Raw genomic sequence first — 143,285 nt, 5'->3', positions numbered from 1 at the left:
AGGCCACTGGGATTACAGGTGTGTGCCACTGTGCCTGGTGAGAACTTTTAATATTGACACTTTTACATCACTAAGGGATATTTTATTAAAACCAAACAAGAGGAGAAAAAGTATGTAAATAGTAGTTTGCATAGAGGGTCTTGTGCTGATTATGACATTGTAGCAGCCTTTATTTCCCTTCAACCCACTCAAGATTTTACCGCGGAGGCGTTCCAACCCCAAAATTTAAGACCTTAACCCAGGTGCTTGTTTCTGATCTGCTTTTGGGAGAACAAACCCCAAGACAGACACCAAGCTGTGTTCCACTAGCCCTGTTTCTTCCAAGCATCTCTTGTGTGATGTTACCTGCTTCTCCTTTTAAAAAACGGAATAATGTTAGCTTAATGCTTTAATGGCCTTTGATGAGAAATCTGTTTAGTCTACGCAAATAAAATGTTTATTTTTCTTTGCCTACATCCTCTTTATTCCCTCAAAAGACGCAGTTGATAAGCAGTTTTCTGCAGACGTCGTCATCCCTAAATGCTAGGCGTGTTTACCAGAATTCAGCTATCCTACCTTCTAATTGCAGATTCTATTCTTTTCTGATGATGGATGTGAGAGTCCTTTGTCTGTAGTTGCCAGAATATTCTTAGTGTTGAACAAAATTCATACTGAATTATTAGCTCCCTGGTTCTCTGTGACGATGAGTCTTGTTATGAGTGAGGACAGGTCAGGCCAAATGCCACCTCTGATCCCTGATCCCTGGGGCACGCAGCTACCACCCCTTTCACAACTCCCTCCCAGTTGGAAGTGTGTCTGTCTCTCTTCCTCCTTGGTGGTGAGCTGCTTATCCCGTGTCTGGGAAGGGGGACTTGGCTTAATCCTGGAGTCCGGTGCTTGAGTCTGGACTTCATTTCAGCATACCTGTAACCAGGGCTGAGCTGGACCTGTGACCTGCCTCCTCCCCATCTTGGGATAAATAACAATGCAGGAATGGGAGAACACAAAAAGATGGACTTATTTAAGCCCGAGACATCACGGCTAAGCTCAGGCAGAGGGGAAGCTCCATCTGAGGACAAGGAGGGGCACAGAGTGTGACAGGCTGCATGCTGGGAGCTTTATGCTGCCTTCCTGCCACAGGGTGCTTTGTATGATGTCAAAAGAGGAGATGTGGGTTTTTTTTTTTTTTTTAAGCTAACTTTAAACACGACTGACAGTGAGATGTCTCCGGTAAGAAAGCCAACAGGAAGGCAACTGTCTCTGTTTCCATGGCTACAGACAAGACGCCACTGGGCAGCGCTCTGAACTCTGGGGCATCCCAGGCTCTGCCTGCAGGATGAAGTTTCCTGAGGTCTGGGAGAACTCAGCAATGAAGTTACAGTTGCTTGTCTCTGCTTCTGTCCCAACTGCCCTTTGTTTTCAGTGGCAGATTTTCATTTGTCCAGGTGTCCAGAGGTAGATGGAGACGTCCCTCCTTCATTAGCCTTCTTCAGATTGTGTCATCTGCTTCCAAAGCCGCTGTCCTTGGTGCCTTCTCTGCACAAGTGGACAGCTTAGCAAAGCTCAGAGGGGGCCACCTGGGACTGGCTCTTGCCACCTGCTGGGCGTGGGACAGAGCAGGCTGACAGTACGTTTTTCCAACATTGAGAGCTTTGGGGTACATGGGGAAGCAAACTCACTTAGGCTTTTCTAGTTTCTTCTTCACAGAGAACCTCCAAGGCTAACTTGGGTCTTTCCTATTGTGGTGGCTTTTCCAAAGGAGATTGGGCAGCAGAGGCTGCAGGTCAGGGGGCCCCATTAGGTGCTGGACAAGCGGCAGGTGTTCTTGATCTGCTACCCTTGGATGTCCCTTTATGGGCATTCTGCCTGATGGATGGCTCTTCTGGGTCTTGTCTCCTTGGATGCAACATCTCCCAAGCTTTTGTTTTTCAGTCCCGGTAGGAAGATTCATACTACCAGGTGTTGTGTGGGTTCCCAGCTCAGTGTGAAAATACCACTTGCTCAGGACCACATGGAGAAGGGCAATACCTGCCGCTGGTTTTCCATCTCTCTTATGGCCACCCACACAGTTTATGGCAGAATTTACTTGTGCTAAAAAGGTCTGAGAAAACCTGGAGATCAACTGACTGCGCTTGGAAAAATTTTTAGAGCATCTCTTCTCAGACAGACTGCAATCACCACTTAGCTTGGTGACACATTTGCTTTCCACTCTGAGGGCACAGAAATAAGGAATCCTCCTGAATGAGGTCCTTCCAGCCTGATTAGGACACTGCCATGTGTGTGACCTCTATCTTTATGTCACATTTCTAAGCCCATTCTATCATCAGCCTCCCCAGGCAGGGACCTCTCAGTGTGCACATCCTTATCCAATGGCATGCCCCCAGTGGCATTTGACAAATGTTTCAGGAGTTTTCCAGTGGAAATATTTTTATTCAGTTCAAAGCAATCCTTTCTTTTTTTTTTTTTTTCAAAATCTCTAAACCTGATTCTTAATACTAAGCATTAAATTTAGAACAGCATTCAAGTTTGCATTTAGAAAAAATGCTTTTAGCTAAGAACTTGGAAGATGCTTACAACCCCCCCCCCCTCCTTGAGAGGCCCCACAGCTCCCCCACGCCCTCCCCCAGAGAACTGTGGCTGCTCAGGGGTACCCCTAGCAGGTGCACTGAAGGGGCTGAACTCTAGCTCAGATTGAGAGAATTAACAAGCTCTCCCAATTAGGGAGCATTTAAAAAGAAGTGCCATTTATTTATGTTATACAGTAATTTCCTTATTGTAATAGTCACCCCAGTTAATGACTAACAGCATATAGCCAAAAAGGAGAGGCGGCCAAGCTAACTTGATTGAACAGAGAGAACCATTTATAATGAGCTCATTCATATCTAGATGCAGATAGATGCATGGAAATACTTCAGCGTTACGAGATGTCAAAACCCATTTACTCTACAAGGTAGGAATGACATCCTGCAAGCCTGTTCCCACTGTCTTTGACTAACAGTGAAAGAAGTAAACTTCAGCCCAGCCCTGCATGACATGAATGCTGAATTACTTTGGCCCAAATTAAATAGCATTTACTGAATTGTGACATATAAATATTCTAGGATTTTAAACTCTTTAGTGCAAAGTAAAAAAGAAAAATCGCAACCATTTCAAGTCAGGGTATGATTGGCCCTCCCTTCCTGCAGTTGGTTAGCTATCCCTTCCCCTGACTGTGGGCAGACCTGGGTAAGGAAGCCCAACTAAGTAACTTGGAGGATGAGCAGATTTTTGAGGATTCTTGGGAACTGAAGGAGCAACCATTAGCAGACAATCCAGTGGGTTTTTTTTATTTTATTTTAGTTAAGAAGCATCAAAATGAAACTAAGAGCCAGACATACTGGCTGGGATTTATAATCCCAGCAATTTGGGAGCTATGGTAGAAAACTTTGAGTTCAAAGCCAGCCCGGGCAACTTAGCAAGACCCTGACTCAAAAAACAAACAAAAACAAATACACATACACACACAAAACCCACCCCACAAATAAAAAACAGCAACAAAGAAAATAAACCTGAGCTTGACGAGACCTCATAAAAGAAGCTAGGCTGGTTCTGAGCCCAATCTGCATGGATGGGCTAGATCTGGGCTAGGACATGGGTCACTCTTGGGCCCTGGAGCCACAAGGCCCCTGCTGCAGGTCTGCCTACCTTAGATTAGTGGAGAAGGTGTCAAGGCCCTCATGGCATGGTCTTCCAGCCCAGGTCAGGTCTTGTGCCCCACAGTCCCCTTTTCCTGCATGCTTGGCTCCCTTTCTACTCTGTTAGATTTCCCAGCATCATCTCAAGGAAGTCCCCCCTTTCTGCTCAAGTCATTCAGTCAGTTCTATTACATATTACCCAGAAAACCTAACTGGTCCCCACTCTGGTCTGTGTTAAGGACCAACACTGGTGTCACTTCAGTCTGCCCAGAAACCTGCTCTATAAAAAGGAACTATTCTTATGCCCTGAGGAATAATGGTGGAATTTCAGAAACTGAAACAGGGAACTGAGGTGCGGGGGTGCCTGAAGCCCCCAGCATCATTGCTAGTGAAGGCATGCTAACAACAGGAATTTTAGGTAGCTCAGGAAAGAAGGAAACAAAATGATCCTGCAAATTCCTGGAAACCCAAGAGGTGAGAGAAAAGGGGAAAAGATCATGGGGGAATGTAGAACAGAGACCAGGAAGGCAAGTTCACCCAATAAGGTAGCTAAGGGAAATCTTGCTAGAAATGGTTCTGAGTCTCTTTCTGAGCCAAAGAATTGTGATGAATCATGGCATCGCGATTCCGGCCCAGAAGTGGGGCTCAAGAACCGGGGCTCCAATGCCCTCGGCTCTTTAAATGGGGAGGGTGAGGCTTGTGAAGGAAAGGCCTTGGCCATGTGGGCCCCAGGCAGAGGCAGCTATTTTTTTTTTCCAGGGAGGCTTCCCACCTGAACACGCTCTGATCAGCATGTCACTGGCCTGCCCGATTGTTGAACTGACTTCAGGAAACCTTAAGGGTCACCACATTTTTGGAGCCCGTTACAGGACCAGATGCTGGAACCCTGAGGCAGCTAGTCTGGGGGTGACTCAGGGTGAGCTGCCCATTGCACTCCGTTGTTCAAAAATACTTTTACGTCCTTCACCCTTCACTCTGCAGGGCTGTCTTTTGTGCCTCTATTGGAAACAGGATCTGAGGGCCTAGAAGACATGCTTAAGACCACCTGGAAGGCACCAGAAAAGCTAGAACCAACCTCCTGCTCCATCCCATTATTGTCTTCCTTTCCCATTGGATCCAGAGAAATGGATGGAAAAGCTTCCCTCCAGAGAACTCTTTCTTTCTTTCTTTCTTTCTTTCTTTCTTTCTTTCTTTCTTTCTTTCTTTCTTTCTTTCTTTCTTTCTTTCTTTCTTTCTTTCCCTAACACAATACCTTTTATTTATTTATTTATTTATTTATTTATTTATTTATGTGGTGCTGAGGATGGAACCCAGTGCCTCACATATGCAAAGCAGTGCTCTACCGCTGAGCCACAACCCCAGCCCCCAGAGAACAGGTTCTTATGGTGATAGAATTTCAAACTCAAGACAGTCTTGCCAATGCATCCCATGCCCTTTTCCAAACAATGGGGCACAGTCTTGGCTTCATAGCTATGCTACCCTGATTGCTGGCACAGAGAAGGGCAGGAATCTCCACTGGCAAAAACTGTAGGGTGGGGAAAAGAGTTGGATGCCCAGATCTGGTGGAAGGAGGGGTTTGCCTGTGGCACCTAGTCAAGTCCCCTCTCCACTCTCAAGCTACAGTTGCAGCAGAGGGGCTTTGGAAGCATCCTTTTAGCTCTTCGGGAGCTTAAACTGTGAACTCACAGGACCAGCCACTGAAAGCATATTTTTACCTTAGTTGGGTTGCAAAGAGACAAGTTTGCCAGTAATCTTTTGGTGGAGACACACATATCAAAAACTGCAGGCACGCACACAGGGCTTCACACGGGGATTTGCAGGTTCCTCCGCCTCCCTCACTGCAGAGGCTGAGCCTGACTTTCAAAAAAGGGCACGCAGCCCTTGGCAAATCTCAGAAGAAAACTCATTGCATGTTAGTGCCAGGGGCCTCGATCCTCCTTTAGGTATTTCCTCTGAAAGCCTCACAAAACAAGAAGGAAGTCTAGGTGAAAAATCCGAAGTGTGGAGAATGTAAAAGGAATGCAGCATTGTTGATTCCTAGTGGTATCTGCCTGGATATTAGATGCAAATAAGTGCTAATAACTACAGTTGGAAAAGCTAATGGAAAAACCACCCTTCCCGGAGGATGGCTATACACAGATGCGCAGGGCAGCTGAGGTGCCTTACTCGCCCCACTCACTGGTCAGAATGAAGCCTGTGCAGACTCATCCCATGGAAATAAAGCCTGTGTGGACTTGTTCCCCGGAGGTATTTATTATTGTCCACAGCCTCCTCCTAATTTTGATGCTGGGCTCTGAGAATGGAAACTCCCACTCTCTCCCAAATGCCCAGTGTGTGTATGTGTGTGTGTGTGTGTGTGTGTGTGTGTGTGAATGTGCATGCACCCTGTTCATGCACTTGCATGAGAGCCCTCACCTGCCCTCTGGAGTGTGGGTGGGACTGAAGAAGTTCACCTCATCATCAGGCCTCTGTGGCCAAGATCTGCTCAGGCCCAACTGCAGACAGAGAGCTCTTTGACAGATAGACCAGGATCTTGGGTAGTGAGAAGGCAAGAAATGGAGGGACCAGGGGACCACAGAGACAGGGACAGGGCAGTGCATTCTGGTCTAATCTGGAGGCAAGTAGCCTTCTGTTCAAGCCATGCTCTCCTTTGTTCCTGTCTTCTCTCTTCCTTATTTGCTCTGACAGCTTTTGATGGTGGGACAGATAAGAAATCTACTGCCCTATTCTTCCTGACACTTGAGTCCCTGTCCCTTGTATTCAGTTCATTCAACCTGCACCTGAGGTAGAGTAGGGTGAATTCAGTCACATTCTTATACACCACTGCACACATAAAGTAACAAATGCAGCTGGCAGAGCTGGGCCACAGCACAACCCTGAGTCTGGGACAGTCTGATCTCAGAGTCCTAGAGAGGAAACCCCAGCCTTGAACCTAGCCACTTTGAAATCAGCATACCTGGTCCCCATCCTGGCACTGCCATTCTCCAGATGCTGTGGACTCTAACAACTTGCTGGCATCCTTGCACCTCATTTTCCTTTTCTGCAAAATGGGAATGAAATATCTACTTTGTTGTTGCAGAAAAGAAAGGAAGATTGTGAAAGCATTAGTATGCTTTAGTTCATCTTCACAGCTGTTGGGGACTATCTTTGGATATGCTTCCTTAATGCTACCTGGGGCATTAAGGAAGCCTCAAGGTCATCCAGGCAGTCCAAGAACCCTCGTTCCACCAACTCCCTGACTGTCCTCAGGATTGGCTCTGCTCCCTGCCAGGGCTACCCCCACTCCTCTCTGGTCACTCAAGAGCCACAGGTCCATCCCACTCTTCAACTCCATGTGTCTTCTGGGTCAGCCTCCTGGAGTCAAGCCAAACAACTGGTAGATACAGAGACAGAATCTTTCACTCTGTTTTACTAAAGGCTTTTCTGTATGTTTTGGAAAATAATGCATGTCCCTTCAAGACCAAGAGGTGACTGGCTTCCAGCAGTTTCCTATAGTTCCCCTGAGAAAACAGCTTGCTATTCCTTCCCAGCACCGGTTTGCCCCCTGCAGGTAAGGGCTGCCTCTTCTCAGGCACAACAGGGACTGGAATCCACAGTTCCGTCCTGGTGTTCTGCTCTGGTCCGGTGCTGTGTGACCCTGGCTGGGTTTCATCCCCACTCTGTTATTCTGGGTGTGTATGAGGAGATGTTAGTTGGTCCAGCCCTGAGGTGGTGACTGGACAGGGACTTTCAAGGATGAAGCCTGCAAGGGAGAACTTGGGTTACCGGGCACCTTTAGCAGAATCTAGAACCCCAAGGATTTGGGAATCCAGAGGCCTTGACCAAATTCCACAAGACTGTAGCCTAAGAACTTGTTCAAATCTTCCTCATTATCCATCCGATGGCTTTGACAGGCCCTGCGCCTCTGGATCCAGAGTACACGACTCTGCCCAGCTGTGTCAAGGCCTGCCTAGTGGAGCCTTGTCCTTTCCCCAGGTCAGCACCGAGTGCTCAGTGGCAGCACTAACGCAGCGGAGAAGTGCTCTGGCTGGAGTGGAGCCAAGAGCCAGACAAGAGTGCAAGCTCTCAGAGATTCGGGAGACCCGCACAGCCCTGGCCATGGCCGCCCCACCCCCGCGGCTGCCGGACCGCACCCAGCGGCGGCTCCTTAGGAGCGCGCGGCCAGCGGGGCCGCGGACCCGCAGAGCGCGCGTAGGCGCAGCGCCCGTGAGCTCCCAGGAGGGCCGGGCGATCGCGGGAGAGATCCCTTCCCGGCCCGGCCACCGCCGTCGCCTCCACCACCGCGGGGCGGGGCCCGGGCCGGGGGCGGGGCGCCGGGCGGGCGCGGCGCTATTTCCAGCCTCGCCGGAGGCTTCGCTCGCACTTCGCTGGGAGCCTTCCCGGCGCGTAAGCAGGATCCGGTGGCGCTGCGGGAAGGAGGGAAGACAAGGCGGTGGCGGCGGAGGCGGGGGACGGACCCGGGCTAGGGGCCGAGGAGGAACGCGCCCTACCCTGCCCTCTCCCTCCCACGCGCTCCGATCGCAGTCCCCACAACGCTCGCCCGCCGACCGCACCAGGTTCCGCACGGAGCGAGAGAAAGCATCGGGCCCGAGCTGGGGCGGAGGTTCTCCCAGCCGCCTGGGCGCCCCGAGCGGAGGATTTGCCCGCCGCCTAGGACCGCGCCCGTACTAGAGGAACGCGCGGCCTCGGGAGCTCCGGCTGCGCCAGGTGAGTGGCTGCACCCTTACCCCACCCGCTTCCCGCCCTACACTGGCTGCTGGCCCGAAGGGATGCAGCGAGGGTTCCTGCGCTGTCCGGGGACTGCACTGCGCGCCAACCCGGTGACCCGACGCGGATAGGAATCCAAAGTCGTGGGTGCTAATGGGCTGTGCGGGGCTCGGGTCTGACCGCACTTTGGGGACTAGCCCCAGTAGCGGGAACTTTAATTAGACTTTCGCTCCTTGAATTTCACTCGCCGCCGCGCGTCTGTGATCTGCCTTCCCTCCGGCTTGCGCGGTCTCTGCGGACCCTCCGCTCCTCCTCCCAGCCCTGGGTGGCGCACAGAGGCAGCATCGTGCGCCTAGCTGCGAGCGCAGAGGGCCGGGTTGGAGCGCCCAAGGCCCCGGGGCTTTCCCGTGCGCTGGGACTCAGGGGCGCGTGATGGTGGCCAGAGGAAAAGGGGGAAAGTTGGTGGAGGCCTTGGCTTCCCCTATCAAGTGGCGAAAGGTACCCTCGCGCGCCGTCGCGCGCCTCCCAACCCCGCGACTCTCCAGGGCATCGGCCTGTTTTGTGTTCCCGGAAACTGTGTGCGCTTCAGTGTCCCAGAGTGCGGGAGTCGGAGCCTCGGGCAGCTTAGGTAGGCGGTGAAACAATCCGTTTTGCTGCGGGACCCAGCTGAGCTCTGGCGGCTACTGCAACTCTAGCTGCGAAGCAGGCTGCTTCTCTGCACATAAGCTCTGGCCTCGCCCGAGGCCCGCCGGGCTGGGCGAAGGCGCGGTTCGCGGGTTTTGGCAGTTCACTGTTGGCTTTTGGGCATGAAGTGACCCCTGTCCCTTTAACGGCGCAGGACTCTCGCCACCTTAACTTTCGTAGTACACCTTGTGTCTGGGCCCGGAGACCCCGACCAGGAACTGGCGCAGCCCCTGCGCAGCGCCACTAGTTGCCTGGCTGTCGGTACCAATCCAGAAGTAGGGGTCAATCCCGCATCCCTCTCAGGTGTCAGAGTGGATTCCTGTGTCTCTGAATTGCCTCCCAGCTGGACCCTGAGCGGTGATTGGCTGCCAGAACTCAGGATCTGCCTGGCAGAGCACGTGGGAGAGGCCGTTGCGTGCAAGGACACAGCAGCTCTAGAGTGGATGGGAGGGGTAATGGGGTAAGAGGCAGATTATATTAACTTCTTCCCTATCCCCCTGTTGCTCATAGGCTACACTATATATGGCCAATTTCTTTAGGTTCACTTCCTAGTTCACCTTGACCCTTACCCAGGCTTTTCCTAATTAGGTCTTGCCCTGGATCAAGTGTTAGAGCCCCCTTTATGATCTGTCCTGACCCAGTTCTTGTCCCAAAGGCAAGACAGGCCACAGGAAAGAGTGACACTGGTCCCCATAGGGGATCCTTTTAAAATCAAGGCATCCCACCATCTATGGCCAGATAGGACCTGGGGACCCCTTGTGGGAGCAGAAGCATTCCCAGGTGCCTTCAACAGATTTGCCTTTTGTGAAGTGACACAGAAGGAATAGCATTCAGACCCTGAAGCGACTGAGTTGCCATTGGGATGACCAATAATTATCATTTGAACGCAGAAAACCTCAAAGTCTGATTCCATCTCATTGCCTGATACAGTCGCCTGGGACAGGCAGATGGTAAAACTTATTTATTTATTTACCAGGAGTCAAACTCTGCAAGAGTGAATTATGTTCCTGGGGTATTGATTTTTTAAAAGACCCCAAATTAAAAAGTCAAGGCTTTCTTAAAGCAAGGTCAAGGATTAATTATTTATAGAGAGACATCAATCGGGGGGGGGGGGCGTTCATTTATAAATTGCCTGAGAGTGCAAAATAAGATCTGCTTTTCCCTGGCTCCAGTCTGGAGAGGAGAGCTGGCTTGTTTGACCTCCTGCGCTTGGCAAAGAATTGCTGGTCTGTGACAAGAAGAGGATGCTTTGTAACTCATTCTGCTTTTTGAGATGCTTTTTTTTTTCATCTTGTAGTTGGAATATCACTTGGGAAATTTCATGCATATTTGCTGTGTTTCCGTAATGAACATTTACTGATTACAGAGTATCAAGGGAATTTCATTTTTAAAACATTTATTCAAATATCTGTTTATGTAAGCTAAGTCTGGGAAAGTTCAGCAACTACTTTTTTTGCCGTATGGTTGTTGGGCAAGTGTGTCTGGCAGGCTCATCTCAGAATTTGTCTTCCTTTCACTTATAAGAAGAGTCAGATTTTCCTGATTGGAAACATGGCACAGTCGGCTTCCCTGTTCTCTTTACTCTGAGTTTGTGCCAGTAGCTGCCTGATAGGCTTTTTGTGGTTTGATTGATCAAAGAGGGTGGGTGCTCAGAGCTTTTTATTGTTTGCTAGTGCATCTGGTGAATGGAACTGGCTTGCTGGGGGGCGGGGGCGGGTGGGGAAGATGTGGTTCCAGCTGACTTCCCAGGGCTCCTTCCGCTGCCTGCCTTAGAGTGTGAGACCTCTGCCTTAACACCGCCTGCTGCTTCCAGTTTGGAAAAATCTCACCTCTCTGACTTACCATGTATGACAGCTACATAGGAGAATTTCGGGGCAGAGGAGGAAACTAGAGGCAGGAAAATGGACAGAGGATTATGGAAGCTCCTTAATGGAGCGATCGTGGCAATTAGAGTCAGAATATGCTGTGACAAACAAGTGACCATACTCTCAGCTAATCAGAAGATAATGAGTTATAAAAGGGGATTTATATATTGTTGGCTTGAAGAGGTCATTGTGGCCCTGCTGAGGAAGAGCCCCACATTAAAAAAAAAATAACAAAAGATCAAGGATGATTTCTGGATGTATAAAGGGCATCCTGGAGCCTCAGGAAGTTTGCTGCATGAGCAGGCTGCATTGGTGACAGTGTGGTGACAGTAGGCTTCCTGGTGCTTTGGAGTCACTGTCAGGATTTATCTGACTCCACAGCAGCTGTGTCCCCCTCCCTCCTAGGAAAAGGCTGCCCAAAGGCAAGGATACCCAGGGGCTCAGACAACCTGGGGACAGCTACATTAGCTCAGGTGGCAGAGGAAGCGGTCCTCATCGGCTCATTTCTTATCAGCTGAAGAATGTGTGACCCTCTGGTCGGTAAATCACAGTGGCAGAAGATGAAACTTACAAATTGGTCGTGGAAAAAAAAGTTGTGACTTTTACCCTACACAAAACTACCTGTCATTTGTGATCTGGCACTCTAGCTATATCTGCTGGACTTGTTCCTGGGTGGTTAGAAATTTGAAAGCGCAGCTGGGGCTACCAAGAGACTGGGGAAGGCTGTGTCCGGGTGGGCTGACTCTAAGAAATAGCACTGGTCCTACCTCCAAAACCATCTTTGGGGAAGTCATAGAATGTCTGTCTACATGCAGGCTGGCCATCCTGGGTCTCTCCCCACTTGGAATGTCATGCATTTCTGGGAAATTAGTACAATCTGGGGCTGGTGACTGAGGATAAGGCACCCTTTTCCTGCAAACCATGGTCAGAACTGGCCCTGGAAGTGACATTTATTTGAACTAAATTGGAAACGTCAACACTGAAACCTGGAGCCAAATGACTCTCCATGCCACACTCCCAGGGCCAGCCCTGTTGTCATTCTCTATTCTGCCATCAATTAATATTTATGGAGCATGTATTAGGCACCCATCACTGTGCCAGGCCCTGGAGACACAGCGGATATAAAAATAAGGGTGAGCAAAATAAGGGTGGTCCCTCCCCTTGTGGGGTTTATAGATCTAGTGGGACAGAGATTTCCCCATCATTCATTTATCACTCACTAGTTCTTTCTCTGCCAAAGACATTAATAAAGACAATAATCGATGCATGTGTGATTCTAAGCTTGACAAGGATAAAAGAGAATGTCCAGGTTGTTGCAAGACCTAAGAACTAGACTGAGGGGTTGGGAGGACTAAGGAGGTAGTGCTGGCTTTTCAGCTGAGATCTGATAAAGTTGTTGGTAGGAGGTGGGAAGGATGGAGTCGGGAAAGAGAGCTCTGGGCACTGACAAGAGTTTGCACAGAAGTCCCTATCAAGGGAATGTCTGAGAAAGCATGGAGCTCCATGCAGGAGCAGTGGGAAGGCCCTTGTGGCAGGCAGGAAGAAGGAAGGGGGAAAAGATGCATTTGCAAACCTGGCCATGTGGGGCCTTCGAGGCCAGGTGCATTGGGATTGGGGATTTTATTCTACAAATTGCTGCAGAGTAGGGGAGACCAGTGAGGAGGCAGCTGCAGAGATTGTGGGGAAGGATGACCATGACCTCAAAGAAGAGTGGAGGCACAAATCCCACAGGCAATGGAGCTGGGTGAGGTGCTGGAGAGAGCTGGTAGGTGATTGGAGTGTGATCTGTGGGACACTAGTGGGAATGGCTGGTTTCTTGAGGCAGCGCTCCACTGGGGTGCAAAGCTCCTCTCCTGTCCTGGTGGGTTCTGTCCTCCCAGGACTGGGCGATCAGGTGGCTGGTTGTGCCCCCCTGCCTCTGCCCCCACCCTGCCCCTGTTCACCTCCTTCTGGCTATCCTCAAAGCCTTTGCCACCTCCTCTCTGTACTCACTATTTCAGCACTAGCATGCATGTCTCGGGCGCTCAGTAAGTGACACCCCGTGCCTGGGCTCTGTAGTGGAGACAGCTGCTGGAGTCCAGGGTGTGGGCCTTTCCTTCCTTTTGTTCTTACCTCCCTGCTGGACCAACTTACTCAGCACTCACCTCCCCCTGGAGAGTGGAGCGAGGCTGCTACCCTCTGCCTGCTCTACTTTGGCCCTGGCCCTGATGCCCACCTTCCTCTGGAGTCTCCTGCCTTCAGGCCTGTTGGCCAGAGGTGGCCCTGGCCTATGCTTCATCCACTTAGCTTTCTGGTCCCCTAGTAGGTCCTTCACCTACCACCTACTTGATCTGTCCTGATGTCTGTCTGATGCTTGCCCCAGAAAGAACTCCCTTGCACCCGTCCCTCCTCCTAGACAGCTCCTCCTATGGAGTTGGTCTGTGCCTGCTTCTCTCCTCTTGAGGGCTGGTGAGTTTCCTGTAGCTGGCTGCAGCTTTGCTCAGGCCCCGGGTTCCCCACAGCCTTCAGCTGGTTCCCCCAGGCTCTGGGGTGCTGGGGTACAGGGAGCAGGCCTGTGAGTCACCCCGCTTCCCGTGGTGCCCACGCTGCTGGCAGTGGGCCCTGAGCTGGGTGGCTGCCGAGCTGCAGGCATCAACCCAGGTCGCTGTCACCTTGTCCTCTCTCTGCCTGGGCCTAAGCCAGCTGCTCCCTGGCTGGGCCAGTCTCGGGGATGGGAGTGATAAGAGGACCTTGGGAGGTACAGATTCAGGGGATGGTTCCCTTGGCCTCTCTGGGGCTGATTCTTTCAGTCCTTGGGCTCTTTGCCTGGGGGGGCGATTCTCCTCTGTTCTGGCTTCCTGGGCTGGCCTGCCCTCTCATCTGTTCCGACTGCTGCTCTTGGGCCACGAGTCATGCCCAGATGCTTATCAGTGGGGAGGTAACTCAGGAGAGCCCCAATGCCATCAGTCCCCAGCCTGGGCACAGCCTGACTCATGCTTGGCAGATAAGTCATCTCCAGCTTTGAGGCTGCCTCTTTTGGGGGGCTGACTCATCTCTCTGGACAAGACTCATCCACCCAGGCTTGTGAGCACCGAGACCCCTCTCAGCCTTGGGTGGGGTGTGGTGGTTGGCTTCCTGTGCCTCGGGATGGGGGCTGGGGGGGACAGTGCCTGAAGGGAGCATCCAGGTACCCAGAAAATGCTGACTATGGTCCTTCATGTGCAGAACGCTGTTCCTGGCCCCGAGGAAGCTGTGTGGACACCAGCCCAGTACGATGCTAATGCAAATGCCGCTCTGTCCAGTGGTACTGGCCACGAGGGGTGCCACCCAGAGAAAGTCCTCAGCTTTTGCTTGTTGGAAGGTGGGGAGAGCTCAACTACGCAGGCTGTCTACACTGAGCCAGTGCCTGACGTGTGCAGTCTCTGCTAACTAAACTAGTGTGATTCAGGCTCTCTGTCCACACTGGTTCAGTCTAGGGCGTGAGCTCTAGAAACTTCCATTTAATCTCTGTCTGCCCGCCTCTCGGAAGGGTCTTTGCACGAGGTTCAGAGCTCTTAAGCTCTTTCTAGCTTTCGTCACTTTCCCTGTAACTAAGCCCTTCCCAGGCACCAGTTTCCCCTCAGACCTTGGCCTGCTCCAGCAGGTCTCCTTTCTCAGAGTCTGGGTGATGGAGCCTAATGTGCAATGTAGTCTGTCTACACTGGCTGAGCCAATGCACAAATGCAAGCACTCTTTCTGTCTACACTGGCTGAGCCCCTAATTCATGATACAGGCCCATTTACTATTCTTATAGTCTGTCTACACTGGTCAAACCAGTGCATTTTTAGAGCCATTCTATCCAAACTGGTTGAGCCAGTGCTCAAAGAAGTCATTTGTCTATACTGGTTGAGCTCAGCATGTGATGCAGGTAGTCTGTCTATACTAGTTGAGCCCGGGGTGGGGGGTTGTGCAGTTAGTGTGGCTCACTGAGGCCATTGTTCTGTGTTCCCTTAGTCACTTTTGCCCTTTGTGCGTGGGTCTCTTTTCCGGGAATACCCTTCCTTGTCCTTTTCCCCTGCTGCACATCTGGTTCTAATTTGAGACCTACTTCCCCTTGACAGTTCTCAAGTCTTCGCTGTGGCTTTGTGATCTCACCTGGATGTCCCCTCTCCGTTGCCTCTGCTGTCAGTGGTCATCCCCACCCCCCATCCCCTGCGGCGGCCCCTCACACGCCCTTTTCTCAGGAAAGTCACTGAGCGTGGATGACTGCTGGGTGCATGGTAAATGACATTTCTCTGGTTGGCCCATTTTGCTGTTTCCTGCTTAGATTTTTGGGTCTCATGAGGTTTGGCTTCATCTGCAAATTTAATTTCATGACCATTCATCCCCGTGAAAGCACAGTCTATGCCTATTATTTAAGTCTTCTCAATTCCCTGTTCCATGAATTAAAATGTCAATGGATAGCCATGGCAACCACCTACTCCGTGCTCGGCTCCAGCCAGCCACCTCTGGTTTGTGACTGAAGCCAGCACCTGGAGTCAGACTGCACGGGTTCAAGTCCAGCTTTACCACTTGGTCCTCGTGTGGCCTAGGGACTCAGGTTCTTCATGTCTAAAATGGGAATAACAGTGGAACCCACTTCCCGGAGCCGGTGTACCCAGCTGTCATCCCACAGTAAATGACAAATGCTATTATTATTATTACCATTATCCCCTGTCTTGGGTCTCTCCGCCAAGGCTCAATCCCTTTCCATCTTGGGTACCAGGAAGCAGATCAATCCAGGGTCTAAACTGGTGATGTCACAAAGGCTTATGGGGCATGTGGCCACATGGGCTAGTGTCCCCTCAAGTCCTTCCTTTTCTGAGTAGTTTCCTGATGATACTTTTCCCTGTAGAGAGGCATTCCCTGCAGTTCATTTTTAAGCTTTTTATTCCAAGTATCGTGTGCATACAGAAAAGATGGCAGATCACATGTGTACCATGCAATTAATATCTGTCGACCTAACACGCCTAGATCCCAGCAGTGGAGCAGGAATCAGGATGTGACTGGCACCCCAGAACCCTCTTGTGACCTGTTCTAGTCACTTCCTCTCCACCCCTTGCTTCTAAAGGTATAGATTAGCGTTCCTTGATTTTAAACATGATAAGAATGGAGTTATACGGTATATACATTCTTCTGTTGGCATCAGCATCACGTTTGTGAGACTCTTCTCCGATGTGCTTCACTGCAGTTTGTTAGTTCTTATTACCCTATAGGATTCCTGCTTTGGATGAGTGTCTCTCAAAGGTGCATGTGTTAAAGGCTTGGTCCCCAGGATGGTGCTACAGGGAGGTGTTGTCGAGCTTTAAGAGGTGGGGCATTGTGGAAGGTCTTTAGGTCACTGGAGGGAATGCCCCAAAAGGGATTATAGGAACCTGCTGGTCCTCTTTCTCTTCTTTCTGGACTGTGATGTGAGTATTTTGTTTTAATACATGCCATCGGGAGCCCTCAGCAGAGGCCCAAAGCAATGGGGCCATCCCAACTTAGATTGAAATCTCTGGAATCTTGAGCTAAATAAGTCATTTTCTCTTTATAAGTGAATTGCCTTAGATACTTTGTTATAGCAACAGTAAGCTGACTAATACAATTCCATTGTTTGGATATAACCTAATTTATTGTCTGATTCTCCTGTTGATTGACATTTGGGTGTTTTAGAGTTTTTGGCTCTTTAGAATAGTGTTGCTACAGACATTCTTGCATGTGTTTCTCGGGTACATATACACATTTCTGATAAGCATGGTCTTAAAAGAGAATTGCTGGTTCTCAGGCTGTGCGTCTTTTTGTGGGAACCATCAAACAGTTTTCTAAAATGGTTGTAGATATTTAGCCTTCTCTTCTCCAGTTATGCCTGAGAGTTCCAGTTGCTCCAATCCTTCCCAACACTTTGTGGTGTTGGTCTTTTTCATTTTAGCCATTCTATGAATATCACACTATGGTTTTAACATCATTTCTCAGATGATTAATGCAGCTTATTTTTTGCCAAGGATATTTTGAACATGAAACCTTATTCGACAAATCTGAAAATTCACTTCCATCCATCCCCAAATTGTAGGGTTCTTAAATGTCTAGGGGTGCTTGTGATTCCTTTTGCTGGGCGAGTTTGAATTTACCATGCTGGAAGGCAGGGGATGAAGTGGACAGAGGTTTCTTTGCACAAGACTGGGAAACCAGTCACCTGCCCCAGAATCACCTGGGGCACTGGTCAGAGCTGGTCTCACCCAGCCCCAGAATCACTAGAGAGTTTGGATCCCTTCGTCTGTCTGGGACTTGTCTCTTTCTCTATCAGATGCCCTGAGCCTTGAGACCACCCTGTGGGTTGTGTTCACTGCTGGGTGAACACAGTCCTGGCAGAGAGTGGGGCCCCATGAAAACCCACTGGATGGTGGCCCACAAGGATGGAGGTCTGCCCGCTGGCCTCCTCGGCCTCTTCCACCCCAGCCTCGCTTGATGGGGATTTGTTAGTAAACTGGGTACCATGGAGAGGGCTCTGAGAGTCAGTTCTCCGTCCCTAAAGGGTCTCCTGAGCTGGAGCCTGTTGCTCTCAACAAGCTTCCCCACCGCAGAGCTGCCCACTGAGCAGCAGCCACACCGCCAGCGACCGTGCTCACCCCCCTCCCTACCCGTGCTCCAGGAACTGAACATCTAAGAGCGTCTCTTAGGTGACTTCTCCACTGGGTGTGCCTGTGGTTGGGTTCTTCTGCAGAAGCCTGGAAGCTCCCCCTGAACGCAGCACCCCAACCCTGTGCTACACATCTCAGCTTTTTCAGTGCCACCTTTTCATAGCTGACATACTCTCCAGTCCAATGGAGGCAAAAGGCCATGTTTGACACTGTCCCCACCCACTCTTGCCCATAATAAAAACCCTTCTTTTATTTGATTGTGATGGGTCCCTTTTTCTCCTCCAGTCGAACAGAATTACTTGGAAAGCAGCATGGTTGGGGGGATGAGAGCTCTGGGTTCGAGTCCTTGGGTTCAGGTGGACAATTCTGTCCTTTATGTGGTTTTGAGACTCCGGCCAGGAGGCAGATCCATACAGAACTCTGATGCAATTGTGGGAAGACTGGGGTTGGCTGAGATCTCTGAAATTGGGGACAGAGGGCCAGGGATTCTGGCTGGGGCATATGGAGGAGGGAAGCCTGAGATGACCCTCCTGAAGGCCACATCTCATGGGCTGTTCAGTATGAGCCCTGCCCTGGAGGGTCAGCAGCACAGGGGGTCCACAGGGAAGGAAGGATGCTGAGCTCCCAGGAGGTGGTGGTCTTGTTAACCTGACACCCCAGGCCATGGAACAATGATCCAGTTCACCGGACAGCTCTTCAGAAGCTTCCTAGAAGAGGCCAGTATGGGAAAGCACATCTCCAAATCCAGGAGGGGCCAGAACTCCATCCTGGCACTGGTGGAAATTCTTTCCAAGCTTTGGGTCCACAGGGCATGGGCAGTGTGAACCAAATACCCGTCACTTTAAAATAGGACAACAAATGAATCCATGACACACACATTGTTTATGTGATGTGTAGGCGGGTGTGCAAAGATGGAAGAGCTAAAAGCAGTTTGGGGAAAAACAACACCTTTTTTTTTTTTTTTGGTGGGAAGACAGATTAGAGAGGTTTATGCTCTTCTGTGATAACTAATATGGAAGGTTTATCAAAGTTAAAAAAAAATCTTGACGCTTTTTGCAAAATTGATTTGAAGACTTGGCAGATTTGAGGAATCATTCAGTAACGTTTTACGGGTCGATGCTAATTTGATGCAGCCGACCCGTGCATCGCGCCAATTTACTGCCAAACCAACATTAAACACGGACCTTTCGTGCAAGTTTTATAGGCGGACAGCTCATAAAGATGCATGCTTGACAAGTATTCTGCTTCTCTTAGGATGTGGAATATGAAGTGTTTATCAAAAACCACCTAAATCGTCCTTGCCTTGGACTCGTAAACAATCTGGGGACTTCAGCCCTGAATCCCGTGCACTATTTCATGTGTTACCTCCTGGGGTCCTGATACATGTACTGGGAGTCTTTGTCTCCAAAAGCCACAGAGTTAGCCACGGAAGGATCCCCGGGTGGGGTGGTGTAAGGTGACATAAAGGAACCCAGGCTCTGGAAAGGCTCAGGACCTGCAGCATGGTCCCTCCTCTGGGATGACTGAAATGTCCCCTTCCTAACCGCTCCTCCATCTCTAAGGGTATCCTAGAAGGAATCACATAAAAAGACATTCAAGGGCTCTCACTGCCACGGAGCCAAAGGTGAGGAGGGGCAGATTTTTGGCCCCAGGGATATATATATTTCTTGCTTTCCTTTTTGTTTCCCAGGCTACTGTGTGACAGATCTCAGCCTCGCCATCTCTCTTTGCCTGAGTATGCTGTCAGAGCCTCATCAGTGTCAGGAGATCACCTCAGCTTTGTTTGGCACATCAGAAAGTGTTTAGCAATAAAAATTATCAAAACTCCTGTCTTTCATCATTGAAAACCACTGCTAATGTTTTCCACAAAGAAGACACCGCAGTGGCCTTGCACCCATTGTCCTACTCTCTCCTCCGTGCCTGTCCCTGGCCGCCTCCCATCCCAGTGTTAATTACCTGGGCTGAAATGAAGAAGGTTGCAGGTGTGTGCATGGAGCAGGGGGAGGGGGTGGAGAGCACACCGCCGTCAGCACAAAGCCTCTGGGTTTTCACAAGGGGAAATTTGATCTTGGGCAAATGTCAAGGTGTTTTTTTTTGAAATCTGTGTTATGATATCAGCTCATTGCCAGCATAGGGCTTCATCTGGATTTCATAAATATTGTATGGGGCTCCCTCACCGCCACCTTGGCCAGCGGAACACAACAGTCACCCCCACTCCATACACCTACCCTGGCTCCCCATCGCAATTGCAATCTATTGCTGAGTTGTCATGAAAAGCCAATTGGTGATATTTCAATCACAATGTTTTTGTAACAAATTCCATTCAAATTCCTCAGAAAGGGAGTTAAGGCTTCATTCCGCTGCTGGGAGAATGATATGCTAAATGTAGCTTCCTGGGGCCCTGGCAGCCATCCAGCCCTTTGTAATTTATAGTTCTCCTTCGTGGTTCTCCGAGTGACCTTGGAACCTCTGCAAGCTGGTGGATTCCTTAGGTTCCCACGTTGCCCTCTGTCCCCGGGAGTGAGGGCTCCCGGGGACTCATCAGGTAGGAGCTTAGAGAGTGGATGCCAAGAGGGGCCCCCAGAAAGCACTTGGCAGGTGATGGGAAGATTGTTTGTTGCCGCTGACCTTTCCTCTCAAATTGATGTCAGCCACCAAAACAGTCAAATATTGTGTTTAAAAGGTGGCTTGCAGGTGACAGGAGCTTCTCTCCAGCCCTGGCATCCGGCAGGTAATCTTGGAAAAGGGAGGGAGGGGGGGTGGCGGGGGAGGGACAATGCACAATTACACTCATCAGCTATTTTTGGTTGAGAAATAAACAAAATGGCCCAAACTGCTCCTCTTACAGATTCTAGCCGGGGAGTGGCGTGTAGGAAAGATTAATGTACAATTAAAACCCGTGTACGGGTAAATTACAGGGTGACAGCTATCTAATGCAAACACTGCAGACGTGTAATTAAGAGGAGTTACAGGCTCTCGAGGATGAATCTGCTGAGGGAAGTGCTAGGGAGCTGTCTGTGGAACCCCAGGGTGGGGACCTGCTGTTGGGACAGCCCTGGGGCCAAGGAGGTGGTAAGGATTCCCCTGGGGGAGGGGGGTCTGTAATGGGAGCCAGGCTCAGCCTGCCTCTCCCAAGTCTTGCTTCTTTTTGTTCCAAGCTTCCAGAGATTTCTGGAGCTGCCCTGGTCTCCCCCTCCTCACCTTTGGGTCTGTCAGTGAGAGCCCTTGAATGTCTTTTGTGTGTGTGTGTGTGTGTGTGTGTGTGTGTGTGTGTGTGTGTGTTTAATTTCTCCTGCTTTGTCAGCTTTTTAAGGAATATGTTACATTATGTGGAAATTGGATGCTAACAAGATTTGTATGAATAAATTAGACTCTTAACTTTTTATGTTATTACAAAATTGAAATGGACTCTAATGGACGGTCAGAATTAATGTTCTGTTTCAAATAAATGCCGGGGATGTGACTGAATTTCCAGTGCACTCTTCTTGAGCCCTCCCTATGTGGCCTTGCCGAAGGAGGGGACTCGGTCCTTCCAGCCGGGCAGCTCTGAGGTGGCTTCCTTGCTTCCCGCCTGCTACGGTTTCTCAGGATGCTTCTCTGCTGAACCTAGGTCACAGACCTGGTGCTGCTCTGCTGAGACCCTCTTCAGGCTGAGGCCACTGGGAAAATCTGCTGCTGATGCTCCCAGGGGTATCCCCCAAGGAGAATTGCCCTGGACCTCAGGGAGTTAGTTCCTTGCCCAAGGTCACGCCTTACTCTGCATTCAGTGACTGACTGATGTGGGGGTACAAAGGCCCAGCCCCCATGCCTCTGTCTGGGACTGCGCTGAAGGTCCCTCCCAGCTGCAGAGTGTCCGAGGGACAGTGGTGAGGCACTGGCATGGGCTCCTCCCTTCACCCACTCCTCCCCCAGTCAGCTGTCTGGATTCTCCATCCCTGGGTGTCCAGGGAACGGGAGCCCCTGCTCCTGGGCGCGCAGGGATTTCCCTTTTCCTGAACCTGTCAGGTGAGTCCTCTAAGTCTGGGATCAAAGTCCCCAAGGATCAGGATTTTTCCTTCCACTCTGGGTTTTCTTCTGGAGCCCAGGTCTTGGTGGGTGAGGCACTGACCAGTGCTTGGCTTCAGTCCAGGCCCCCCTAGGCAGGGCTTGAGCAGTGGTAGGACAGCCAGATTCCCCCGGATCTAAGTTGTCAACCTCGGGTGGACCCGACCCCCCAGCTCTGAGTGAGGATCAGAATTGGAAGAATTTTTTAAATTGGAAATCTCCATGTCCCAAGGGGGCAAATCGAGACAGGGGCTGGGGTAGTGGAGGGTCAGCACCGGTTCCCACACTGAGGGTGGGAGGTAAGGGGGGCCTGGCAAAGTGGAGGAGAGGGGGCATCAGGCAGCCCAGAAACCAGGAGGCTGGGACAGCCCAGGGTAAACATGTCAGCTGCCCCAGGTCCTCGGGGTAAGGGAGTGTCGGGCTCTGGGATGCCTGGGTACACCTGCTACCTGCGAAGGAGACAATGGGACTCAGTTCAGCTGTCCTTGGATGAAGGGATGGGAGTCCAGGGTGGCCAGATAGTCAAATATTCAGGAACAGATAGATTTTTTTTAAGTTTTTTAATTTATATAAGACAGCAGAATGCATTACAATTCATATTCTACATAAAAAACACAATTTTTCATATCTCTGGTTGTATACGAAGTATATTCACACCAATTCATGTCTTCATACATGTTCTTTGGATAATGATGTCCATCACATTCCACCATCCTTGCTAACCCCCTGCTCCCTCCCTTCCCCTCCCACCCCTCTGCCCTATCTAGAGTTCCTCTATTCCTCCCATGCTCCCCCTCCCTACCCCACTATGAATCAGCCTCCTTATATCAGAGAAAACATTTGGCATTTAGGTTTTTGCGATTGGATAACTTCACTTAGCATTATCTTCTCTAACTCCATCCATTTACCTCAAATGCCATGCTTTTATTCTCTTTTGTTGCTGAGTAATATTCCGTTGTGTATATATGTCACATTTTTTAATCCATTCATCTATTGAAGGGCATCTAGGTTGTTCCCACAGTTTAGCTATTATGAATTGTGCTGCTATAAACATTGATGTGGCTGTGTCCCTGTAGTATGCTGTTTTTAGTTTTTTGGGGTATAGATTGATGAGAGGGATAGCCTGGGCCAAACGGTGATTCCATTCCCAATTTTCCAAGAAATCTCCATATTGCTTTCCAGTATGGCTGCACCAATTTGCAGTCCCACCAGCAATGTATGAGTGTACCTTTTCCCCCACATCCTCGCCAACACTTATCGTTGTATTCTTGATAGCTGCCATTCTGACTGGAGTGAGATGAAAGGAACAGATAGGTTTTTTATGTGACTCTCTTCCCCTCTAAAATCTGGACAGTTTAAAACCACCGTCCTACTTTGACCAAATAATGGCTGTGAATTGCATTTGGCTTCTGGAAATGACCCACTGGGATCCCAGAGCTTCTTTGGCAAGGTAGGTAATTCCCCAACTGGAGGTGAGGGCCTCGTGCACAGTGCCTAGCCAGAGCTATGGAAAGGGACCTTAACCACCAAGACCTCAGGCCAAGGCTTCAGAGCTGCTTGGCTTGGCACTGGTCAGTAGGGCCTCTGCCTTGGGACGTCTCCACCTGCCAGGAAGAGGATCGAAGTCCTGGCCTCTGGGCCTTAGGGCATGTGAGCTGCAGGCTGGGCCCTGAGTGTCCCTGGATCCTGGCAAGCCCAGCCCTCCAGCTGGACAACTCTTCCCGGGGCTCTGAGGATGAGTGGGCAACAGAGGAGCCTATCAGAGACCCCCTACTCTACTTCTGAAGGGTTTTACCTGCCTCCACATTCACCCTGCAGAAATGCTTTCACAAGAGCAAAAAAGAAGAAACTAAAAGTCTCACCATGCAGAACATCCTCCTGGATGCCGTGCTCTCAATCCATCGTTACAGAGAGAGGGTCTCTTATATCACTCCGTATTTATAAACTCATAAGTCACATTCGTTTTATAAAAATGCAATAATCTTTATGCCTACTGCACATAACCTGTTTAATCACTTTATATATCATGAACACCTTTCTCCGGTAATGGATCTATTTCTATTCTGCTTTTGACACCTGCGCTGTATTCTTTTGCATGAATTTATCATAATTTATATAACCAGTTCCCTGTTGGACATTTTGGTGGTTTTCATTTTTGTTTTTCGATTTTAAAGAATGTTGAAGTGCACGGTTCTTGCCGTATACCTTTGTGTCACTTCAGGATACATTCCTGGAAGTGGAAAAGACGTCGTCTCAAAGAGGAGGCACGATTTTTAAGACTTTTAATACTTCCCGACAAATCACCTTCTAGAAAGACCCACTGGTGCGTGGAGCAGGCCTATTTTTTTCTCATAATCACAACCAGCACTGGGCATCTTCATTTTTTAAAAATCTGTGTCAATTTGACAGGGCAAAGAGGAGCACAATCATTGCTTTTTAAACATGACTCTGATTTTTACCAAAGTAATATATGTATGTAGCTGAAAAGGCATCAATAATAAAATGCTCATAATGGACTCAGCAGCCCTCCCCCTCCCCCCCACCGTGCTCCAGAGGCAGCCACCTGTGACTCCTGCAGCCAGGTCCTACCGTGCATTACCAACTCTATGTTTCTGGAATAACATGCGTAGACTGCAGGTATAAGATGGCCGGCCACTTTGTCCCCACGTCATTGATTGAACATTCGCTTTTTTGCTTCCTGATTTATAAGTGGCAGCTCTGTCACTTGCCTCATGCTTGTGTTTCACTCCGGTTGCTTCTGGACTCTTCTGTTCTAGTCCATCTATTCTCATGCCGGAATCCACTATTTTAATTATTGTCGCTTATGAACACCTTTTTAATCTCTTAGAGAGCGAGGCTCCTCTCATTATACGATTCTTGAGTCGCATCACGTTTTTCTTCTTTCAGGGGCCCTTTGGAAGTATGGAGTCAAGTTTCCAACAGTATCCAGTGAAGATTTGTGTTGGGATTGTGTTTCGGTGTGGAGAGAAATATAGGATAAATTTACAGATAAATGGGACTCTGCTACATTTATTATGTGTGTGTTCCCCCACCCCCACCCCGTACTGACACTTGAACTCAGGGGCACTCTACCACTAAGCCACATCCCTGGCTCTTTTTACATTTTATTTTTGAGACAGGGTCTCCCCAATTCATGGAGGCTAGCCTCAAACTTGGTGATCCTCCTGCCTCAGCCTCCTGAGTTGCTGGGATTATAGGCGTGCACCACCACTCCTGGTGGCTATATTTATTACGTATTGAGTCTTCTATCTGATCCAATGACTCAAAGATTGAGAAACAACTGTGATCCAGGTACTGTTTTAGGCATTGAAAAATACATTAGGAACCCAAGCCACGGGGGGAATCCCCGCCTCTGTGGTGCTGGCCTTTTAGCACAGGAACAGACAATGGATTCTAAATGGACTTAGAAGCCATGTAGTCTCAGAGCAGGGGAGTTGCTGGGAAAAGCCAAGCAGGGTAGAGATTAGAAGTATGGGGGAGGGGAGGGGAGGACGGGCCAAGGAACTCTGAGGGTGGTGTTACGTTTTGGTGTGGATTGAGTGTCTCCCCCCAAGGTTCATGTTCTGGACCCTTGGTCCCCAAGATGATGTGAGAGCTGATGGAACCTTCCAGAGGCAGGCCAGCGGGAAGGTAGTCATGCATCGGGGGCTCTGTCCTTGGATTAATATAGTTCTCCGTGGGCCTGGTTAAGTGCCTGAGGGAGTGAGTTATAAACAGGGCAAGCATGGACCCTGGTCTCTCTGGCTTCTCTTCTGACCATTAGAGTCCACCTCCCTTCTCATACTTATTTCCACTGTGATGCCACCCACCGCATTGTGATATAAACTGAATGTTCTTGCCTTCAGCAGAGGCCAAACAGATGGGGCGGCTCAATCTTGGACTTTTAGCATCCCGAACCGAGCTAAATAAACCTCTTTTCTTTATAAAATACTCAGTCTCAGGTATTTTGGTATAGCCACAAAAAATGGACTAATACAGGTGGTCAGGGTGACACTCAAATAAAAGTGAAATGTGAAGGATGTGAGAGCGTACAGATGATCTCGGCCAGTGGTTCCCACCCAGGGGTGATTGTGCCCTTCAGGGGGAATCTGGTAGGGTCTGGAGAGATTTTTGGTTGTCCTGACTTGAGGGGGTGTTCCTGGCATCCAGTGGATAGAGGCATGTAATGGATCCTATTGCAGAACATCCTCCAGTGCACAGATAGCCCCCCGCCGCCCCCAAGCAAAGCATTGCCCAGGTTCAAATGTTGATAGTGCCAAAGTCGAGAAACCGGGAGGACAGCGGAGCTGAGGTCAGTGGGGGAGGGAGAAAGGGAGAGGGCAGAGGACGGGGCCTTGCTGGGGAAGGTAAGGAATTCGACTTTGGTCTGAGTGAGCTGGGCAGCAAGTGCAGGGTATGGACAGAGAAGCGCTATGGTTGAAACCCAGCTGCAGAGGACCTCTCCAACTGCTGCCATGACGAGGGGCCAAGGAGGTTGGCAGGCGGCCACAACAGCCTGGGACAACGTGGTGGCAGTGGGGGTGAGGGAGTGGGCTGAATTCCAGGTCTGTTAGAAGTAGAGCCCTGATGGGTTAGACAGGGGGTGAGGCAAAGAAGACCCAGGGTCTGCGCATCTAGAAGGATGGAGTCACCCACACCAGAGAGGGGAAGGACAGCTGGAGGGCTGTGACTAGAGTGTGGTTAAGGACAGCCAGTGTCGGAGATGCCCGATTGACGTCCAATGACATGCCGAGTATCTGGGGGATACATTAAGTGTGAAGCTGGGGAGAGGAGGTAACCCTCAGGTCTAATTTGGAGTCTTCAACATGGAGATGGTTTTTAAAGCTAAAAGACTTGATAGGAAAGGAAAGGACAGAAGAGAAGTCAGGGCAGTAAGAAGCGACCCCCCACCTCCCCCTCAACTCAATTCTGTGAGTTGTTGTTGTTGTTATTATTATTCTGGTATTAGGGATTGAACCGAGGGTCACTTAACCACTGAGCCACATCCACATTATTTAGAGACAGGGTCTCACTGAGTTGCTTAGGGCTTCACTAAGTTGCTGAGGCTGGCTTTGAACTTGTGATCCTCCTGTCTCAGCCTCTGGAGTTGCTGGGATTCTAGGTGTGCACCACTACTCCCAGCTTAATTGGTGGTGCTGGGGATTGAACCCAGGGCCTTGTGCATGCAAGGCAAGCTCTCTATCAACTGAGCTATATCCCCAGCCCCTCTTGATGGTATCTTTTATAGCACAAAAGTTTTAAATTTTGTTATAGTCCAATTTATCTATCATTTTCTTTTGTTTCTTCTGATATTGTGTCTAAGAGGGTCTAGCCTTCTTAGACACAATATGGTCATGATTTGCTTTATTCTGCTTTTTTATATAGTTATACTTTTTATTTAATTTTTATTTCTAGTATTGACAAGTATTCTCAGGACAATGTTGAGTAGTAGTGGGCCTCTCTTGTTCTATATTTTGCCATTAATCATGATGTTGTTTACAGAATAAGATTTTTTTAAATTTTAAAAATGTATTTTATATTAATAATGTTTATAAATTATCAAGGACCCCCCCATGTATTTTAATCTGTGGAGATAAACATAGTTTTTCTATTTAGATCTATTGATGCAATTAATTGTATTAGTAGATATTTGAATATTGGGCCATTTTTAATGCGTTTCTAAATTAATTCTTAATTTGTTGGTATACATAATTATTTTATTATACTGCTTGTTCAACAGCCATAAGTTTCATAATTTCCTTGAGATTCTTTGACTCATGAATTATTTAGACTCATCCATTTCAAGGGCAATTTTTTCTTTTCTGCTTTTGTAAAAATCAATTTCCAATTTCATTGTGTTGAAATCAGACTGTGGTTTGCATGATATTGATTGTTTAACTTTAGTTGAGAATTGCTTTGGGTCCTGGTTAGGATATGGTCATTTTTGTTTCATTATGTTTGAAAGAATGCATTGCTTGTTAGATTATATCTGTATCTGTATACATTCTTTAACTTAGTCTTGTTAATCATATTGTTTGCATCTTCTGTATTTTTGTTTATTTACTTACTTGCAATACTAGGGATTGAACCTAAGGCCCCACATGCTAGATAAGCACTCTATCACTGAGCCATATCCCCTACCTTTAAAAAAATTATTATTTTTTTTGAGATAGGATCTCACTAAATTGCCCAGTCCGACCTTGAACTTGGGAGCCTCTTGCTTCAGCTTCTCAATTAGCTGGGATTACAAGTATGTGTCACCACAACAGGCTCTTTAATTTTTTTGGCTGTTTTTTTTTTTTTTTAAATCAGCATTAGAGTGAGATGTGTTAAAAAAAAAATCTCCCAATGTGGTTTTGAATTTGTCTTTGTAACTTTTCAACTTTGACTCTGTATTTTTTGTAAAGTGATGTTATTAGGCACACAATATTTCAAGATCATTGTATCTTCCTGAGGAGTTATTCCCTTTTTCTTTGGTAGTCATTATTTTTTTAGCCCTTTGAAGACCTTTTGCATATTTTCTGGTATTCAATCCTTTGCAAATAATGTCTTTCTCTAAGGGTGTTTTTGTGATTTTTCTTGTTTTGATATTCCTCACCTTTATGGAGCTAGATCTAGGTATATAATTCCTTCTTGTAAGTTGAAGCACTTATTTAGCCTTAGAGTTAGTGGCTTTCTTAGGTCTGGCAATTTTTTTTTTCAGTCGTCATCTCTTCAAGTTATTTGTTAGGAGCCACAGCAAAAATATTGATACAGGCACCTTTGGATTTTATTGACTGCCAGCCAGCAATTCACATTTCATATGGTAATTGGACTCATGCTGTCTAGCTGGGCCCATTTTCAGGACTCAGGTTACTCATGTCACTCTTGTAATGGGAGAGTTCCCATTGGTTGGGAAAGGATGGTAGGAGGGTGTTCCGGGGGAAGGGGAACCCCCCCCCCCCCCCCCCCCCCCCGCCTCAGGTAGAAGACACACGTGGCGGACCCACCTGTTAGGGGACGCACACGGCCTCTCTCTAAATAAAACTTTGTCTTAGTTTGACTGGCTTGTGTTTTTGTGCCCAACCGGGTTGCAAGATTGCAAGCCCGCGTGCACTGACAGCTCAGCAGGGAATGGTTCAGCAGGGGTGCCACAGGCAGTGCTAGGCAGCAGGAGCGGGACTCAGCCGGCCCGGGGCCGGGCAGCCTGCGGCAGTTATTTTCACCTGTTCTTTGAAAATCCCAGTCCCTTGTTTACAGGACAGTATAGCATGGTGGTTTAGAACATGGGCTCCAGAGATAGCCGCTTGGCTTTGACTTCCCCTCCAATGCTTAAAAGCTAGGGGAAATCACTTCAACTTTCTGTTCCTCTGTTTGCTTGCCTATATATGGGGGCTATTACCAAAGTCTTAATTGATTGTGAGAAATAAATGAGTTAATATATGTGAAGTACTTAAAATAACTCCTGGCACATGGTCAGCTTTATGTAAGCCTTAGTTCTTATTGTATCATGGAACGTACCAGAGTCCTCGTGCAGACATTGACACATTCGCCTAAAGGTGGTTATTGTAAAGTATTTGAAATGCACCCTGATTCCACTTTAGTTTCTGAGGATGCCTTTCTGTCAGAGTTGCCATGATTAATCACATTAATTTGGACCTTCTGGGTGATTATGTCAGATTCATCTCCCGAATCCCTACATCTCCTAGTTTACTAATTAATCTCTTCCTACACTCAAGAAATGTGTTTTTCGTTTCAGTCACTGTGGTTTTCATTTCTAGAAATTCCATGGAGATCTCCAAAATCTTTCGTGCTTGCTTTTGTAGTTTCCAATTCTTTCCTCATTGCTTTTGTTCTTTCTTTTACTCACTTAAAATTTAAAACATCAATGTTAATATAGACTATAAGTAAATTGACATAAATCAGGTTTTGCCTTTATCTCAGGTTCTAGCCTTCCTGTTAGTGCCTCAGCTGATTTTTCCCTCATGATGAATCATTTCCTTGGGTGGGTTATAGTTTCTATATAATATTCTAGGGAAGCAAAAATTATCCAAACTAATTTAAGATCGATGATTTTTTTTATGATCGCCCTGTGCTTCCTGGGCTGTCAAAGTGTTGTTTCAGAACATTTCAGAAATTGTTTCTGTTGGGAGTGCCCATGAATACATCGGTTTGGGGACCTGTTTTTCCCATTATCTCTTTATTTGGGGATTCTAGCACCAGAGAGGTAGTATAAATTTGGATTCCACAGCTATGATGCAGGCTTGGGACTGGTGCAGACTCTTTTCTTGGAGAATCCCTTCTCCCCCAGGATATCTTTTTACTTTCCCTCAGTAGAAGTTGAGCTTTGTATAAGAGCTCAGTTCCGGTTCCTCCTCTTACAAGGAATCAGGCTGCATCTCTTCTCCCTTTGTGGGCACTAAGGGCCCAAGATATCTGACCTGAGGTTTTATCATCTGTCACTCAGGACTCCTGAGACACCCAGCTAACAGTTTATTGCTCTAATTCTTGCATCTAATTCTTCTTCTCCTTCTTCTCTTCCTCCTCCTCCTCCTCTTCATCTTCCTTCTCCTTTGAAGAAATCTTGAGGATTTCCTTTGCTCTCTTTCAAGCTCAACTACATATATTTAATTATTTTATATTCTATTGTAACAGCATAGAAATGCATCAGTTTGGTTCCTGGGGGTGGTGGTGACAATGAGAGCCTGTGTGCCATGATTTTTTTATTGAGGATTTTCGCATCTATAGTGACAAGCAAGATTAGTCAGTGATTTTATTTTTCTTTCATTTTTGACAGGTTTTAGTACCAGGGTTATGAGTTATTCATAAAAATTAAGTAGGTTTTTTTTTTTCTTCCTTTCTTATCCTCTAGAATATTTTAAATAGCATGGAATATTTTGTGTTACTTAAAGGCTTGAAATTGAGGACAGTGCTTTTTTTGCCAGGGAGGGGGGCATAATTATTTTCTATTCAACTTTTCTACTTCTTAAATCAGTTTGTATCATTTTTGCTTCCCTGGACTCTCATATATTTAATCAAGATTTTAAAATTTATTAGCCTAGAGTCCTAAGTGGGATTCCTCCATTTTAATGACTTTTTTGGCATCTGTTTCTCATTAACATTTTTCTTTCTTTTCCGATTAGACTTTACCAGAGATGGGTCTATTTTATTGGCCTGTTCTTAAAAACAGCTGTTGAATTTATTTGAGTTACTATTGAGCTATTTTAAAAATTGGCACTTCTGATTATCTTTAATATCCATCAAGACTTATTTTCTTCCTCGTTTTTCGAGTTTATAAAGTTCAATGTCCAGGTCATTTATTCTTTTTTTTTTTTTTTTTCTTTAAGAACGAAACACTTAAACTCACAGTTTCCTCTGAGCCTAGTTCTGGCTGTATTCCATAAATTTTGATATGCATAAATTGTCATTATAATTTTTCACAGTTTAAAATTGACATTTTTATATTCTTCTTTGATACAAGAGAGATATTCAGGAGTGTACTTTAGAGCATTTTCCTTTTATTATTAATTTCTAGCTAGATAGCAACATATCCTGTACATTTAAAAAAAAAAAAAAAACACTGCCTTACTTTCATGAAATCTAAAATGCTGCTGATTGTAATGCATTCCATTATTTTAGGTGTCACTAAAAAGGAAAAAAAAAAAAACATTGCTACTTAAACTCTAACATCTCATCAATTGTTGGAAGCATCCTGGTTTCCAGATGATGTTAAAAAATAAAGTACATCTTAGAATGTATAAAATATGGAGTTTATTTGTCCATAAATTTAAGTGTATTGTAGCCAGAGAATGTGATATATAGTGTATTAGTTCTTTGCAATATATTATAACCTGTCATGTGGTGTGTGGTCATTTTTTATAAATGTTCTACATATACTAGAAAATATGTATTTTTTTCCTATTTGCTGGTTATAGGAATATATATATATATATATATTATATATAATTATATATAATTTCCATGCATTTTATACATTATGTATGCATATACTCATATGGTCATACAAAATGAATGTTGACATTGTGCTTTTCAAATCTATATTCTTATTAATTTTTTTTTTTTTTAATTCTCGAGCTTTCCCTACTCCTGGCCGAAACCTGTGAAAATTTTCCACTGTGGTAGTGGATTTGTTAATTTTCCCTGTGATGGTCTGTGATATTATGATATTTGGGTTTTCATCTGCAATTCCTGGCTCATAGCTGGGGCAGGCCATGGAAACAATTTCTCTTTCCCAGGGCAGGTCAAAGACTCTATTATCTCCTCTGATTTTTTTTGCTGGTCATAAAGACATTCTCTGACCTCCCTTGTCATCAGACCTCCATTTCAGAAGAGGTCCTGCCTCATATCTGAGAGGAAGGCAGGCTTCCCAGAGAAGCCAAAAAGAATCTGAACAGAGAGGCCTGGCTGGGTCTCCCCACCCAGTCTGTTAGCATTAGGTCCCATTCCTTCTGTCAGGTCACATATCTACACTATTATTCATGCTTCCTTAAATCATGCCAGTGTAGTGTGTAGCTCTAAAAAATGCAAAATAACAGAGTTTCAGAGAGCATCCAGAGAGCCGAGCAGGTTCCTGAGGGGTAGCATGCCCAGGGAGGGTTGGACGCTCTCTACCTCTTTCCTATTCCTTGCCCTAGGCATCTCTTCATTGGTATCATTTGTAACATCCTTTACCAGGAATAAACCCATCCATGTAAGTAAGGGTTCCCCCAAGTCCTGTGAGCTGCTTCAGCCACTTAATTGAAACAAAGAAAGGGGTTGTGGGCACCTTGATTTGTGACTGATGAGTCCAACGCACAGGGAAACCAACCTGGGCCTTATTGACTGTCATCTAATGCAGAGGTGGGTGGCTCTGGGGACTGAGCCCTCAAGCTGTGAGATCTGATGCTGTCTCCAGGTAGACAGCCTAAGAATTGAATCAAATTAGAGGACACCCGGTTGGTGTCTGCTGCAGAAGTAATTGCTTCCTGTTGGGGAGAAAGACCCACACTTTTCTGGGTCACAGAAATAACAACCTGTGTCCTGAGCACAGAGCAGGAGAAACGGAGCCAGAGTTTGGGCTTTTACCTCTCCATCTTCAGATTGCCACATTTTGCTTTGTATCTTTTGAGGCTCTGTTGCTAGAGGCCTAAAGTTCCTAATGGTTACACTTTCTTTTTAGATTGTTGTTTGCATATCCTATCGTGCCTCTTCTTTAACCCTGTTAATGATGTTTTCCTTGAGTCCAATTTTATGCAACATTGGTGTCAGCTTTGCTTGGGTTACTACTTCCTGATATCTCACTTCCTGTCCATTTTCCGGCTGTGTTGCTTTTTTAAAGTTTTCCACCCAGAATATGATCTTTGTCTCTTGGTGCATGACCAACAGTGGATGCTGTGCGTGTGTAAACCCGTTTCTTATTTTATTTATTCTTTTTAGATATACATAACAGTAGAGTGTATTTTGACCTTTCATACATACATCAAATATAACTACCCATTCTTGTGGTTGTTCATGTGGAGTTCCAATGGTTGTATATTCATATTTGAACATAGGAAAGTTGTGTCCGATTCATTCTACTGTCTTTCCTGTTCCTATCCCCCTTCTTTCCCTTCATTCCCCTTGGTCTAATCCAATGAATTCTATTCTCCCACACACACCACTTATTGTGTGTTAGCATCCACATATCAGAGAAAAAATTCAGCCTTTGGTTTTTGGGGATTGGCTTATTTCACTTAGCATGATTGTCTCCAGTTCCATCCATTTACTGACTAATGCCATAATTTCATTCTTCTTTATGGCTGAGTAATATTCCAATTTATACATACATATATATATATATATATATATATATATATATGTGTGTGTGTGTGTGTGTGTGTGTGTGTGTGTGTGTGTGTGATTTTCTTTATCCATTCATCTGTCAAAGGGCAGGTTCCATACCTTGGCTATTGTGAATTGAGCTGCTATAATCACTGATGTGGCTGCATCACTGTGGTATGCTGATTTTAAGTCCTTTTAAGTCCTTTGGTATATATTGAGGAGTGGGTAATGGGGCAAATGGTAGATCCATTCCAACTTTTCTGAGGAATCTCCATACTGCTTTCCAGATTGGCTGCACCAACTTGCAGTCCCACCAGCAATGTATGAGTGTACCTTTTCCCCCACATCCTCGCCAACATTTATTGTTACTTTTATTCTTGATAACTGCCTTTCTGCATTTCTCTAATTGCTAGGGATGATGAACATTTTTTCATATATTTGCTGACCATTTGTATTTCTATCTCCTTATTTGGTTGTTTCTGTTTATCACACTTCTTTCTTGTTCAATTAATGCAATATTCTTCCTTTTTCCCCCTCTTTTGGTTTGAAAGCTATAGATTGTTTCTATCATTTGATTTAGTACCCTTAAAATGTTAACCTGTGATTTAACTATAAATTTTTTAGCAAGTATAAAGTTATCTGTTCCCCACCCAAACAGGCAAGGACCTTCACAAAGCACAATATGCACTGAGTGAGCATTCTTCCCTATGCCTTATTGTGATAGTTGAGAATTTTTTCCACTAGGATACAATATAGAATTAATATTTACAGTTGTAGTGAATTAAATTTACTAATGAATTGTATTAACATTCTGTTTTGCAAATCTTCCTCCTTCTCTCTGGGTTCATTTTTCCTTTGTGCTGAAACATATCTGTTAGTCATTCTTTCAATTTAGGTGACAAACTAAGTTTTGGATGTCTAAGAATGTCTTTATTTTGCTCTTATTCAATAATTAAATAGGATTCAATACTGCACTTTAAAAATATATTTTTACTGCTGGTCACTGTGATGCACGCCTGTAACCCCAGCTTCTTGAAAGGCTGAGGCAGGAGCATCACAAGTTCAAGGACAACCTGGGAAATTTAGTGAGACCCTGTCTCAAATAAAAAATAAAAAGGGCTGGGGGTGTAGCTCAGTGGGAGCGTGCTCCTGGGTTCAATTCCAGTATCAGGAAAAAAAAAAAAAATTGCCTTACTGCATTGTCTTCTTGGCATCTCTTGATACCTAAGATGTCTGCTGTCAGTCTAACTATTGGTAGGTATAGTAGTCTCCCCTAACCTTGTTATCTTTTCCTTTGTTGCAGTTACCTATGGTAAAGTACAATTTGAAAATATTAAATATTAAATGGAAAATTCTAGGAGGAAACAATTCCTAAGTTTTAAGTTACACACTGTTGAGTAGCATGATAAAATCTCGTACAGTTCTGCCTGCCCCACCTGAAATGTGACTCTTCCTTTTGTCCAGCGTATCCAAGCTGTATATGCTACTTGCCTGTTAGTCACATCGTAGCCATCAGATTGACTATTGTGGTATCACAGTGCTTGTGTTCAAAGTAACCCTTATTTTATTTAATGATGGCCCTAAAGCACAACTGTAGTGATGATGACAATTCGATTACAGGATGTTATTATAATTGTCCTATTTTATTGTTAATTATTATTTTCAATCTCTTGCTGTGCCTAATTTATATATTACATTTTGTGGTAGGTATGTATGTGCAGGAAAAAATGTAGTATATAGTAGGGTTCAGTATTATCAGTTTCAGGCATGCACTGAAACTTGGGGCCCTGGAACAGATCCTCTGCTAATAAGGGGGAACTACAGTATCTGTTATTCCTGATAAAATTTTAAAGATATTTTTCTTTGTTTTTAGTATTCTGGAGTTTTACCAAGAGAAGTGTCTTTATTGATTTCTACCATGTACTTTGTATATATTTTCAGTAAAATAAATTATATTTGTTTAACTCTGGAACATGATCAGCCATTATCCCCTCAATTTATCCCCCTCCCCCCCTTTTTTTTAAGCCAGTACCCTGTTCTTTTTCTAGAGCCTCCCTATCAGGTGAACAAGATGATTCTTTTCAACAATTGTATAGGATTCTGGAGTTCAGATTTATTCACTTAAGCATTTATTTAATATTTTATTTAAACATTTTTTTTTTTTTTACTAAGGGAAATGTATACTTTTCTAGTGTTTTTCAACAAAAACAGTGCTGTAGGACTGGGGTTGTGGTTCAGTAGTAGAGCGCTTGCCTGGGATGTGTGAGGCACTGGTTTCGATTCTCAGCACCACATATAAATAAATGAATAAAATAAAGGTTCCTCAACATCTAAAAAAAATATTTTTTAAAAAACAAAACAAAACAATGCTGAAACCAACATTTTTTTCTCTAATTTTCGTTAGAGTCTATTTTTTATCGTATTGTGGTTAGTTAATGATTTCCATTGAGATTTCTTTTCACTAGCTTAATATGCGCCCATTTTTCTATGTGATCTGTGAGTGATTGAGAAAACCATATTCTGGTTGCTGAACACAAAGGTGTGAGAGGAACACCAGATTTTAGTAGTCAGATCCTTAATTTTCTTCATTTCATTTTGATCGTGTAAATTGTTCATTTCAAATGTGTTAAAGCCTTGAGATGACTGGGGATTTGTCAGATCTCCTTCTTTGGCCCCAATCCTTGGCTTTGTCGACTTGGCAGCTGTGTTGGGAGATGTATCCATGCCTGTCCATGGCAGATCCCTCAGGGGGATAATTTCTGGCATCTCTCAAAGTCTTCATGAATCTGCGTTGGTTCCTTGGGCTCTGCCTGGCTCCTTGACCTCTGAGAGACTGTCCAGCCTTTCCTGTGTGCCATCTACACTGTGGCTTGCAGGGATTCCTCTCTGTGTCTGACTTGCTGCCACACCCTACCCAACTGCTAGGGTTTGGATATAGGATGTTCCCTAAAGGCCCATGAGTTCAAGGATAGACCCCTTGTTTGAAATGCAATTGGGAGGTGGTGGAGCCTTTAAGAGGTGTGGCCTAGTGGAAGGAAATGAGGTCATTGTGGGCGTGGCCTTGAAGGAGATATTGAGCCCTGGCCCTTTCTGATTACTCTCTTTGCTTCCTGGCTGCCCTGATGTGTACAGGCCTCCTTCTCCACCTGCTTCTGCCGTGATGTACTGCTCCACCACACGCCTAAAGGCAACGGGGCCAAGTGATGGTGGACAGAAACCTCTGCAACTGAAATCAAACTAAATCTTTCCTCTTTTTGAGTTGATTTTCTCAGTTATTTTGTCACAGTGACAGAAAGCTGGCTGACACACTGGTTTTCCTCTGTGGATGCAGGCCCCACCCCCTCACTCCCATTTTTATACTTCTTTGATCCTTCCAGTGGGAATTTGGAAGGGAAAGGAACTAAACAAGTGGTGCCTGTTGCCATCCTTAGCCCAGAGCCCCTTTCCTTCTGCTGCTATTTTGGAAACATGAAAGTTCCTTCCCTCCTGACTCAGCCTCACCACATCCCTCAGCCCGGTTCCCCACTCTCTCTAGGTGAATGTGGTCCATTCATACATGCGTTTGGGTCAGGAAGGACTGTATCTAGCACCCCTGACCCTCTACCTGGGGACACAGAGCTACATGTTGGCCTGGGGACACCTGAAATCATGGATGGGGGATGTTATTATAATTGTCCTATTTTATTGTTAATTATATATTATGCTTATTCAGACATGGTTGACCAGGGAAAATGGAAACCATGGTTAAGGGGGACCATTGTACAGGAACTTGTTCTTCTGCTGATTGGATGTGAGGGTGTGGTCATCTATGGTGTCTGTAGTGCCCAGGATGGGACCCGGTGTACTACTGTGTTATCACATAGAGTTCTCACAACAGACCCCTGAAAACAGCCCACGAGGGGAACTCAAGTTTAAACACCAGGTGTGTCGCCATCTAGCTGCTCGCCAGCCTGGTGGGATTTTCATCCAAGTCCTTTGTTCCTGGCCTCCTCCAAAGCTCAGTAACCCCTGGACCCACTCTGTCTTTGCCCAAGGGACAATCCCACAGCTGGGCTATTCAAAGAAAGGTAGTGCCCACTACCCAGCCACGGTCTGCCCCGCAGCCTGCACAGCCCCTGCCCAGGCTGCATGTGGGGCTCCTGCTTCTTTGCCCCCCTCATGGGCAGATTGTAGGGGCAGAGGAGCTGCCCCCACCAACCCGTTCTCCACCTGAAGCCACAGTGGTCTTTTTTAAAAAAAGAAAGTGACATGCTTCACCCTCCTGGTCAAATCCTTCCCACCAGACCTTTCTTGGGCATGCTCTTCCCACCCTCCCTGCCCCCACCCCTCCTTCAGGTCTCACCACGCATGTCATCCCAGCACTGAGGCCTTCTCTCATGCAGACCAGGGCTGCGTGCCCTGGTCCCTTGCTCAGGGACTGACTGTATCCCTGGGAACTCTGCAGGGCTCCAGGTGCTGCACAGCACACAGACTGCCACGTAGTAGGTGTTCAGAGAGGGTCTGTGGAACAAAGGGATGAGACGAAGGTGCAGGGGTGGGAGAGAGGGAGGAGCGGTGGAGGCAGGAGGGGAGGAGGAGGAGATGAACAGGGGCGGGAGGGCTGCTGCTGAGCCAGACTCCAGGCTCTGCCTGTTCCGATCACCCGCTTTTGCCGCACTGTTCCCAGCGGGTGCCAACTCTGAATGCCTGTTTAAGTCACTCCACGAAGCTCAGCTTCTCAATCTGTTTTTTATTTGCGAGGGCCAGATCCATCTTCCTTTTTTAAAAGTCAAGCTTCTGAGAAAGTCATTTATATTCACAGTGATTCTCTTTTCAAATAGCTTCTTTCAATGGGGTATTTGGAGTCGTGGATCTGAGGGACCATGCTAGGAGAGGCTGAGGGTCATGCAGCGACACCTTGATGGTGCTCATTTTGTAGATAAGGATTCAGGGATTCCCAGAGTGGGTAGGAAGTGGGATAGGGGGTGTCCCCAAATGCGTGGGGCGTGGGGCGTGGGGCAAGGGACCTGCCAGGCCAATTTCCAAAGGGAACCTGTGGACAGTGGATCCCTTTACCTGGGGAAAAGGAGAGCTGAACAAGGTTAGAGGGAAAAGGTTGTGCTAGCACAGGGTCCAGTCCCAATGCCTGTGTGCACTGAGATTCATCTCTGCAACACCCACACCGTGGAATATTCTGGACAGTTAGAAAGCATGAGGTAGGTCTGTTTGTACTGCTTGGGAGAGATGTCCAAAAGGCGTTGTTAAGTCAAAAAAGCAAACTGTAGGAAAATATTGCATCTGCATCATTTATGACAAAATCTCAGACACCCAAAAAGTCACAACATCTTCTATTTACATATTTGTAAATACATATCTAGAAGGACATCTGGAAGGAATTCCACTGATGATCCCAAGTGCAGAGTGGACTGAATTAGGGTGACTTTTTTTTTTTGGCAGGGGTGGGGGGTAATGGGTATTGAACCCAGGGAACACTTTACCAATGAGCATCCCCAGCCCTTTTTATTTTTTGAGACAAGGTCTCACTAAGTTATCCAGGCTGGCCTTGAACTTGGGATCCTCCTGCCTCAAACTCCTGAGTAGCTGGGATTACAGGAGTGTGCTCTATCCACCTGGGGTGACTTTCAAAAGAATCTTCACTTTAATTGTAATGTCTGAAGTGGTTTTTTTTTCCCCTCTGTGAGAGTGTACTCCTGTGTGCGTGTGTATGGATATAGCATTGGGAATCTATATTGTTCACTCTGAATTTCTGGAATTTTCATTTTTACTTCCTTGTTGAACAGCTTACCCAGAGTTTATTGGCCATCCCAAAAGGTTACTTGACATATAATTTATAAATAAATTGTATGTAAAGTTTAGGTCAGAGGTCAGCAAGTTCTTCCTTAAAGGGCTAGGTAGTAAATATTTTAGACTTTGGGCCAAAATGTCTTGGCTGAAACCATTCAACTCTGCCATTATAGTGTAGACTCTGTGAGAATGAATGGGCATGGCCGTGTTCCAATAAATCTTTATTTACAGAAATATGTAGTTGTCAGGTTGGGCCTGGAGGGCCCACGGTTTGCTCAATCCTGGTTTAATTGATCTTAAGTCACAGAAGGGCATTTAATCAGAACTGTCGTGGTCAAAAGATTGTTTGAGAACCTGCAAAACTGGGGGTGGGAGGGATTGCTTTTCTTGAGCACTGTCCTGAGCCTCTTCCAGCTGGACTAGGGTGAGGATAGGGCTGCCAGAGCCCAGGAGCAAGGCTGTGCCAAAATGGTACCCTCTGGGTCTTTAGGGGGCAGCAGGCCCTCTAGGATGCACCAGTGGATCCCAGATCCTGTGCAAGCTGGAGGGGGCCTGAGCTTGCACATGGTGGGTACTTGGTAAGTGCTTGGGAAAGTGAACAGGCCCTTGAAGGGCCTGCCCAGTCCCAGGAAGGCCCCTGATGTGGGCAGACTGGAGCAGACAAATGGTATCCTCAGGTTTGGTAAGAGACCTGTGGCATCCCCACACTGGATTCTGAAAGGCAGGCCTGCGGCTCCAGGGTCTGTGTCTCACCAGCTTTCTGGTGGATCACATCTCAGCAGGTGGCCTGGGGTTGACGTTGGAGCAACTTGGGCTGCAGGACAGGAAGAGCCCATGAGCTCACATGGCTATGAGTCATATGGCCGGAGACGCATCAGTCGTGGCTGGAACTGAGTACCTCGTGCCCCATGTGACTGGGGTACCCAGAAGGAGGGTGTTTTTCCTCTACACCCACCAAAGCCCTCCAGGATATGCGTGTGCTCACGTGTGTGTGTGTGTGTGTGTGTGTGTGTGTGTGTGTACCTGCAAATGGGTGTTACAGAGAACAATCCCTAAGAAAAGAGGACTCCAGTGTCTCCTCCCAGTCTCCAGAGGAGAATGCTGTCTGCCTGGTGTCTCCTGAGTCCACAGGGTGTGAAGGAAGAAGACAGATCCCAGTGGCCCAGGAAGGAAGAGGGAACAGGGTTACGTGGAAAAGAGCAGAGAAAAGAAGGTCCCGGAAAATGAGAAGGGACAGGGCCTGGACAGTAGGCTGGAGGGGTTGGAGGCTTTGAGGGGAGAGGGCACTGATGGAGTTTGGAGAGGAGAGAGAGGGACAGCAGAGATACCAGGACAGAGTGGAGACTGGAGGGTCTGTAGAGCAGCTGGCCTGACACGAGCAATTTCTTTTGTATCTTTAACTTGAAGACAGACTTTATTAGAGGTTGATTGTTAAGTGGTCTTTTTCTAAAAAGGACCCTGGGGATGCCAAAGCCAGCCTGGTGGGCCAGGCTTTACGTGGTCACAAGCATGTGTGTGTGTGTGCATGGGTGTGCACATACGTGCATGTGCCTAGGTTTGGACACACTGACGCTAGCCCAGGTGGGTGCAGCCAGCATGGTCTCACCTTTAGTAACTCTAGGTGCTGGGAGGTTGCATCCCTTTGTGTCCCAGCAGGCACGGTTACTCAGGGACCCTTTCCCTGGGTCTAAGCCTGGCCACGGGAAGAGCAGTGGTAGAAACGGCATGGGGGAAAGGCTTGGTGCAGCCCCTGAGCGGAATCCTCGCTGCCCAAAGTCAGATCCAATTCACACCCTCTCGCAGCCCAGCGCGCTGCCTGGCGCGGGCTCTGTTTGGTAACATCACAGCAAACGGCCACCTTGTGTCTATTTTGGTTCCTGCCAGTGCCTCTTCCTTCTGCACCTTCTGAGAAACGTTCTTTCCTTCTGGAAAGCCCGGGTGCCAAGCACCCCCAGCTCCTTCCCGTTTTGGTAAATTAGGGAACAAATGGTGCCAAGTTGTTCTCGTCTCTTTCACAAGATGATTCGTAACCAGCTTATTTTCTTTTCCTCCATTGAGTGAACGCATTAAAACTAAAATTAAATCATTACCCGCAGCACAGACGACAATCCCCCTTCATAATTACATCCTCTTAATTGGCATCCGAGGACCCAGCTCGGGGTTTTAATGCTTGCTGGAAAATGTCTCTGACACGTTTATTTATTTATTTATTTTTAGGCTTAAAGGTCAACAAGAATATCTTACCTTAATTTGACAAGTGTGCAGGAAATAATGCAAGACTCGTTTATGTTCAGGTAATGCACAAAGAAATCTATAAATCAAGCTGGGGGAATATTAGATGATGCCATATCGGAACCATCTGCCTTCATTCTCGGGAAAAAAATCAATACCACAAAGAAAGCACCAAAGACGTAGTGATTTATGCTCTTGTGTCGGGGGAGAAATGTGGGCCATTTTTAAAGTCGCTTCATATCATCCTAAAACAACAGCACCTGTGGGGGAAGAGTGGGCATGACCCCACACGTGTCAGGGAGCAAACCTGACATTTGCTTTTCGATCTTGTCGCTGCTTGAGAAAGGACAATTCTGAGGTCCCTTCATCCCCATGACTCTGCCCCTTCTGGTATTATATGCAGGAAGGCGGCCATGCATGCTGAGATGGTGGGGAAAGGAATTAAACTAAACTGCATCTGAGTGACTGTTGCCAAGGGAGGGAGGCTGATCGCTCAGGGACCCTGGGTTTTCCATGCTGTATGCATGGTGCTTAAAATCCTGCCCAGCCTTCCTCATCACTGGGCTGGGAGAACCCACAGTCTCCGCCACATTGGGTATTGGGGCTTGGTCCACAGATGTCTGAAGTGGAAAGAGGTGAGTGCCATGGCTTGTGAGCAGGGAAGGGTAGCCTTCGAGCAATTAGTCTTTGGAAAAACAAGTGGAATTGTCTGAACATTCTCTCCCCAGAGGTGGTTGAGAAGTGCAGTAGCTCTCCCCAGAGATGGAGGAGAGGAGAAACAGATCAGGGGAACTTCGGTGTATCAGAATCTCTGGGGAGGGAAAGGCGGATTTGTAAAGCTTGAAAAAGAATATTTAATAACTGGAGAGGTTTTGTTGGAGGAGTTCAAAATGGAAAATTATGTTTTTATAATCAAACTATAGAAGGTAAAGCTTTTCATCATTTTTCTGGTAAGTAGGGCTCTGCAGAATTTTGAGGAAGAGATTTGGTTCTATCGCCCTTGTGCTAGGTACATTCTGGACTGTCGTTGTGTGTTTATGTTACCATTTATACTGTAGTTCCCATTATGTGTCATAAATGTAAGTGTTTTTTGTTGGGCGATGAAGACATGCTCTGAGGAAAAGTTTTTTTTGTTTTTACATTCACAACAGTAGAGCTCAAAAACGGACTTGGAAAACTTGTTTGTGTTACATTTTTAGTGTTATCCTTTACAAGCGTGGACGTTGGTCCTGACACTATGACCAGGAGTCCCAAAGGCCTCCAGGGTAGGATCATTTCCATCAGCCATGGGCACCTGGATGCTGTGCTGGCACCTGACTCTGTGTGCTAGACAAACCCACAGACACACCCACACTTGCCTGCATCGTAGAGCCCCAATATGGTGGATGCCTGGCCCGCCACACCCCCTGCTTCTGGCTGCCGGCCACCGAGGTCCCAGTGGTCATCCAAAAATAGGCACAAGCATCAGGACTCTTGCTTTCCCTTTCTTTGTCCCTTTTGGGGGAAGCTGACAATGGTGCCTGAAGCACCTCTCAAGGATGGATGGATGTCTCTTGCAAAGCTGGAGCTTGCTTTCTTTGGAGATGCTGGAAAATTCTGGATCCTGCACCACCCTCATGACTTCAATAACCTTAGGCTGAGATCATGTGAAATTGATTCCCAAACCTAAGTATTTTTGGTTTCTTTCTGAGAAGTTCTTTCTCTGCTTTACCTGAGAGAAATTAGCAATGGGACACCTCCCAGGGATCCCAAAAATCCCATCATCCATCTGTACAAAACCCTCACCATCCTAAAACACATAAATCCTCACCTTCTTGGGAAATTCCCACGAAACCCTCACTGAGGGCAACTGGACCTTGATTTGGCCAAGAAACTCAGAAGGCAGCCCCGAGGACTTCTTTGAGAAACATCTCACCAAATGTGACTTAGTGAGAACTTCAAGTTTTGCAGAGGGGTAAACCTCTATTTCCTGTTATCGGTGATGAATGGATGGGAGGGAGACCGCCTGCAAGTGCCCAGGTGTACGTGCTATGTGGTTAAAGGCACTATCACTGCCGGGAGTGGTGGTGCACACCTATAATCCCAGCGACTCAATTGCCAGTCTCAGCAATTTGGCGAGACTCTGGGCAACTTAGCAAAATTCTGTCTCAAAATAAAACATAAAAAGGGCTGGGGATGTAGCTCAGTGGTTAAGTGCCCCTGGGTTTAATCCCTGGTACAAAAAAAAAAAAAAAGATATCATTAAGAAAATGCTGGGGGTATTGGGGTACATCTGGGTAGAAAGAATAACTTCTAATGTTCTGTTGCACAGTAAGATAATAATGGATGACAACAATTAATTATCTATTTCAAAATAGCTAATGGAGAGAATTTTTGAGTCCTAACACAAAGAAATGATGAATGTCTGAGTCAATGGATGTGCCAGTTACTCAGGTCTGATCATTACACATTGTATACATGTATTGAAATGTCACGCTGTACCCCATGAACACGCACAATATGTCAATTAAAAAATATCTTTAAAAAAAAAGAGAAAAATCTTGTTTTCTTAAGCCTTGGGGACAGCCAATAGAATTGATTATGTCTCTGGACTGGAGTCAGATTTCTTCGAAGTAAATGAGCTGAATTAGAAAATAATATTAGACTTCCATGCCTTTTCCAGCAAAGCTGAACTCAAGACAACGACGTTGTATGTGTCCCTGTGTGTGGACACAGGAGAAAAAAAAAAAAAACTTTACAAGTATTTTTAAAATATACTCTGTCATTCCCTGCCAAGTGTCAGCTTCTAGCATTTTGCCATATATCTTTTAGGAGACTTCAACCTTGTGAACAAAATAATTAATTATGTAAGAAGAAAAGCAGAAAAAAAAAATCCAAAACATCAAAAAAAAAAAAACCCACCAAACAAAACCCCCCAGGTGCTGTGCTGTCTTCCTGATGCTGGGAAGTTGAAGGCCAATGAGTTCAAATTGCACCACTGGGTTCTTCTGGTCTGAACTTAAATTGTCAAAGGTGAGGGGTGCATGTATGGGCTGAGGGTTACCAGGAGTTTAATCATCTGGGGGGAAAAGCAGCTGCGTCAGACTTTCCAAATGGATCATTCTGCATGGCGCTTGGCACACTCAGCAGATGTGATTGAAATAGCTTTGTGAACACAGAACTTACAAATAAATACCAACCCCATGGCTCGTCAGGACACACGCCAGTAGAGGTAGCCCGAGGCCAGCGCTCGCTGCAGAGCATCGTGCCAAGAATGGGCAGCTCCCCCTCCTGTCTTGATGAAGTGCTCCAGGGCCAGTTTCCTGGAAGCCCTTTCCAGGAATGTCACATTTTTCTGGGCTCATGGGACATTTCCTGGAGACCTCCTTGGAAGCATCCACAGCTCCTGTTTCTTGCAGGCATTCAGAACTTGCCAACTCCAGGATGATGGGGTTGCCTGAGAGGGAAGCACTCAGGGGAGCTCCGTACGTCTTCCACAGCATAATTGCCCACATGGTCAAGCACTCCCTAGGAGCCACACAGTGCTCCAGGGACAGCACCCTTCCTATCCCCGTAGTCCTTATGTCAGTCTTGCAAGGCAGCCGGAAGCCACTCTTGTGCTCATTTTGCTGAAACAGGCACAGAGAGGTTAAGTAACTTGCCCAGGGTGAGTAACGTAGCTGCTGAGTGGTGGGGGCCAGAGTTTGGATCCAGGTAGCCCGGCAGCTCCAAGTCCCCGCCCCACCTCCGGTCATCCCTGTCTGTCCTGCGGTCCCATTTCACAGGCATATACTGGGCAACTGGGGCTCCTAAGCTTCTGACTGGGAAAAATAGCAGGGAGGGCCAGGTTTGATGATAAGAGTGACTTGTAGTTTTTACAGGATCCAGAATATCCATTCCAGAAAAAGCTCCTGGCCAGCAAAGCAGACCCAAGATACCCATGGATATCACAGCATCACAGTAAACAGCCTGTGCGCTCCAACATCAAAATAAAGTCCTCCACTAAAAGTACCAGTGCTCATGTAAGAACGGCAGGGACAGCTTTCCATGTCATGATTGGGTCTCTCAACCGGCCTCCCTGCTTCTGCCCTTGCATACCTGAATGGCTAGAGGGATCCTGCCAAAATCCAAGCTAGAACATGTCCTTCCTCTACTCTTGTGTCACTCAGAGACAAAGCCAGAGTGTTTGCAATGGCCCATGGGATTGGCCCCTTTCCCCCTTATATCATGTCACCTTTGACTCTCTAGACATACTAGATATTAGGAAGGCCCCCCACCCCAGGGCCTTTGCACAGACTATTCCCTACGTATCCACATGGCTCAAATGGCATCTTCTCAATGGGGACTCCCACATACTTAGGTCCTGAGACCCTACCTATAGCCTCAAGCCTTCCCCACCCCCTCACTCCGCTCTGGTTTTCTTTTCTCTATAGTATTGATCACCTTCTAGTGAAATATATAATTACTAGTTTATTATGTTTATTACAGTGTCTGTCTCTCTCCTGGTTGAAATAGAGTTCTGTGAGGGCAGGATCTTTCACTGATAGATCCTAGTTGCCTCTATTAATGCCAGGCATGTAGTAAGTGTTCATTAAATATTTATTATATGGATGGGTTACCTCTAGAAGTAAGAAATAGAGAAGTAATAGAAGGAATCCAAGGCGACTCCAAATATTGGTAATTGTTTTATTTTTTAAGCTGGGTGCTGAATGCACTGCTTGTGTGTGTGTACACAAAAAATCTGAATATTTTGTATATTCGAAATGTTTCATTAGTGTTTTCCTACCACATGTGAGGCCTAGGGTTCAATCTCCAGCATCATAAAAAAAAAAAAAGAAAGAAATCAAGAAGCACAGAAAGCAAATTTTATGCTTGATTTGTACGAGTGGGATAATCCACTTCCTCATCCAAATGTATCTCTTTGTTTGTGTAGTATGAGATAAGTATCCCTTATGTAAAAGGCTTGTAACCAGAAGTGTTTTGGATTTCTAAATTTTTCAGATTTTGGAATATTTGCATTTATACAATGAGATATCTTGGGGATGAGACCCACGTCTAAGCACAGAATTCATTTATTTCATATACACTTTATACCCATTGGCTGAAAGTATTCTTAGACAATATTTTGATGAATTTTGTGTGTGAAGCAAAGTTTCCTGGTGTGGAATTTCCCACTCGTGACATCGGGTCGACACCCAAGAAGTTTTGGGGTTCGTGCCGATTGTCGCATCCGTGCCGGGGAGGATGAGAAACGCAGAGGTCCGTCAGCCAGCATGGAGACTGCGCTGGGCCAGCTGCTACGAGCAGGATGCCTAGGGTGGTGTCTGGCAGAGGGTCCCGTGTCCTCTTTGTGTGACAGAGAAGAGAGAGAGAAGAGAAATGATGTCTTGTGAGCCACCAGGAAGGGTGAGGCCTGAACCACAAGGGGGTGAATTCAAGGACCTGGTGAAGATGTCACACGGGGAGGAGTCCTGGGGTCTGGAGGCAGCTTGAGACTCCCTGCCGTCCCGTAAGATCCTCTTTCTGGACTTGCTGGTAATCACTTCCAGTTCACAGCTACGGTCTTGGCAGCCTGGTAGCTCTCTGGTCCCGCCCAGGGCAGGGCTGTCTGTGGTTGAGGTGAATCGACCAACATCCAAGTCTCATGCCTAGGAGGACACATCTGGTCCCTGCACAAGCCGGGCAGCTTCCCGGATGTCAATATTGCCTCTGGTCGCCTTTCCTTTCGAGGAGTGCCATTGATCAGACCAGATGAAAAACAACTGGCCGCGATTGGGACGAGTGAATATTCATTTGGAAATGTCAATGAGCCAGTGGAGATTGTGCCTGCGGGGACTGGCCTGGCTGGATCGATGGCTGACAGGAGGTGAACCACATGGCGGTGGGGGCTGAGGGCAACAGCCAGTGCCCCTTGGTAGGCGGAGAGAAGGGACCAGAGAAATCGGGAACAGAAATGTCCAACCCATTTCCCAGCTTCCCCTAGTTGTGGCCATGCTGATTAGACCTGAGCCCAGGGTGCTTTGGTCTTTGTCTTGAGGTGGGTCACTGTGTACAGCGACCACGGGCCCTAGGGGCATCTGCCCTTGTGAAAGGGGTTGAAAGGTCTCAGGACACATAATTACCAGGAGAGAGAAGGGGTCTGCTGAGCCTGCCTCCCTCCTGGGCACACTGGGGGGAGTTCAGCTGGAGGAATTTCCATTTTTCTTTTTCTTGGTACCAGGAATTGAATGCAGGGGTGCGGAACCACTGAGCCACATCCCCAGCTCTTTTTAGTTTTTATTTTGAGGCATGGTCTTGCTAAGTTACTGAGGCTGGCTTTGAACTTGTGATGCTCCTGTCTCTGCCTCTGGAGCTGCTGGGATGACAGTTGTGCACCACCACACCTGGTGGGGTCTCTAGTCTTTAGCCATGACCCTTCTCACTTCTATTATTGCATCCCAACTGTGCATAAATCAGGGCTGGGGCCAGGGGGCTAGAGAAATTTGTGACCGGGGTCCTGTATAGTGGTGGCTCCTTGCTTTGCGATGAAGGGATGGATTCACTCATTTTGCCGTGGGAGCCCTGACTCTGGCTAAGAGGCTTCCTGTATGGAGGTGACAGTCATAGCTGCTGGCCTAGGAGGCCAGGAGCCCCGCCAGCTCGTTGCCAGGTGCACTGTCACCTAGGTGTGGCCTACTGCTCCCCCCAGCCCCAATTAACCATCTGCAGGAGCTGCCATCGGCATGGGGGAGGAACTCGGTCCTGCTTCTCTGTGCAGACTGTTCAGCTAATGAGGGGGTTTGTGAAATTTTTAATTATGGCTTCCATGCCTTGCTTAATTATTTGCATATGGCTTTTACAAGTGAGACGAGGATGTCTGCATGCAGCGCTTCTCCTCGGCCCCGCGTTTGACTTTAATTAAAGGCAGAACCTGAGGTCTTTCCATCACTAATGATCGTGGAAAATTAGCTTCCAATTCCCAGGGGTCGCCAGAGTGATGCACCCTGAGGCAGAGAGGGGACAGAGCAGAGAGTGGAGTGGAGGCACAGATGGCAGATGGCCCTGCTGAGCTGCCACTCTCGAGCCCTCCCAACCCAGGCCACCCTCCCGCCACCCTCCCTCCAAGCTGTGTGAAGAAGAAAGCCTCACTGTCCTCTGCCAGGAAGGAGCCTGACCTCGAGCAGCCACCAGAATGGAGGGTGACATCGCTGAGATGGGGTGAGGGCAGTTGAGGGCCATTCTCCTGTGGCCAGGAACAGGGTTGGGCCTGGCTGCCAATGGATTGCTCCTAGCTGGTGGCCACAGACAGGAACGAGAGGTTCTGAAACCATGTACGTGCACCTGTGTCCACTCAGCCCAGTGCTCACCCCGGCACACAGATAAACAGCGCAGAGCCATGGGGGCATAAAAGATTCTCTCTTTATCCATGCATCTGTGTGCATCCGTGTTCAGAGTTTCCCTTTGGTAAGGTTACCAGTCCTATAAGATTAGGGGCTCACTGTACTCCAGGATGACCTCCTCTTAACTAATATTCTATGATGATCTTTTTTTTTTTCCAAGGAAGATCAGATTCTGAGGTGCTAGGGGTTAGGATTTCAACATAAGAATTTTGCATGGGGGCAGGGTCAATGCAATTCAACCCATAACAAGTGCAAGCGTGTGTGCATGCACACACACACACACACACACACACATGACACAGGTGGGGAGAAAGAGGCAGAACTGGACAGTGCCCCATTCCCCTGCCCCTGCCCATGACTGTCCTCCAGGCAGGGGCTCCTGCTTTGTGCTGAAGCCCACGTTTCTGTACAGTGACATTGGATTATAGAGCCGTAGGAGCCAGCTGCTGACCAGCAATGCCACTGCAGCTTTTCCTCACACGATCAGCTCACAGGTCAGGGAGGCAAAGTTAGCTTTGCCTCTGCTCAGCTAATTTTGCACCAGAGTCTTTGAACCAGTTTGAAACCCAGGGATTACACGCCATTTCACAATCCAGGCTACCTTGTTTTTCATAGCAAAGGTGGCATTGGGGGGACCCCAGACAGAGCCTGGACATAGATTTTGATTGGCTGAAGTAGGTTATTCTTCCTCCCTCCTCCATCCGTCTGTCTTTCATCCTCTCTTTCTGTTTGGGATTGTGCATGCTAAGCATGTGCTTTACCACTGAGCTATACTCCCAGCCCCTTGAGTAGGTTTTTAAAATGTGCATTACAAGCCAATTTGAGAATCAGAAACTTTAAGTTAAAAATCCAGGTTTCCAAATTGGCAGATCTGAAGTTCTGGATCTGCTGCAGATGGTTATTGGATGTGTTACTTTAAAAATAATTTTCATTATAAAAGGGTCATATGGTTATTACTGGAAATGGGCTTCTTCACACAGGTGCTCACTAAAGATCAGCAATTGACCACTTTGGTTCCCTTTATAAAAATGCATGCTTCTACCTGTCTGCCTTCCTCCTTTTGACAATGAAGTCAGGGCTCACGCAGCCCCGTAGGTGATCAGATGACAGGGTGGTACAGGGCACAAGCACGGGGCCTGTGTGGGTGCCATTGTATTTTAAAATGCTCCAGTCAGCTCAGGGCTGCCTTGTCCCACCACCCTGGCCTGGCAAACAGATACCATGGGGTTCCACACCCAGGATCTTTTCTACCTGTGTCCTTAAGGCTGAGTGGTAAGCACGTCCAGCACTCAAAACAGTAGGAAAGAGGTTGCAGGCTCAGGGAGAGAGAAGGCTAGACCCCCTTTTGTATTGTTCAGGATAAGCAAAGAATCAGCAAAGCCATTTGTAAAGAAGGCAAGACCAGCTGTGGAGGAGCTGCAGAGAGCGCCCTGGGTCCCAGCAGCACATCTGCCTGACCCGAGCCTCTTTCCTTAACACCAGGACAGCCACCCACCACAGCAGGAATCTTACCCAGTAGCCCCATGGTGCCAGTCCACAAAGGATCTAATTACTGGTTGGGAAAACTGAAGCTCAGAAGTGTGACAAGATGATGCTCCAAGTCACTCAGTGAGAAAATGTAGTGCTCAGTATCAGACCCTTGGAGCCTGGGGCTGTCTTCTCTGCACTATCCTCTTACTATTACCTGTGTTGGAGGAAAGCTCAGGGATCCGTGGAGGTGGCCTGGGGGCTACTAGGAAATGGTGAGAGATGAGACTGGGGGTGAGCGGTTAGCAGAGAGTTGATCCTCACTTAGCCTGTGGGTTACCCAGGGATGTTTGAAGAACTCAGGACATTGGTCGAATGGAGCCCTCAGATAGTTTGACCCCATGAACCACAAATGTACTGCAGGATCTATACAAAGGCAGGGAGCTGTCCAGGCTCTAGGTGCTGAATCTGTGTAGCACCAAGGAGTAGAAAAAGAGAGACAACTTGAACTCAGGAGGCTGAGTCTGTGGCTGGATGGAGGGGGGGAAGGGAGGAGGGTAAGGAAGGCCCAAATTTCTGTCTTTTCAATATCCCCTGGAGAAAGAAGGGGCCACCAAGGGATCTGTTGGGCTGAAGAGGACTTGGAAAAGAAGATATCAGCTGGAGGATGACATGGGGCAGAGCCTCATGGAAGAGGCAGGCTTCTCTCTCATGGCTACCCATGCATTAGAATTTCCAGGTCACTGAAACCTGACCCCTATCCTGTGGCCACAGAGCAACTAGGGGAGATCCAGGAGGTTTGATCGTTCTGCCATCTTCTTAGTACTTGAGTCCCTCAGATTGGGAGAGAACAGCCTGTTCAGAGGTGAGCTCCAGGGAAAAATCATTCTGGAGTGGTTAGGGATCGAGAATGCAGTGGTCACTACCAGAGGCAGCTTAGGTCAGCCAGCCTGCAAAGGGGATGATCATGCATGGATACAGGCCCATGGAACATTCTCGATTATAGGAGCTGCTCTTCACCTTCACCGTCCTCTAGGTCTGTCTGCTCATCACACATTGCCCAAGCACCTGCTCTGTGCCAGGCCCGGCTGGAACTGGAAACACAAAGGCAAGTCCTCTGGGCCCTCCTGGTGCCAACCACAGGGAAAGGGATTCCCTGGAAAGAAGCCAATCTCCTTGCCCTTTTCTCCCCCTCTGGAGTCTCTGGATTGCTATTGGCAGCTTGGAGGAAGCTGCACCCTGCCAGGGGCCAGGGCACTTGGGGTTTACTACACTAACTCCTTTCTAGCCATATTATACCCCAACTTTCAATTTTGAGAAGTAAATATGCAATTTTTTTTTCTTCCCTATAATTTTCCCTGCTGAGGCTGTGGATGTCAGAGCAGCTGGAAAATGTGAATAGCTCAGTGCTTTCGAAAAGGAAAAGGAGGCCGGCCATGCGGCGTGAAGCATCCTTAGCTGCTCTGGGCAGGATCCGAGGGCCCTACAGGGGGAGATGTTCTCCAGACTGTGCTGTCAGGGGAGATCTTAACCCAAATAATCCATGTCCCCACCTTCTTGAGATAATGGTCAAGAAGCAGACGTGTGTCCGCGCGTGACTGCGTGTGCACAGAGTGCACGTATGCCTTTGTGTTGGCAGAATGTTGAGGTGAGTTTATTTGCTTACTTTCGGCATATTCCTCTAGAGACTTCCAAACCTTCATGTCTCAGTAACTGAAGGTCAGGACCGTCCAATCTAAGCTTTTGTTTGGGAAAAGCAGTGGCTGGAATAGAGAGAGACAGGATTTGAGTCAGACAGATGGGGGATGGCTCTTATTTACTTTGTAACCTTGGCATGTTTAGTCTCCTTGGGTCTTAATTTTGTCAGCTGTGAAACAGAGGTGGATTTTGACAGACGCTGCCTGGATTCCCTTCCAGGAGAACTTACTGACCACCCACAGGCCATGTGGTCAGCAGTCAGACTCAGCTGTCAGCTCCTTCAGGACATGCCTCAGCTGTGGCAAACTGCCTCATCCGTGGTCATACTTTGCCCTGGTCAGCCCACGTCTAGCTATGGAAGATTCTGGAGATCTAAAGATATGGCCATTTCTGCCTGCTGCCAGATACTCTGAAGGCTCTCCTCACTCCAGAGCTTCTCCTGTCTACTTTTTCTTCTTTTCCCTTCACAGGTGTTGATTCTTAATAAGCATCTTGCACCCTCAAACTCCATCTCAGCATCTCCTTACAGAGAACCAAACCTGTGATGAATAAGGATAATGACTTTCACTTCAAGAGGTTATTGTGTGAAAGTTAAATGAGATGTTTCTGTTGTATCCTGTGTATCCTGAAACAGGGGCGTAGCACGATAAATATCTGTTCCTTTCCTGAGCCTGCCTCTAAAAACTGAAATCCTATTCCAGGCCGTGAGCAGGTGTTTAGCACCCGTGTTCTCTAAGACCGATTTGGGAAAATCCCAGCAAAGAAAGTGGTAGCTCAAAGACTGTGCAGTATCTAAATCAGAGATCCTGGGCCGAGGACTCCAGAGCCAGTCTTGTCCCTGTGAAGTTCATTATCTATGGATCACATCAGCCCTCTTCAAGGATCCTCACTGAAAAAGAAATTGAGCATGCAAATACTCTTCTATCATAATCACCCCGTATCCACAGGGTAATTCATAAAAGAGCTGGAAATATATTGAATTTCAATATTGTTTTAGTCCAAATCAATATTAATAATTGTTTGCATTTTTAAAGTGCAATTTTGCAATTGAAAAATGCACAAAGATCAACCAGTAGTTGCTAACACATCAAATTTTCTTATTAAAGGCATAGTCCCTTAACTTTAAAATGTTTCTTATACAACAGGGGATGGCACTGATCCATGAAAATGGTTATCTATTATTTACGTGTACAACATTAGAATCTGCTTCCATTATGCATGAGCTGAAAGGCCAGTGATTTTTATTTTTAAGTTTCTTGATTCTTTAAAACTTTTTATTTTGAGATAGTTACGTATTCACATACAGTTGTAAGAAAGAGTGCAGAGTAATGGGGTTAAGTCTTTACACGGTTTCCCCCTTTTGCAACATTGTGCAAAACTATGGTACAATATCACAACCAGGATATTGACATCGATACAGTCGAGAGAGAGAACCTTTCCACCACCACATGGGTCCCTAGGTTGTCCTTTTAAGTTCTTTAAAAATTAAAGACTTTTAAATGGAAAGAGTGGCTCTAGAAATCGCAGGATCCATATCATTAGCCCTGTTGTAGATTTTTGCCTCTAAATATTTTCTATCATTATATGGGATACTGCCTCAGCAGACCCAGCATAGAAGTTGCCACACAGAGGAATGGTCCCCCTAGGTGGGGCATTGCCCCAGGTGCAATTCATCTTAGCCAGGCTAGCCTGTGTTGGAGGCTTTGCAGACCAGAAAGAACCCGAGAATACAATTCCTGTATCAGGGCCTTTGATCCCTCGAGCAAGGACAGAGTTGTCATGAAGGGGGACAGCTTGGCAGGCTTGTTTGGTCCATAGGGAACCTGTTATCTCTGGAACAGCGCCTCTCAGGGTGTAGGACACTGGGATATGCCCCCTGGCAGTCTTCCTGAGACCATGGTGTGGCAGTGGCCCAGATCCATGGTGAGAAACAGGTGACAGGTGTGGATGAGGGACATTCTCCACAGGACCACCTGCTCTGCCTGAAAGTAGCATCCCATAAATGAAATGTGCAAGGTGCCTTTCTGTTTTCTAAGACATTTGTCTCACAGCAGCGCTTCAAGGCAGTTGGAAGGTCCTCTGCAGTAGATATTTTGAAGGAGGACTGAGTCCAAGATAAGGGGAATCAAGTCATGGGGCTCGTGCGGTTGGTAGGAGGGGGAGCTAGGCCCAGAAGCAGGGCTCCCTGCTCTGAGCCTGGTGTCCCTCCCATGATACTCAGGGCTTAGTTCAAGATGCTCATTTATTTCTTTCTAAAAAGTATAAAATTTACCAATTTTAACCATTTATCAGTGTACAGATCGGTAGCCTTTAGTATGTCCTCACCATGTTTTCATCTCTAAAACTTTTGTCTTTCCAAACTGAAACTGTGTACCCATTAAATAATAGCTACCTGTCTCACCTCCTGGCCCCTGGTAGCCTCTATTCTACTTGCTGTCTCTATGAATTTGACAACTCTTGGTACCTCATATAAATGGAATCGTTTTATATTCATATACATATATATATTGCAATTGGCTTGTCTCACTCAGCCTGTCTTCCAGGGGTAAGACCCGTTGATGAAAGCATGTGTTGCTTTCACCAACTTTTGGTCAACCCAGGAAAACCGTAATTTTGTTTGGAGGTTTCCTATCATCACGCAGTATTGGAAAGGTTTGGAGAGAATCCGTTTTCCAGCATCCAAATGACTTGTGCGTGTGTTTGTGCAAGTATTAAGCATGTTAATAGACACACATAGAGAGAGACATATATGAGTCTTCAAGCCTCGTGATCAGCAATCTCTCATCCCCAACATGAGGATTCAAAAGCGGGGTTTGGGTGGAGACGGTGCCTTGAGTAGGTTTGAGCTGTCAGGGTCCCTCAGGTTCCTGGGGCAGGAATCGGGTGAGGTGGAGCTTACTTCCTGCCTCTCCTCCCATCATTGGGTTGGGCTACTCCTTGGACCTGATTCCATCCCAAACCTGATCAAAACAAACACACAGCTCCCTGAAACATAAATGACCTTTTTAAAATTCCAAGTTCATGGAGTGCCTCTCTCCCGATGGCCCCCAACACTTCCATCTATTAACTCGTGCTCATTCCACATGCGGCACAGGTTATCGATCACTTTCCTTGTGCCAGGCTCTGTGCTAAGTGCTGGGAATACAAAGATGAGGAAAGGCTCAGAAGCAGCTCCCATGGCTCTGAGTCTGAGCCTGGTGATAAGCACGTGGGGGAGAGGGGCCAGCGCCGAGGCCCCCAGGCTTAGGGGATTTGGGGTGCTGAGTGGGCATTCCAAGCTGCTGGGGTGGGGGTGAAGAGGTACTCAGTTTCTCTTCCTGGGAAATTGCTATCCCCTACTCTGTCCCATTGCTGTAAAAGGCCTAAGCATGTAAGTCCTAGGCAGAGATGGTATCCATGGTCTCGTTCTGTCTCTGGCAGCAATCGATGGTCTTCTGTCCTGTAGCTCCTTCGTCAGGCCCTCAGGACCTCTCATTGCAGCTGCACATTTTCATCCTTAGCCTTCACGTAGCTCTTCTTTGTGTACGTGATAGTGGGAGGCTGGGCTGCGGTGTTCCTTGGTGGCAGGGGATTGGGGGTCCCAGAGCAAGGTTTGGAGGGTATTTGAGCCTGATTTATACCCTAGGATCCCCTTGTTCTGCCCCACAGAAATCTTTAGGAATTGAAGGGGATCCTGTGCTGTGGTAGTAGAGTGGATGGCAGGTGAATTACTGTTCCCCCAGGACTGGGTGCAGCTGGACAGGCCCAGGTGTGCATGGCTGGACCCTGAGGATTTCAGGACCCAGGCCAGAGTCCCCCAGACCCAGCGAGTGGCGGGCGGGGCAGGAGCAATTCTGAGTCTGCAGCCCTGCCTCGGAATCCTAGCGCTTGCAGCCATCCGTCATCCTGGGAGAGCATCGCAACTTTATGCCTACGCATAAAAACTGGAGGGACTTGTCCCAGAGTTTGCGGCTGCTGCCGCCGCCGTTAGAGCGGTTTTAATTAGCTGCAGGATTTTAATGAGCTGAAATCAAGAAGAGCCCCATCTCAGAAGTAAGCTGGAGCCGCACACATGGAAGAACTAGTCTGACAAAACAGATGGAGGTGGTACTCTCGGGGGACCGGGCTGTGTACTCCGATCAGCGAGGAGCAGATGAGTTTCTGAGGCCAGGAGGCTGAGGAGGGAAGCCAGGGGTCAGCTGCCCATGCCCGGCTCCGGCCAGGGAGGGGAAGAGCTGGGCACCAGGTCCCCTAGGCTGCCGCGGCAGAAGGCACGGTGCCGGATTCAAGGTGACGGCAGTGCCTGGCTCCATTCTCCTCAAGTTGCCATAGCAGCCTCTCTCCCAACGAGCAGCTTCTCCTGGAGCCCTCAGCCGGGAGGGACGTCATTGTTCGCTCCTGCCCGTGTGACGAGAAAGACGGACAGAGAACTTTCCTGGGCCTGGGGCCCACTGACCACGTGGGTGCACCCAGGCTGTCTGGATCGGGATGCTGGGGTGGCTTCCCCTAGCCAGAGGGTCCTCAGGGTGATGGTGGCCAGTGTCCAGGCCTTGGAGCAGCTGCAGCCAAGCGTGTCCTTGGAGCCGTCCGAGCGTCCGGCTGTCGCCACTGGAGGTGCGTGTATTTTGGCCCGATTCCCAAGTCCTTGCTTGTGCCCTGAAGTCAGTGTCTTCAAAATGACAAAAATTTAAATCAGATAAATAAGGAAATGGGAGGAATCATTGGCCCTGCCCTGTGTCCCAGGAGGTGTTTACAAGATTAATTGGATCTTTTTTTCCTTCTTAAAGTAAAAATTGGCGATGCCACCCAGGCCTTGGGGAGAGAAGCTGCTGGGAGGACTAGGAATTTTGAGAAGGGCAAGTAGCTCCGGAAACTCAAAAGGACTGTGCGTTTTCCCTGCCTTAAGCCTCCTCCTTCTCCACACCTAATCATTTGAATTTTCTTATTGTTTTTCAGTCTCAGAAAGGATGAAGGGAGGTGAGGGGGGATTGCACTTGTCACTGGAGCTGATATGATGTCATGTGTGGTGAGGATGGGACAGTCCCAGGTGGGAGCTGAGTCCTGATAGGGCGCTGGGACAGATTACAGCATCTAACCCCAGGCCATCGCTTGATTGAAAGAGGTGGAGAAAATGGCTTTGAACTGGCATCTCCCCATTGTCTTGAAAATATCTTGTGACTTTGTAGAAAAGAACCCTCAAGGGAACAATGGGGGGTGAGGCCCAGGCACCTGCAGTGGGAGTCTCTGGCCTGTCAGGGACTTTCCATCCACTCCTCACCTTTGGGACAGGGAGTCTTCTGCAGATTCTAGAATTTTTGCCCCCTCCCAAGGCATGACAGACCCAGCCAGGCTTGCAAGCTGGTTATCCCGGAGAGGCCGGCTGATCTTTTGAGGAGTGAGCTGGTCACGTGGTCCCCAGTGAGAGCAGACATAGAGAAGAGGGTTCCCAAGGGAAAGACTGGGGTCTGGGGCTTAGGGGCTTGGACAGAGAAGCCACAGGGTGCTCTAACCCCAGCTTCCTGACTGTGGCCAAGGTGCTTGTGTTCTCTGGAGGTTCTCGGAAGTGACAGAGGTGCACAGTTGATTCTCCTGTTGCAGCGAAGGGGCGGGGCAGGGTACAGTGTTCTCTTCCTCACCAGATCTGGGGGCAGGGATGCGATCCTTGTCCTGGCTACCAGGCATGTGGGTGGCTGGAGCCTGGCTCCGTGTGGTGGGTTTGATGTGAGCAAGGTTCAGAAAGCTAAGATAGGTCACAGCTGTAGGGACCCATTAGTTATTGACAGGGGAAGTCTGTATCAGCTCAAATGGTGACAGCGTGACCGAAGATTGGGGAGGGGAGGGCCGACCAGCTTCCTGTAGCCACATCTGTAGCACCAGCTATTAAACAAACACGATGACGATCACACATGCTTCTGAGACCCCTTTGTTCATCATATGGAGTCTTGGGGCAGATATTGGGGGTCACGTTATTAGCTATTTTTCCAGGCAGCTCAGTATGCTAGCTATCATTTATCATTTCTTCTGTCCTTCCTGTCTCCATCCCTCTCTCCTTCCTTACAAAAGGTCTTGATGTCCACGGTTACCCATTCTCAATCAAATTGGCTGCCTGCTGTCTGGCTCAGGAGGCCAACGTGGCTGCACAAAGATTGTCAACACTATGGCCAGCTGGGGCCTTGCTGGGGACCATGGATGGTGTGTGTGTGTCTATGCACATGTTCAGGCACTTGCCTGCACACACCAAGGCGTGTGTGTATACGTGTTAGTGTGCATGTGCCTGCTCATGCCCAGGGCTGGGTGCGTATATAAATAAGTCCAGAGAGGCCTTGCACTGCCTTTCCTGTTCCCTGCCTGAGGATCTGCCCTCCACTGCATCAGTGTGAAACGTCATTTCTACCCTTCTATCTCCTTTCCAGGGTTGCCTGGGCATCCTGAGGGGCTCAGCCAACTGCTTGTGGCAGGCAGAGCCAGGGAGGGAGAGGAGACCCACCTCTGCCTTAGTCGCCCATGTTCCTCCAGGAGCTGGAGGCTGGCAGGGGGCTGCGATGAATGGCCTTGTCTTTCAGTGACATCAGAGACCTGCACTGTGCGCCTGTGTCTCTGCAGGATGATGAGTCAGACCCCCGGTAGGGTTCCATCCAGGGCCATCATGGAGGAGGAGAGGAGTTTCTGGGTCTGAACTTTTGGGGACATATGGCTCTCCATTTTTACCCACTGCAAGCAGGGCCCGGTGGGCCTTGGTTGATGGCAGGAAGTGGCAGTCCTTTATTTTTCCCCACTGAGGTCAGGGCCTGCACGGAACTCCAGAGCCAGCTCCGGAGACAAAAGGAGCCCAGCTCAGTGCAACATAAAAGCTGGGAGATCATGGGAAGCACCTGCTCGGCACAGTCCAGGGAGCCCTGCGCCAGGCGCGTAGAGGCCTAAGGCAGGTTAATTAAAGTTAACTGAGTGAAAAAATAATTACAGAGACTGCAGAGGGAGGAAACCCAAACCTGCAGTCTATACTCCTCAGCCACTGAACTTTCCTGAGAAGCATTCTCGTCCTTGGGAGCGTTTTTTTGGGGGGCAGGGGAAAAGGGAGGGCCTCCTTCTAACACTTTCTGCCTCACCCTCCAGAGGCTGGACACACAGACGGTGGTGGGGGCTGCTTCCCCCATCTCAGGGCCTGGGTAGGGAAACCTCCCTGGTCGAGGAGCTCATCTGGTTTGGGGCCAGACCAGCTACCTAACTGTGTTCCTGGAGGCTGCTGGGTGCTGCCCATGTGCCTCAGCTTCCCGTGGGCACTGCCCTGTGCTAAGATGGGGAAGATCCCCTGCAGACTCTTTGGGTGGAAGGCAGGTGGAATCCCTAGGCTCAGGCCAGTAGAACTGGATGAAGGTAAGGGGACATAGGGTCTTTCTAAGGGGAGGTGCCCAGGACACCTGCCTCCTGTCTAGCCCGGCCATCTGTACACCTGTTCCTCAGCGCATCCCACTGCACCATGCCCACCCCTCCTTTGGGCAAATGGCCTTAGGGTGCTTCTATCTTGACCCATAGCCTGACCCAGCTGGGGATCACAGATTGATATGTGGGATATTGGGCATTTCTTCTGCTTTTTAGGAGAAACCAGAGTGAGGGGCAAGTGACATGAACCTGATTTGAGTCATCAGGGGCCAAAGAAGCAGGCAGGAAGAGAAGAGCCGTTACACCCAGTCTCTGATCCTAAGTCTGGGATCTGAAGGTGGTAGATCTGACTGCCCGACCTCAGCTCCACGCCAGTTTCCTTGAGTGTTGAGACAACCAAGGACTGGCCAGAGCTTCAGCTCCTGCTGGTGTGACTATCCAGCAGGGCCTGGATCCTGCCAGGCCATGTGTCTGTCTGTCAGCTGTGAGGACAGCTCTGCCTGATGTGGGGGAATTGATCTATGTCTGAGCATCCCCTGGCTCTGGAGCCTCCTGCTTCATGAGACCCATGTCCCAACCTCCTGTAGAGAGGGGCCAGAGTATAGCAGATCTATGCACTGGACCAGTTGCCAGGGATAAGGCCCCATATTCCTGCCTGTACCTAGACCCCTGCAGGGGAGCACACATACTCATTGCGAGGCTCAAGGAAGTTTTGGACAGTGCCAGAGGGTGTCCACTGGTCCTCAGCTGTGGGTCTGCAGGCTCCCCTCTGAATTCCCAGGCTTCAGTGGGAGAATGTCTCTCTCCATATGCTCCATATGCTTGCTGAGAGTACAGGAGACCCTGATAGGAGCCAATGTCCTGACTACACGTGGCAATAGAACTTTCTTCAGCCTCCGTCAGCTTGAACAGATGCAAGGGGCACACCTCCGTTCCTGGGGTCGAGCGGGGGATCTGATTACACGGGGTTACTGCAGTGACCAGGACCTCAATATCCTGCAACTCAGAGGTGATTCTTTCTCCCCCTCTGCCCTGTAGACCTCAGCCTGATGGATGCCGGATTTGGACGATGAGGGAAGAAAGTGCCTCCCACACCCAAGAGGTGAGCCCTGAGTGTGCCCTGGATGACCCTGCGACCTGGCACCATGCGGCTGGCCTGCATGTTCTCATCCATCCTGCTGTTCGGAGCTGCAGGCCTCCTGCTCTTTATCAGCCTGCAGGACCCCACGGAGCTCGCCCCCCAGCAGGTGCCAGGTGAGCCCTTGCATCTGTTCCCACTGTCACTGGCCTCCTGCTTTCCCACCCGGGGTGCAGGCCTCCGTGGCTGCCCTGCTGTGCTGGGTTGGGGGACGAGAGTCCCAGCAGGCAGAGGAGGGGTCCTGTCCTCCCTCTAGTGGGCATCTGTGTCAATATGGGAACACTCTGTCTGAGGCCCAGTCACCAACCTCAGGGCTCTGGCCTCTGGCATCCATAGCAACAAGGTGTCCCCTCTTGGGGATGATGGTGAGGTACCCCTCTGTTCAACCAGGTGTTGCCTTTGGTGAAACTCGGATTTAAGGATGATTCTGCCACCTCTTGGGGCCTCTTCCATATTATCTAGGACATTGGAGGTTGAAAAACATCTCCTTGAACCCATCCATACTGCCCAAGTGACACTAGTCACTTTCCCTGTAGATCCTGTGAATCTGGCCCCTGTGGCTTGCAGAACACCTGGCTTTGTGAGGCCAGAACCCACCCATGCTGCCTGCCTCCTATCCCTGCTGGGCCTTGTGACCCACTGAGAAGGATGGTGCCCTTCCTGAGGCACCCTTCCTGAGGTCTTCTAGGGACAGGTGGCATGGTGAGAGCATGAGGGTGGTTCTGGCATCTCAAGGTGACCAAATGTGGAGTCAGAGCTCTGCAAGGTCCCCCCACCGCTGCACATGGCAGGACTGCAGGTCACGGGCATAGGACCAAGGCCGGAGGCAGCTCTGCTTTGGAGTGAGAGGAAGACAGGGCTCCAGGCATCAGCATCAGCATGTCTCAGCAGCAGCTTCTGTTAGAAGAGGGTCCGTGAAGAACCCAACTCCCAGTTCACATGCTCCATGACATGGGCACACTGATGCACCCCCAGATAACCCTCCTTCCAGGAGACCTGTGCATGTACCCCCACTTGATCAGGGCTCTGAACCAGGGACAGGATGGAAGAATTGTGGAAGCCAGAGGTTTAGGTTTTCTGTGCCACCCCCTGCCTGCGACCTGTAGCATGGGATGGGGGTGCTTGGCCTAGGATCGCCTGTTCTTGGCGAGAGCTGGGGTACCCTGTCTCCAGGCCACCTCTGCCGTTTCACCATCTGCTCTCTAGACTCAGGCCCTCTGAGCAGAACTTCCTCTGTGCATGTCCCCATTGTTGCACTTCTACGAACAGATTGAAGGCCGTGGGCACCAGGAAGGAGGCCAGAGCCCACTCAGGCCCAGAAGCTGCTGACAGAGTGAACCAGGCACAATGAGCAGCACCTTCCCGCACGAGAAAGAATGAGAGGCAGGAGACAGCCAAGGGCCACAGTGCACTGGCACTACCCCCTTAGCCGGAGGCTGTCTCAAGTCTGTCTGTCTGCTCCCTGTCTTGTGAGGAAGTAAGTGTGCCTGACCAATCTGGCTCCTCTGGGGACTTTGCAGCCTCTCAGGAGCCCTATAATAGTGGATGACTCTGTCGGTGAAGCAGTGCACCATAGGATGGAGCCATCAGGGCAGACTGAGTTGGTCCCATGGTTTTTGTATTATCTGTGCCAAAGCAAACTGGTGAGGGGGGAAGGGCACTTGAATACTGCTTGGGATAAAGGGTGCCGTGCATCCTTGGTGCATGCCCTGGTGTGCGTGTTTGGGGATGCACACATGGGCAGAGGTTCCAGATGCCCAATGTCCTGCATTCTGTGGGAGGAGCCAGGAAGAGAATGGCTGAATGTTATCTGTGGCATTCCCCTGGGACAGGGGCATGGATCAGCGGTCCACTTCTGGGACAGGTGGTATATTCCCATTTGTTTTGTGCCTTGATGGCCCCAACATTTGCCCTACCGTGGTGCAGACAGCTGGCAAAGCAGAGCACTTGCTTCTATAGGCAGTGGATTCTTGTCCCTCGTGACAGTTGCCCATGTGCCCTGAACAGCTGTGCAAGTACACAGATGTGTGGATTACAGGTGGGTGAGGGCCCACAGGGCAGCATGCTCAGAGAGGAGCTTGGAGCCCCAGGCAGGCAGGACATGTAGGATGGCGTGAAGCTGAGATGAGCATCCCCTGCAGTCGGCAGAGTCAGGCAAAGAACACGCTTGGGTCCTGAGCCATGTTCTTCTGTTGGTAAATGCAGGTGGACCACTCTCACCAAGGGCCACGTGATGGGTAACTTTGACGTTCTAGGTAAATCACACCAAACACAGTCATAAAACTTTAAGTAATGCTTACGTTACTTTCCCCGAGCAAAGTGCTCCTGACACAAGCTGTTTGTGTTGATTTGTTACTATTCATTTATTCTTTCCCTGTACTTCTCACAGCAGCCTAATTGTGATTCGGTACCAAGAAAGCAATATCAAAGTAATTTTCCACAACATTAGTTACAATTTTCTTCTGATCTTTCAAGTGAAACAATCCCATCCTGTTGGCTTCTCTGAGCATATAAACCTTGATTACATTTATCTGTTGGAAACCAGTGCTTACAAAGTGTATATGTCCAGTTGCATGGCCGGGTGGCCCCAGGGGCCCCTGACAAGCCTTCTTCCCATGGGCTTTTGTCCAAGGGAGGTGCAGACTAGGGAGGCTGCCCTGCCGTCGTGATTGGCAAGGCCACTTGGGGAGCCCTGGTCTACAGAGGAAAATCCACGTGGCGTCATAAATTTTCAGTGAATGGATGGCATTCTCTGAAATATGTCATTGATTACGTCACGAAGGTGGGAGGAGGAGGGTGGGCAGGTGAAAATCCAGGAACCAGCTTGTTCTGTGTTGCTTACAATCCCTCAGGGTCTGGCACCAGTCAGATTTCCACCAGTGCAGCTACCAGATGTTAGTAAGTAGCTCCTAAACTTCTTATGGGCTAGCCCACCTCACCTGGGTAATGCGTGATTAGGTGGAATCATACACAGTTGCCAACTTTTGTAAGTTATGTTTTTTTAAAAACTCATTTTTTGCTATATTTTCTTTCTTTTGGGGGGGTTAGTAACAGGGATTGAACACAGGGGCATGCAACCACTGAGCCACATCTCCAGCCCTATGTTGTATTGTATCTAGAGACAGGGTCTCACTGAGTTGCTTAGTGTCTCACTTTTGCTGAGGCTGGCTTTGAACCCTCAATCCTCCCATCTCAGTCTCCCAGGATGCTGGGATTACAGGCATACGCCACCGTGCCCAGCTGCTATATTTTCCATCAATATATTTGAAACAGGGATAGCTATCTCTTAACCAACCTGCGTTCTAAGATTGTCTTACTTATCAGAGAATTTTACTTATCCCAGTACAGATATTTTCCAGTTTTCAATATTGCCAGTTACTGAGTTCAGGGCTTCTGCCCTCAGGAAGTTCATTTCTTGTCCCAAGAGATAAGGCTCATCCCTTTTTCCAGAGAAAAGACTCAGGCCAGAACTGGGAGCCAGCCCTCTGACTCTGGGGACTGCAGAAGGCAGAGTCCTTTCACATTCACTTGGGCAAACTGAATTTTATGAACCACCTTTCCCCGTGAACTTTTTCTGCAGAGGGTTTGAGTAGAATGGTAATAGATTAGAATAGTACAGTAAATCCCATGTATGTGTCACCCAGCCCTCCCAACCTGGCTGGGCCACTGCTTTATCTGTATTCCTCCTTCTATCTGATTTTTAAACCTATAAACAGAAAGCAGATCAGTTCATTCATAAATATTTCAATGTTTCTAAGTTCGAAAGAAAAGAACTCCTTTTTTTTTTTAGCTTTACCACTAAACCATCCAATGATTCCTTAATAACCACAAATTTCTAATCATCTCAGAAATATGAATCCGCTTTTTTCCATTTTGTTTTATCCAGAATCCAGATAAGGCCACACATTACAGTTGATCAATGAGTCTTTACGTCTCGTCTTTTTCTTTGGTTGTGCTGGGGATTGAGCCCAGGGTCACTTAACCACTTAGCCAATCCCCAAGCCCTTTTTTAATGTTTCGCTTTGAAACAGGGTCTCACTAAGTTGCCAAAGTTGGTCTCAAGCTTGCAATCCTCCTGCCCTAGCCTCCTGAGTCACTGGGATCACAGGTGTACACCACCAAGCCCAGCCCTTGATTCTTGATAGTCTCTACAAATTAGACAAATCTTGCGAACTGATCTCATGTAGGTTTGGGGTTTGAGTTCTGTTTGTTTGGTTTTTGGCCAATATTTACACGTGCGTCTGTGTTCCTCTATCAGGAGGTTTACATCTGCCGGGTTCTCTTGTGCTGTCCAAGAGCCACTGATGGTCCGTCCTAGGTCCACCCACTCTTCAGGCATTCCAGAGGCCTGTGTTCTCACTTCATCATTCTTCTTCGTTCTTTTAAGTGGGATGGATTTTGTTTTAATGGGGCCAGGCGAATCATGGTTAGTGACCCATGAAACCAAAGCGAATGGTGGATTGATTGGTTGATTGATACATAAAACAATAGCACCTTCTGGTACAGCTTCTGTTGCACACACTATAAATATATTTCTTCTTTTTCTCCTCTCCTCCTCCTCCTCCTCCTTCTTCTTCCTCTTCCCCTTAATTTTTGGATTTTGCGGTGTGAGTTTTCTTAGGGTGGGGCCACCCAGGTTTCAGGGCTCTTTGCATTTTCTCAGAGTCAAGGAACTAAGGGCGGGTGCTGGGATGTCAGCCCTGGTGAACAGTAAGGCTCCCTCTCAGGGACTCCTGGTGCAGACAAAGGGAATGGACAGCCCCTGAGGACACCTCTGTCTGAAGCCTTCCCCTGGGACATTCCTTGCAGGGCACAAGAGCATTCTCAGATCACAATAATAATAACTACATTGATGGAACATTTACCATGTGCCAGGTCTTTCTTGTGCTAAGCACTATACAGGTTTCTTTGCCTATGATTCTTATACTCAATTTCTGCTTACAGTGTGCTGAGAGCTGACTATAGAAGCTGACTATAGAAGGTCAGACATAGAAGCCATGACCACACAAAGGCCCTCAGACCCTCACCATGTGCTCGGCACCATCACAAGTGCTTTACATGTATTTAATACCATTTCATACTTTAAACCCCTCATAACTTAATGACTGTTATGTCATTTAACAGATGAAACTACTAAGGTCAGAGAGGGTAAGAATGATACTCAAGCCACACAGCTTCTGGCTTTCAGAGCTGGGATGTGTCTTCAAGCAACTGGCAGTAACCACACGCCATCTGTCTCCCCAGAACTGGAGGCACCTGGCATTGCCATGACCCAGACCACGGACAGAGCCTGGGTGGAAAGAATGTGTGGAACAAAAGTTTGGAGCAGGAGAGAGTGTGGCCCCTGAAGAACTCCAAGTGGTTCAGGGGCTGGAATATGACTAGTGGCTGAGGACACAGCCGGGCCCAAACCCAGCGAGCCCGGGGTGCGTGGTAGAGGAGCCAGCCTTTGCCCAGGGAACGGGCAGCTCTGGAGATGCTGGGGTGGGAAGGAGTGGCGGCATGGCGTGCAGTGTGGGCAGAGAGTGGGGGAACAACCCCAAGTGACCAGCCGGGAGGGATTTCAGTGATGCAGAGGGGTGACAAAGCCCAGGGCCGATGGGGATGGGAGAGGTCTGGTGGATTCAGGACCACCAAAGTGGCTGGCTGCAGAGCTGGCCAGCTGGTGGGTGGGAGGACATAAAGAGTGAGGAGGGCAGTGGTCTCAGTTTAGGGGGACTCTGGCAGATGGGAGTCAGAAGTGCCATTCACCAAAGCAGATACGACAGATGGGAGTGGTCTTCGGGAGAGGCCGGGCCACGTGTTTCCTTTTGGACTATGGCATCTGACGTGCTTGGCAGGATGTGGGTGTTGCCCTATAAATCCTGTCCAAGGGGCTCTAGCACCGCGGGCCGTGGAACCAGGCATGAGACGCAGGAAGCACACCTGCCCCCTCCCGCCCGCCTTGCTCCTTCACCTTCTCCTTCACTTTCACACACTCGGGGGCAGGTGCCAGGTCACACGGGTGGGAAAGGGCTGATGGAGACCCTGCCCCGGGAGGGGGGCTGGCGTCTCTATCGTCTTGCATCTGCTCCACTTTTCTAGGCCAGGAAACTGGAGTCTTCCCTGGAAACTGCCCACTCCTGGTTGGGCTGGAGGCCAGAGCTGACAATCAGGCTTCTGCCAGAGCTGCTCACCTTGTCCCGGGATGGAGCCTCTGTGCCTGGGTCGCTGGGCTTGGCAGCAGGGTGGAGAGCACTGTGTGTGCCCATCTGTGCAGAGACTGCCATGATCCAGCTACTCAGCTGTCTGGGTTGGTTGAGGGGTGCAAGGAAGAGTGAAAACAGGTTGGGGACGATGAGGTGAGGTCTGCTCTTAGGCGTTCACAATCTTTGGGGTCAGGGACTTTTTCTTAGAGGGGCTGTAATTTGAAGGCATTGGAGGAGAGATCTGGAGAGTTAGGAGGGCTTCCTGCAGGAGGGGAGCAGTGTCTTCCCTCTCCAGTCCTCAAGCAGCGATGACCTCCAGTGGAAGCAGCAAAGTGGGCTTGGGGGAGACTGGTGGAGCAGGGATCTCTCCCTGGAGCACACCCTGCTGAGCATCTTGCCGCACATCTCAGCTAGAAATCCACAGAGCCGAAGTCCCAGCGCCCACAGTTTTACCAACACAGTGCTGAGGGCCACATTGCAATGTCAGAAGGTTTGTCTGGACCCTAAAGTGACTGTCTTTATCCAGATGTGTGGCTCTGGATATTCTAAGACCACAGCTTCAGGCCAAGAGCTTTGGGTGGACCAGGACCCCAGGGGCAAATGCCAAAGAGCTTTCAAGAGCTCACCCAAGCAAAGTGTGAGCCGCCCCCTCCCTGGCAGCAAGCCCTATCCTCTTAGAACTGGGTTGCCTAAGCCCACGCTCCCCCCAGAGCCAGGGAGCCAGCCCCTCCCGTTTCCATGGAGCCGCTGCTTTCCCCAGGCAGGTGGGTTTTATTGGAATCCTCTCGAGTCTGTTTCCTGAAACGGTTTTCTAACGGCATTGCGGAACATCATATATATTTCCTACAAACCTTGCGAGGCTGACACATCCTTGTTGTGACTGTGAATATCAGAAGTGACATGTAATTGCAGTGATCCATCCTGTTAAGTAGCTGGCAATATATCATTGCAAAATCAGCAGGGCTGGGACTCTCGGAACCCAATGTTTCTAAACAATGCACCTGCAGCGTCTTCCAACTCTCGCCAAAACCCCACCCAGAGCTCACCAGGGCTGCCGCACCCTCCCCGGCCTCCGCTCCCCTCTCTGGGGCCACAGCAGAGATAATTTCACTCTGGGGGAGAGCCACCCACTGGGTTTTCAATTCTCCTGGAGTGTCCCCAACTCGTCACATAATTGCACCAGGCTTTCCTGGAGGTGCTTGTAAAAGCGAGCTTCCAGCCGTGCCCTGGACTTCCTGCCCCCCTTTTCTCCTGTGGACTCCAGAGCATCCTCGTGGGGGTTCTTTCTGAGCCAGCCCAGCCATCACTGTGCCAGCAAAGGAAGGAGGCTGGTGGGCTCTGCGTGCACCGTTAAAAGGATGCAGATGGGGAGGGGACTAGGGGTTGGACACGGCCAAGGGACACAGATGGCTCTTTGCTCTGTGTTCAGTGTCCATTTAGACTGCAGTGTGAAGGGTACCCCTGCAGCTGTGCAGAGGCCAGTGCTGGCAAAGGGACAGACATGGAGCACCCATGTGATGATCCACAGGTGCCAGAGGGAAGCACCAGGGTTGGAACTCTAAGCCCAGTGTGCCTGGTGTGTTCTAGTGGTGCTGACTTTGGAACCATCATTGGATGCTGCTGTATGTGGGGAGGGGGTCATGGAAGTGACCCTCACTCCCATACTCTTTAGACGGTGGCAGTACCCACCTGGAGCCCTGACTCTGCAGCGGGAGTTGGTCTGTCACCACGCCCTCTCACCTGAGCCTGGATCATTCTTTATAGCAGCCCTAGCCCTCAGCTCCCCAGCCTCTCCATCCTCCACGGGGCCCCATTTCCTGGGTTCCCCCACCCTCCTGTGGGTGGGGGGAACACTCACTTCCTCCTATAAAAGATGCCTTGGGTGGAGGGGGGGGTGTCTCCAGTTGGATCCTCACTTTCCTTTGGTGCATTAAAATATGCTAAATGAAAAATAATGAGCATGTAGGAACTAATAACAGGAATCACCTAATTAAATTAGGAAACAGACATCATATTGATGTAATCTGAAAATTGATATTAATAGAAAATGGTCCCAGAATTGTTATGTTAAAAGTTCCTCTGTGGGGTGGGGGGCGGAATTAGAAAGGAGAACAGAACAGAAAATTGGGACAATCAGATCCAATAAGAGTGAGATTTATGTTCTAAAGGAATTACATAGTAAAATGCTAAAAACAGAAGACAGGATCACTCTATAGGTCTAATGAATTAACCGATAAAAGTGGCCTTGAAAAACCACAGAAATCCATACTCTTGCATGCTGATCATTTCTAAAAGGAGACAATGTCATTAAGCTTCAGTGTGCGGGATTGGAAGTCAGGGTTCTTGTGAACTGGGTGCCTGGCACTGTCCCCAAGTGCCCTCATCTACTCTCCCTTCTCCCTACAATGCCATTCCCTTCAACTTAGGTTAAGTCAGTTGTTCAAAGTCCTGAAGTGGCTGAGCCAGGATCAAACCCAGATTTGGCTTATTCCAAAACCCGTGTTGTCTCACGACTAAAACACTCAGGGTCACTCCAGGTGAACTGGGCTGCACAAAATAACCACACGAGAGACAGAGATACCTTTCTCTGTGGGTCCTGTGACAGCTCCTTTGAACTTAAGGGTCTGCAGAAAGAAAGAGAGAGAGAGAGAGAGAGAGAGAGAGAGAGAGAGAGAGAGAGAGCGCGCGAGCACACACTGACCCCTTTTATTGGGAAAAGCCATTCAAATGAGGCAAGGGGTCAGGTTTCAGGGGTTGAGTCTAGCTTCCTGAAGTCTGTTGTCAGCAGGTTGACTGACAGCTAGGAAGGCCACACCCATAGGCAGAGCAAGAGAAGGGGACACAAAAAGGGCATTTCCATGGAACATTAGAACCCAAACAGGGCCAAGGGGTAGTATTACAAAGGAATAGGTGAGTGTAGCTCCTAAAGACATGCCTTCTACTTCCTAGGCTGGGACAACCCCCAAGTCACCTCTGTCAGATCCTCTTGCTTCAGGATGGAAGGTGTAGGTCATTCAGAGTGGCTCCCCACACTGTGTCTAACCCACTCTGTCCCCCTTGCCTGTTGCTACTAGTTAATATCAAGTTCTCTATTTTATTTTTCGATTTTATCCTACCATCTCCTCAGAGGGGATTTCTTGCTGACACCTGGCCGATTTTGGTAAGAGCCCAATTCCCTGATCCCAGGCCCCCAGGCTCCTCCACTGTTTCGGTGAAACGGCTCACAACAAAGCCACCTTCTGAAATTACAGTTCAGCTGGAAACTGGGTCTCCCATTGTGTGTGGGCCCGGCCACCGGTAGAGCAGGGCTGGCGGTTCCGATGCCCACTCCGTCCCCAGGTAGCCCCGGTTTTAAGTTGTGCCTCCACAGCAGGCCATTGTTCCCCCAGAGGACCCCCAGGCAGGGGATGAATCGGGCTCTGTTCACCTGAGACGTGAATCACTGCTGGGTGGGTCCAGAATGGGTCTCGGGTGTGGGGTGGCCCCTTTCCCACTCGACCTGGCTCAGACTGAATCGGAGGAACTGAGGGAGGAGGAGACGGAGGTCAAGATCTGTGTGTGAGATGTCCCAGAATGTCCCATGACCGCACCAAGGCCAGGCGTGGTGCCCTATGAGGACTCCATGGGGACTCCAGGCTGGGTGTTGGGAGGGATCCACGTGGGGCTGAACGTCCCGTCTCTCCACGGGTGCCCCACACCTCCCGGCCTGTGTCCTCGCTCACTGACTGGGCAAGCCTCGATCTCAGAAGGGGCCGTGTGGCAGAAGAGGGGCAGGGCAGAGTGCGGCAGGAGGTCGGAGAAGGCTGAGAGGTGGCGGGTGAGCAGCCTGGCTCCCCAATCCCCCTCCTTCACCCCACCTGGCCTGGAGCCTCAGGGTCAAGCTGGGGGGGCCTCAGGGCACCCAGTGAATGGGAGCAGGGCACCCACTGCCAGGGGGGGGCAGATCCAGCGGGCTCCTCACCCCTGCCAGTCCTACTGACGGGAGCCTCTGTTCCTAACATGAATAGTGAGAAAGTGGCTCCGAGGCCGCCATCGCTCCCCGGACAGGGCTGTTGTCACGGCTGGGCTGCGGTTGTCCTTCTCCGTGGCCGCTGGGTGAGTCTTGGTGGTGGAAAACCCAGGAAAGGTCATGGTGGTAGTCGTAACAGCAGAAGTCCTGAGGGCCCCGAAGCGGATGCGTGTCCAAGACGGAGTGGATCCGCCAGGGAGGGCTTGGTCGGGGGACAAGGCCGATGCCCTGGGCCAGCTGCCCACGGTGGTGGTGGTATGGCTGGCCCTGTGCCCCTGCAGCCACCATTCCTGGGCCTTTAGGGCCAACGCGGCTCTTCTCCTTCTCACGGTATTTGCAGGAAGCCAGGAGCCGCGGCGGGAAAGATCCCATTGAAGCCCAGAGTTCACCATGACGTTCCCACGGACGTCTTCGTTATGAAGCTCATTTTACAGGGTTTGAGGTTCTGCTGTGTTAATTTGAGTCCTAGAGGAGCTCCTTGGAAGATTTCTCCCATTTTAAAATTTCATTTATTTTTATTCGTTTGTTTATATGGGGGACATCGCCAAGCTGACATCAATTCTGTTGCCCCTGCTGCTGTCACTTGGGAGGCCCTGATGGCGGGGGGCCAGAGGGACCCTGGGAGCTTCTCCTCATTCTCATGGTCTCCATCCAATAGGGATATTGGGGACTGGCTCTGGCCTTGCCCTGAGGATTTGTCAGGGCACTGTTTAGCTCCCTGGGAAGGCCTGAAGGCCACTGTTAGAGTAGCTGGCCCTGTCCAAACTCCCAGTGAAGTTGTTTGGTTGTCCCCAAGGCCAGAGGGTCCAGCCTCTAGCCAAGAGTTCTCACCAAGGTTGACCTGAGGAGGGTGGCCTGTAGCCCCCGGTTGTGTTTGCATTTGGGTGTGTCTGTACGGATCCAGTCCTGGGAGGGCTGCCCCTGGTGCTCATCATTGGAGGGAGGAAGGATAGGGGGTCTTTTGCGGATTCTTCTCTGCTGCCTCCATGTGAGTGGCAATGTCACTGGGGCTGTGAGTGGGACCAGAGAGTCCTCATAGCTTTCAAGAAGGTAAGAAGGTTGGGAAGTGATGATGGTCCTGAGTGCCTACTGTATACCAGGCACTATACTTTATGGTACTTGGTAAATATCTCATACTGGAGCCTCAGCGCCCACCTGTTCTACAGATGGAGAAACTGAAGCACAGAGAGGTGAAGTCACTTGCCCAAGTTCTCACAGCCGGGAAGTGGCCGTACTTGAACTAGAATCTGGGTCCCCAGATTCCAAAGATCTGTGAAGTCTTATTGATGACCCTGACACCCCACTCTAAGACACAGGGCATTGGAAGGTCAGCCTTGGGGGCTTGCACATGACTGTCCCACTGATGTTTTGCTTCTGCATGTTGCAAACGTGCTGTGATTCTTATGCACACTTTAGTGGGTTGGTGAGGCTCAGGTAGTCCTGAAAATGTGTGCTTCTGGCTCTCATCCATGATCCTGTATATGCTCTCCCCTCAGTATTACTGCGAACCATGGAAGTGGGGTTGCACCTCCTGAAAAAAAAATAGTTCACAGTGAAGTTTGGCTGCTCTGGGCATCCCCTGATGTTTTCACCAGTCACACACAGGGAGAGGGCACACAGTCATAGCCCAAGCAGGGGCAGGCGACTTGGGGACCAGAGGATGAGTTATCTGTGGCTTGCCAGCCTCAGAAGTGACTGAGGAATTGCCATTCCCTCAGGGACTCAGCAGAAATGGTTATGGTAACCCCTCGCCCGTGACCTGGACAGGCCAAATAATGAAATGACATTCATAATATCCGCAGGTCGAGTGATCCCTGCTTGAATGAGTTCATTCCCAGAACCCATTCAGAAGTAGCGGCGTAATTAAAGGGTTTTCCTGGATGAAATCAGGTCTCATCAAGCATGTGCAGTATATAGGACTGGCAGAGTTTTTGAGGGCTCCATCCCCTCCCTGGGGAATGGGGAGGACAGTCGGCAGGGCAGGACCACAGGCAAGGGGGGATGGGGTTTTACTGCTGGGGAACTTCTCCATTTTCACTCACTTATTGGACCCGTGTTTACTGAGCGGTCCCTGGTCTGATGGAGTCCACAGTGGGTAAAGTGGTGGGGAATTCCTGTCCCACCCCGTCTCTTCCCACACAGGTATCCAGCAATGACCCAGGCCAGGGGGCTGATGATGTTGCCTCCTCCATCCACTTAGGGGCCCGTCAGAATATGAAGCTAAGATCGTACAAATGGACTTCCCGCTGGTCAGAGAAGGAGAAGAAGGGCCAGGACCAGTGGCATGGTGCGACTCCTGTAACAAACACCCAAAGGTCCCACCTCCGAATATCATTCACAGATGAATCTTTTATTTGTTCTCTTTAGATACCACACGACAGTAGAGTGTATGTTGACATATTGTACATATGTGGAGTATACCTCACTCTCTGTAGGAGCCCGTTCTTGCAGTTGTACAGGGTGTGGAGTTTCACAGGTCATGAAGTCACATACGAACATAGGAAGGTTCTGTCTGATTTATTCTACTGTCTTTTCCTACTGCCATTCCCCTCTCCCTTCCCTTCATTCTCCTTTGCCTAATCCAATGAACTTCTGTTCTTCCCTTCCCTCGATTTATTGTTTGTCAGCATCCACATATCAGAGAGAACATTTGGCCTTTGGTTTGGGGGGATTGGCTTATTTCACTTAGCATGAGAGTCTCCAATTCCATGCACTGATTGACAAATGCCATCATTTCATTCTTCTTTATGGCTGAGTAATATTCCACTGTGTGTGTGTGTGTATGTGTGTGTGTGTGTGTGTGTGTGTGTGTGTGTGTGGTGTGATTTTTTTTAGTCCATTCAACGTTGAAGGGCATCTAGATTGGTTCCATAGCTTAGCTATTGTGGATTGAGCTGCTATGAGCATTGATGTGGCTGCATACTGTAGAATGCTGATTTTATTCATTTTTATTTATTTTTTCTTTTTTTAAAGAAGAAGAAGAATGCTGATTTTAAATCCTTTGAGTATACACCAAGGAGTAAGTTGCCAACACATGAAATTTCAGGCCTATGTTCAAACCACAGCAGGTCCCATCTGACCAGGCCTAACCCCTAGAGAGAAGGGAGAGAGCCCTGCTCAGTGGTGGAAGAGTCTGCCTGGAGCGTCACACCCTGGCCAGGACCTCCCTCAACCCAGAGCTGTTTCTGATTTCTCTAATTTGCTTCACTCTGGGAGTTGTCTCATACGTAGGTGCAAAAAACCAGAATCACATGAGAGCAAATAACCTGCAGTGTGGCCAGACCCAGCAATAGGGCCCACTGAGCTGCTGTGCCCACCCCGCCCCTGGGTAACAGAACCTAAAACTTCCTTAAAACTCCAGAAGGGAAGAGAAATCTTGGGAGCCAGAAAACACGCGGCACTGGAGGGAAGCAATGAGTTCCAAGGGATGCCTAGAGAGTCTCCCCATTCGGGTTGTGTATGTGTGTACGTGTGTGCGCGTGCGCTGGGGATGGAACCCAGGGTTGTGTAGGTGCTAGGCAAGCTCTCTTCCACTGAGCTTCACCTCCCGCATGCGAGCTAGGACTTATAGAGAGCTTTATTCAGGCACACATCATCAGGATTGGTTCCAGGACCCCACCCCCACCCCAGGATGCTCAAGTTCCTTATGTAAAATGATGTAACATTTGCATATAATCTAGGCACATCCTCCTGTCGACTTTAAAGCATCTCTAGATTCCTTACAATAACCAATACAATGTAAATGCTATGTAAATTGTTGTTATAGTGTATTGCTTAGGGAATAAAGACAAGAAAAAGTCTGTGCATGTTCAATATGGCTGCGATTTTTTTTTTCCCAAATATTTTCTTCTGCGGTCAATTGAATCTGAGAATGCAGAGCCCACATACAGAGAGCCGACTGTATGATTTACATACCATAAAATTCACCTATTTTTACACATACACTTCAAATGATTTTTAGTAAATTTACAGAGCTGTGCAACCATCACCACAATCCAATTTTAGGACATTTCCATTGTCCCCATCAAAACTCTCCTGCTCATTTGTCGTCACTCCCCATTCCCACCCCTAGCCCAGGCAACCACAAATCTATATTCTGTCTCTATTGATTTGCCTTTCCTGAACATTTCATATCAGTGTAATCATGTGATATGTGATCCTTTCGCATCCAGACTCTTTCACTTTAGCATAATGGTTTTTTTGTTTGTTTTCTTGGTACCAGGGATGGAACCTAGGGGTACTTAACCACTGAGCCACATCCCCAGCCCTTTTTTATTTTGAGATAGGCTCCTGCTAAGGTGCTGAAGTTGGCCTTGAACTTGCCATCCTCCTACCTCCATGCCCCCACCCCCAAGTCTCTGCGATTATAGGCGTGTGTTTTAGTCCGCTTTTTCGCTGCTGTGACTAAAGGACCCAATCAGCACAATCGTAGAGGAGAAGAAATTTAACGTAAATGTACTATACAACCTAGCAATTCTACTTCTAATCATCTACCCCAGAAAAATGAAAGGATGTTCACACAAAGACTTACATAGGATCGTTCATAGCAGCACAATTCATAATAACACAAGTAGGAACAATTCAAAAATGGCCATCAGCTGGTGAGCAGGTAACACCAAGTTCCGTCTACCGGGATTCTATTCAGCAATAAAGAGAAACAAACTCCTGACATGAGCTAATACATGATCAATCTCAAAAGCATTATGCTAGCCAGACGCGGCGGCACACACAGTTATGGTTTAGATGTGAGACAATGCAAGAAGGAGAAAAGATTGGGTCATAGTCTTAACCTAATCAGTGACTTAATCCCTGATGGAATTAACTGGGTGGTAGCTGGAGGCAGGGTGTGGCTGAAGGAAGTGGTTCATAGGGGGGGTGTGGCCATGCTAGTGGGTGTGAAGTGGTATCTCATTTTGGTTTTAATTTGTATTCCTCTAATGACTAATGATATGGAGCATATTTTCTCATGCTTATCAGACATCCGAATATCTTCTTTAGTGAAATATATAGTTTATATCTGGGAAGTGGAGTTTCTGTCTGATTCCTGACCACCATGATGTGAGCTGCTTCCTTCCACCACACTCTCCCACCATGATGCTCAGCTCACCTGGAGCCCCGAGAAATGGAGCCAGCCTTCCATGGACTAATACATCTGAAACTATGAGCTCTCCAATAAACCTGTGACCCAATCATTTCTCCTTCTTGCATTGTCTCACACGTCAGCTTTTGGGGGACACCACATCTAAACCATAACAGTGTGTGCCACTGCATCCAGCTAGAATAATATTTTAGAGATTGATCGTGTATTAGCTCATATCAGGAGTTTGTTTCTCTTTATTGCTGAATAGTATTCCATTACATGGGATTGTGTGTCATCTGCTCACCAGTTGATGGCTATTTGGATTGTTCCTATTTTATTATGAATTGTGCTGCTATGAACGTTCACATGTAAGTCTTTGTGTGAACATCTTTTCATTTTTCTGGGGTAGATACTTAGGAGTGGAATTGCTAAGTTGTATAATAAATTTATATTAAATTTAAAACAAATTACCAGACTGTCGGCTAAAATGCCTACATCATTTACATTCCCACTCACAATAGATGAGGGTTTCTCTATGACCTCATCAACACTTGTTATTATCTGCCTTTTTAATTATTATGGCCATTCTAGTGGGTGTGAAGTGGTATCTCATTTTGGTTTTAATTTGTATTCCTCTAATGACTAATGATATGGAGCATATTTTCTTGTGCTTATCAGACAGCCAAATATCTTCTTTAGTGAAATATTTATTTAATCCTTTACCCATTAAAAAAATAACTTGTTTGTCTATTTTATTGAGTTGTAATTCTTCATTTTCTGCGCACAGCTAATATTAGGTTTGCACATCATTTCTCCCAGCTGTGATGTGTCCTTTCATTTTCTTAGTGGTGTCTTTTGAAGTGCAAAAGTTTTCATATTTGAAGAAATATGATTCATTATTTTTTAAATTTTCGGGGTCAGTTTTTTTTCATGTTATGGGTCACACATCTAAGCAATCTTTGCCTAACATGAGGTCAAAATTTTCTTTTATATTTTTATTATTTAAGGTTGTGAAATTGGGAAGTCTGAGACCTCCAGATTTGTTTATCTTTTTCAAGATTTTAGCTATTTTTTTAGCTTTTATGAGTATTTTTTATGTCCACATAAATTTTAGCATCAGCTTGTCAATCTCTGCCAACAGAAGTCTGCTAAAATTTTCACTAAAACCAATAGTAAACATTGGGGAAATTGTCCTCATAATACTGGGTTTTCCAATCCATGAAAATGGGTGTCTCCAGTTATTTATTTAGATCTTAATTCCTCTTAGCAGTATGTTGTAACTTCCAGTATACATTTCTTACCCTTCTTTTGTTAAATTTATTTTGAAGCATTTTTTTCCTTTTTGATAAGGAATTATTTTCTTAATTTCATTTCTGAGTTGTCCATTACTAGTTTACAGAAATATAATTGATATTCACATGTTGACTTATTACCTTGCAATTTGTTGATTAATTTTACTAATTCTTTTCAGGCACTTTTCATGAATTCCCTAGGACTTTTTACAAATGAGGTCATGTTGTCTGCAAATAGACTTTTACTTCCTGGTTTCCAGTATGAGTATGTTTTATTTCTTTTTCTTGTTTTATTGAACTGGCTAGATACTCTAGCACAATATGAAATAGAAGTAGTGAGAGTGAGAATCCCTGCCTTGTTCCCAGTCTCTCACTAATAATATAAGGATAGCTATAAGGATTTTTGTGTATGATCTTTATTAGTTTGAAGAAGTTCTATTCCTTTTTTGTTTGTTAAAAAATGCTTGTTCTACATTTATTTGAATGATTATGTGGTTTTATTCTTTGTTCTGTTAACTTGGTATCATATTAACACATCAAACTTTGCATTCTTGGGTTAAAACCCACTTGATCGTGGTTATATGTTACTAGACTCAATTTTCTAGGATTAGGTTGTGGGGTTTTGTGTGTGAGAATACTGGGGATCAAATGAGGGACCATACACCTGCTAGATAAATGTTTTGCCTGAGCTATGTCCTCTTTCCTGTTGTGGATTTTTTAGGGATAGGTATCTGTAGTCTACTTTTCTTATGATGTCTCTGTCTGGCTTTGATATCAGGTTAACGGTCTTAAAATAAGTTGGAGAGTGTTTCCCACTCCTCCTGTATTTTCCTGGAAGAGTCTAGAAGGATTGGTGTTATTTATTCTTTAACTGTTTGGTAGAATTTACTAGCAAAGCCTTCTGGGACTGGACTTTTCTTAGTGAGGGGAATTATCATCCTGTGGTTTGGGGGATGGTTTTGGGGTCAGTGCTGTACACTAAATAGATAAGACAGACAGAATTTATCAGCGGTATATGCCCACCGCCTGGGGAAGGTGCACAATTAAGTTGTTGCGGTAGAGATGGGGTTGGGCGGGGACTTGGAATTAAGCTACCTGAGTTCCTCCCTGATGTCACCAGATGTCAAGGTAACACATAACTTTAAGGGCCCCAAATTTTGGCCTTAAACTGCAGTGGCAAAATGTCCCATAGGAGCCTAATGGTAAAAACACCTTGTCCTGAATGGGGAAGCCCCAGACAATGAACTGGAGGGGATCAGGGCCCTCAAGCCCAGTAGGGCACCAGGATGGATCAGTATCCGCCCTGGTCACCTTCTTCCCTCCCATTCTGCCTGTCTGTACATCTCTCTCTCTCCACTATCTGCACACCCCCATTTACAAGATCGTGCTGTAAAAACCCATAGCCCCAGGTTTCACTTCCCTGGCTTTTTAAATGATGGGATGGAGACAGATCCACTTAGGTGGGTCCACCTCCTGGACAGCAGCTGGGCCTCAGTGATGAGGCTCTGAAGCCTGCATTGAGTGACCGGTACTCACATTCTATCTGCCATAGGTAAGCTCAGCTTCAGCTGGCACAGGCCATCCATCCTTGGCCCATGCAAGGGGGGCTGTTGCCCTCTCTTTGAAGTTCAGGGAGGTTCTACTTGCTTCTTTGGGGATCCAGGAGATGCCATGACTTTGAGTCCCTGTGCCGGGTCCCTTGATAAGGAGGCTGTCTGTATAGAGGACAAAGTCTCTGATTCTCAGTGGGAGAATGAGACTTGGTTAATGCTTGCCAGGCTCCGTGTCTGGGGACCTGCCCCCGCATGCTGGAGGTATGCCTGGCCCCTGCTTCAACAGACTTGGAGGTGCTCCCTGTAACACCACTCTCTGTGGCCAGGCAATTGAGTTGTCCAGGCAGCTCCCTACCTCCCTCTTCTCCTTCAGGGTCTTTATCGTTCCTGTGAATGTGCAGCTGGCCATCAAAGCCTGAGCTTTTTGAGTTATCTCTGGAGAGACTGAGATTGGTGTTTTGCATCTGCCATTCTTTTGAGCTGCAGAATCCCTGGCAGAGCCTGGCTTAGGAGGGCAGGCAGGGGCAAGAGCAGCCTGAATTCTATGGCTTCTGTCCACTGGCACCGGGAGGATCCAGCACTGGTTAAAACAGCAGTTCTCAACCTACCAAGGCTTTTGGTGGCTTGTTAGAATCATTTGTGGAGATGTTAGAAACCCCACTATCCAGGCTCCACCCTAGACCCATCGGACATCAGAAATTTTCAAAGCACCCAAGTGCCTCCATTGGATGAGCAAGTTTGAAAGCCATTGTTTTTAAAATAGAGTTTCTCACACTTGAATGTAACCATCAAGCACTTGGACAGCACTTGTTCATCTGCAGGTTCTGATGGGCAGTGCAATGGGACCCAGGAGTCTGCATCTCTAACAGGGAGAGTTTATATGCAGAATCATTCTGCATAAAGCATGTTCTGTGGGTCTTGAGGATCAGCAATAACTGCACATCCTAAAAGTGTGAACTCTCACTCCCGACCCTAGATCTACTGACTTTAGAGTCTACATTTTAACAAGATTTCCTGGACTTTTGAATGCACTTCAGAGTTTGAGAAACACTGGTTTTAGGAGACTTCAGTGCCCCAGCCAAAGAAGAGGTAGCCTATGCTTTCATGAGGCCAGCAAAAGGGTCTCAGAAGAACATCTTGTCACCATCAGATGACAAATCTGGGCTTGCATCCTTCCAGCTCCTGACAGTTCTTCTCTCTTTTCGCTGTCCTGTGGCTGGCTGTCCTGTCTGCTCTGCTCCGTCCCATCTTCTCCATCCCGCTGTGGTGTGGGTTCCTAAAGTTCAGGGCCTGCCCCACATTTCCCCACATCCTCCAAGCTTGGGTTCAGGCTTGGCACATTCATTCTCGAGGCTCAGGCCCAGAGTGACTGGGCTCCATGGAGAACAGTGCAGCCTACCGACCACAGGGCAGTCTCCCCAAGCACAGTCCCCCAACTCCAGTCCACCCCGACAGATCTGATCTCCCCTTTCTCCAGAGAGACCCAAGTGCCAAGTCTACTGTCATTTCTTCCATTTTCTCTTCCTCTTTTAGGTGACCTGTCTTGGATGCTTGCCTTTGCCTTCTGAGCTGTCCCCTTCTCCAAACCATAAAGAACACTGGCCCTGCTCTTGATAGGTCACTTCCATATTTCCTTTCCCCACTCACCTGGGGCTAGAGTTTGGTCAAGGCCATGGGTTGTGAAGGGCCGGAATCTCCCAATGCCCACTGGGTATGACATCACTGTCCTTGTCCTGCTGTCTCCAAAATAACCTAAGCCCATGCTGGAGTTCAGACTCACGTGTGGGCCACATAAAGGATCTTGGCGGGGCTGCTGCAAGATGAAAGATGGGGTCAGGGAAGAAAAACAGTCCAGTTTCTGAACTGATAGGATCAGGCCTTCAGGGAGAGAGGCAATGGACAGTGATTTAACAAATAGAAGACAGAACTTCCTTGGGACTGTCACCTCTGCATTCCAGCATGTTTCTGTTGCCTTGGCAACTCAACAGAATAACATCCATCCGGTGCATTGGTGTCTGCTCAGGCAGAAGGTGATAAGACCCATGGAGGTGGGCAGGATCTTCAGTGGGCAGAGGACTCAGAGGTCAGGGTGATCTTCACCTCCTTGCTGGGTTAGCTGGCCTAGGTTGTCATCTAGCTGCCTGCATGATAATATAATCATGTCCAACCACCTGCTCCTCCTCCTCCCTCCCATCCACCCAACCATCCATCCACTTATCCAATAAGCAGTCATTGAGCATCTGCTGTATTCCTAGCCTCATTTTAGCTTCTTCGGACACATAGGTGAGTTCCTCTCCCTCCAGGTCAACCAGGAATACATAAAGGCACCTAATCAGGCTTGGCAATCAGGAAGTCCATAAAGATTTTTCACGCAGCATGGGCCTGGTCCCATTTAGATGATATTTTCAACCCATATGGGTTGACCATCTTGCAAATGGGTTGACCATCTTCTGTCAGACCCTTCTTATGTATCTGTCCTTTGTATAAACAGTCACACTTCACATACCTTGTTCTCTTTCTTTTAATGCTACCAGGTAGACCTCTTTCACATTAATGCACATGGATTGTTATCACCCCTTTCAGCATCTTTATGGTATTCGTTATAAAGATATACCATTGGTTTACTTAACCAGATCCTTAGTGATTTATGTTTAATCTGTTTCCAGCATTTTTTAAACCATTCTATGAATTGTCTCTATTTCCTCTGGGGTCATCTTTTTCTCTTTGCTTCTTTTGATCTTTCTGGTGTTGGGAGTTGGCCTCAGACGCCGAGTGACACTTTGTGACCCGTTCATAGTTGAGAGAGGGGCACTAAACACCCGATTGTTTGATGTGAAGTAAAGAGGTGAGGCCTAACTCAGGTGTTTGTGTGAGGAGTCATCCACCTTGCTGGAGATTTCCAAGGGAGAGTGTATTAGTTTGCTATAGCTGCCATAACAAAAGACCACAACCTGGGTGGCTTAAACAGCAGAAATTTCTCTTCTCCCATTCCTAGAGGCTAGAAGTCTAAGATCAAGGTGTTGGCAGGGCTAGTTTCTTCTGAGGCCTTTCCCCTTGTTGGTGCCATCTTCCCCCTGTGGTTTTCACGTAGACTTCTCTGTGTGTGTCTGTGTCCTACTCTCCTCTTTTTATAAGAACACCAGTCATATTGGATTAGGGCCAGCCTAATGACCTCATTTTAACTTAATCACCTCTTCAAAGACTCTGTCTCTAAATAGTCATAGTGTAAGGTACTAGGGGTTAGGATGTCCATACGGGAATTTGTGGAGAGGAGCGCAACGGAGCCCATAACAGAGAGACAGTCTCCAGCTTTGGGAAAGACCCAGCTCCCAATTAATCCTCTTGCTCTTGCCAATTAATCCTCTGGCTCTCCTGCTCTTCCCAATGTGGAGTCCTCCTGTTCTCTGAAGGTTGATAAGAGGTAAACCTTCTGCCTCCTGCCAGGGGTGGTATGGGAGAAAGATGCCTGGCTGCTGGATTTTCAAGCCCACCCTTTGTCCCTGCCATCTGCCTGCCCTGATACTTCCAAGTCCATACCTCCCTGGATCCCTGGATTCTATGGGGCAAATCATCAAACATGCCCCTGAAGCCTTAGCTAACGTGTCCCCTTCTCTCCAGGTAATCTGTCACAGCCCTCCATCCACTTTTCATCTCTGAAAATGTGTTGGAATCCATCATCGGCTGCTGTTCCCTCCAGTTCTGTTTGTGACTATGGACCTGTTTTATTCTTTGCTGTCATTATGCTGGGATTTGGGGAGGAAGCTGAGATAAATGTATTTGCTCAGTTCTCTGTGTTTACCCGAAAGCCTCCTGGCTTCTCCCCAAGAAGAGGTAGAAGCCACAGCCTGCAGAGGAAGGTGCTGCAGCAGCTCCCCCTCTGCCCGCCGCCAGTTTCTCCAGGCTCTGCTGGATCCAGTGGGCACCTGGGGCTTAGGAGGCAGAGAGACAGAGGCCGTGGGTGGGGCCTGTGCCTCTGCCCTTTGACTCCGGAATCCTAGGGGGCTCCCAGGTCTTGCCCTGCAGAAGGCAGGGTCTAGAGCCTGGATGGGTGTGTGTTTACTCATTCCTTTGATTGCCTCTGCCCAGGTCTCCAGTTCCTCAGACCTGGGACCCACCAAGCCTCCTCTCCCTGTTCCCACTGGTGATGATGTCATAGGTGTGACTCTCTACAGCCAGAGACCGGGCAGGCTGGTGGTGTCTGCCACCTCCAAAATAAAATGTGTTTTCAAAACTGTTGCTGAAGCTGCTAAAATGTTTTTTAAAAACGTTTACACTTCCCTTGATATAAGGCAAATACCTTCTGTCGGCTGGGGGTGGGTCGGGTGGGGAACCCTGATTCTGGGGAGGCAGGATTGGAGCAGCCTGGGCTTCTGGGTTGTCACCAGGAGAGAAGGAGAGACCCTGGGGATGGGGCTGAGACGGGTCCCTCTCGCCCTGTGTCTGAAAGTGGTTGGGGGCCTGAAGGACAGGCAGGAAGGGGCTGTACAGCCGAGGCGAGAGAGACCATATGGATGGTAATTTGGTTTTAGTCTTTGTCAAATTTTTTCCTTCAGAGGCCTTTGTGTCCTTGTTAGGGAAGTGGCTTTGTGTCTGAGGATGTCTGGCATCTGTTTAGAAAGCCTGAGCTCATGAGGGACTGTCCTTGGGAAGGCAGGGAGGAGTGACTTTGAAAGAGGTGAAGCGTGCTATTGGCTACGCTGGGCGGCTTCGGCACCACTGGTTTTCTTCGTGGCCAACAGTATGTGGGACCATCCTGCTATCCCTGTGGGTGGCTCACTCCTGAGGAGGCTCAGGATTACCCCTGGGGCCCCCCCAAACTCCACCACCAGGCCTTCCACCCTAGAGATACTGCCTGCCTATCAGAGGCTGCAGAGAGGCCCAGGAGGATCCCAACACCAGATGGATGGATGGATAGGGAACCCAGAGAGACTGGCTGGACCCCAGCATCACAGTGTGTGCATGTACACACACCCATGTACACATACACTGCATCACACACGTACACACATCACACATCAGAGCACATACACATACATCCCACCCATATACACACTGCATACATATATCCATGTACACACCACACCACACACATATACACTCCACACATACAAAACACATATACCACGTATACTACACACATACACACATACCCCATATACACGCACCATGTCACCCCATACACACATACACAACACACCATCCACTGGCCTCTGTTCTCTAGCCAAAGTACTGCCCAGGCAAAGCTCCTCTTCCAAGCCTGGCATCTGCTCACTGTGGAGGGGCAGCCAAGTCCCACAGTGACTTGGGCAAGGCACACTGAAGAGAGCTTGGGACCTTTTCCACTGCAAAGCCAGGAGGACACAAGAGTCAAGAAGCAGAGCAGATCAAGGTATGGTGTCAGGGGCATCTGGGGACTGACCCCTGGTCCCCTATCTAAATGCCACCCCTAGGCTGGGGTCTGGGGCCAAGAGTGAGGGGCATGCCCATCGTTTCTGAGAGCAGACTGGCTGCTGGCCCTGGGCTGATCTGGAACCAGGGTGGATGGTGCTCAGATCTGGTCCAAGCCTGGCTGCAACTTGGTCTGACCACAGATACCATCTGCCTGCACTTGCAATTGTCCCCAGGTTCAAGGTCATTTTTTCTTGGTCTGTGGAAACAGGAAATCCAAAGTTCACATATACACAAAGGAAACCTTTGAGGGAGGCAAAGGCCTAGTGTGGAGTCTGGCTGTCTCTGGGGACCCATTCTGGGGCTGAGACCGAAAGGTCTGTTTAAGGTCCCTAGAGCCCGTGTTGGCTCCAGTGATGTGTTTGCCTTGACACCAGCAGAGGGCACCCTGAGCCAGCTCACAGTGGTCTAGTCCACCCTGAGTCTAGTCCACCCTTCAGTCCTCTGTTCATTGGGCATTCCCGGGGACAGGGCCCACCCAGGTCTTTTCCTGCCTCTGTCCACTCGTAGCCACATTCCCAGCACCCATTACCATAACTGGTGCAGAGATTTAGCAGATGCAGGGTGCTTGATAATGCTTGTTGAGTGCATGGGTAGATGGATGGATGGATAGGTTAGCAGGAGGGTGCATGGGTGAATGAATGCATGGATGATGGGAAGACGAACCGGTGGGTGGTTGGGTGGGTGGGAGGATGGATGCATGGACAGAAGGATGGTTAGGTGAGTGGATGGGTGAGACAGTGGGTGGTTGGGATGGATGGATCAATAGATGGGTAGGTGGAGAGATAGATGAATGGATATGTGGGTGAGTGGAAGGATGGGTGCATAGATGGGCAGACAGAAGAAGGATGGAGTGAATGGATGGATGGACAGACAAACAGATGAACAGATAGTTGGATGGATGGATGACTAGGTAAGTAAATAGACTATAAGAACAAAGTATATAAAGGAACTTCCAGAAAGGTTTATTGATAGACTGAAGCCACACCCCTGGTGGCACTAAATTCTCCCACCAAAGGGAGAAAGCTTAATGGCACTTGGAGAGCTGACGTCTTCTGTGGCTCTCACACCCAGCACTTCTGCGGTCTTGTCATCAGGTGCCCCTCTGCCCCCTGCCTTTCTCACCACTTCATTCTCTCTTTCTCGCCCCCCTTCCCTCCTTCACCTGGGCCTGGGCATTTGTGACTAGTGACACGATCCGGAAGGGAAAGGGTCCCAAGACGAGATTTCAAGGGGGAAACAAATATTGCCCACCCCGAACCTAACCACTGGTCCCACGAGGGCTCTGGGGACCTGGAGCAGCCTGGCAGCCCTCACCTGGATGCAGATCTTTCCTCTCCTTCCTGTTCTGTTCTTCAGCTAGTCTGGCTCAGCCTCTGTGACTGCTGATATGAATACGCTAAGTGGATCAATATCATGTCAGCCCTTTGCCAAGAGCCAGGGGAGGAGGGGTTTGCATCTATCACACGCTGAGTGACAGCTAATCATTTTTCACCTGGTGTTCACCCTTCCAAAGATCAGCACGGCTCTGCGGAGGGGCTTTCTAGAAACAAGAAGGCACCAACAGAGGCTCCTCAGCCCTGCTCGCCTGCCCAGCCCAGAGCATGTGGTCCCACGGTGGGTGTGAGGCTCAGCAGGAACGTGTGCATGGCCTGGGCTGGTGAACACTCATATATGAGTGTGAGCAGATTCCTGTGTGTTCATGCCTAGAGGCTGAATGACTGGCCTGTGGGATCCCTGTGAGCCCACCTGTCAGTGTCTGAGCATCCAGGTATTTGAGAATATACATGGCTGTCTTGAGAGGGTGTCTGTGTGCACAACCGTGCATTGTCTTGCAGTCTTCATGTGAGTGTATGCATGCACACACCGGTCTGTCTGCATGTGTGTTTACGTGTGTCTTCATGACGGTGTATCGTGGCCTGGGTTCAGCCTCAGAAGCTGTTCTGTGTGTCAGAGGCTGCAGCCCTTTTGGGGACCCCTGAATCCTGTCTCTAAGAGACCAGATGCCCTGCAGGCTGCCCTACCTGAGACCATCTCACTGTCACTCCCTACTTGGCTTATCCTGGGAAGGAATGGTGGCCAGAACCCTGTTGTCCCTCTTCCTGCTGGAGAAAGCAAGTGCCCAAGGGCAGTGTGAGGAAGAAGAGTCCTGGGTGGGACAGGAACATTTTTATTGCAAGTGACAGCATCAGGCAACGCTGTATTCTTCCTGAGGAAGAGCAAGTGGTGGTGTGGATGGGGCTGGAGGGGTTCGTGGGTAGAAGAGCTAGATGGGTACTTTCCTCCCTGGGGTGCAGGCTTTTATCCCAGGCTCAGCCTACAGGACACTGGACCTGGCTCCTCACTGCTGCCAGCCACTCTGCAGGCCCTAAGTGAGGGCAGCTGCTCTGGTCTCTTGCCACATCCCTCTCAACCAGTCTTCCCTGGTGGGTCCCAGCAACCCAGACACCTTCCTGACTCCATGGCTCAGCAGGAACGTGTGCATGGCCTGGGCTGGTGAACACCCTCTCCTACTGTACCTCCCTCCCTCCCCACAGACCCCGCCCCCAGGCAGCAACTGTGCCCTAGGTGTAGGGGACTGGTACCCCCTGTCTCCTAATCCTGTGCAGGTTCTCAGTAAAAGGGGAAGTTGCTAAGAGGCCCCAGACAGGGAATGGCAGGCCCCCACACATGGGGTCAGGTACAGTGTAGAGGGCGGCCCCCTCCCCCGTGGCTCCCTTATTCCTAGATGAGGACAGGCCTGTCCCTGATGGGGGATAGCCAGAGGAGCTGAAAGCAGACTTCCTGCAAAGCGAGGCTGCTGCAGGGCTGCTCTTGGCAGGCAGCTCTTCCAAGTCTCCATGAATAATTGAAGACACCTTAAGATGTGTGTCTGCAGCCCGGAGGACGCCCCTCCCCCACCGCGCCAGCGGGCCCAGACAATGCTGCGGGGTGGGCCCCATCTGCCAGGGATGACCCTGGAGCCAGTCAGAGGCCAGGCCTCGACCTGTCTGCCACTCCCAGGCCCTGACCCCTGCCCTCTCTTTTTCAGCCTCCCCTTTTCTTCCCATCCTTGGAGCCCCCAGGTCAGGAAAGGGTCAGCCAGGAAGGCCTGCTGCAGGTGGTGGGCATGGCAAGCCCAGCAGCGAGCTGGGTGGCAGAGAGGCCTGCTTGCAGAGGGCCAGGATGGGCTGTTCCCAGCAGCCCCTCTTCTCAGCAGCTGTGCCCTGGGCACTGACAGGGAGGCTGTGTGTGATGGTGGAACACCACTGAGTCCCCACGTCTTTGCCTCTAAGAGTCACAGAGCCAGGAAAGGCGCCTCTCTCTCTTTGACCGCCAGCTGACCCCCCCGCACACACTTTCCCAGGGACACTCCTTGAGCACTCTGTCCCCATGCTCTCCCCACCTGCCCCTGTCTTGGGCTCCTCCTCAATGAGCTGAGCCCAAAGTCTTAATCCCTCAAACCTGAAATCCCTGGTAGTGAAATTTGAGAAAGTTGAAAATTGAAATCCAAAGGCCACAGCCTCTTGGTCACTGCAGTGGCCCAGGGTCCCTACGGGGCCCACGTGTGGCCTTGGAGGCAGCTGCGCCGGCTTTGTCCCCAGGGCTTCAGGGAGAGCTCGGGATCCCTTGTTGCCTCCTTGCCTTCTCCTCCGCCCCCCGCACAGCCCTCCTCTGGTCCTCCCTAGATTGGGACTCTGGGGGTCTCAGCACTGAGGCGGGAGCAAAGAAAGGTGGGGCCGAGGGTGGCCTGGAGAACAGGGCTGGAATGTTCAACCTCAGGTGGCCCCTTATCCTGGCCACAGCATTCCCTCGTCCTGTGTCCGTTGCCGGGTTGTAATAGATGCTTTGGGGGAGGTTCAGGTGAGGGGCCTGCACTGGAGCCTGATTATAGGACCCAGGTAGCTGACCCAGGGCTGAGCCAGGCTTGAACGCTGTGGGGAGCATTATGAATAGGGACACTCACGGCTCTTACCTGGATGGGCATGAAGCTCATTGCTCCATGTAGTGGGGTAGGAGGGCCCTTCTCCCACTCTTCCCCCTGGGATGGTGATTAGCTGAGATCTGAGTTGACCAGGTCTGCCCTGAGGCCCTCTTGAACTGAGCAGAGGGGACTGACCCCATGAAACAACTGTGCTTTCCTGGGCTGGAGTAGAAGATGTGGCCATGGCAGGGTGGAGCCCAGAGCCAGCCAGCAGCACACCAGATCGTGAGCACCTGGCCATGCTGGGATCTGGCACTGACCCATTTAAATATGAGGCATCAACTCAGAAGTAGAGCAAGGCCATGGATCCCAGAGCTTCCCTCTGGTTGGGACTCAGAATGGAGCTGAGTCCATTCCCCAGAGCAAAGAAAGCCACCAGATATGCTCCCAGTGGGTGACGGTCTGGTCCCAACCTTGGCAAGGGCGGGTTTGGGTTCGCCTCTTCTTTCTGACAGCCATGAACAAGGGGCTGGGAGCAGGAGGCCAGGGCTGGGGACAGAGGGGAGGAGAAGGCAGTGGATGCCTGCAGGTGGCTTTGGGGCCCTCCCTTCTGCTCAGCCCCCTCCCACACAGCCGCTGCTTCCTGCTAAGCTGACTAAATGCTACTTCTGTGACAGGTCCCTCCCAGCTCCTGCACAACCTGTTCGTCCACTTGACCGTCCCCTTCTTGAGTTGATATCACATCTGCTTTTCAGAGCCAGCTCCTTAGAGCTCACCTTCTCTGGGCTTGATCCTGAGTCTGCTTTTCCCCCTCCTGGGCCCTCACTGTAATGAAGACACGTTCAGAGTCACACGGGAGCCACAGACAGCTCCCCAGATGAATTCCACCATTGGGATCCTGTCCTGCCACCTCTCTTTTCTTCAAACCACTGCCGCCGTGCTGATCCTAAGTTCCTGCCAGGTCCCTTGGGCATCCCTTGCCAGAAATCCTCCATCTGGAGGGCTTGGGACAGACGGGCAGGGCAGGCCCATGAGTTGTGCTAACCTGGAAGGCTGGATGAGGCTCCTGTGGTGCTCTTGGCACTGCCCACGTGACCAGGGGAGCAGGGCTGTGGGCCCATGTCTATGTTCAAAGTGCCAATGTCCTGGGCCTTTTTCTGCACGAGTGTCTGTCCCCGTATATGTGCCACGAAGTCTGAGAGGGCCACAGAGCAGCCAGGCAGCACTGAGGCTGCTTGATGGGGGGGTGTGCCTTTCGTCTCGGCCTCTTTATTCATCCGTTTTGTGAGTAGACTCAGGAGTTCATGTTGTGAATCTGGCCGTTTGCTCCTGTCCACACCCCCACCCCCACCCCCGCCAGGAGGAGAAGCACATGTTAAATATTTGCGGTTTTGCTGCGTTAGGTTTTAAAGTTCAGCAGTAATTACCGTGACCAGGTGCCAAGTGGATCTGCTCCCTGGGGAAGCCTCTTGCAGGAGCAGGCTGGTGGCAGTGTTCCAGAGTCTGTGTGCTGTTTGCATAAACCTGTGCATCTTCCCACCCAGCACCCCTCTTTCCTGGACCCCACTACCTTGGTGAGCCCCAAACCCAGCCAGGCTGTTCATCTAGGGACGGGGGCACTGGTACATCGCCCCACCCCATGATGCTTTCCTCCAGCCCAAAGAGCCAAGGGCAGGCTGTGTGTAGCTGGACCACCAACCTGGGGCTCTTGTGAGCAGAGCTTGGGGCCCCCGGCAAACTCCTGAGCTCCCGTGGCAGGTTCGCAGCCACACCTGTGGCAGCCACACATGTTCTGGCACAGCAGGAGGTCTTCTCGGAAGGTAGTTAGGTCATTAGGAGTGCCTCTCTCCAAAAGGTAGTTTCTGTGGGACCCCAGTTCGTTCCCAAGACAATGAGTTGTTATGAAAGAGTAAGCCTGACCCCCTCCCCACTTTATGGCTTCCTGACTCACCTTGAGACCTCTTTCTCACCCACATTCCTGCCACAATGCCATCTGCCATGTTACACAGCCAAAGGGTCCCTGTGAGACTCAAGTAGACGTTGCAGCCATAATCTCAAACCTCCAAAACTAAATAAGCGTCTTTTTCTTTAAATGCACCCAGCTTTGAGAATTTTTGCGATAGCAAAAAGGTAACGGGCTAAAACAATATCTCACACTTCAACAATGGATGTGTTTCAGGGTTGCCGCCTGATCAAAGGAAGGGGCGGGGGATGGAGTACCAGCTGGTGCTAGGCAAGAAACAAAAAGCCCATTAGCAGAACCTATATAACCAAGCCTTGCAGGCCCGTGCAGTCTGGGAGAGCACTCCTGCATTCCCCTGATACTTGGGTTTGGTTTGATCAGCATCCCAGGCCATAGGCACCCAGACATGCACCTGCCCTCAGCCGACTCCCAGCCTACTGAGAAGGGAATCATGCACACTCAGAGTCGAGGGGTGTGTGTGTGTGTGTGTGTGTGTGTGTGTGTGTGAGAGAGAGAGAGAGAGAGAGAGAGAGAGGTAGGGGAGACCTGGGAGCCCAGGACAAGGGGAGCTGGAAAGAGAGAAAGAAAGAGAGGGAGAAGGGGGTGGGAAGAGTGAGAAAGAGAAGGAAAGGGAGAGGAGAGAGGGATGCATCATACAGCAAGCTTTCTCTTGGGCAGGTGAGCTCACCTTCCACGTTGTGTTGGCTGCTATAGTCCAACTACTGGCCCCAGACCTTGTGGACCACATCTGAGTCCTGTGGGAGGGGCTGGGAATAAAAAGAACATCTACCAAACAGAAAGACCTCTGCCATGAGGAGTGCTCCTCTGACATGTAGCAGGATCGAATGGATGGGAGATGCGCTCTCCACCAGTCTGCACCAGAATTCCGTGATGTGGGCATCTCTGGAGCTGCAGACCTCAGTGGAAAGATTTCCAGTAGAAGCCCAGTGACAATTAGGCTGTCATCGAGGTGTGGCTGAGGCTCCACCCTCGTCTCAAGGTTCATCGACTAAGGGAGGATCTGTTTCCAGGCTCAGCCAAGTGGCTGTTGGCAGGATTGAGTCCCCCTCGGGCTGTTGGCCAGAGAACTCCCTCAGTTCCTTGCCACATGGGCCTCTCTGGAGGACAGCTCCCAACAGGGAGCTGGCTTCTTTCAGAGTGAGCAAGCAAGAGAGGGAAGCAGGATAGAAATCATGGTTGTCTTTGTAACTTAACTTTAGAAGTGACATCCATCACTTCCATTGTATTCTGTTTGTTAGAAGTGGTCTCTAGATCTAGCTCACATGCCTGGGGAGGGAATGACAAGGTCAGATTACTGGGCAGTGGGAGTCATTGGGCGCCATTTTGGAGGCTGCCTACCACAGCTGGGATGTGACTGAGGTTCTCTCCTAGGGAGGGTGCATTCTGATTTACTATGTAAAAGGATTGCTGTGGCTGCTGTGTGGGAACAGTTGGGGTGGAGCCAGGATGATACAGGGAGTCTGTTTGGGAAGAATTTTACTTCACTGAATCTGGTTTTCCTATCTGTAAGGTGGGTATAAGGTCAATCCAGGTACTCCTCAACTTACAATGAGGTTATGCCCTGATAAACCCAAGGCAAGTTGAGAATATCTTAAGTCAAAATTGCTTTTACTGCATCCAGCCTACATCATGGCTTAGCCACACAGTACCCTGCAATTTCCTGTTGTGATTGTGTGGCTGTCTTGCTGTCACTACTCATTCTCACAAGAGAAGGTGGTACCACCTATCACGACCTTGGGAAAATATCAAAATTCAAAATTCAAGGTATGGTTTCTACTGAATGCCTCTTGCTTTCTGTCTGTCATAGAGTTAAAAAAAAATCACAAGTTGAACCCCTGTAAGTTGAGGACCATCTTTAACAGAACCTACTTCAGAGAGCATTGTGAGAATTAACTGAGCAAACATGGAGACCTGGCTCAACAGATCACAGACATGTGATCTTTTTCCTTTAGATGCACCATGGCTTTCCCTTAGGGTCTGGCTGCCCCTTCAGTTCACTTGATTTGTCTTGTTGTGGCTCCTTTAGTGCAAACAATGATTGCAGACAAGGTTCAAGTTCTTCAGAGGGTGTGGCTAGATTCTCGGGTTGTCTCTGAGATGATCCTGAACAAAGAGAAAAGACACGAAGATGCCCTGTTCTCCTTGCAGGCTGCCTAAGAACCATTTTCCACCTGAAGCTGCTCACACCTTCAGGGACACAGAAGAGCCTGTGTTAGTGGCTTAGATTACAGTGCAGGGAGAGGGGTGCCCGTCATCCACATACCCCCCCAATCCATAGCTGAGCTTCCATTTAAACCAGCCAGGTCTGCCACCGCATGAGCAGCTTGTTCTGTGAGTTTAGTTGACAACTGGATTATGCTCCATTGAGATGCATCGTCTTTCTTTTGAGGGTCTGAAAAACAGCCCCCTGCAGTTCAGAACTGACCTTACTTTAAGGATAAGTTCAAGTATATTCCCCTGTCACTTGGAAGATCCTCTCATCTAGTTCACTACCAAGAGTCTTTGTTCTACGTGGGCTATTGGGATGCTCATGTCTAATGCATGAGCCCATATTCTGTTCCACCCCCAACTGGGCTATACTATAATACAACGCTGACACTGACCACCCGGAGTTAGCATCAGACCCCACAAGTTAAGGACAGGGGCCTCCATAAGACTGACCTTAACTTCAGACACTAGCTGCAAGTAGGATTCCCCAGGCCAGCCACACTGATGACCAGCTGGCCACCAATGAGGAGTTCTTATGACCCTTTTAGATTTATGGATTTGTTAGAAAGTTCTACAGGTTTCAGAAAAGTACAACACTTAATATGACAGTCGTATAAAAAGGGAGAGCCATGGAACAAGGTCTGGGAGGTTCTGGACACAGAGCGTCCAGTCCTTCCCCCATATCTCCCTTCCGGCATATCAGTGTATTCAACCAGAGGCCCCCCTGAGCCTTGCTGTCTAAAGCTTTTATTGGGGTTTTATTATATGTTGGGGTTTCATTAATTATGAGTAGTCAGGATTGATTATTCATTGGTCACATAGTTGAACTTAATCCCCCACCGTCCTCCTGTCACCCTTCTTCAGGTGGTTGAATTTTCTGGTGATCAGCCCCCATCCTGAAGCCCACCTGAGTCAGTCGTCTCATGAACATAACACTCCGGAACCTCACACTCTCATCACTCAGGGAATTCCAAGAGTTTTTGCAGCTCTGTGTCAGGAATCAATTAGGCAGCTTTCCAGGACTACAACAAAATGCCCAGGATTACCAAATTATAAGGAGGAAAGATTTATTTTGGCTCACTGTTTCAGAGGTTTCAGTCCATGCTCTCTTGGCCCCATTGCTTTTGGGCCTGTGGCAAGACAGCACATCATGTTGGGGCATGTGTGGTGGAGCAAGCTGTCCATATCATGGGGCCTAGGAAGCAAAAAGAGAGGAAGAGACCGGGGGTCCCAAAATCCCCTTCTAGGGAATACCCCAAATGACCACTAAGCTCCACCTCTTAAAATGTCCACCACCTCCCAATGCTCTCATTTCCTACATGCTACCTGAAACCTGGTCTGCACGAGGTGGAGTGTAGCAGATCAGTTATTTTTGGGTCTAGCTTCAGATCCCAAAGAACATGTAACAGCAGAGCTGAAACTTACTCTGTGTGTCACACCGAACATCCTGCAGCACCATCAGGCCCCCCATGCCGAACCTGCAACCTGCTGCAGAGAAAGAGGCCCATGAACCTCATTTGCTAACTTTTAAAGATCCTGCGAGACAGGTTGGAGATGAAGGGACCTGGTGGTGGCCACTGAGACCATGCCCCAGGCTCCCAGGAGAATGCCCTTCCATGTAGCTTCAACTCTAGGAGCTCCTAAGAGGACAGGAGAGCAAGAGAGTGGCTTGCGTAGCACCCAGGCCAAAGGGCACCCACAACTAGGTCTGTGGGAATGGGGACCCACCTTCCTATTCCCAGCACTTTCCCTGTCCCCCATGCCCAGCAAAGACCCCATTTGAAGCTCTTAAGTTACCTTCTTGGTCTGGTGTGTGGGGTGGGGGTGTGACCTGTAGGGTGAGGTCCTGTTGGCAATCTGTCTCCTCTGGGGGGTCTCTATCTGAGGGTCCTCCCTGCTTCGGCCTGGGTGATCCCAGAGGCATAGCAAATGGCAGGCAGGGAAGTCCTGGCCCAGGGGAGAAAGAGGCATCCTTTTAAAAGTCTGTGCTTGTTGGCATGCAGCGGTGCCAGGCCTGGCCGTGGATCAGAAAATCCCAGCCTTTGGCAGGCACAAAAACCATCCTTGCTCACAGCCTGACTGGGGAGAGATGGAAGACAGGGGCGGGGACTGCTCCAGGCCCCCTCCCCTGCTGGCTCCCAGCCTCCCTCCCACCCAGGAGCCAACCTTGCCTCAAAGCGGTGGGGGGTGGGGGGGCACATCCATGGAGACAAGGCTTAAAACACCTCGTAGACAGTGAGCAATTGAACTCAGAAGAGAACTCGAAGATTGATGGGGAAAGGTGTCAAATGAGCCCCTGGCAGCAACAGAATGTGGATTGCAGTGGAAGCAAAGTCTGCCCCAGCCAGGCACAGGGCTTCTCCTGACCTCTTGCCCCCACTGGCAGACAGAATGTCGTGTGTGTGTGTGTGTGTGTGTGTGTGTGTGTGTGTGTGTGTGTCTCTCTCTCTCTCTCTCTCTCTGGTGGTTATCAGTTAGAGACAATCACATTCTTGCTTTCCACCAGCAGGATAGTGGATTCTTGCTTTCCACCAGTAAATGGAGTCCCCTTTCATATGTCTCTAAGGACCCGCATTTCCCACCACCTGGCAAAGTCCTTACTGAGAGAACTGTTCCCTGCTGAGAGACCCCCGAAGCTGAGAACTTGGGTGGGTTGGGATTCTAAGCCAGCTCTCTTGCAAGGGCCTCTGACCTCCCTCCCCTGGCGTGGACTCTCAGCCTGGGGCTATCTCAGAAGCCCACCTTCCTTGGACACTGTCTGGGTGGAGGCAACCCCTGGAAACCCTGCCAAGGCCCATGCTCCACGGAGGCTGGGGACCCAGCCACACCCCGCGTCTGTCAAGCTGAGTGGTTTGTGCTCATTCTTGTCCCTGTCGATTGTGCTTTCTGAGCTGCGACTTGGGACCATTGAAGGGCAAGAGAGGAGGCTGGGGATAGACTAGAGAAGCCTCAGACCCGAGGGGTGGTTTTGGGCGTCAGCAGCGGGGATTAGACAGGGGCTGACCACACTGGCCCCAGTGCTGACCCGAGTTCTGCCTGTCTCCACGCCACCCCAGCTCCCGGGAGCACCCCCTCTCCTCAGCAGCTGTGAGAAGTGATGGAAGGCGGAAGGGCTTGGTCTAACCAGGGTGAACTGTGGACTCACATCAGGATCACATGGCCCCCCAGGCCCTCGGATCAGGGGAGTGGTGGGGCCTGGTGGCACCTCCTGTGGGCATTTAGAAAGGCTCTGGCTGGTACTGGTCTCACTGTAACAACCTGCTTCCCTGCCTGTGATGTACACTGGCTATTTATTTGGGCCTGCCCCGTCCTACCTGTAGGATGGGGACCTCACTTCCACAGAGAAGGCACTCTGGGGGTCTACTTGAATGCAGACTGGACGCATAGCCTGCCGGGCCGACCATGATGACCACTTACTTGGCAGATGAATGTGTCTGAGTGCTTTCAGGCACTGAGAGAGGTCCCAGGTCCTCAGGGTAGCTGGGAAATAGCCTGTCCAAATTCTCATCCTGCTCTTGGAGAGGGATGTCCTGGTCACCACCTCCTACCCTATACCATGGGAGTTGAGGGTCTGTGGCCATCCTGGATGCAGTCCACGGCCCTGGCCCCAACATACCCGAAAGGATGTGTGTGGTGACATTATCATTCCACAGTCAGGTGCAGGGCCACTGGCTCAAGGATTTAAAGTCATCTCCCCCAGTGGTGGAATTTGGCTGTCCAGGTGCAGTGGTACATGCCTGTAATCCGAGCAGCTTGGGAGGCTGAGACAAGAGGATCATGAGTTCCAAGCCAGCCTCAGCAACTTCGTGAGGCCCTAAGCAACTCAGCAAGACCCTGTCTCTAAATAAAATACCAAAAAGGGCTGGGGATGTGGCTCAGTGGTTAAGCACCTCTGGGTTCAATCCCCAGAACCAAAAAAAAAAAAAAAAAAAAAGGGAAGAGAGAGTCCACCTTTCATGCTGACAGTCGACAGCTTTTTGAAATCCAGAAAAAAGCCACAGGATAGATTTTCCAGAAGAGAATTATTCCCAGGGACTGCCAGGGCTTGTCACTCTCCTCTATACTCCAGCCATCCTCCTGGGATGAGCCTGCTAGCCAGCACTTGCCTTGAGCTCCCCCTGGGCCTCCACCATCGCGTGCTCTGCTCAGCCAAATGCCCCTCAAGTCCCAGGCTTTTCACTCTCCCCTGCCCCCACCCCCACTCATTGCATTGATTGTGCCTTCCAGAGCCACTCTCCTGGCCCCCAGATTATGACTCAGCATTTATCCCCAAGTCCTGGAGAATTTTCTTCTGTCATCTCAGGGCAACAAGTGGTTGCAGTTTTCATTATCCTAAGACAAGAAGGGGGAAGAAAAAAAAACTGTAGCTGAGAAAATAGATATGTGCCTTCTACCCTACACTGGGAACATCTTGACATTTAAATCCAATTACCCTTTTCTTATTCTTGATGAGGATATGACATGCAGCTAGAACATTCTGCTAGATAAATATATCATATCTCTGACTGCTCAAAACTTCCCGGGGGCTGATTTGAGGATTCGGCAACCCTCCCATTCACCATCAGCCTGTAGGAGAGCATGGGGTCATGGACTGGCCAAGTTAAAAGGCCCTGAAAATATTTGCCTGGAAAATATGGATGTCTGATCCCTGCTCTTCATCGCGTCGTTAATTGAGAAAACGGAACGACAACAGAAACAGGAAGACTCATGGATCTGCAGTCATCCAGGACTCCTATTCCTGGATTTTGGCAAAATGCCCCAAACCAGGTGACCCTAGGTAGAGCAGGATGAATTAGACACATTCCTACAATGCTTCAAAGCTTCAGATCCCCTCAGAAGCAAAAGAGTAACTGATTCTAAATGAAGAAGAAAACCAGTAAGGAGCCCTTATGCTATTATTTTGATGTAAATATTAGTTCTCTCTTTTGGTATCTGGAAAGATAGAGCACAATTTCTTTAGCAAATGCACAGACTGTTTCCAGCTAGAGAAGGAAAGAGTAGGAGGTGAGGAAATTGCCAGGATTCATTAAGACTGTGAAGACCCTGTCTCCTCCGCCTTCCTGGAGGCCTCCCTGGCCTGGGCTGTGTCCTTGGAGATCAGACAAAAGTCCCTCACCAGAACCTTGCCCTCCTTCAGAAATCCATGGACCGTGGAAAGTTAGGGGGTTTGCCTTGACTTTTTGTTCCTTTTCTATCTTGGGGGACGAGAGGGAGGAAGAGTCAGAGAGAAAGGAAAAAATGTAAGTTCGTGGAGATTTGGAGTTGGCTTTCAACTATTAGCTCAGACCACCTAACCTCTTCCCCTTCCAACTCCCAGCCCCAGTTGACTCTTCCAAGTCCTGCAAATGGGGTGTTAACAAGCAGAGAAGGGTTAATCCCACCCTTCCCTTTCTGACTTCACCCACCCCCCAGAAGTCATGGAAGCAGGAAACCATCCCTCCCTCCCTCCCTCCCTCCCTCCCTCCCTCCCTCCCTCCCTCCTTCCCCTTCCATCATGACTGAGAGACTGCTTGTCTTCCTCCCCCGAGAATCTGATCATCCTCACATCCTGCAGTGTTTGCAGTTGTGATCCCACATCACGCTGTTGCTTTGTCCCACGTGATCAGACTCGGTTAATAATTAGACATGATGTCATCCATTTACTCTCTGCTTCAGATCACAGAGTGATACTTGAGTGGTGCGTACATTTATGAATGCACAGGTGTGCACCTGCGTATCTGCTTATGTGCTGAATGGAATTCAAGGCTCATTCCATCAGCCCCCAAACAACATTCCCAAGGGTTCACCTGTACTTATTGATTTGTGCAAAAATGAAAAAAAAAACCAGCAACTTTGGTCTCTTCTAATACTCCCCAATGCCAGGCAAGAGCTGAAAATGAGACCTCTCTTTCCTGATATCTAGACTCTGGGTGTCTCTCAAAAAAAATGGTCAAAGTATCAGAAGAGACCCCAGCTAACAAAGGTTCCATAGAGAAAGAGATGCATCAGACTGCTGAGGTTGAGGAGGGCATTCTCAAAAGCAAGAGTAAGGACCTGAATGCTGTTGCTCTCCTAATGAACCTTTGTGCATTACTTTTGTCGACATTATTTTCTGGTGCTGGGGATGGAACTCTGGGCTTTTGACATGTTAGGCAAATGCTGGACCACTGAGCTACCTGCCAACCCCTTTTTTTAAAAGACAAAGTTGCCCAAGCTAGCCTTAAGCTTGACATCCTCCTGCCTCAGCCTCCCCGATAACTGGATTACAGGTCTTAGCCTCTGTGCCCAGCATCATGTTACTTTTTCAAAGAAATTATTAGTGCTGAGGAAGTGGCTCAGGGGTGGAGCACTTGCCTAGCGTGCACACAGCTCCAGGATCCATCCCTAGCACCACAAAAGAAATGTTTAAAGGATTTATTTAAAAATATGTTCTAAATCAATTTGTAACAGATGCCTACAACTTGTTCTGGAATGAGATGCAAATATGAACTGTACGTGAACCATCCAGAAAGCCTTAGCGCCCCTGAGCAGAGAAACTCTCATTGGTTCCAACAGGCCCCTCCAATAGTACCTCACAGTGGGCTGTGGGATTCCTTGGAGGAAATGTCTAATACCCAAGGGTCAGGGGACCTCTCTAAGGACCACTAGAAACCTTTCTCAAGACTGTCAGTATCTGTTTGCAGAACTGTCTTGCAAACCACACCCATCACCTCCTGCCAGACTAAGGACATCATTGGATTTGCCCATGGCCTGTGTGGTCCTATGACATGGGAAAGAGACACCCTGCTGGAGTGGGTCACTTCAGAGTATTAGTGGAAACAACTTTCCCAGGGATAGGAGAATCACTCTGAAACACCCAGATTGGCACACCCCCGAGATTAGACCTCAACATGGAGTTTCAGTAAAAAGTAAAGAGAGGAGAATGGATCCTAATGCTCTACAGTGGATCTTAACATTTGGGGATCTCTCACTTTCTCTCTCTCTGTCTCTCTCTCTGTCTCTCTCTCTCTCTCTGTCTCTCTCTCTGTCTCTCTCTCTCTCGAACACACACACACACACACACACACTCACACACACACATACACACGCAACTTAGACTCTTAAAGACCATCACATGTCCACTACCTGTCTTCCTCAGTTAGAGATTGAACCTCTCTAGAGATAAGTTATTTTTATATCGTCTGGTATCATGTGGTATGTATGGTACATCTGCAAATCTTGACTTCAGAATAAGTAGACCCTGAGGAGCTGTCCGTGGTGTTGAGGCCAGTGTAGTCGGTTAATCATGCCGATGGCCAGAGCCTCAGATGGGTTAATCATGGTTCACAGATTTCACATCTTCACTTCCAGGGCCTTTCTATCTCAGAGAACAGGACCTGAGGCTAGATCTAGGGTGTTAAATAATCCTGAGAGCTGCCTTCTTTCTTCTTCCAGTTGGCTGAGCTGCCACTAGAGGGTCAGAGGTGACTGTGGTACCAGGCCTTCATCTGGTTTTGACCACTTAATTGTCCTTTGCTATTGCTTCTTGGTCCGTTTAGGCCGCAGCCAGAATCTGGTCTTTTGCTGTCTATCATGACTCTGCCTATAACCTTAGTCCGGCCAGCCCCCAGCCAGCCTTGGCCTCTGACTGCAAACCTATATTCTCACCATACATTGCATGTTGAGGTCTCTGGGAAAGCAGAGGCAAAGTCCTATGTGGAGGAAGTTTGTTGGAATTGTACTAGGACAGAAGGCAGAAGAGTTAAAAACTGTAGAGCAAAACTATATATGTCTATGGTCCATTCTAAGTCCTTGTGAACCATGTCAGATACTTCTTTTTGACAAGGATAAGAAAAAAATCCACTTTTCTGACCAGTGGTCGCATGCCGTGTGCCTCAGGCACGTAAATCTTCCCTAGAAAAGATAACACGTGTGACACTGTGGCTGCAGTTTCGACTACCACCTGATAAGAGTTTGTAGTACTCTTCTAGGACCTATTTGTCTTTTTTAGGGACTAAGTGAGTGAATTACCTGGAGGTTGGATAGTGATCACTGCCCCTGCATCCTTTCAGTCTTTTAAAGTGGTGTGAATCTCTGCCATGCCCCAAGAAGGAATATGTTGGGTTTAATGTTTGACTCAGGAGAAAGGGTCATTTTCCAAGGCTTCCACTAGGTGCTTCTTACTGTGATATTTCTTATCCTACAGGTCAAGGGGTTCTGCCAGTTATCACAGACAGAATCCATTCCGATCTCACATTCAGAGTTTGTAGCACTCTTCTATTCAGGGTCTGCAGAAATGATCACCAGGTAGGCGTCTATGAACCCAGGAGGAGCCAGATGTGGGCCATTTCGTACCTGCACTCTCCTTGAGGTGCCTCAGTGACACTATGGGTTCCCGGGTATAAATGTCAACTTGAACCAAAATCGAAAAATTCACGAATGCTTCTTTCATCCTAGTGTATACCTACCCAAATTAATGACTGCAGGTCGCCTTGGGGAAGAATTGGGGAAACATTACCATGTGCAGGTACCATGACGTCATGGAGCTCTTCCGCTTGGGGACCTGACGTCTCCTTTGACTATTGAGTTCTGAATCTGAGAACCAGGCAAGGAGTTGTGCCTTTTGATTGGAAACTCTGCCCTCAGCCTCCTGATCATCCTGTCTTGATTTCCCTTTGTTGTAGATGTTGGTCATTACCCTTGCTGGCTGCCCATCTCTCTTGCCCTTAGGGATGCCATGTTCCATTAACCATCTCCTTAGCTCTCTGCAGGTCAGCCCCTCTTGACTGACATTGCTGCTCATTGGGATAAGTGCGCACACTTTAGTTAGGATGGCCAAGCACCACCATCTGGATGCTATTATTTCAGGATTCTATCATCCTCCGTCAATAACAGGGAGTCTGGGTCTACAATAGCATCTCCTGCATTCTGTCCTGTCCTGCAGAGCAGGGGCCCCACTGAACTTGTCATGCGTGCTGGTCCCCCTCTCACCAGGGCTTTCTATATTGCTTTACAAAAGGGAGTAATGCCAAGTGTCCCACAAAACAGTCAGTGGAGGGGTTTCCAGCCTTTTGTAGGATAGTATGTCTTCAATGGCAGGATAGACTTTCTAAAACTTTTGTCTCTTCTGACACAGCAATTTGATTATTGGTTTCATTCAGTGTGGGCCATTGTTTTCTCCGTGTTTCATACTACTACAAAGCAGTAGTATGCCTGCTTTGTCTTCTGGGACCCGTGCCAGACTGTGAATCCTGCATCCCAGGAGAATGCTCCCTTATCCAACTTCATGTCCTGCTCTCTTACCCAGCACCCTCAGCACCAGGTTCTCCATGTACTCTCCTGGCTCCTCCTAGGACCTGTCTTCTGCGTCCTTTGCCTCTCTCAGGGTATTATTCCTTTCTTCCCTTTGCAAATCTGGCACTGCCCCAGCTGGGTTATATTACAACTTAACTATAGTTATTTGTTTAGTGAAGAAGATGTGGGAATAAATCCTGGGGGGTATATGCTGTTTTTACTACCTCTGCAATGTTCTCAATGAAAGGGTGACCACCAGCCTATATTGCAGAGCAGGGAGCTTCTGCAGCCCACAGGATTCAAGAAAATAAGGAAATCCAAGATTACTCGTGTATCCATTCAGATGTCCCCATTCTATCTCTGAGGGTCCCATTCCTTCTCAGTCAGGTGCCTAATATTGTCAAGAATTCATCTTCTGAAGCTACCCTTTTTTTTGTTTTGTTTTGGTACTGGGGATTGAACTCAAGGGCACTCAACCACTGAGCCACATCCCCAGCCCTATTTTGTATTTCGTTTAGAGACAGGGTCTCACTGAGTTGCTTAGCTCCTCACTTTTGCTGAGGCTGGCTTTGAATGCATGATCCTCCTACCTCAGCCTCACAAGCTGCTGGGATTACAGGCGTGTGCCAGCGCACCTGGAGCTACTCTTATCATTAATTCCTGGGACTAGTGGGTCCTCTGGTCCTTTTTTAAAAAATAGGCTGCCAAGCCAGGTGTGATGGTGCATACCCGCAATCCCAGCCCGGGAGGCTGCTAGCTGCAGAAGGATTGCTAGCTCACGGCCAGCCTTAGCAACTCAGCAAGGCCCTAAGCAACTTAGCGAGACCCTGTTTCAAAATAAAAAGTAAAAAAGGCTGGGGATGTGGCTCAATGTTGAAATGCCTCTGGGTTCCATCCCCAGTTCTAAAAAAAAAAAAAAAAAAAGCTGCCAAAGAGGCAGTGGCCAGATAATCCATTGTCCCCAAGCTACTATTTTCCATATTTCTCCACATTTGGATGTACTTTTGTATAAACCAGAGTATTTCCTTCCACCGTGTGCCAGCCTCATTCACCAGCAGTAAACATTTTAACAATGGCATTACTACCTCTTGCTTCTTGTTGGGGTGACCTGTGCTCCACCTGCCACCAGTTCTGGGGATATCCTTTTGCTGGCTGGATCAGCAGGTGCTGTAACCCTAACATTTCATCATAGCATTTTCCCTCTCAGACCACTGACAGCAGATTCTGAGGATCTGCAGGAAGTGCATTGGGGTGGGGGGTGCTCTTGGATTGACACCTGTTCTGGGGAAAGGAAGAAGCAAGGAGTGGGCAGAGGGAGGAAATCAGGATGGGCTTCAGGGATGTGCTGGATTGATGCAAAGGGGGGCTGAGCCTTTGAAATGTGATTATTTCAACCAGTTGCAGGATGCAGGCAGCCCCAGGGAAAAACTGCGACCTTGGTGAGGTGACCTTCTCCAGCAAAGAATGGTCCCTGGAGGGAGACTCAGCTCTGAGCTGCCTGGCTGGGCTTCCACATCTTACCTGATCCCAGCCCCCCTGCCCCCTTGCCTCTGGCTCTCAGCACCACCCACGAGGGACAAGAACTACCTAAAGCTGGCTTTGCATGAGGGGCGGGTGTGGGGGGGTGCTGTGCACAAGGTGCCAGTTTTTCCAAATTTGCATACTGAGGGATCATTGAACATTAACTGTAGCTGGTGTTATTGAACCCACTTCCCTTTTCAGTTTTATAAAAGCCTTTTCTTTCCAACTGTTGCCATTTGGTTTCTGAGATACAAGCAAGATCTTTGCAAAACTGAAATAGGTTTGTTTTTTTTTTTAACATGACACTTTAGCGTTTGAAAATATGTTCACACGATTTTCTGTCAATTTAATTGAGGTTTAATTTATAAACAAGAAAACACATTCATTGTGAGTTTTGACAAATGTATCCCATCATCCTAGTGAAGATCCCCTCACTCCAGAACATGCCTTCATGCCCCTGTTCACTCAAGTCCTGCCAGCCACCCCTAGGCAACCACTGATCTTATTCCGTCGACAGAAATTAATTTTGCCTGTTCTAGAATTTTATATAAGTAAGATCCTACAGTACGTACTCTTACGTCTGGCTTATTTTGCTCAGTATCCTGTTGTGAGGTTCATCCGCCTTGGCATGCATATTGGTAGTTTGTTTATTTTCATGGACAAGTAGTGCCCCATTGTATGGATGTGACATAATGCATTTATCCATTCACCTGTCAATGGACGTGTTCTCTCCGTTTACTGTCACAGCATGCATGGACCCAGGCAGTGTCATCCCTAGTGAAGTTCAGGTAGGAGATGTGACCTGTACACACAGCCACCCATCCAGAAGGTAACTAAGAGCACATCAACCAGGAGCACAGACTCCACTTCGGAGTCACGTAGCTGCAGACCTTAGGAAACAATGATTTGGTCAAATAACTGGTACACTTTGTTATTTCTTCCAAAGCGTTTATTTTTCCATAAGATGCTCTAGGCATTTTCTTTGGATACCACTTCAGTTAGCATCCTGACAAGCAATATTAATTCTCCTTTTTTTTTAATTCAGGGTAATAATAATCGAGGGGCAGACCTGCAAAGCAATCTGTTTTGGCACATGCATGTCAAACAGACTATATATCATGACATCAGACATTTTGAGAAAATTGCTTTTCCTCCCTGAATGCCAAGTCATAAATAATTTCAGGTTGGGAAGAGCTCTGGTAAGCATGTGTTTGACTCCAGGGAATGGCCTGTAAATATTATGTACCATAGAATAAAAAATGAGGGGGCAGATTTGTGGGGTCACTTCTAGTCTGCAGATCACTGTAACTTATTATGGTAGAAACTGTAGGTGCCCCATGCATGTCTAATTTAGCATGTGGGTGTGCCCATTCCCCACACCTGGGAATTGGATGGATTGCCAGTGGCTCACAGCTGCCCTCCATAATCAGAGATTTGACCTTGGCTGACAGTGACCTCTATTGGTTGAAGGCGACACTTTCCCCTGCAGGTGGCCTGCCTCCATCCACACTTGGGTAAACTCATTCTCTTGGGGGAAAGAAAAGAAAGCCTCTAACTGTAGCATTTGCCAATTTCTATGGTGTAAATATTTCCACCATGTCCAATTTTAAACTGCCATGTAAAAAATAAATGAGTTGCTTAGGGATATCGAACGTATGTGAAAAAAAAATCAATTAAGAAGGGAAGGTATGATAACCACAGAATTCTGGGTAGTGGTCACCTGCAGGAGCAGGAGGATGTCCAAGATGGGAGCTACAGTGATACTGATGGACTTATCTTTCTTCACCTGGGTGATGAACCCTTGGGTGTTTGTATTGTTATTATTACTATTTACAGAGCTGGGGATGGGAATCCAGGGTCTCTCATATGCTAAGCAAGTGCTCTACCTCTGAGCTCCTCCCCTAGTCCTGTTAGTATTCCTTATAGTGCACATGTTTTCTTTTGCTTGAATAAAATGTTTCACGGCAAAAACAATTCCAAGGAAACCTTTTAATTGGGATTGTTTTCACTGACACTTATGGGGCAGGGCTTTGGGTAGAGGCTCACAGGCAGGTCCCCTGGCTCCCCTGCACTTGCCCAGGGGTATGATACAGAGCTCTCACTCCTAATGAGTTCTGGGGAAGAACAAATAAGGTCCTGTGGACGGGGATTTCCAGTTCCCTCAGGTGAGGCAGGAGGTGGAGGGAGGTGAATGGGAACTGTTAACAGAAGGGCCCAGTCCCGGGCTTCCTCCACCCCAGACTACCCAAACTACCAATGGGCAATGTCACCTCCATTTATCTAAAGCCCATTCTTCTGACCCGGAGGTGCTTGTCAAAAGCCAGGCCTGACTCACACCTCCTAAATGTGTCCCAGGTTCTTTCCAGGCCAGACTCCCTGCTTCCCACTTCACATTCTCTCCCCGAAACCTCTGACATCCATTTTTCTCCATTTTTCATGTGAGGAAATGCAGGATCTGATCAAGTCTAGACCTGCCCAGGGCTCTGCAGCTAGCAAGAAGTGGAGAGACTTGGTTCCGAAGCCCAAGCTCCTGCCACCTCTAAGCAGCTCCTTCCCCTCCAACAGCCCAAGTTCCCTTCACCAGAGCCGTCCCTCCCCAAGGGAAGCTTTGGCTGGGGTCCCAGCTGGGGAGGGAGAAAAAATGGGTCTGGCTCAGACCTGGGAAGCCAGGGGCTCCTTCGCCTAGCCGTGGGCCAGGTTGTTCACATTATCCTTTTTCCTAGAAGACACTTGCAGCCTTGGATACCAAGCCCCAGGTTCCCCATTGTAGAGAGAGGGAAACTGAGGCAAGTGAAACACTGCTGGCCGTGGGCTTTCTAGGAGCGCTCACAACTCAAATCCTGCCACTCAGAGCATCTTCACCAACCTGAAAGGCAGTGCATCGAGGAGGGAGGGGCCTATCCCAGGAACAGGCAATGGCAGGCCCCTGGGAGGAGGGAGGTGCCCACACCAGGACTGAAGGCAGAGACAGCGTCTAAGGAAGCCTCCTGGAGCCCCCTGCCCATGGTGTGCCCTCCCGAGGGCACCAGAGGAGCTCTAGCAGCTGAGCAGGGCCTGGGTGGAAGATTGACAGGAAGCAGTCACAGGGGGACACCCCCAAATCAAGAGACCCTATGGGGTGAAGGGAAGGCCAAGTGCTCTAAGAAGAGCAGGCAAGAGCCACCACGTCCTGGGCACTCTGCAGGTCACTTTAGGATCCTGCCTGGCGCCGTGCCACCTGGCTCTGAAATGCCTGTGTCAGGGAAGGGTCTGCATCATTACAAGAATTATGCAGTAGCCATTGGCCTGCACTCTGGGTCTCTGGATGGTGCCTGCTTTCACCTGTCCTCAAACTGTGTCCAAAAGGGCATGAGGTCCTCTAAGCCTGGAGCCCTGGCTAGGGCCAAATCAGGAAACAGGCACGTTTGGGGGATCAAAATGCCCAAAGAAAGCCCAGAAGGCTCAGGCCTGGGCAGACCTCGAGAAGGTAAAGGCCCCGCTCAAGGAGGAGAGGCAAGGAGGATCTGAACCTGAGAGAACAGGGGTGGGGGGTCTCAGGGGAGTGATGACACAGGGATCACCAGGGGTGTGACTAGGGGAGGGTTCCTGGAGCTGGCCTGTTGCTGTTCCAGGTAGGGTCATGGCTGTGTTCCATTTCTCCAGGGCTCAGAACTCCATGACCTCTCAGGGCCTCTGGTTACCCGCAAAGGCCAGCACAGGGCAAGACCAGTGTTTCTTGTTCATTGCTCTCTGAAGCTACCCCAGGACCCTCTGGCCTGGACCTGAGAGCCATCTGGAGGAGAACCACAAAGGGCAGCCTCTCCAGGCTTCCTGGGCCACCCCCATCTGCTCTGTCCATCCTGAGCCTGCTGGCCAGGCCATCCTGGAAGGCCACCAGAAAAGAGAGCCACACTCCCACCAGCAGCCAGGTCCTGGGGACCACCTTTCCATCAGGGATCCAGATAATTCATCCTCTTCAGTAGGTTGTACATAGGGGACCAAAGGGGGAAAAACAGGCAAACACAGAATAAAACATTCCTTTTAGCTTTCCACAAGCATAAATACCAAAGCCTACGGTGCTCCCAGGAGATGCCAGGCACCAGCTGCCCTTCCCCAAGGCAGAGGAGAGGCACTGCCTGAGCCCCTCAGCTGGGACCCCTCCAGGACCCCTCAGACGAAGCCTCTTCCCCAGAATAGCACCTGTGTCCCCCGGCAACAGGCAAGTGCACCCCCTGCCAGCCCGTCAGTCAGGCGGGGAGGGCCTGAGGATTTCATTATGAGCCCCGATTATTATCAAGAACAAGTGGGAAAGTCAAAAGCTCTCCATTTAATAAGGAATCCCATTTCCTCTGGCACTTGGTTTCCTTAACCACAGATGCTACTGCGGAAAACGGAACAAAATGGAAACGACAAAAAAGGCGACTAATGAACTTGGCCGGAAAGGCTTCCCAGCAAGATGTCCGAGATGCTGGGGCGGGGTGCCCAGGCGTCCCCACTGTCCCCACCTCGCCCCCGCCCGTCCCAGCTGCCCAGCTGCTGCGGCGGGCCCCATATGCTCCGCTGATTCATGGCTCTGCGGGGTGTTGGGGAAGCATGGAGCCGCCCTCCCGCTGTTCAATAACTGATGACCATTTTTCTCCAATTAAACTGAAATTGAAGGATCCTCAGACTTAGACATCCAAGTAAAATAATTAGTGCTTAAAATGTTAATTGTGCTCAGATGTGCCTTTGCCTGTGGAGGCAGTCTGCAAGCCAGCAGACACGGAGGTGATTCTCCGCCCGCCCCCTTTCCCCACCAAGCAGGCTGGCGCCCCACCCCAGGAACCCCACTGTCGGCTACCCAAGGCCAAGACCCCGTGCTCATTCTGACTGTGTGCACTGGTGGAATAGTAGTGGGAGACCTGCTGTGACCCCCTCTCCCCTGCCCCCACCCCTGTCCTACCCTCTTCCTGGCCAGCCCCCTGTCCACAGGCACTGATAAGTAATGATTAGAACCAGCGCACTGGAGTCGGGTTTGGTCTAGACCCGGGCTGAGCCACACACCGCACCAGCAGTGTACACAAGGTTGAAGTGCTTCACTTCTCTGAGACTCAGTGTCCCCCTGCCAATCAAGGATCAGAAAACTTCCCCTGCTGATGGACCAACCACCCGAGCCTGGGCCATTTTATTTATCCACCCCGAGTCCTCAGCTCAAAGCCTGGCATGCACCAGGTCCCAAATGAATAATTACAGAATCCGTGTTCCCCCTTCACCAGGGCTAGGAGGGGCGGGGCAGAGAGCGCCATCATCATATCCTCTGCTGTGACTGCTGACCCTGCCCCCTGCTTGCCCTGGGCTTGGGTTGAGGCTTCCACAGTGGCCACCTGAGCCCTGAGAGAAAGGGGGCCACCCACACCAATCCCAGTCCCACCGACCTACGAGAGGAGCACCGTCCTGCCCCTGGGGCTTTCCCTGCTTATTCCTTTGCCCACCCAGGAGCCTCAGCTTGGTTCTCAGCAGAGATGACATGCCTAAGAGGCTTAGTCCTCTTTATGCTGTGCATCCCGAGGAAATCTACTTAGGTATTCCGTGTTCCCTGATCCGCCACATAATAAGATTCCTTTATCTCTTGTTGTCATGGGAAGTATATATTAACTGATTAATATTAATGTGTTGGCCGATTAATATTAATATCCGAGCCAATTCATACTTCACAAAGCAACTATGTGGATGAGTGCCGCAAAGCCCAGACAGCTGTCGGGTTTGGGCCGTTCCCAGGGGAGACGGCAGAAGTCGAGGCTGACCCTTTCTGTCGCTGCTCATTACGGACACTGCGTCATTAGCAATGTCTGTCAGGGCTGGCGTGGAAGTGTGTTTGGACTCTGATTGTGGCAATTAAATTCCTTGCCATCCAAGACAGCGTATTTTATCATTTAAATAGCATTTTACATTCCCCTAACATATTTTGCCAGCAACGTTGTTAAATTAGGTGATAAAAGGTTATTTTTGCTTCTGAGGTTGAAATACGTTACCATTATTTCTTATCTGCCACGGAATTAGAAAGGTTTCCGAATTATATGTTCTAAAGGTTTCATTATCAAAATTTGCCAGACTTTGTAAAACAAACAACACTTTTTTTTTTTTTTTTTGCCCTGTTTTAATCAAAGATGGGTAGAAGCTTTGTCTTCTGACATTGGAGGTTGCTTTTAGCATTTGGTGGAAAAAGAAGCAATATCCTTCCTGGCAGCTGGGAGTATATATTCAGGGCTCTCAGGGGGTCTGTGGAAGGCGGGGGGGGGGGGGCTTGCTTTCCTTTGACACTGCTACTGTCATGTGTGCTGCCTCCCTGAGCATCAGAGGAACCAAAAAAGGTCAGCTCAAGCTTCCTGTCACTCTGGCCCACGGAGATGGCATAACCAAAGGCTGCACCTTCCAGTGGGACTAGACAGGAGCTTCCCTGTGGCTGTGTGGCTTCCACGTCTCTGATTCAGGCTCCGTCTCCATCTCCCTTTCTGTTCCCGGCCTGTCCAATCCCAGCCATTGTTGGACCTCTATCCTAAATCCTTTCCACAAAACTTAAATATTATCCACCGTCCATCTCTGGCACCCACTATCTACATGCCACCCACCCACCCTTTGTGCACCATCCACACACCAGCCATGTACTATCACACCTACCCATGAGCCATCCACGCATCCACCACTCACAACCCAGGTATCATCCCACCCACTATCCTCTGTGCACTGTCTCCCGACATCCCACCTGCCATCGATGTGCCACCCCTGTGTATCTCCTCCTCCTCGCTGTACCATTGCATCTGTCATGAAAAACATCCCTTGACATATGAACCCAACCCCACCATACTTCCCAGTTAAAAGGGCCCTGAGCCCGTGCTGGGAGTGCATACCCGAGAATGGATCACTTTCCACCAGTACCTAGCATCTAGAGTCACCTGGAACCATGACCTCTTCAGGATACACTGTCTTCCAAGGATACATCTCTCTGCCACCAGCTGTGTTCTGCTGAGATGAGTAGATCTGGACCTGAAATTTGACCCCAGTCCCACCTCCTCCTATCCCCTTTCCCTCTGTTTCGGTGCCAGGGCCAGGACTAGCTTCACCAAGGAGGAGACTCATGCTCTCATAGACTTCCGGCCAGAGCTGACTGGGCTCTATCCAAATCTGTTATGGAGATAAACCTTGATAATGATTTTACTGTGTCTGAGCTGTTCCTCTGGAGGGCAGGGTTCTGATTTCCAGGGATCATTGTCTGCCAATCACCTGAATGAGAGACGCCTGTCTGCAGCCTGTCCTCATTCTTCCAGGGAGCTCAGTCTCGCGGAGCCTTCCTAGCCTGGCTCATCTTTGCATCTCTCACTTGGGGGATGCAACAGGGTCCATTGGCTGAAAGCTGGAAATTACATTCTTGGGACATCTGTCACCAGGTGCTGCCCTTAGAGCCCAGAATAGGGCCTTCTGGCTTTTGCAAAATCACTGCCATCTCCAAACATCGATCCTCACCAAAGCCTTTAGGCATTGGAAGCCTTCTGATGCCCCCGTTGAAGCTCCCCACCACCTGATGCCACCTGTGCCCTGTGCTCACCCTGCCCCCAATAGGTGCCATTATCCTGCAGCACCTCATTCTGCAATCAACTCTCAGACGGCAAACACGCAAGTCGCCATTCTATGCATCCCTCATGTGATTCATTGCCATCATCACAATATTTTGTTTGGAGCTGTAAACCTCCAGGCATAAATCAAGTCATTAGAAGGAGTGACGTTTAATCCTGCAGAAGACGCTGCAGTGGGCTGAGCAGCTCTGTGTCTCAGCTCTGGATTCATTAATTCTAGAGAGGGTGGCCCCACCCGCACCTACAGGGGCAGCTCCTCACCTCCACCACACACAGCCATGGAGAGCCAAAGACGCAAGCCAGACTGCTTTTGTTTCCTGGAACAGCACATTTCATGACTGCGAAGAGATGCCCCAGACACAGCCTAGTGATCTAGACTGGGGTCTTAATTCCTCTGGAAATGCAGGCAGCCGGGAGGGGCCGGCTCTGTGCCTGTGATCCGCTTGCACTGGTTGGATTTCAAAGGAAGCAAGAAAACAGCTCAGAATATCTTTAACTCTCCTTTCACGGTGACCCCAGCCACCTTACACACAGCCACTACACGGGAAGCATATTCTATTTGCAAAGCCAGCCGGGTCTAATTTCCAGAGCTTTGCCAGATATGCAGAGAGAGAGGCTGAGAAGAGACTCACTAAACCTTGGAAGAAATATTCAGGGACTTGGGACAGTGTCTTCCAGGGACCCCAGCAGCCCCACTATCCCCACCCAGGCACACTCTGGCATTGGTGTGTCTCCCTGATGGAGACTACATCCCCAAAATCCTGGAGGGGGAGAAGACTAGGGATCTGGGCTGAGGGATTTCCTTGAAAGACCTTGGCAAACTCTAAGTACACATGACAAGTGTGAAAATTCTGGATGACATTTCCAGTGTTTGGTTCTCCTTGATGTTCTTGGGCTCAGATCTAATGAGGGCAGCATTATGCCGCCATGTTGAAAGTCCCCAGGCTGGGTCACACGGTTTGTGTCCATGCAGTCTCCAAAGCTGAGGTGTGGGCCCAGAACTGGCTAACACTTTACACCCAGGCTCAGTACTCAACCTGCAGGTGTTTCTCGGGTCTGTGTCTCAGGTTCAGGATGGCCCAGGGTCCCTCTTCTCTTCCATTGGCTCCTCCACCTCCCTAGACCTCCTTCCTCTGTGAAGGATACTGGCAGCATGTTGGGGAGGGGTCCCCCAGATATTTCCCTCACCTTAACCCTTCATACCCTTGACTCTCCAAGCCCTCCTGATTGGTGGTTCCACAAAATCTACCCTCCCTTTCTCCCCTCCCTTTCTCCCCAAGCCCCTCCCAGGTTCAGGCCCCAGCACTCCTCACATCAAGATGGGTCCCAATCCTAATCCTTTTTCCTACCTCCTTTGGGCCTCCATCATGTCCAGCTGTTTTTGAGGCACTTCCAGAACGACCTTGGAACTTTAGAGGACCCTTCTTCCCCCTTATTTTGGCATGCTGTCTATGCTGCAGGACGGGTCACCTGTCCTGGGCTGGGTGCTACCGTGCATGGGCCTGTGGGTGTGAGTGAATGATGGGAGCATGTAGCCCAGCCTCATTGGAAGATGCTCCCCATGAAGGTCTGGAGCCACCGCATTTGGCCTGGCGGATTTTGCTGCTGACTAGAAGAGTTCTCCTACTTATGGAAGGTTGGGCTGGGCAGAGCCAGGGCTGGCCATTCAGAAGGGACAAGAAGTGGGCTCTTGCCCAAGTGTCCAGAAAGGGTGGCTTCCCATAGGCAGCCACTGCCAAGTCCATGGTTAACATCTGTACTTGAGGGTCTCACCCCCTGGAGAAGCCAGCCAAATTCTCAGACCATAGGCTTCCTGAGCTGCAGTTGCCCCAACCCTTGACTGATCCAACTCCAAGTTCAAGGCCTTGTCCTGGAAGAGTCCCCTCTCCTCTCAAAATTGGACTGTAGTTATCTGGAATCTTGGTAGGAAATAACTAGACGGACACCTCCTCAGCTCCTGCAATGCCCCTCAAGCGCCCCACCAAGCCCTCCTGAAAAAATCTACCCTCCCTTGCCATCTGGCCTTACCTGGCCTTACCCTTGCCATCTGCCACTAGCCAGAGGCTCTGTTCTGTTCCAGGGCAGAGAGGATGACCCCTGGAATGCAGCTGCCCCTCAATGCTCTTGGAGTGCTGGAGAGGACACTGGAGACAGGGAGGGCTTGGAGCTTGCAGCTGCCCATCCCCAGTGCTTGCTTGAGGCCTGGGAGGGAGGGGCTGCTGCCTAGACTCAGGGACCTCTCTGGATACAATCAGTGGACAGGGCATGGCCATCTGGGGAGCTCTGCCGAGGATCAGAGCATCCACCCCTGAGCCTGTGGGCAGCCTGTTTCAGTCTTGCCTGCAGGAACTCCACTCTCCACAGGGGGGTCTGAAGTGCCTCCCCCAGGATAGAGTGGCCTGCAACGGGGGGCACTTCAAAGAAGCATCGGCTAAGGCGGATTTACTTCCGTGACTCTTCAGGGTATCACAGGCAACAGCTGTGACAGGTCTGACAGCCACAGGCCAGCTCAGTAATTGATGCTGCAGCCAGAATGACACATCCCGAGGCCACTCGAGCTGGACAGATCATTATCTTTCGGTTGGGCCACCATGGTAATGAGGCTGCCCCACCAGCCGCCTCCTTGGCCTGACCCCATTCCAGTGAAGGATGCGCTGCATGTGGCTATGCCCGGAGTGCCTGACTCGGGCTGGGCTACTTGGTGTTGCTGGCACTTTCCTGGCAGCCTATCTGTGGAGCTCCTGCAACCTCAGGCTCCCTCTGACTCATTTATTTTTATTTCCTAGTCACCCCAGTGCAAGACGTTGCCATTATTTGGACCAAATTAGGCTCCTGCAGTGCTGGCTGGAGAGCAGTCACCAGGTGCCCCATCCCCAAGACAGGAGGAGTCGTTACAACTTTCCCACTTGATGCACCTGGCACAGGGCTAGGAAGCAGTGGCTCTCCTTGGGCCCCAGAGGAAGGCAGAACTCGAGTCCAGGCCTGACACCTTCATATTGCTATTTTCAACCCCACTTTTCCTCTCAAAGTGCTGGCCCCATGCCCTCGCCAGCCACGGCTCATCTCCTCGCTCCCCTTCCTGCAGCTGCCTTCTGGATCTCTACACTTGGCAGATCAAAGTCATCCCAAACCCAACCGCAGCCTGGACAATGGCAGTGTCACCTGACCCATCTTGCTGCCCTATCTTCTCCGCTGTTCATCTCAGAATGGACCTTAAATTCAAAATAACTCCATAGCTTGAAGTCCTGCCAGACTCCTCCGGGCCTGAGGGGATGAGTCTAATACCTTGGCCATGACCGCAAGGCCCCTCCCTTGTGAGCCCGCCAGCCTCCATGTCCCTCCATGTTCCTTCCCGACTTTTTCTGATACCTGTCAATCTCTACATCTATCCCTTCATCCTGTGAGCCTTGCCGTCATGGTGCAAGGCCACCAAACTGCCGGAAATGTCCTCATTCATTTCCCTTGGGTGCCAATTGTTGTCGCAACTCTTAAGAGACAGCAACTCTTAAGAGACTGGGCTGGCTGACTGCCGGCTACAGCCTCCAGTACATCAGCACGCATGGAGTTGCTGGCCAGTGGCCCACTTGTGGCCAGGCTGTAAATCCCATGAGGCCAGGGGTCATGAGCATCCCATTCATGGCTAAGATACTGTCACCAGTGTCTTAGACACTGCCTGGCCCTGATAGGTGCTTGGTCTGTGTTGAGTAGGTAAACCAATGGCTCTAGACTTCATGACTTTTCTGCTCTGGGGGCTCTCAGGTGGGCCAGCTGATTGATCCTGCTGCCAGTCACTGAGTGGGAGACAAAGATGTGAGACAGCAACCCAGCGTTGCCAGCTTCTTCCGAAGTTCACTTTTGCTCATCTGCAGCAGTATTTGCTAACTCCTTCTTGTCCTTCCTGGCCCGAGCATGTTGAAGAATAAATGAAGGAAAGAAAAGGCGTGGCCTGCTCTAAGTCACGTGCTGTGGACTCTCAGAGACCATATGGGGATGCGAACATACACACACCTCCCACCTAGCAAATGCCATGTCACGTGCAACAGAAATCATGTGCTCCAAAGCACAGATGTGCATGGGGATGCATCCCCTCAGCATTTGTGGTTCAACAGATCCTAAGATGCACAAATCCAACTCTCCCAACACATGTGTGCAAATTGTACACGCATGGCACCTGTGCGCTGGGGCTGTGTGTACCCTGAACGTGGATAGAAGCACCTTGAAACAGCAGCTGTGGACCCCTCCCTGTCTACAGGGGTCCATGCTACACGTGGACATGCTCAGGACTCCCCTCCCTCCACCAAGTGATGAGCAGGTGGGTGGGTATGGGGTGGGTGAGACAGCTGTTGGGTTCGCAGACCGGCTAACCGGCTGGCTGGTTGACTGACAGGAGGCTCCAATGCTCGACTCTTTGACAGCTCCAAGGGAATTCACAGCCAGGGCTGAGATGACAGGGAACTACCCAGTTGAATCGCAGATCCTAATCACAGAGGCGAGGGAATGGAATCACTAAACAAAACAAGTAACCGTCAGAGCCATCAGCTGCCCATCAGCCTGAGACAGGAATATTCCTGATTCCTTCCCCCGCAGATGCATACCAGAGTCTTTGCACTGGATGGGGGAGCTGGGCTCAGAGAAACTCAGCTGCTTCAGAGGGAACCGGGGCATCAGAACACCAGAAATGGGCAGCTTCCTTCCAGGGACAGCGATGCCCGTTGCTGTACCTCATTTCATTGACTTGTCCGTGAACTTGCAAGATGGATATTTTGGCCCATTTTACAGATGAGGAAACAAACTGAGTGAGGTTGAAGAGTGAGTTCAAGGTCACACAGGAGTGTTTTCTCTCTCTGTCCCTCTCTGGCTCTCTGGCTCTCTGGCTCTCTGATATACTGACTGCTCATTAAAGCTGTGACTTGGCGTAGATTCTCCAAATAAAAAAAGAAGCAGCCCTGATCTAAAGCAGAGCTTGGGAATCACTGTATGGTCCTGCTCAGGTTTCACAGTGTCTCTCCAAAATTCATGTGTTGGAAACGTACTCCCCAAATCCACACGTTTGTGATATTTGGAGGAAGGGGTTTGGAGAGATACTTGGGGTTAGAGGAGGTCGTGAGGTTGGGGTCCTTTCACAGGGTGAGTAGCTTTTAAGAAAAAGAGAGACCTGAATTTCAAGATCTTTCCCTCTCACCATGGGATGCCATCCACCATTTGACACAGCAGAGAGGCCCTCGCCCATGTCAGTGACATTCTTGGATTTTCCAGCCTCCAGAACTGTGAGCCAAATAAGCTTCTATTCCTTACAAATTTCCTAGTCTTAGGTATTCCGTTATAGCAACAGAAAATAGTAGAAAGGCCACTATAACTAAGTAGAGTTGTCACAGAGCAATTGGAAGAAGTCCACCAAAGAGGCCAAGATTTGAGGCTCCCGGGTAGAGGCTGTTTCAGGGGCAACCACTGCACTGGCCTGAGATGTGTGGCCTGAAGGTCCACACGTTGACCACAAAGCCACCTTCAGGATCCAGGTCAGCTGACACCTGGGTCCAAAGCAGCCCTGCTTCCTGGAACCTCCTTTACAAGGATCCCAGCGGTACCTGTGTCCAGGGTGGCCAGGGTGGGCATGACTGTGACAGATGCCAGTCTCTAGGCTGTACCCTGGGAACCTAGCAGAGAATTTAATAAGCTGCATTTTCCTGTGAACACAAGAGAGAATTGAAGGCCCTTTAGTGAAGCCTCTTCCTCCCAGATTCTATGCCTGGAGTCCAGGCTGCCCTCTAATTGCTGAGTGTATTGATCTTCAGTTTTGCATCTCATCTGCATACATTAGCAACTTGCTCAGAGGAAGGTAGCTGTTCACTGTGAGGCAGTCAGAGGCCCATGGGGTCAGTTCGCCCCTCACCCCTGGACCAGCGGAGATCTCAAAATGGCAAGGCCTGGGTTGGTGGGAAAAATAGCCAAAGGAAGGGCATCTACAAGAGAAGGCCCACCCCAGGAGCAGGCCCCCAGCCTGGGATGCCACAGAGGGCATCAGAAGGCAGCCAGCCGGGGGTGTCCAAGGTCCAGGGGAGCCAGGGCTTCGTAGGCACCCAGCCAGGGGTGGGGGTAGACAGATCCCTCAGCTCGGGCTGCTCTTGTCTGCATCTGGCCACCCAGGCTGGCACCTGCCACCCACATCCACAGGCCCTTCCCAGGCTGCCAGGGGTGGGTGACTCCACTGGAATCCCAGCCTCAGCTTCTGCAGGGGGAGGCCCAACACCCACCCACCCCCAGCACCTGCTGTCAATCTGGACAGCATCGGACTTGCCAGAGGTATTTAGTGAGCCCCCGCCACGGGCCAGGCCCCATCAGAATGACATAGATAAGTGGCCCATCCCCAGAGGTCACTGGGCACTGACAGAATCCATCATCACTGATCCAGAGACCCAACCCAGCAGGGGAGCTCGTTCTGCACCTTCTCCAGGCTGTCCCTGCCCTGCCCTCAGAACTCTCTAAGGTCCCCTGTTCTGGGTTGAATGGTGTCCCTCCCCACAACCACAGTGATGCTGAAGTCCCAACCACCAGTTCCAGTACCACGGGTCTCACGGGTTCTTTGCACCCTGGAATCAAGTGACGATGAGGTCATCAGTGTGGCTGTATATTGGGGTGACTGGTGAGGAGAGGGGAGGAGACAAACATGAGAAGAGGCATGGAGGGGCAGCAGCAGGAACGGAACTTAGAGCCAAGGAACCCCTGGCCGCAGAAGCTGCAGGAGCCGGGAAGGATCTTCTTCTAGAGGCTTCAGAAGGAGCATGGCCCTTCCAACACTCCCGACTCCTAGCCTTCAGAAGGAGAATGTGACAGAATACTTTTTTATTTGAGTCTCCTGGTTTGTGATACTTTGTTACTTTAGCCTCAGCAAAGGGAGATACCTTCTGTGATCCACAATTGTATGTGTGGCTGAGCCATGAGATGCAGCTGTTAGGTCTAAGTATTGTTGTAAAAGTATCTTTAAACGTGATTAGCATGTAAATCCGTGGTCTGTGAGGACTGCAGAGAGCCCTCCATAGTGTGGGTGGGCCTCGCCCAATCAGCTGAAGTCCTGAAGGAAAAAAAAAAAGATTGAGGTTCCCCGAGGAAGAAAGAATTCTGCCTCCAAACTACCTTGTGCTGCATGGGATTCCCCAAAGGGAATTCTGAACTATAGCATCAGCTTTTCGCTCCATCTCAGCCTGCTGGCCTGCCCTGCACATTTCAGTCTGCCATCCACAAGCACGGGAACCAGTGATCCCTTCTACTGGCCAGATGTCACCCTTTGTGGGCTCTGGCATCAAGGACTGGGACTGTTGTGAGGTACCCAGCAGGGCTCTCCTCTCCTCTCCTCTCCCCTCCCCTCCCCTCCGCTCCTCTCCTCTCCCTCTCCTCTCCACATTCTCTCCCCTTGGTTCTGTTTTTCTGCAGAACCCTAGTCAATACATCCCTCATTCAGAAACCCTCCCCATTTCCTGTAAGTGGGACCTGGTGGTTCCCTCTGGGGTTTCTCCCCAGAGCTGGAGCGGGGACAAGCACACCCACCTGCTGCCTTTCTTTCTGCTGCCAGCATCTTGCACCTGGGGTGGGCGCCCCACGGCTCCTCACTGCTGTGTGAGTCGCAGGAGCCTTCTAATTGGGAATCAGTAGCGGCAGAGCAGATGCCAACACCCTCCCCGGCTCAGGCACCAGCATTCTGCCCCGGCCCTGCGACTGCCAGGGGATCTGGGTCGGGGCCAGGCTTGGACCCAGGATCATGCACATGTAGGGAACCAAGCTGCAGTTGGGGCCTCGCCTCCAAGGTCTCCCCTGGCCTGGAGCCAGCCTGAGCCAAGGAGAGCAGCAGAAACGCCTGGAAGCTCCCTGGCCTGTGGGTCAATATGAGTGGACGTATAATGCACAGTGCAGATGGATGTGGGGCAGCCTGCCACGCAGGCTCAGCCACCAGATTCAGGACATGGAAAGTGGCCAGGGAAACAGCTTAACCAGGAAACTCCAAGAGATTCAGAAATCATGAGCCAAACTCCGCACAGGCGGGCACCTGGGACTGGCACCCACCCCACACCTCTACATTTCTTTCTGGCCCCTGAAGTTCTCTCTCCTGTCCCTCTCAAAGATTGACAGCTTCAGGGCAGCTTCACCCAGACCACGGTGCTCAGAGTGGCAGGACCCTTTCACCACTGCCCATCAGGGCATGAGTTGGGATTTGAGCAAGTAGAGAGCAACTGTCCCCATTCTCAAATGGGACCCACCTGGCGCAGAGGGAGGTTGAACGTGCATGAGGCACTTCCAGCCCGTGGTTCCCCGACACCCCAGTTGGTGTGGTGTGTCTACGCAATCTGACCGAAAGGCTGGACCCTGCTGCCACCCACAGTGACCCTGCACATCAGGGATTGAGGCTTCTTTGTGGTACCTAGCAGGTCTTTCAATGTCTCTGGAGAGGAGCAGGCAAGGGACCCCTCTCTCCACCAGCCCACGTGCAGGCAAAGCCCCTCCCAGCTCTGCCCGAGGCCCAGGCTGCCCGTCACCACCAGCCCCACTTCGCTTTAGCAGGTAACCAGGAAGCTTTTCGGCCTGGAGAAGAAAACCCTCAGCCGATGAAGAGTTCACAGCGTGGAGCGCACAGTTGGCAGTGCCCATAACTCACGCCTCGTTTATTCTCACCGATGTTCACTCTTACCTATCGCCTGTGTTTCAGCCACGCTGCAACTGTCATCTGTCTGGAAAGAGAAAGTAGTTGTTGGTTTCTTGGTGTGCAGAGAGATGGAGCTGCCTTACAGATATTTAACCTTATGTGGACAGGTAACCCAGAACCTGAGAGTGGAGTAGGTCCGTGGTGGACCTTGGAGTTCTCCTGTCTCTCAGGTGGGGTTGGGGACAGGAGAGGTGCAACACAGCACTGGTGGCATTGGGCAGAAGAGGAGGCTGAGCTTGTGTTGGTGCTCAGCAAGCTCACTGTTTTGGGAGGGGGATGATTAAAATCTAGATTGTGTTCATTTAGGGGCTTGGGAGGGACTGGTGGTGATTGATTGGAGGAGGAAGTGCTGCCTCTTGTCCACCTAAGTTTCCCATAGCGCTGGCACCAGTCCTCGGGGAGGCTTCAGAGCATCAGGGCACCAACCACCCTTCCCAGGCTTTCCACAGAGCTGTCCAGGGTTCTGAAATGCAGCAGAATAGGCACAGACCCCAGACTCAAGGCACCAGGGTCCCTGGGTTTGGCCTGCCCAGAACAGGAGGTGGGCATACAGCTTAGGGTACACTCACAGGCGCCACCTAAGATCGGCTCTGGCTTTGTGGGCTGATGTGGCCAACGGGTCAGGACACTCACCTAGCCCTGGGCTCTGTCTAGCAGGAACTTTCCCCCCAGCGCATGCCAAGGACCCTAGCCAGCCTCAGAGTGGGCCAACCTTAGAGTCCGGCAGTCCAGGAGACGCCCTTCCGACCAGTCTACACAGACAGGACCCACAGCCATGGGGGCTGCGACCTTGATAAAGACATCCCCATCTGGCTTCACTGACTGGCAGGCTGTCTCAGGAAGTGGCTCCTCAGGCCCACTCTTGGCCAAATCTAGCGTGACTCATTTGCTCCAGAAAAGGAATATAAATAAGCGCCATCACACCTTGACAAGTTGACAGCGGTGACAAGCAGAGTAAATTCCCATATCTGAGACTCCGAGGAGGAGCGGTGATTTAACAGACCCAGCTGCCGTCACCAGAAGAAAATAATTAAGGAAACCTGGTGGTGTAAAGGAAAACCGAGCGGCTGCGGCGGGTCCCTCCTGGTGAAGAGATCTGTCATCGTTGGCTGCAGGAGAGAACCCCCACACACTGGGGGAGAAACAAGCTCCGGACGCTCAAGCTGGGGACAGCTGCAGAGATGGATGAGGAAGAGGGGGGCGGCGGGTGGGGAGGGAAATAGGCTCTGCGGCTGGCGGGGCCACACAGGGGCGTTAAATCTAAAAGGCTCTCCTCAGGCCAGGCACCACCACTCACACCAGTTCCACACTCACATGCACACACACACACACACACACACACAGGGAATGGCCAAGAAGATGGCAAACACTGACTGCCCTTTGTCCTGGGAAAGGCATTCCCCTGTTCTCCACCTAAAGGGGATCAGTAGAAGACAGAGAAGATGCTCAAATTCTGCCTTTGTACCCACCTCTCTTGGGACTAGGTGAAGGTTCCAGAAAGCTCAGAGAATTTTAGGTTTTTCTACCCATGGTGGCTTTTGTGATCCCCCCCCTCTCATATAGACACTTGCTTGCTAATACGTGAAGGTGTGTGGGCACAGCCTCAAACTGATGAGGTCAAGGTTATAATACTGGACCCTGTGGGGAAATCTCCTGGTCAGGGAAGACCTAAATGCCCCCCTTGCCAGCTGGGCTCCCGCCATTGGACTTCTGCCCGGGATACAGAGACAGTTGGGGAAGTGCTGGGCCATCAGAACTACCTTCTCCTTGCCTAGGCAGCAGCCAGGACTTGGTCAGGTGTGGCCAGGCACAGAGCTTTCCAGACGTTCCACCTCTCTGCTTGCTTAAGGGATGGCAACTTCTGATTGTGACTGTGCCTTCTGGCAAAGCCTCAGGGCACAAATGTCCACCCACATGGCACAGGAGCAGGACAGAACCCCTGACACCCCAGTAGCTAGGCAGGCATTAGAAAGGTGACCCAGAGTGCCGCATGGGATCCCCCAAAGGGAATTCTATGCTTCCAATATCTTCACCCCAAACAGACCAAACATGGCATCAAGCAGAATCCCCTCTCTGGCCAGAGGTTCCCCACACTAGAGTTTGTCAACCTGGACTGTTCTGGCTCAGCCCGGGTGAGGGCTCTCTCTGGTGAGCACAGGGGACATTCTCGTGCTTGGTCAGTGATGAGCAAACCTCTCTCCATCTTCCCCAAGTCATCAGTTAGTGCTTGCTAGGCAGTTACTCTACCTCTGGGCTCCAGGCAGGCCTTTGGAGATGAGCCGGATACGGTGTCTTCCCATCGTAGACACAGCTGAGAAGATCAAAATCACAAAGTGAATGCCAAGGTCAGAGAACTTCTTGGAGCAGGAGGAGAAAGAGTGTGCTCCATCCCAAAGCCCGGTATGGGCCAGATGTGAGTGCAAATATGTCATATTCCAATTACAGAGAATCCACACCAACGAGGACCAGGACATGGCTGACAGGTGTGCAGAGAGATGGACAGAACTTTAGGAACAGTCCTTTTCCTGTGACTAAATAACAGGGTGGGGTGGGGTGAAAGATGGTCTGTGAGAGCCCTGAATTCCACTGGGCAGGTTTGTGGGCACATCTGGGGATCTCCCTATTCACTCCTTCTAGGTCCTATCAGGAGGTGAGATGAGATAAGTTAGCATCAGCTGGGAGCCAATGGGACCATGTCTTTGCTGCACCCCTAATTTCTGTATGGGTAAAGGGTGGAGGGAGTCTAGCACTGAACCAAGCCCTTGCCCTCTGCCCCCAGAACTGCCTTTCCCCAGAGCCCACTCCCAGCTCCCTCCAGCCTGGGCATCCACGGGCAACAGACTGTAAGCCGGTCCCGGGAACCATGAGGTACTTCTGCTACTAATACTGCCCTCTCCTCTGCTTGCTTTTTAGGAATTAAGTTCAACATCAGACCACAGCAGCCCCACAACGTAAGTTCTGAGAGTCAGATCAATCTCAGCATACACACCCTGGAGAAAGTTGGGGAGAGCAGGGAAACAATTTTTAGGAGCCAATATAAAATCCATTCTTGGAAAGAAAAATGTGTCTAGTTCTTTCCAGGAGCCTTGGGAACAAAGCCCTGGGCCCTGGGTTCATGAATTTCCCTGTCCTGTTAGATGGCTCCTTTGGAGGATGCTAATAGACCCGGTAAATCTGAGCCACCTCCTTCAGGCCATCAACTTCCACGGCCCGCTGTGGTCAGGTGGAGGTTTATGGGAGGACTGCGCCATCTAGTGGTGGATATGACACTTGCACCTCACGTACTACCCTACTATGGGCAGCTGGGTGTGGGATCAGGACTCAAGACTGGAGGGTCACACCTGCAGTATCAGCCTGTCTCCCTGTTCCTCACCTGAGAAGACCTCTAACCACAAAGAGGCAGAAAGCGCTGCTGCGAGGAAGGCATGGTATGCATGACCTTTGCGCTTAACTTTCCTGACCACCTGGTAACTATTTCTCTTTTTGTCTCAGGCACACCCACCGGGCAGTTCCCAGGATGGTGACTTGAAGATATCCACAGAGAAGGTCATCCGGGACTTGTCCAGCCGGACCCCAAGGGACCTCAACGTGAGGGTGCCTGACCAGCCTCAACCGCACCCCAAGATGGGAGCCCGACTGCGACTCCCGCAGCGCCGCCGCCGTCTGCTTATCAAAAAAATGCCCGCCGCGGTGGCCATCCCAGCCAACAGCTCATCAGAGACCTTTATTCGATTGGGGACCCAGGCCCTGGACAGCCATTGGGTCGGCCTGCACCGGAGCCAGCAGGAGCGCAAGCGGGTGATGCAGGAGGCGTGTGCCAAGTACCGGGCGAGCAGCAGCCGCAGAGCCGTCACACCTCGCCACGTTTCCCGCATCTTCGTGGAGGACCGCCACCGTGTGCTCTACTGCGAGGTGCCCAAGGCGGGTTGCTCCAACTGGAAGCGGGTGCTCATGGTGCTGGCCGGGTTGGCCTCATCCACCGCGGACATTCAGCACAACACGGTCCACTACGGCAGCGCCCTCAAGCGGCTGGACACCTTCGACCGCCAGGGCATCCTGCACCGCCTCAGCACCTACACCAAGATGCTCTTTGTCCGTGAGCCCTTTGAGAGGCTGGTCTCAGCTTTCCGAGACAAGTTTGAGCACCCCAACAGCTACTATCACCCTGTCTTTGGCAAGGCCATCCTGGCCCGGTACCGGGCCAACGCCTCGCGGGAGGCCCTGCGGACTGGCTCTGGTGTGCGGTTCCCCGAGTTCGTCCAGTACCTGCTAGACGTGCACCGACCCGTGGGCATGGACATCCACTGGGACCACGTCAGCCGGCTGTGCAGCCCCTGCCTCATCGACTATGACTTTGTGGGCAAGTTCGAGAGCATGGAGGACGATGCCAACTTCTTCCTGAGCCTCATCCACGCTCCACGCAACCTGACTTTTCCGCGGTTCAAAGACCGGCACTCCCAGGAGGCGCGGACGACAGCCAGGATCACGCACCAGTACTTCGCCCAGCTGTCGGCCCTGCAGCGGCAGCGCACCTACGACTTCTACTACATGGACTACCTGATGTTCAACTACTCCAAGCCCTTTGCAGACCTGTACTGAGGGGCGGGGCCGGCTGGCCAGGGGCGGGGCCTGTCCCACCCACTCGCAGGAGCTGGGACATCCCACTGGGCTCCAAGAATGGGAGAGGCTGAGTCTCTCGGAGGCAGCAGGCCCGTGGAGAAGAGAGGCTTGAGGCCTTGGATGGGGACCCTGGCCCTTGTCCCATACCCACTTCCTAACTTCTTGCCTGAGGGAGAGGCCCCATGGACTCAAGTCAAGAGTCCCGATGACCAGGGAAGTCTGAGGCCCAGAGGATGAGGGCCCCAGCGGTAAGGGACTTCCTGCAGTCCCTTAGCCATTGCCTTGTACAAACCACACGGTTTGCAGCTTTTCTATGACGGGGGTGGGGGTGGGGGAATAAAGCACATGGTTTTCAGAGCAGCGGTGTCTCCTGTGCGTGGTGGTGTGGGAACACGTGGACCTTGCCCCTTGCCTTCTGGAGTTTTCTCTGCCTCCCTAGGACGGCCTGAGCCAAGATGCTGCAGCCCTGGTACAGGGGAGCCTGAGGCAGGAGTATCCCAGATGGGAGGAGATAGGCCTGTCACCACAGAGGCCCTTGTCACTGCGTCTTGCAATGGGCCCTCTGAGGTCTGCCAGAGCAGTGGCAGGCCTCTGTCAGCTGCCGATTAGGGCTACCTACCCCTGGGGCCCATGGGGCACTGGGTGTGTTTCTGCAGGTGGGGAGGGATGCTACCCCAGCCTTCTGAACCTCGGGGCTAGGCGGGGGTTTGGCCTAGGGTTTTCACCTGCAGACCCCCAACTCTGACCATGTCACTTGGTCACCTGACAAGACCACCTTAGGGCTGCAGGGATTGCTGGTGCCTGGTTGAAGCAGTTCTAGGGGGAAAGCGGGAGGAAGCTATAAAAGAAACTACTTCCGACGCACACATTTCACACCAGAAATGGTTCTGAGATTACCAGAAGCCAGGGTGATGCTGGAAAGGTCTCCGAGGGAGTGTTTGTTGGGGCTTAGAGTGTGGGTGTGACTGTGCTGTGTTTGGATTTTGTCACCCGAGGGAAGTGCTGCCTGCCTATGGAGGTCTCGCTCTGTCAGCCTGCGTCTGCCGGGAGCCCCTGCCTGCCCTTCTGAATCGCTCTGTGGGCGTCTTTGCTGTCTCTTCCAGGAGATGGCTTTCAGTCTGTTCCCACTGGCCAGTGGAGCTGCAGCCAGACCCTGGGAGGAGACAGGGATGGATGCCTGCCGTGGGTGGGGCTGGATTCCAGCCAGGCAGAGCCAGGAGCTGAGGCTACCTCCTGCCTCCCTCCTCAGGTCCATGTTCACCCAGGAGCCCAAGCAGGGGTGCGCCTCCTCTCTGGCTCCAGCTGCAATTGGAACAGGGGGGCAGGGAGGAGACTGTGGTTCAGGCTTGAGGGGCTCAGGACTCAGGGAAGGCAGGAAGGCAGATGCCAAGGGGCTCAGAAAGACAGAGGCTGGCCCATACCTGGTCAGGGCCATATGAGAGGAGGCAGGGAGGGCCCCGGCTGACCATGACCCAGAGACAGCTGCCCCTGGGCTGTGGGGCTCGGAGTGGGACTGAATTCATGATGCAGGAAGAGGGTCCCTGGTCATGGATGCATTTGGTGAAGCCTGAGGCAGAGTGTCACATGTCATCTGCTCAGCAAGGGGACACCTGGAGGCCCAGCTGGGATAGCCTGCAGGCAGCTTTACCCCATGCTGCTGCTTAGAGACAATCAGGATTGCCCTGGGCCACCCTCACCCCACTGTGTGTGTGTGTGTGTGTGTGTGTGTGTGTGTGTGTTGGGGGCAGGATAAGACATCCTCATTGGGTCACCTCTCAGAGACACCCAAGCCTGGATGGATGGACACACAACACATTTATCAAGGGGGCTTTCTTTCCCGGTGGTAATGACAGCAGGCACAGGATCCAGACAATGACCATAATTACCACTTATTGGCCTCTAGCATGACCTCTTACTGGAGGCCAGAGGCCCAGCCCTGAGGCTCCACCTGGAATTCACTGAAGTGGTGCTGGATCCAGTTCCAGAGCCAACCCACCCCAAGCTTCATAGGGATTAGGGAAGGTGGACTCAACCCCAACACAGGGACGTGTGTGTGTGTGTGTGTGTGTGTGTGTGTGTGTCTTACATGGTGCCTGGTCCTGTGCTGTGGGAGTAGGTGGGTGTGAGCACAGGAGTCAGTGGGGGGGGGCAGTATTTGTGTCTGGAGGAAGGTGTGCATGCACATGTACAAGCCTGTATGTGACTGGGGATGGACTGTGGACAGTCTGTGTCCCTCTCTGAGACCGTCTCCTTCACCCTTCCTGACCCTGACCCGTTTGCTCACCACTTCTTGGGTATAGTCTGGAGGGCACCATTTGACCATGTCCCCAAGAAGGGGCCACAGGCAGCTCCCAGAGGTCAAGTAGGCCCATTGATTTGGGAGAATAACTGTCAACTCCCAGTTGGGGCTTCTCTGGAACAGCCCCCAGTGAAATTCCCACTGGGCCTTTGGCCTTGGCTGGCTGAAACCTCCCGGATGTGAGCCTTGCTCTTTGAGAGGTGAAGAAAACAGACATCCCCAGCCGAGGGTCCTTCCTGGGGCCAGAGAGCCCCGGGGCCTTGAGTCTCCTGGGGAGATAAGACTCAAGGCCCAGACTGTGGACAGGTATGAGTCAGGCAGCTCTGGCCTCTGAGACAGGCCTCCCTGCCCTCTCCATGTGGCTTGGTGGTCCCTACAGTCCCGTCCAAGGGGCCCAGGCAGTGGACAGAGGAACAGTCCTCCAGCACTGTCCCCCACTCCAGGCAGGGCTGTTTGCCAGTTTGATCCTCAGGGGTGAGCTGCCTCACTGGGGGATGGGAACCCGGCCCTGAGGACTGAAGGCCACCTCCGGTCCCTGCCCTCATCTCCACCCTTTCCTCTCCAGGGAGCTGGGCTCAGATACTGCCCTCATCCCTGGGGACCCCATGCATCCTGGGTGGGGATTAAGCAGTGCTCTGGATGATCCCCTGGGGAGCCCCACCCCCCAGGTGTGGGGTGAGGACATTGTGAGTCCTGGCTGCGGTACTGGAAGGGGCCAGCTCCTGCTCCTGGCCCTGGTTTGCCGAGAGGCCAGTGCTGCTCCCGGCTCCTCCCACTGCCCAGAGGGACCCTTTGCACAAGGGGCTCCGCTGTGAGGTGGAAGCAGAGGGAAGCCGGGGGCTGGGCTGAGGTCACTTGGGAACAGATGGACCTGTCCCCCCCTGGCTCTTGGGCTGGCTTGAGGAAGTGAGGAATAGAGCAGGCGAAAAGTCTTAAAGATAGGTCAAGGAACAGAGGTCAGCAGTGAGTCATTCCCAATCTTGGGCTTAGGTGGCCCTGCCACATTGTCTGGTGTACTGGCCTGAACCAGGAGCTCACGACTGTGCCAAGTGGGTATTATGCTGTGCCCTCACATGCATTGCCTAATTCACCTATCCAGCGGCCCTGTCCAACCACGTGACACCGTCCTTTACAGATGTGAAGCTAAGGCACCAGAGGCTTGGCCAGAGCTGCACTGCAGCCTCAGGAATTGGAGCTGGGACTTCCCCAGCAGTCTGGCTGAGCCCCCCACCCCCACTCCCACCCCCACCCCCACCCCCACCCCCACCCCTGTAACATCTGCGTGGTCCCCACAGGCACAGTGACCATCCTTGACCACCAGGTGGGGCTAAGACTGTGCGGCTGAGCAGCTACCTTGCTATCCCTGGCTTGGCCACGAGGTGGCAGCAGTATTCCAATTGTGCACAGCTCCTGAGGATGCAGCATCCCCCAGGCCTGAAGGACCTAGCACTTCCAGCCTCCCTACCATGGGGTCGCTGTGCTCTGCCTCTCATTTTCTCTGGACTGACCCCAGAGGTTACTCTCCAATATGCCAGCTCCAGGGTCCCACCTGCCCTAATACCAAACTCCCCAACACCCCCAATGCCTCTCACCCATCACCTGGGCCTAGGGTAGGGGCATCAATCACTTGCAAGGGCATGGGCTCCACTCTAAGGACAGGGATGTCAGGCTCTCTTGGACCTCATGAGGAGACACACACACACAAGCACACCCACATGCAGACACACACAGGCACAGACACACACCAGCACATACACAGCAATTGCACACCAACACACACATTCACATCCTCACACGCATGCAGACACAGGTGCACATAGACACACAGACAGACACACATGGACACAGAAGCACACGCCACCTCTTACGGGATTGAAATAAACAGGAAGGACCAGAAAGTTCCCTGTCTTGTCAAGTGTACACTCTGCACTGAGTTCTGTTCTCTCTCTGTCTCCTGGCCCCTATCAGAGCTTTCTCTTCTCCTCAACCCCCCCCCACAGGACCCCAATCCCTTTGCCTCTACTTCAAAGATATCACCCAGGTTGCGCCTCCCCTCTCTGCATGCCTCAGGCTTTCCCTGGAATCGCCCCATCTTACAAAACAAAAAGACCTCAGCCCCAAGTCCCCTTCCAGCACTCGCCCATTTCCGTCCTCTCCTTCCCAGCAAAACACTCCCTTCTCTGTCTCTCAGGTGTCCCACGGGGCCACACACCTTTCCCTCCTCCAGCCTCGCCTCTCCCACCTCCCCATCTCAGCCCTTCACACCTGTATCAACCTTCCCTTCCTCCCTCTCACCCTGCCCAAGGGTGCCCTGAATCTGTGCTCCTTCTCCCTCTCCAGTGCTGTTGTTTTAACCTGAGCCACCGTCCTCTCCAGCCTCAGCTCCTGAAGCCATAAGAAATAGCTACGGTGTTGACCGGTGTACCGGCTACTATTGCTCTAAGTGTTTCATATATGCGTTATCTTTTTGAATCCTGACGACACCTCTGTAGGATGGGTAGAGTACAATGACATTCTCCCCATTTTTGACAGATAAGGAAATTGAGACACAGAGAGGTTAAACAATTTGCTCTAGGGCGCACCGCTGTTAAGATAAAGTTCCAGGATTCAAAGCCCAGATGTCTGCTGGGGTGCTCACATTCTTACTCATTAGCATGCTTTCTCTTTGGTGCTCCCATAGGGTAGAAGTTTGGGGGACAGTGGCTTATAAATTGGATGACCACTGGAGCAAGGAGAAGACAAGCTCTGCAGGAAAATAGGGTGATCTCCAGGCGCCATGGAGGGCCCACTCAAGGCTGTGCCCACTCACATGCAGCATGACCAGCATGGCCAGAGCTGGCCCTTCCAGGCATGTCTAAGAGAGGACAGAGAATGGTAGCCAGAGAGAAGTGGTCCTGAGGAGGAGGGGCCTGAGGGAGGGAAACCCACAGGCAGAGAGGAAGCCGGGAGTCTGGGGAAGGGTAAGGTGGGAGTGGGAAGCCTGTGACCAAGGAGTTGGTGCCATTTCTGGGACGACAGGGCGGACCGGCTGCAGGTGTCGGGGGTGGCCAGGATGAGGAGAGGGAAAGGTCACCGGATGGAGATGACCTTGATTCCAGGGATGGTAGACAGGCCACATCATTCCCACAGTCACACCCTCCTCCTTCCTCTGGGGTTGGAGCCACCATGACCCACACCCGTGTCTGCAGCCGGCTCCATCAGATCGGGCCTGCTGCCTGCCCGCTCCCTGTGCCAGCCTGTCGTACCTTGTCTGCAAGATCTGAGTATTGCTTGTGACTTTCTGTAATTCTGCCCTGTGCCTGGGCCAGTCTGTCTGCTTGGGCAGGTGGTGGTTCTCAGGGCTACAAGTCAGGCCTGTCCTCGGGGTATGGAACCCAGGGCAGGGGTATGGGGCACAGAGTGAAGACATAGGGCCACACTAGCTAGATCTGGGCCCGGGGCTGCCGATGCCTGGAGCCTGCTCTTGGGGAGACCCAGGTGTGTGAATGGCTAGCCCCACAGCCCCAGAGACCTGCTGTCCCAGCCCAGTAGGAAGGGACACAGCCCAGCGAATCCAGGCCAGAAAGGGAAGCTGCATTCCTGTTCTCCAAACCCATGTGCTGAATTTTACTTTTCCTTTTATTTATTTCTTCTTCTTAAATCCTGTTTCTCTCCCCGAGGCGTCTAATCTATTATTTAACATTGGATTGTGCGATTGAAACTCCCAGGCAAATTGAAAATTATTTGTGTTTGAGGTTTCAGGCGTGAAGCTGAGACAACCATTTCTGGGAGATCCTGGGAACCCGAGTGAAGGTTGAGTGAGGAACCCACGCGCTGCTCAGCTCCTCGGAGGAGCTGGGCGGGGCAGGGCGGTGGGGGAGCCCAGGGCCTCGGCACCCAGAGCCACAGCTCGGGGGTCATTAATCTCCATGTGGCATTTCGCTTGGGAAATGCTGTCGACACTTCCCACTGGCCAAAGTCCTCAAGAAGCAAAGCAGGTGCAATCAGTCACCCTGGCCCCGCGCCCACCCTGGGGGAAAAGCCTGGGTCACAGGAGAATTAATGACACAGGGACAAGGGCTCACCATCATTTTTCAGAGGCTGACTCTCCATGGAACTGCAGCCAGAGCTGCGGGCCTAAGGGAGTCGGGGAGGCTAAAACTGGGTGCTGGGTGTGACCAAGGGGCAGGGCTCAAGGTGAGATTGGGGTCCCTGGCCTGAGGAGTGCAGTAATTCGGCCTTCTAGACCCCATCTGGATACCCAAAGACTGATAGAAAATGTGACATCACAGCACAGGGTTCAGGACAAGAATCAGGACCACCCTGCAGTGATGGCCCCAGAATTGAGCACACAGATGGTGGGAACCCCAAGCCAAGGCTGCAGCGTATGTGCAGGGAAGGAGGGACGTGGGGACTGGGCCAAGGGTAACTGTGTGGGCCACGGTAAGGAGAGGGGATTTTGTGTGAAGAGCAAAGGGGAATCATCGAACAGCTTTGAGAAGGGGAGTCACACAGTCAAGTGTGTCTATCCAAAAGGATGGAAAATGAAAACTGAGAGGCTGTCTTAGTTCATCTAAGCTGCTGTAACAAAAATCCCATGGACTGCGTGGCTTAAACAACAAACTATATCTCCAAGTACTGGAGTCCAAGATCAAGGCCAGAAGATCTGATGTCTCTGGTGAGGACTGGTTTCCTGGTTCATAAAAGGCCTTCTTCTTGCTGTGTCCTCACATTGGTGCAAAGAGAGGATTCCCTTGGCCCTCTTTTAAAAGGACATTCATCACATTCATGAGGGCTGCATGTTCATGACCAAATCCTTCCCAAAGGACCCAGCTCCTGATACCATTGTCTGGAGGGTCAGGATTTCAACAAAGGACAATGTTTGGTGAGGGGACACAAATATTCAGCCAATAACAGAGGCAGCCACATATGTCCATTATTTAGAGTGGCCAGGACCACAGTGAGGTATGGCCCTCTGCCACCCTGGTGGTCACTAGATCTTCCATTGTCCCTGCAGGAACACTGGTCTGATGCCCCCGCCCCTGCTGTGAACTAAACAGAGGTGGGCACAGAGACCTACTGGTCCCATGGCCAAGGCTAGTGAGTGGGTTCAAGCCGGTGTGTATGTTTAGCATAAATAATACTTTTGCAGCCCACAGAGAATACATAACCTTTTCAGAGGCCTCTGAAATAAAATCAAAAGTTTGTCACAGATCTCACACACATTCCTACACACACACACACACACCCCAATAAATTCCCAAAGAGGGAATGTGACAGTCACATCTTGAGACAATAATTGGTATGTCCTGAAACAGTTCTAGCTGGTGCCTTTTGGTAGCAAATACTAGAAACTTGATGGCATCAACTTCAGGAGAAGTCTATAACATGGGGCCTACACAGCTGGATGGCAGGAACCTGAGGCCCGGGACCTGGAGTGCTACCAGGGCTCTCTCTACCCAGGTCACTCTGCTCCCTCGATGGGCCTTTTCCTCCTTCTCTCTCCCTATTGCGGATCCATGTCCTCTGCTCTTTCTGTGCCAGTGGCGGAAATGGAGGGGACATGCTATGGTCCCTGCTGCCTGGGGAGAAACCAGCCTCTTCTTGATTCCTAGTCCTAGTCCCAGAGAGACTCCTGCACCCAGATACTCCAGGTCTCCAGATCTGACTAGAAATTGCAGGCTGGGGGACAGAGCTATTCAATGCTGCTCCTTGTAGCACTGTGGGAACTGACAAAGTATCAGAAACAGTAGGATGGGCTGGGGATGTAGCTCAGATGATAGAGTGCTTGCCTTGCATGCACAAGGCCCTGGCTCAATCCCCAGCACAATAATAATAATAATAATAATAATAATAATAATAATAATAATAATAAAGAAAGAGAAACAGTAGGATTTCCATCAGTAGGAAAAAATGGATGGCATATGCTCGGCCCAGGTTACCAAATATGATACAGCCACTCGTAAAGAAAGCAAAAGTCTCTTCAGTTCTTTGGTTCAACAAATACATTCTGGGCATCTACTATGTACATCCCACACAGTAGACATTGCTAAAGTGTAGCATTATGACCTTCACAAAGGCTGTGATGGAGATGGCCTGGCAGAGAAGTCAGGGAAGTCTTCCTGGAAGCAATGATGGTTGAGCCAAGTTCAGAAGGTCAAGTGGGAGACAAGGGTAGAATGTGAGGTGAAAGTCAGGTGAGCAAACAGGAGCTCTTATATTTGAATATGAAGTGCCCCCCCCCAAATATCCTGTCATGTAGGAACGTTCGGGAGTGAAATGGTTAGATTACATGGCCATAATCTAATCAGTCCACCTAGTTTAAATGGGCTGACTGGGAGGTAACTGTAGGCAGGCAGGGACGGGGCCTATAAAGGAAGTGTGTCACTGGGGAGAGGAAGTGTGTCCTGGAAGGATTCATCCTCCCTGCAGCCCCTCCCACCCCCTCTGCTTCCTGACCCCTCCATGAAGTGAGCAGCTTTGCTCCCTCACGTTGGGCCCAGGGTAATAGAGCCACCAATGTATGAACTGAGACCTTGGAAACCATGAGCCTCAATAAACTCTTCCTCCTCCCAGCTGTTCTGGTCAGGTATGTTGATGGCAGCAGTGAAAAAGCTAACTTGACAAAACAGGGTCATGTGGAGGCCACGGAGGTGCAACCCAGACTCCTTTGCGAAGGAAGGACTCCTCCCCCTGGGCCCTGGGGTGCTACTGGCCCTCCCAGGCATGGCCAGGCCAGAAACAGCTGCTTTCCCAAGGTCACATCCACACCCCATGATTCATTGACATCAGGTACCAAGTTTCAGCTTTCTCACCCCAATAATTCTGGAGGGGCCTCTCTGCTTCAAGCTCCATGTGAGCTCAGCTGAAGCCTTGGTGGGGATTGATTGCATCTCGGGTAGACAGAATTACAACCCGCCCTAGAGATCAGTCTACATCTTAATCCTCAGAAACCGAGACTATGTTGCCCTCTCTGGCAAAAGGGGCTTCTCAGATGTGATTCAGGACTTAGGGATGAGGACATCCTCCGGGATTCCTGAGATGGGCAGCATCCAATCGCAGGGTCCTATAAAAGGGAGGCACCGGGTCAGAGTCAAAGAAAATGAACAATGAAAGCAAAAGTGAGATCCATAGAAGAATCCAAGAAGGACAGGAAGCCTCTAGAAACTGGAAAAGCTTAGAAAATGGTACACTAGAAGTGTACCAGGAAGGGATACAGCCTTGCCGATCCATTTCAGACTTTGGGACTCCAGAACTGTGAAGAAAAAAAAAAAGTGTGTTGTTTTAAACCACATGCGTGCTTATTTGTTATAGCAGCAATAGGAAACGAATACGGTGTTCAGCCCAACTTCTTCCTTTTCCCAGCCCTGCTCACCTCCCCTCCATCCCACAAATGTGGAACCTGAGAGCCCTTCCTAATAACCTCCTGCATGCTGATATCTATCAAGTTCTTCTCCCAGGAAACACAACCAGCAACAGCCTGAGAAGATGGATACTGGGGATCTGGGAGCTTGATCACCCATCTCACCATTGCCTGGCAACCATGGTAGGTGGAACACAGGCAGCCCCTGTCATAAGGAGGCAGTGCAATTGTCAAAACTTTCACCATTGGATTAGCAGGTTTACCCCTGGAAGAAAATGCAATGGTAGGGGCAGTGTATTGGGCACTGGGGAAATATCAAGAGGAAACAGAATCAGTGGCGTGAGGTGGTTATTACTAAGCTGAACTAACACTTTGAAAAAAATGATAACAAAAGGCTGAGAGTAATTAAGAGCTGAGTGTGAAAGCCAGAGGGTCTCCTTGATAGCATGGAAGGAAGCTCTCATGTCCTGCAGTTGGAGGACAGAGACGGCAGGAGACCTCCCAACAGCTGAGTTCTAAAGGAAGTTAAACTCTCCATTTAAGCACATCTGCTGTGCCAAGGTCATGCTCTGTTTGGGAACGAATGGCACTCTGACATTGGGGAGGAGGCACAGGAGTTGATAAGCCCCCAAACAAGTCTTCCAATGGCCTTGATTCTTCTGAGTCTGCAGAAGTGTCCCATTCTTTTCTATGAAGGATTAATGTTCTTTTTTCCCCCAGAAATGCAGAGATCTCTGTCCTTCAAGATGCTATCTACACCCCCTTTAGGATCTGGCCCCACTTTTCCTCTGGTTAGCAGGACAATAATTAGGGGTTCAGTCTCAACCTAACTGGGCTGGCCAGAGGCTGGGCTTAATAAAGGGAGGAAGGAACCATAGCCCAAAGGAGCTTCAGGACCTGCAGCCCACGCAGGCAAGGAGCCAGGAGAGCCCGTGGGGACTGGATTCTAAAGGTGCTCAGTCCGTGGGAGATGGGGCACATAAAGTTGGGTTATGTTGGAGAGTTTATCAATATGGGACACTTTCCTAAGACGCAGGATTCAATATCTGGCCAGGGCCAAGGGAGGTGATGCAAAAACACTGACAAGATGGTTTCTAAGGATATGGAAGAAGTAAGGGCCCCCTAGGGCAGAAGGAACTAAATGTGGTCCTGGCCCAGGTCTGCCTCCTAGAGCCGTGGATTCGCTCAGTGGTCATTTCCCTAGTGTGGAATTGGAATTGACATATTGGTGGTTGTCATCATGCCCACACAGACTCCCTGGATGGCACGGTGAGACATTTGTAGAAGAGTAGGCAAAGGAGTAGTCTCTGAAACGACCATTTGACCCCTGTCAAGATGGTAAATAGAAAACATTATTGAATTATCGGGGGGAAAAAAAAAGAATTATCGAGGGGATGGCAGATATCGGTGCTACCCGTTAAGGCATAAAGGACACGAGGGTGGGGTCCTTGTGGTATCTCCATTGAATTGACCAGTTCAGCCCCTGTTAAAACCAGTCAGAACCTGGAGAAGGATGGTGATTGCTGCAGACAGCTAAATGGTCAAAAGTTCAGCTGCTGGGCCAAACGTGGCATCCTGGCCTGCACACTTTATGATCAGAGCGCAAGATATTTGGCCGTCCTCATCCTAGAATAGTATGTATTCTATTGGAAAAGATAAGAGTATACATTTATAGTCTTTGCCCAGCAATATGTGAACTTTCCAGCCCTCTGCCTAATTATAGTCCCCCAAAAGTCAGCATTGACATTGACTGTGTCCTGCAAAACACTGAATTCATCTGCCATCTCAATGACACATGCTAATCAGAAGGGATGAGCAGGGAGTGGCTAGTACATGAGAGGCCTTGCCAAGACCCATGCACACGTGAAGTGTCAGGGCCTGGTACATCAGGAAAAAAATGTAAGAGCTCTATCAGTTTGGGATATGCCCAGACATCCAAAATGAAGAATAAATAATGGCATGCTCCACCTCCCAACTCAGAGAGGAAGCACAATGATTGTGGGTTCTGAAGGCATCATCCACAGGCAGGAATAATGCAAACCACACTCCAGGAGACAGAAAGAGCGGCCAGCTTTGGGCCAGTCCAGAGCAGGGCCGGAATGCCAGAGGTCCTGGCCCTAGGACCCAGAGGACCCTCTGGTCTTAGGGGTACCAGTATCGGTAAAGATATCCCCGAAGGGAGATTTGCAACACCGCCTCTTAAAGTTCTGTCACAAGGCTATTTTATGTGGAAAAGTACAAACCTTCTGAAAAGCCACTCCTGGCATGCTCTGGGCCTGGTAACAATCTGACCAGAGGACCCCAAGTGAAATGAAGTCCTAACTACCCCCAACCCCCAAAGATCTGAGTCCCATGAGACTTACCATATCTGATGGTCAAGTGGGCACCGCAGCATCCATCATAAGATAGAAGTGACACAGGAGCCCGAGCCTGGGCTCCCCTGCCTGACACTGTTGCCCCAAGGCCTCTACCTCCACCCAGTGTGATGGCCACATGATGGGGAGTGTGACTGTCTAGTGGAAGAGGAAACTCCAGAGCTGGTTCACCCCACCAAAACCCACTGCTTGTGGCCGCCATACCTGGGCTCACTTACGCCACAGCTAGGTGTCTGAGGACCAGTGCACTGGAGTCAGAGTCCTCAGGTGGCACAGGCCAGTGGTTACTAAGGCCCTGTGGCACCTCTTTGGAATCCCCACCTTCGAGGTCCTCGCTTGCCTCAAAGGTCGCTAACATGCCTTCAGGGGCAGTCTCCTGTGGTCCTGCGTGCCTTCTGTTCAGATTGATCTCTTTGGCCAAGGGTCCCTGGCCACACCCTGAGCAGAGTCCCCCTCACTTGCCGTTTCGTTCTCTCCATGGCCAGGCTGAAAGTCTCCCAAGTCGATCCATTTCAATTCCCCTTTAATTGATTTCATCTTTAAATCATTTCTTTGGCTCATGTCCTATAAGCCACCACAAGCTTGAACACGTGGCTGCTTAACTATTTCTCCGGCCGGATATCCTAGTTTATTGTCCTTCCACAAAGTCTCAGGACATGGACACAATCCCATTAAGTTTGCTGCCCTTGGATCTCAAGGATACAGCGTAGCCACCGGTTTCCAACACCCTGTGTCCCATTTTCTCCTGAGACCTCATCAGAATGGCCTTGCCCTGGTCATAACCATTCAAGTAAATTTCTAAGAAGATTCAGGTGATTCCTACATGTCTCCTCTCCTTCTGATTCTCTCTCCAGAATGGACCTTAACACTGTTCATGGTAATCTAGATTTTTCTTAGCTTGATCCTCCAAATTCTTCTGGTCTCTACCCAGGACCCAGTTTCAAAGACATTTCCACATTTTCAGGTATTCATGACAGCAACAGCCTCACTTCTGGGGACCAGTTTTCTGTCATGGTCTATTTTGTGTTCTGTAACAAAGCAGCTGAGGCTGGAAAAAGTCTCATAGACTTATAAACAACAGGTATTTCTTAAGGTTGGGGAAGATAAAAGTTTTGGAAGCTACAAGTTCAAGATATGCCATCCACATTGTTATAGTCAACTTGAGCACAGCTATGACCAGAACAATGGTAGAGGAGGAAAACTTTATCTGAGGCTCACAGTTTCAGAGGTTTTAGTCCATAGAAGGCCAGCTCCGTTCCTCAGGGCTTGCAGTGAGGCTGAACATCATGGCAGGAGAGAGTGGTGGACACAGAGGATCAGGAAGCAGAAACAGACTCCACCTTCTAGATACAAAATATATACCTCATAGCCACGTCCCCCAATGAACCACTTCCTCCAGCCACACGCCGCCTGCCTCCAGTGACCACTCAGTTAATCCCATTGGGTTAAGGCTATAACCTGAACATTTCTCCCCTGAATCTCTTGCATTGTCTCACATGTGAGCTTTTGGGGGACACTTCACATCCAAACCATGACACACGTCATGTAAAAGCCTTCTTATTGGGTCATCCTATAGCAGAAGGCAAAAAATAGAAGAGCAAGAGAGGGAAAGAGGGAGTGTAGGGACTGGAGGGATATTAATCCATGAATGTAGAATGAAGGTAGAGCCCTCCTGACTTAATCAACTCTCTCCCCCCCCCTCTCTCTCCCTCCCTCTCTCTTTTAATACCAGAGATTAAATTCAGCGGTGCTTAACCACTGAGCCACACCCCCAGCCCTTTTTTATTTTTATTTTTTGAGATAGGGTCTTGCTAAGTGGCTGAAGCTGGCCTCGAACTTGCAATGCTCCTACCTCAGCCTCCCAAGGGCCACCATGCCGCAGCCCTAATCAACTCTAGAAGCCCCACCTCTCAACCCTGTCACATTGGGGATTGGGTTTCCAACACATGAACTTTGAGGAACACATTGCAACCATAGCAATCCCTTTCATTCTGGGAGGAGCAGTGTTTCAATTTTGTCAGGATAAACACATATTCTAGGTATGGGATTGCCTTCCTGGCCCACAGGGCCTGAGCTACACTGCTGGCCAAGGGTTTTATAGAGCATTTGGTCCAATGGCACAGGACCCCACAGAACATTGGGTCAGATGAATGGACTTATTTTACAGCAAAGGAGGAGTGTGGATGGGCATATAGCCATAAGTCACATTGGTCATGTTATGTACTATTTCCTCCTGAATCTGCCAGTCTGTAAAGGAATGCAAGGACCTGTTTAAAGCACTGCGAAAGTATCGATTCAGAGGTGATATTTTGCAACGAGAGGGTACCATTTCCCAGAGCAAAAGGTACATCTTAAATGAACAATAGGTTGGATACGGCTCTATCCATGTATGATCGGCAGAATAATGAACCTCTTCCTCAAAGTTGCCCACATCCTATTTCTCAGAACCTGTGAATAGGTTACTTTACATGGCAAAAGAGACCCTCTCTGCAGGATGCGATGAAGTTTAGGATTTTGAGATGGGGAGACTATCCTGAATTACCTAAGTAGACCCAATGTGATCACAAGGGTCCTAAGCACCAGAGTCCGGGTCAGAGTGGTGCAGTGGGAGAAACGTTCAGACCTGGTTGACATTGAAAATGGAGAAATCCAGCAGCCAGCCTATAAAAGCTGGAAAAGGCAACGAAATGGATTCTCCAAAGGAATGCAGCCCTGCCTGCACCTTAATTTTAGTCCAGTAAGACTCATTTTTGACTTGGGATCTCCTGAACTTCAGTAGATGTATGTTGTATTAATTCACTAAGCTGGTGCAGTTTGTTACAGCAGCTATAGGAAACTAATACACTATGTCATGGATGAGTGGGGTCTGGGAACTAAGGAATAGAAGCATGAGTTTCCTGTTCACCATCACTTCTACTACCTGTGAATTCATGCTTCCCACATACACAACTCTGGGCTCTAAGGACTTGGAGCTCCTGGTTCCCTTGTGAGGAATGCTCTGCTGAGGCACACAGAGAGGGTCCCATTGAGCTGAAAACTTTGCTTGCTGCCTGGGCACTTCATGCTCCTCTTGCTAAGGATCCAGAAAGTAGGAAGAGTCACCCTCTTAGCAGGAAGAATGGACTCGCATCAGCAGGACAAGATAGCATTTTTGTTACATAGGAAAGCAGGGAGAAATCTATTTGGCACCTGTTTAATCCACACTCTGGTATTTCTTGGCACTCCCTCACCTATTTTTTAAAATACTTTTTGTTTCTTATATTTAGCATGACAGTAGAATTCATTTTGACACATCATACATAAACGGAGTATAACTTCTCATTCATCTGGTTGTACGTGATGTAGAGTCACACAGGTCATGCAATCATATATACACATAAGGTAATAATGTCCAATTCATTCTGCTATCATTCCTACCCCAATACCCCCTCCCCTCTCTTCACTCTCCTCTGACTAGTCCAAATTACCTCTATTCTCCCCCACATCCCTTATTGTGAATTAGCATCCACATGTCAGAGAAAACATTTGGCCTTTGGTTCTTAGGGATTGGCTTATTTTGCTTAGCATAATATTCTCCAGTTCCATTCATTTATCAGCCAATGCCATAATTTCATTCTTCTTTAAGGCTGAGTAATATTCCCTTGTGTATATATATATATATATATATATATATATATATATATATATATCACAGTTTCTTTATCCATTCATCTGTTGAAGGGCACCTAGGTTGGTTCCATAGTTTAGCTATTGTCCCCCACCCATTTTTGACAGTGAACAGATAAGTGCAATGCAGTAACTCTGGCCTAAGAAGGTCATGTTGACCAGGATCTCAGGCCTCTTGGGCGTAAGTACTTGGTTACTGTACCAGGTAAGTCACTGAGACCAGGAGAGCTGTTAGCCACAAGTAGATGGGATCCAGAATCCATAACAAAGGAGAAAGAAGTTGAGTATCAGTTGCAGCCTCAAGGTCAATAGCAGCAGTGGGGGTCGTAGTGAACCTATTAACCTTCCTCTTCCAAATTCCCCCAGAGAGAGGGACACCAGAATTCTAGGAAGCTGCACAGTCAACCCTCTGCAACCTGTCACTTTTGTGTCCATGGATTCAAAGAATTGCAGATCAAAAATACTTAAAAAAGAAGTCAGGCATGGTGGCACACACCTGTAATTACAGCAACTCAGGAGGTTGAGAAGGGAGAACTGCAAGTTCAAGGACAGTCTTGCAATTTAGCAAGGCCCTAAGCAATTTGGTGACGCGCTGTCTCAAAATAAAAAATAAAAAGGGCTGGAGGTGTAGCTCAGTTGTTAAGCACCCCTGGGTTGAAGTTCCAGTATCAAAAAAAAAAAAAAAAAAAGTGGAGAAAGAAATTTATGTCCATACTGAAAATATAGAAATTTTCTTCCTTTGTTATTGCCTAAATAATACAGTAGGAGAATTGTATTGTATTTGTTATCATAAATAATCTAGAGATGATTTATTAGATTATATAATTATATATATTATACATAACATTTGCATTGTATCAGGTATTATATGTAATCTAGAGATGATGTAAAGTATTCAGGAGGATGTGCATAGGTTATATGCAATTACTATGACATTTTATTTGAGGAACCTGAGCATCTGTGGATTTTGTATCCACAGAGGGTCCTGGCACCAATCCTCCATGGTTACTTAAGAGATAACTGGTTTTTGTTTTGTTTGTTGTTTGGGGGTAGGGGGTTGTTTGTTTGTTTGTTATTATACTGAGGATTAAACCCAACGGTGCTTTTACCACTGAGCTACATCTCTAGCCCTTTTTATTTTATTTTATTATTTTTTTTATTTTGAGACAGTGTCCCACTAAGTTGCTTAGACCCTCATCAAATTGCCAAGGCTGGCCTCAAACTTGCAATCCTCCTGCCTCAGCCTCCCAAGACAACTGATTCTGAAATGGATCCTACTCATGCAAAAGGTGAGCTGTGCTGGACCCCTGATACAGCAGCCAAGTCCCTCTTTAGTGATGAAGAGCAAATTCCCCAGCTTTGGGGATTATTGCCTGCAAAAAGCCTTAGCCAGCATCTTGCTTCAGAAAAAGCCCCCGGGAAAGAGAAATGCCTTGCCCAAGGTCAAACCCCATCTCCAATGACACTTGTAACAATCAACACGGGGGGGGGGGGCATACAAAACCCTGCTCACTCACCCTAAATGGGGGGTAACTCCTTGCAAAGTTGGCCTCTGCTGATGTTGCGAAAGACCTCAACTCTTTCCGCCCGCTCCTTCCTTGCCCTCCCTTTCCTACTGATACAAAAAGCACAGCTTTCTAGCCCTTCAGGGAACGAGGCAGCAGACCAGAGAGGTGGGCCGGCCAGTGCGCACATCCCACTTAGGATAATGTTATTTTTATCATGGGAACAAGAGAAGCCTTTGCAAGGTTTTAAGAGCAAGCAGCTCCATAATCTTTTGAAAAGATCCCTCTGGCTGTCATGGGGAAAGCAGATTGTAAGGATGAGACTGAAAACAGCAAGACCAGAAAGAGTTGCTACCCGTACCCAGATGAGGGACGATGACCGCTGGACCCGCATGAAAGTGATGGTGGAGAATCGTGGGTCGGTCAGAGGAATAACTTGCCGGACTTTGGTGATGGACTGGAGATGGGAGATGTGGGAAGGAGGAAGGGCAACTCTCAGTTTCTAGCAGGCACAACTGAGTGGTGGGTGACAGGGGGACACTGGGGGGAGACCAGGTTGGGAAGCAGGCAGGATCAGGATTCTCAGCTGTGACCTGCTGAGTCTGGGAGCCTCAGATATTCCAGGATCTGGGCAATAGGCTCTGCAGGTGGGAGGAGATGAGCATGAGATTCTGAAGGGAGAAAGTGGAAGGAGAAGAGAGGAGACAGGGGAAGGGAGGGAAGGGAAAGAAAAGGAAGGGGAGGGAGCCTGAGAATGACCAGGCTGCAATGATAAGGACTGCAAAGGGGACTGAAAGCAGGGGGCTTAGCTGAGAGACAAAGAAACTGTGAGTGCTCTGTGGATGCCAAGTGCAATAGTCAGTATAGGCCAGGTTGTGCTGTGGGGAAAAAAAATCCCTAAAGTTTCAAACGCCTAAAATGACAAAAGTTTCTTTCTCCCTCACTCTCTACATTCAGTTTAGATTAGCAGAGAGTCTGCTTGTCAGGGTCTCTTTGGAACCTAGGTTGATGGAGGCTCCATCTTGAGCTAGCTTCTTAGTAGCCCTGAAAGAGAAGGGAACCTGAGAATGGAAGGTTTCTGCCTCCTGTTTTGCTGGCAAAGTGATTTACTGGGCCTCATCTAATTTCAAAGGAGGCAGGGAAAACAATGTTGCCATAAAGCCCCGGAGGAAGAGAAAGGAGAGTTCTTGGGCTGCACGGCACTAATCACTAACACCCTGAGGAAAGAGCACCAAGAGGAGGGAGTGGCCGTTTGAGCTCTATGCTGCCCAGAAGCTAGTCATCTGAGGGCTGAGAAATGTCCTTTGACTTGAATGATAGAAAGGCCCTTAATGACCTGAGAAGGAGGTGTGGGGGTGGGGGGAGTGCGGGTGCAGGGAACAAAGGTCAGACAGACTGGGATGGATTCTGGAGGGCCTGGGAGCCGGATAGGAGACCGGAAGTGGACACCACTGTTTCCACTCTGTCAGCTGGGGGTGCAGCGGGAGTCAGGGAGGAGGCTGGATACCAGGGAAGGTCAGAGTTAGGTGTGTGCTCTTTCCTGGGAGGTAACTTCAAGGTGCAAAGGGCCCTTGAAAGGGAGAGGTTGAGGATGTGAGAGTAGGAAGGGATGGTCTCCATGGGAGAGGACAGTCTGCACGTGCTCATGTACCTGGGATGCTGTTATTTCCTGCCTAACTGCCCAAATCATGCTACCAGGGCCTTCATGGGCCTCTTCTTCCTTAGGGCAGCGTCCACCAGCATGGTGGCCTCGGGTAGGTTCGTGGGCCGCGGGGACAGAGCCTGGGTGTGCAGGCTGGAGTGAGTACCAGAACACATCAGGCCCCATGTGGGGAAAGGAGCCAGGTGTGGGGACAGAGGGAGGCCAGAGACAGCTGTTCCCAAGCCACCACATTCCAGCACACCACTGGAAGGAATCCACAAATTCCAGGCTGAACTGGGCCTTCCAGGTCATTAGGAAGGTGTATTTGTTAAGGTGTGGTGGTGGTTGGGGGGGGGGGTAACTGATTGTGATATAATGGAGTTAGCTCCATTTATACTTTTTAAATATTTAGACCTCTGAGATATGGATCTCCATTTAACCTCTTTTTCTGGACCCCCAAAAATGTTAGGGCTGGGCTGAGATATGAAATAAATTCACACTTAATTTTATGATATTTATAGTATACTCGGTTACATAGACTTTGTTATATAATTATAAGTCATAGAAGAATATGTCTAACATCCCAGTCTGATTGGTGTATGTATGTGTATTCACACACACACACACACACACTACAGTTTATATTTTTTCGGCTGTTGCCCTGTGATACAGAAACAAAATTTCAGTGGCATACAAGAGGCATTTATTTCT

General features: G+C 49.7%; 1 protein-coding gene across 2 annotated transcripts; it reads left to right on the top strand.

The window, feature by feature from the left end:
- The first annotated feature begins 60,391 nt into the window (after positions 1 to 60,391).
- On the top strand, positions 60,392 to 123,904 carry Chst8 (carbohydrate sulfotransferase 8). Of its 2 annotated transcripts, none has more exons than XM_026391287.2 (3): positions 60,392 to 60,521; positions 122,039 to 122,076; positions 122,642 to 123,904. In XM_026391287.2, the coding sequence occupies exons 1-3, from the start codon at positions 60,392 to 60,394 to the stop codon at positions 123,722 to 123,724; spliced, it is 1,251 nt and encodes a 416-aa protein (XP_026247072.2). In that variant the 3' UTR covers positions 123,725 to 123,904. The 2 variants fall into 2 exon arrangements, with proteins under 2 accessions (XP_026247072.2, XP_026247070.2); XM_026391285.2 differs by having other exon boundaries at positions 122,618 to 123,904.
- The last annotated feature ends 19,381 nt before the right edge of the window (positions 123,905 to 143,285 follow it).

Source organism: Urocitellus parryii, chromosome 15 (assembly GCF_045843805.1).
Source record: "Urocitellus parryii isolate mUroPar1 chromosome 15, mUroPar1.hap1, whole genome shotgun sequence".
NCBI classification, from domain to species: Eukaryota; Metazoa; Chordata; class Mammalia; order Rodentia; family Sciuridae; genus Urocitellus; species Urocitellus parryii.
The sequence above is the reverse complement of the archived record's forward strand: the minus strand, read 5'-3'. Positions and strand labels throughout refer to the sequence as shown.

What these genes read in the sequence shown, in the direction of transcription:
- Chst8 (XM_026391285.2), top strand. Translation starts at nt 60,392, where the DNA reads ATGACCCTGCGACCTGGCACCATGCGGCTGGCCTGCATGTTCTCATCC. An exon ending in CGCCCCCCAGCAGGTGCCAG is followed by an intron (nt 60,522 to 122,038) that starts GTGAGCCCTTGC and finishes CTTGCTTTTTAG; the next exon opens with GAATTAAGTTCAACATCAGA. An exon ending in GACCACAGCAGCCCCACAAC is followed by an intron (nt 122,077 to 122,617) that starts GTAAGTTCTGAG and finishes TTTTTGTCTCAG; the next exon opens with GCACACCCACCGGGCAGTTC.